The sequence below is a fragment of the Ostrinia furnacalis genome, unplaced genomic scaffold, assembly GCF_004193835.3.
Source record: "Ostrinia furnacalis isolate ACB-3 unplaced genomic scaffold, ASM419383v2 OfSCF2049, whole genome shotgun sequence".
Taxonomy (NCBI): Eukaryota; Metazoa; Arthropoda; class Insecta; order Lepidoptera; family Crambidae; genus Ostrinia; species Ostrinia furnacalis.
This window is the reverse complement of record NW_021132288.1, coordinates 60,498-204,676: the sequence shown is the minus strand read 5'-3', so window position 1 is coordinate 204,676 and position 144,179 is coordinate 60,498. Positions and strand designations below refer to the sequence as shown.

General features: G+C 35.3%; 1 protein-coding gene across 1 annotated transcript; it reads right to left on the bottom strand.

Annotated features, from left to right (window-relative positions):
- Positions 1 to 25,642: 25,642 nt before the first annotated feature.
- LOC114354455 (uncharacterized) lies at positions 25,643 to 129,424 on the bottom strand. Its single transcript, XM_028306845.1, has 7 exons — positions 129,364 to 129,424; positions 89,048 to 89,253; positions 71,093 to 71,231; positions 65,746 to 65,879; positions 31,274 to 31,393; positions 30,753 to 30,897; positions 25,643 to 26,220 (listed from the first exon to the last, which is right to left on the bottom strand). Exons 1-7 carry the CDS (start codon positions 129,416 to 129,418, stop codon positions 26,138 to 26,140), a joined length of 882 nt encoding a protein of 293 aa, XP_028162646.1. The 5' UTR covers positions 129,419 to 129,424; the 3' UTR covers positions 25,643 to 26,137.
- Positions 129,425 to 144,179: the final 14,755 nt, after the last annotated feature.

Here is a 144,179-nt window from a genome sequence, read left to right as displayed (position 1 = left end):
CATCATACCTCGTAGAATGGGATAAGCCTTTGTTCTTCGCGTTGTTGAGATAAATCCTCCATTAGATGTGTCAAGAAAGTCGTTACGCGAGTTTCATTACGCGTAATCACGGCCTCTGCGCACACAAGAATATGTTTATCTTACTTTGCAAGTGCCTTTTGTGCCCACAGATTAAATAATGAGCCGGTTTAAGGTTGGAGTTGCACTTCTCGCAGCGAGACGCTCCTAATATTTAAGGTTTTAAGCACATAATTATTTTTAAAATAATACTTATTTTATGTAAATAATACCTATTATAAAACAAAGGTACGAAAATAGAGGTACTCGCAGCGTAAATAAGTGTGTAATGTTTTGCTCATTTGAAGGCCACGTAATATACCTGTGCCTCGTAATATTTTATTATGTTAAGAAAGCTTGAGTACAAAATTACGTTGATTGCTATTACCTTTCTTTGACAGCAAGTGTGATAGATTTGAAGAAAAACAATTGCAAGTTGAAGGATATTTTTTCAGTTTTGAAAAATGTAGGTAATTTTGCAAATGTAATCTCACACTCGGTCACATAATGCTTGATTACTTTTTAAAAATAAAATTGCATTTCTGTCTTTCTCGATTGATCGATGCCGCGAACTGGCAGACTCACCGGCGTTACGGGCTGACGCATTTGTCACGGTGGCATGACGCAATGGCGCAGTCGCCACGACGTGCCAGTTGCATTTATTTTACTCCTACATCGTGTAGGATGTCTAGTGTCAGACTTTCTGGCGTTGTATATGGAAATTTGGGGCAACTCTGCAATGTTCCAACCAAACTATTCACACATTAAAACGATTTCTCAATTTAAGATGAAAAAGTCTGAGAATTCAACTCAGGACTTCTGGATCGAGGAGGTTAAATTCTCTAGATGCTTGATGCAAATATCATACAAAATACCGTTTTCAGTACGAAGTAGATAATATTCCACTCTTTTAATAATAACGAGCTTTCAAGTGGATGTATGTATTCTAAAGAACCAATAAAATATCGTTCAATAAGGGATAGCATTGTCATTGTAACATATCGGAATTCTTGCAACTCTCCGCGCTCGCGATTCACCCCTGTGTCTTACCCCACAAGTCACAACCTCGATGCATAGTTGGCAAGGATAAAAATAAACATTCTCCGTCCAGAATGTGATGAGCCAGGAGAGATGTCTTATCTGCTACATCGGGTATTGTCCCCGGGCGGTTGAACTATTAGTGGGGGTCCGGTTATTCTGGGCGGCCCGCCCCAGCCGCCCGCCTAGACGGCGCCGCGGCCGTAGCCGAATTTGTCTTTGGCATAACAGCTGCTTTAGTGCTGACTCATGCTCTGTATCATTGGCCTAATATTCAATAGCTCGGCTGTATAATGCAAGCTATTGTCAGATGAGTTTTAACAAAACACAAGTTAAAAATTACGTGTGAAAATATAGCTTGACTAGCTTGCCGCCCGCGGCTTTGCCCGCGTGGAATTTTGTCCGTCACAGAAAAACTTTATTGCGCGCGTCCCTGTTTCTAAAACCAGGATAAAACTATCCTATATCCTTTCCCGGGACTCAAACTATCTCTATGCCAAATTTCATTAAAATCGATTCAGTGGTTTAGGCGTGAAAGCAAGACAGACAGACAGAGTTACTCTCACATTTATAATATTAGCATAGAAACTGATTAGAACAGCTCAAATGAAAAATCGTGACAAGATGTCCAAGACGATGAATAAAGGTTGAAACTCCCCAAAGGCAGGGTGGAGCTTGCGGATATAAATTACCTACTGATAAAAATATTAATTTCGGTCAGTGTCCTAGTAAGGAACGCGGTGAACGCAATAATTAAGTTAACATCAACCTCATGAAATAAAATTTCCGTTACCGCCGGAAGTTATTTTTTGGAAATATAATTAATGCTTTCACCCCAAAAATTGGAAGTAGCTTGGTAGCTAGATCATTAAACTCGTACTTTTTGGAAGTATCATTAGCACGTGAGTTTAGTAAGTATCTAATTAAAGTCTCACTGTATAAAAATCAATGTCTAGTTTATAAATTCAATACGTACCTACTTTTTGTCCCCTTCCTGGATTCACATCCGCACCTACTGGCGTCATAACAAGAGTGTTTATTTATTACCTCGAGTCTAGACTGAATAATTTAGCCAAATGTGCCTATGATTCAGATCCACTCAGTTCAAGACTGATATCCCCAGTAATATAAAAGTTATTCGGTTATGGCGGCATTCACTTTATAGCCGCTCGTCATTCCACTTTTGACTTGCCCAATTTGAAAGGCAAATGCTTGTTTCAAAGTATTTATTATATTCCAACCGTCGAAATTTCGAAATTTCCAGGAATCACTGAGTGAGATGACTCATACTGAATTTCCTGATTCCAAACAACAAGAATGTAGGAATATGAGAAGCTTACCCTGCATGATGTGGCGAACTTTCCATCTACTCAAATATCGTTGGCACAAAATGAGGTGACGCCTACAGTTACTTTATTTCCTTGAATTCAAAGTATGGATATGTAAATATTGGTTTAGTAATTGGGGTTTATTTACCTCAACTTGAAAAGCCTTCTAAGAAAGACAGTGGAATCTATTCAAGCATTAATAAATAATGAAATTATAACTATCATACCGATACGAAAAACGGGTAGGTTGTTCGTTCGTTCGTTCGTTTCAGCCAATAGACGTCCACTGCTGGACAAAGGCCTCCCCCAAGGATTTCCACAAAGACCGGTCCTGCGCCGCTCGCATCCAGGCGCCTCCCAGGACCTTCACCAGATCGTCGGTCCACCTAGTGGCAGGCCTGCCTACGCTACGTCTTCCGGCTCGCTGTCGCCACTCAAGAACTTTCCTGCCCCAGCGGCCGTCAGCTCTACGAGCTATGTGCCCTATGGGTAGGTTGTATTGAAAAAATATAAACTAAATTACTAAAGATATTTATGAATTATTAATTAAGAATAGGGAAAACGTAATAAACGTTTATGTTTTTTTGCCGGTCGTTTAGCCAGGACCTTAAGCTAGCTTAACTTCAGGGAGGCGCTTTCATGAAGTTGACCGAAATCCGAAACAATACGCGTGTTTAGATATGGACTAAGTATAATATTTCAACATAATGCTAGGGTATGGCTCCATTTACAGCGATTTTATGTTAACTTACTTATTATTTTTTATAGTGACACTAGTGTCTTTTATTAGATAGTATTTAATTAGATAGTAGAGTCATTTGATGTGGAAACCAAGTCATTACACTTCGCTGAAGTTTTTTCAGTAATTTTAAATTACCTTCATAACTTATAAAACTTCATTTTATTCCTGGCATACAATGGAAACAACATTCAATAACAAATGGTAATGGCAACTCTACACATTGGACCAAATAATAAAATATGTTTATTTTGACGATTTCTTCGAAAATATATTTTTAATTTACAGTGCAAAATAAACAAGCAAAAACACCTCCTAATTTGTCGCGGACACTAAGGCCCCTCCTCGCTTGTAAATGGCGAATCCCTCTAGTCGCATTGCGGGCGAGTTTCCGAGGGTGCCGTAAGCCGACTTATAAATTGCTTTAATTTAATATATCGTAACTGCGGGCCCAGCATTGGAAACATTTTTCTCTTTGGGGGGAGTTTGGCACCCCACCATAAATAAGTTGCCGCCAAAGCTTACAATATACGGCGTGTAACGAGATTCGGTTTAAACATTCGCCATTTTTTCACCGACAAGACAAACGTCACAGATAACAGAGCAAATAAATAAATATCCTTGGACATTTTACACTGCGCCTAAACTAAGCTAGTCCCAAACTAAGCAAAGCTTGTAAGTACTATGGATACTAGACAACAGATATTTAAACATACTTAAATACTTTTTTTTTTAAGAAAACACCCAGTCCAATACAAACAAATATGTTCATGCACGCAAATGTTTGTACTGTGCGGGAATCGAACCCGCTACCTCCGGAAAAGTAGTCCGTTTCGAACCACTACACCAAACGGCCGATAGTACCACCAAACAGCAGTACCTATGTTTTATTTTAATTTTATCACACAATAATGGCACTTGGATTATTTAGGAACCTGGACTAGTTGTTGTCCTTCCTTTTATCCCCTACTCGGGCACTAGTTGGGGTATTAACGCTTCAGCGAGAGTGAGGTTTGGTGTTTTTGCGTTTCTAAGTTTGTTATATTCTGTTGTTAGTAGTCCATGTATTTCATCATGAATGTCAAGTGGGAGTGCTAGGCCAGTATCAAATATTATAGTAATAATTACATAAATATACATAAAATATAATCTGTTTAGGTCCAATGTNTCCAATGTCACCTACACACTGTATGTGTGCTAACCAATTAATATAACTAAGTTAAAGAATTACACCATATTGTTCTCACAAACAAGTTACAACTTGTGACTACAACATGAATTAAGTTATAAAGATAAATTTATTTTTTAAAGTGTTCAGTTAATAATTATTAGCTATATACACGGCAATTTTATTTAAAGCAATCAGTTGTTATTATTGCGGAAACTTTGTTTTAGGCAGATATAATTATTTTTGGCAAACGTGAAATTACAAATAACCAGGTTTCAATAATTATGGATTCCTTTGATTATAACGTTACTCGTAGCATATAATAATAATTGAATTTGGCGTTAAGTTAATAAAATATATTGAGCGTTATCCTTTACGAAATGTTAATAAAGACCACATTCAAGTACTCGAAGGGCTTTCGGATACCTATTATTAACTTTCATTAGACGCGTTCATTTGGTTTATTCATTAACGAGCGAGTAGGTAGAATGTTTCAAGTTAAAAGGTTTCAAGTAATTATTCAAGAAAATGGGACATATTTCTTTACGAAATACAAATAGGGTGAGCGCGGGTTTAATAGGGCGGTTTCGATCATGCATCCGAGCGAAAGTTTTGCTACCAAAGTGTGATAAATGCTCGCGGGGCCCAGAAACTACGTATTTGCGTAATCTACGACTTCGCCGAGTGAAAATAACTTCTTTTTTCTCGGCGGCCATGTTCCTAAGTGCAGGGAAGCTTGATATTTATGTAAATCTGGCTGTGCACGCAGCTTTGGCTTTACTGGCTTATGTTCAACCGTTTAAATATGACTCTGAAAACAATAAATGAAAATATACTTTTAATTTCGTCAAATAAGAATATATTTTAAATAATAGAAAGAAAAATAATACCTACTTATCCACTAGGTACGAGCTGGGCAAAGGCATCAAAGTAGCGACTCATCTTTTCTTAAAAAGAGGTAGGTATGTAGTAGATAGTTTGAATGAAGTTTCGTCAATATAATCCAAAGTTTTGCAGTTTTGAAATATGAGCTTAAAACTAAGCTACTTTTGATGGTAACGCTGCTAGAAGACGAGGACCAACGTTGTCAAAATTTCTTCTTCAAGAATTCTCTATCCAGCTTTGTTTGGACAACGCAAAAGATAAAAAAGTTATTGTATTAAAAATATTATGATCCCATGCTCCTGAAGTCACCATAGAGGAATAATAAGAATGCTGATATCACCAATGATCTAACTAACATTACGAACCAAAAAATATATAGGTTCTTCCTGTGGCTGTTACTAAAACAATTACAAAATTAATGCATAGTTACACTACAATTGCCTATATTTGAGTTTACGATTACTTTGATTTAATTTAATGTTGGTCTGCTTAACTTTATGTAGTTGTCACAGTTTTCAAAGTTCTTAGTTCTCTATTTTACTTATTTATTCACATAAAAATTAAAGTAAATAATGGTCACTATTTGCTTTTGCATTTCAACATCTCTCTGTATTCATACTTCAACTGTGAATCCGTTTCGTTGTAATGTAAATAAAGAAAAATTGCCTGCACAGGCCTTTAAAACAAAAACAGTAGGTTATTTTAAGGTAGGTACGCGATGGAATATTTTCAGCTGATGACGTCGATTTTATTTTACAGTGCACATAAAACGTATTCAAAAATATTAAATCTCTTTTTTGTAAGCCGGGAGTATTTTATAGCACCTGCATTTTCAATAACGAAACTGTAAAAACTCTCACTCTTTGATGGATATAATCATAGCCACAATGAAATTCATGGTAGTCCACAAGGTGACTCCTTTTTGGTTGGATTTCAGTTTTAATTACTTTGATTATTTAAAAATAGCAGTCCAGTAAAAGTAAAAGTAGCAACTTGGTGTTGTAAAAAGTTTTCTAGTTAGGCTAGTACTCGATGAGTCAACCAAGACCTTTTATTTATATGGGTCTGAGACGTGTACGGTCAGATGGTTCAAGTTACATCTCGAATTGAAATATAGCCCAAAAAAAATAAAACTATTTTGTTGGGCTTCTTTGTCTCAAATAAGATTCTGAACAAATTATAGCAGTAAGTAGGTATATGTATGTCTAATAATGAAGATTTTCTTTTTGAAGTCAAAGATTTTTCTCTTCCAGGTGGTTGCGATTGGACGATGCTGAATGTGTTAGCAGTTGCTTTTGAAGCTTCCATCTCCCGAGGGAAGCTCGCGTGGATTTCCGAATCTTGTAAATACATATAAAAAAATACTACGCAAAAATGTGTTTCATTGCCTGCGAAATTGTTTTTCGTGATAAATTTTCAGAATATTATTTTACTGAAAAGTGATGAATAGATAAAATGTATTTAGCATTTGACTATTCAAATGCTTTATGAGCATAGCCATTAGTCATTCAGCACAAAAAGTGAAACAATAAGCAGTTTGAAACTGTTTGTAAATAGGTTCACAAACTGTTAGTGTTGGGAAAGAGGCGTTTGAAGACTGAACTAATTCGGCAGAGTTCGCGAGACTCCAACTCTGAGTACAATCATTTAAGTAAGAGTTCTGAATTCTAATTTGGAACTTTAACGATCCTAATTAAACACTTGACTAGAACCGACATTTCGTCTAAGCAGCTGTGTTTTTAAAGATGTAAACAACCTCCCTACTCAAAGAAGAAGACAATAGATTTTGCACTGAATGTGTGTCATTTGTATTTTATTTAAAAATGAAATTTCAATTCAAAATAACTTGTTCTAAAGTACTATTATGTAAGTAGGTATTGAGTATTCGATAACCGTGCTTAGAGACATTTTGATTCCAATTGGGTCTTCAAAAAAAGGACTCCAAAGGACTTCGGTCCTTCCCATTCCCACCACTAAAAGCTATCGCGTAGGTCTGTACATTATACGGCCAGTTTATGAACCTATTTACATACATTGCGCCAAATTGCATTCGCAAACGCTTACGGGCGCAAGTAGCATTGAAAGCTAATTTAGTGCCGTAGCTTCTGCTGTTTTCTCAGAATACCCACCGATACTGGATGTTGTTCTATCGACAAATTAAAGTAAATATTTAATGTTATCTCTAGTTTCCTTGCCTAGTGCTGTGCAGTGGACTTTGTAGGCACTAGAGCTATGTAAATTCAATTATAATTGGATTAAGTTGTCCTCAGGTCGTTGTCTGTCTGCCTGTCTGGTAAAATCCTTCTTCTGAAGCAGGGATACAGGTAATAAGTCTATTTGGAGATGGAGTTGATGAAAACGTCTACTTGGACCTGTAAAAGACAATGAAGTTGTAATATAGATTTTGTGAAATATAATAGTACTGTATTACATATTAATGCCCATGTGAAGTTGGGTAATTTTAAATGTACTTTTTCTCAACTTTGCGGTAAACCTTCAATCGTTTTATTTTGAGGGTACCAAATACACACAGGGTGTTAGGTAAATGGGTTTATAAACATAATTATGCATATAAATGGTATGGTGAAGTCAGTTTGCGTTTGATATCATCATATGATTTTTTTAAATTTTCATACAAAATTAAATTTATAAAATCAGACATGTATGAATCAATTTTGTGACTTCACCATAGGTACCATTTCATGTCGGCTTATAACCAATTTACCTAACACCCTGTATATCGGGGTTTACGCGCTGTGGTTGTTCGAAATGCATTTGATAATAGATATTGCTTGCAGCTGACTAAAATTATTTAGCTGAATTGAACAATAACACGATAGTCACATTGAAATTAAACCTGGATTTTGATTGCCCTACATATTATAAATGTAATGCGAAAATACTATCCGTAGGTAAGTAGATACTTTTGCTTTTAAAACAGCATGAACAGGATTAAATATTAATAATGCCACTTCAAATATTTCAGTACCCTTTCATTTGGCTTCGCGGTGTAAATCCTACTAATCCTACTTCCTACTTATTAATTATTATAAATGCGAAAGTTTGGATGGCTAGATATCTGGATGTTTGTTAATCTTTCACGCAAAAACTACTGAACGGATTTTGTTGAAACTTTACAGTATTATTGTTTGTAACCCAGATTAACATATAGGCTATAATTTATGCCGATCTGTGACACTACTACACTACGCGGGTGAAGCCGCGGGCAAAAGCTAGTGTAAAATAAATTCAGTGTCAACACGAAAATAATCTCATATGTGGGTCGTAAATTTTGCCACTACACATCCATATAATGTTATGCTTGTAAGTGATTGTTCGCCCAGATTATAATAATAAGCCGTGATCACGCGAGCGTGGGCCTAAACCAACATCTCACTATCTGCCTCAATCTTGTTAGGATGCGTACACACGGGTTTTTACGACCGACCATAGACAGCAAACACGGGTGAATCAGGGCAAGTCCATTGACGTGAAGTTTTCAGAACATTGATCCGATATTTTATGGACAATGATAGTTTGGTTTACGAGCAGTTTAAAATTTTATTATTAGCATATTTATTTTAGTAAGTTAGCTTATGAACAGCAGCATGTATGGGGTGTATTTTATTGGCCCCATGGAGAGGCGGTTTTAATTGCCATCCAAAACAAACTGGTACTATACATAGTGCTGAGATAAGCAGTGACACGTAACTAAGTAAATTGACAGTTTCTCTTAATAATGACACCTCTGAATGACTGTTTGTTTATCTCCTTTTCAATAATTTTACGAGATTATGATGTGATAACTCACATTCCTAGCGGAAGTTTCTTACTCCTATTTTATCATCATTTATTTCGTTAAAACGGCTGTTTAATTGGCAATAACACCGGATTTAGTTGAAACTTTGTAAGAGTAAATCACAGATTTTTGAAATAATATTGAGTATGTATGTACTCTTATGTCCAATTCCTTTAAATAATTGTTTATTTGATGGTTACTGGCACGTGTTGAGTATTAAGGTTATTACCGATAATTATTAACGAAATTGCGGTGTATTTTCAGCGAGTTTTAAGTAATTATTTTATACCGGACCACCTGCTTGTGCCGAACTTTGCAGGTTTGGCGTGAAAGCAAAGCTTTTTATTAAAATTATATATTCTTTTTAATATGGCCTGTGCTGTGCAGGGCTAATCCCGGGGTATGAATTTATTTTGCTGGCCATCAGTAAAACCAATATGGATGAATATATTTTGACACATAAAAAATTAATTTCTATATTTTTCTCAGTAATAATAGAAATAATATCAGTAGGTTTAGCAAACAAGCGAGAATTTTACATGCATTTGTTTGCTTGCCTTTAAAAGTTAACATAACTAATGTAAATGAGGCCTTAGTTTAAACAGTAGGCAGCGGAGTTACGAGGACCCGGCATAGATTAAACAGTGATTACTGCTAGTACCCATTTTGGACAACAGGTGGCGGTTATAGGCAAAGTTTTCTGCCTGTATCGACGTTAGCAGTCGGCATCGCATGACTCTTGTTGTTACTAATGACGGGAAAATCGTAATCTTTAGTTAAAACTATGTACTTACCCATAGGTAAGTGGTAACACCATAGTGTTACTTGATTTGTTTATGTCAAGGCCTGGCGATATAACGTACGAGTACCTACCTCCGTTGCCTTTAAAATTGAAACAATATACTGTTTCTTTTTAGATCTACTTTTTAGATTTACCTTTAACATGTCCAAATCAATAAGAATACCACTAAAAGCATATAACTATAAAAGGTCACTGAATGCTTGACTGACTGACTCACTCACTCATCACGAAATTTCAGAAACTACAAGTGCTAGGAGGCTCAAATATTGCATGGGGGTTCCTTTTAGAACGTAAGTGCTCACTAAGAACGGATTTTACGAAACTCTACCCCTAAGGGGGTAAAACGGGATCCACGTGTATGAAGTCGCGGGCGGCCGCTAGTTAAAGAATAAAACTTGTATTGTGATTTAAATCGCAGAAATATTACGCATCTCTTGCGTTGAATGAAGTTAATTTAACACGAGTTTATGTAAGCGTGGAGTTAGCGCTAGCGTGAAGTAGAGCGTGATAGGGACTGGACTAAATAACATATCAGATGTATATGGGTACTTCTCATTTACACTCAAATTTGATGGTCACACAATAATAGTTCGTAAACGGTATAAGTTAGAACAATAACTTTGAAATCAGATGATAAAATATCTATTTAGCTACATACAAAATAAATTTTATCTTAATAGACGCAAAAATAATATGAAAAAATCACATGAAACGATAAAAAACGGGGTGATTTTTCGCGTTCTCATCGTGTCACACCTTCGGTTGCAATGAAACATTTGGTTACTGCATTCACAATTTTCATTCAATTTGTGTGTAGCATATACTAAAATCATCGTTATTAAATATACTTTCCACACAATAGTAAAAAAAATATCTTCTTATAATTATTTTGAATTGAGAAAGCGAAATACGTTGGTCACACGATTTTAGGTACCTAAAATTTTGAGTAATAATACAAGATTGCCGTTAAAATATACTTTCCACACAATAGTCAAAAAAATATCTTCTTATAATTATTTTGAATTGAGAAAGCGAAATACGTTGGTCACACGATTTTAGGTACCTAAAATTTTGAGTAATAATACAAGATTGCCGTTAAACTGAACACCAGCAACCAATCACAGCGTTCTATTCGGTTAACGTCAGTCGTGCTTCGACCATTGGGGAGGTGAGATAGGTCGATCGTCGCTCCGCGAAAAAAATACGTAACTTTTTGTGATTATCCATAGACATACCGTCGCTTGCTTGAACAATATTTTCTACCTCTAAAATTTAAACAATTTAATTGAAACTTTGCCATTGAAAACTTAACATGTTAGACTTATTTGTGTAGTATTCGACTTGAACCGTTAAATTCAAATTTAAGGATAATTCATAAAAAACTAAAATTTTCGTCACCTTCGTGGCATCACCTTCGTGGTGTTTTATACACGAAGGTGATTTTAGGCCACGAAAGTGATTTCTTGCTTTGGTTTATTTTAAAATATAGTGACTGGTGTTCATGTTTTTATAATATTTTAATAACTAATAAATTATACGTGGTGCCTAAGTAGAGTTCAGTACATCAATAAAAAATAAGGGCCTCGTATTTTTGTTGTCTGTCTGTATGACTGTATGTATGTCTGTATATGTGACTATGTATCTGTTTGTAAGATAAATTTAATCTGAAGTTTGAGTTAAAAGTTGTACAGCAAAAATACGAGGCCCTGTGGCCTAAATAAAAATATATTTTTGTTGAGGGACTGATAAATCAGTTAGAGTTCTTTTTTTATTGAGGTACTGATAATCCGTTTTTTGCTTCTTTAGCATTTCAGAATGCCACCAGTGTCACCCTTAAAACCAATTGCGTAGAATCTTGTAACTTAGTAGGTGACGTAATCGGTAAAATGTTATCTTGTATTTAAGTAGGTACCTGTTTATATTATGTTATTGCTATTTATCTATGAAAATAAGACAAAATATATGTTTTATAAACACTTAAGAGTCATTTACAGTAGTAAAGTTTGAAAAAATTATTGCTGTGAAGTACAGAATCACTTTCGTGGCATCAAAAAATTCAAAACTTTAAAGCTTCCAAACGAGACTCACTATTTGACTGATTTACTGAGAATACAATCTTCACATCAAGCGCTACAATTTTTGTTTACAAAAAGTTGAAATAAGTTAGAATTAAAATTCGCCACGAAGGTGACGATGAGAACCGTGGCGATGAGAAGTACCCATATGGATATGTTTTAGCAAGGACGTGAAGGATGATCATGGTACGCGTCAACATATTATTACATACATAGGTATTTGTATTTCAAAAATTGTACATTTGACAATACAATTCACTTTTTGTGGTCTTTTAGGCTGGATCCTCGTATCGTGTGTGTGATTGTCGCCTCGATAAATCCAGATTTTCATTCACAAATGTAAATATTGCCATTAAGTGGCTCTTACAACAATAAAAAAGTACAATAGCATTTTTTTCACATCGATTGTTAGCTTGTATCCGTGGCTTGCATACGCTCTACTTATATCTATGTCGCTCACGTACACTGTCTCGTTACTCTGTCTCTCTCAGAGATTCATCTCAAACCCGCTCTGTCTCTTTCCAACATCACTTAGTATCGTAAGAGTGAGCATAACGACACGTTTTCAGCTCAATCAAGGCTTAGAGCTCAATCTGACCGAATGCAATTACTATTCAAATAGCTGAAATACGAGTATCGGTGCATTTGGTAGTCGGATAAAGTGATTTAAAAAAATATTTGGATTTAATTTTGTTCAGTGTTTAGTATCGAATAACAGATTGATGTTAGTTTTTTGCGAATAAAATGCGTCCATTCCGGTTCGAGTGAAATTAAACCGTTTTTTACAAAATCTATTTGAATTCGATTCGTTCTGATTGTAGTGGTTGAATTGAAAACGCGGAAAATATTGGCACGAAAGTGGGAATATGTACTGGTTTTATTATTAGAATAGCCACGAAATAGTCTCACTTTTATGTAAATAAAAAAGGGACTGATTGTTCAGGCGTTGCCGCTTGAAAAATTACTGAGACGTTGCAAACGGCCGTCGGTGCTGTGATGGATGAAGTGAGGAATTGTTTTTCGGAAGCTTAATCCCGCCGTCCTTCATCTAGCCTAGATTAAACACTCAGTGCCTGCGTCTCAATTGAAATTGCGAACATAAAAAGTATTGGCATTTTTCAATATTCAAATATTTCATTTCAGATCAATTTACGAGTTGTTGTTTCAGCCAAATGACGTCCACTGCTGGACAATTTACGAGTATGATGTTGGGTTTCTTACTTCTGACAATAATGCATCATCATTGTGCCTATCTCTCGGTACTAATGCACAATACAAATCCGGTTACGAAATTTATATTCATGCATAAATAAAACATTTGAATATTACTCAAATCGGGAGCAATCAGACCTAGGTACTCCTTTTTACCACAGATATCTCCACCGACCTGACTCGTGAGTCTAGTTTCTTTTCAAAACTTACCTTTAAATCTTTCGCCTATTCACCGGGTAGCTTGTTAAACTAGATCCCCATCTGACTATTCACGACTGCAGCAGGTGATATTTACTTATTTACCAGTATTGAAACTGCAAGTCAGGAATTGAAATGTTCATTTCCATCACAATAATGAGCTAATGACCGCCGCGGGAGCCGCCATCTATCATCCCCCTCGACGTTCAGCTCACAAATTTACAAGCCACCGGAGTATTTCCACCAGATCTTTATGCCAAGTCATAACTTTGCTCAATTTGTACGATCTCACTGTTAATGGCACCATAGAAACCTACACACCACTCGCACCTTTACTGCTCACAGTATACGGTCCATAAAGCAATAATGCATTTAGGCTGCGGTGTACGATAACCAGTTGTAGTGCTTCGTATTATTGCAATTTAATCCTTAACATTGGTGGATAGGGTTTGCGCGTCCGGAACCGCCTCGGGAATAAAGAAACACATTTCAGCTTCATAAATACCAAGTCCTAGTTCTTATTCCGGTGAAGTCATCAAGATTTGCAGTTATTGCTTTTTATTCACCCCGGGATATTGCTATCCTTATACATAACTAAATTTTGTGACCGTGGGCGTAGTTTATGTAAGTATAGTGGGCAATAAAACATTTAGCTAAGGAGGGGACTAAACAATAAATAAATAATCAATTTTGTTTAAACTCACATCACTTTGAAACTCTTTATTATCGAGTTCTCTAAAGGACAATGTTCGTTCTCCATACATTGTTCGCCTAAAAACCAACAATTTTGACATATTACTACCCGAAAGCGAAATAATACGATTCTGTGTGTAAGAACAATGATTCCTGATGGACACTTGCCATAAAATTAATGATTAAGAATATTAAATCACAGCGATTTTATAATATGTCGTTTATGACAACATGGCGTCTAATGTATTGTGTGAATGTATGAACACCGATTCGCGAAAAATGTTTTGTATTGTCGTCACGCCGAGTCGCAGCCAAATAGTATAAAATAATAGAACAAGTTTTAGAAATACAACTCGGCATTCCACTTTTATTTTATTTTCAAAATCGATATTTTATTGTCTATGATGGCCGCAGGAACATCACTATACATGGACTCCCAGCAATAAAGTACGGTAATGCCTCGTACAGATTTTATCGGCTAAAATTATGGAACTTGATAGGTTTTAGACCATGCCACGCACCAAGACGTCCGGAAGTTGTAATAGTATTATAGAATAAACGTTAAAAGACTTATTTATTTAATTTTTCAATGCTTAAGTGTCCATTAGAATGAAAGGGTGCTTAATGTATTAAAAAAAATAGAAAATAATTATGATGGGTTAATGTTTTTGGGCGGTTTTTAGGCGGTTTCTGACAATGTCCTTTCTATACGCGTCAAGACTACTGAAATACTGAAATGTCTGTGCGGATGAGTATTATTACCAGACTAGTCTAAGAGACTTTATTGCATTTTTCAACCGAAGTGCCATACGCGTTCAAAATAATATTAATATTTTATGGATTACTAGCTTTTGCCCGCGGTTCGTCATAAATTATAGCCTATATGTTAATCTGGGTTATAAACAGTAATACTGTAAAGTTTCAAAAAAATCCGTTCAGTAGTTTTTGCGTGAAAGAGTAACAAACATCCAGACATCCAGACATCCAGACATCCAAACATCCAGACATCATGACATCCAAACTTTCGCATTTATAATATTAGTAGGATAGTAGGACTAGCGGAATAAAAAGGAAATATTTGCAGTATTGAAGTACCTCCACAAATATTTACAGATTGCAAAATAAACAATCTATATCTATATACATATATAAAAGAAAGTCGTGTTAGTTACACCACTTATAACTCAAGAACGGCTGAACAGATTTAGCTGAAAATTGTCAGGGAGGTAGTTTAGAGCCAGGAGAAGGACATAGGATACTTTTTTATCCCGTTCGAAATAAAAAAAAAGTCTGCTTATTTATTGCCATTGAGGCGGAACAAAGTTCGCCGGGTCAGCTAGTCTTTAATAACACTGAAACCCCGCTACATTTGTACAATTAATTAAAATAATTGTTCTTTTATTCCTGCCATAAAAGTTTCGTATTCCGGTTAAAGCTTTTGTCGTAATTCAAAAGAACAGATGAGGCTTCCTTGTGTGTTCCTTGGAGATTTCGTAAGTGTTTATATTTGTCAACGCACCAAGTATTTCTTCATTAACTTTGCTTTTGAGAGACACGCATTCTTAGAACGTTTTAAGACGCTCTCCCAGGCCATTTGTCAGTGTTTGGGTCTTTTGTAATGTGGGTATTTTGTTTTTGCAAGAAGTAATATGTAGAAAGTAAATGTGTGATGTGCTTACATTGTTTCACTTAAGTCTTTAAAGAATAATGCATAAATGCTATTTCAGTGTGATACAAATAAAAATTAATTTATTTTGCAAGTAGACTTATAGAAATAACACGTCCCAGTATAACCCTACCGATGCTTCGGATCTACATCGTCTAAGTAGGTAATATTTATGCCAATGTCATATAGAACTCCTAGAATTGCCACACTAATGTGATTTCAAAATAATGTTCTTAAAAAATATATTAGTTTATTATTTTCAGACATTCGTAAATAATTAAACTGAATTTAAACAATAAATGAGTTCAAGCCAACAAACCATAACGTACTAAGCTCACATTCTGAATAGCTTCTAAAATTACTTGAGAGCTACAAACATGGAATCAATAAGTAAATGCCGTACAATTAGCGAGGCACAAGTGCTTGCTATAATAAAAACAATTAACCGGAGTCCTTGTATACCCGATGGCAATTTAAAATAATAAGGGTATGGTGCCGGAATCTACCCACCTAAGAGCCGAGAGAATTCTTCAGAAGGGAATTTCATTAAATTCCTTCGCTCTCTTATTGATATGGGTGCCCCGGCCGGGTCGCACTTTATTAAGAAATCATATGAATGTCGGTGGGAATGGGTGTACGTGACGATACGCCTTATTGCTCGGCGTAAACGAGAGAGAATAATAAACAATTAGGCAGAGACTATATTGTCGCAAGCGGGAAATGGATCTCACACTCGTGCCTCTTTGAATCATAATACGCTGCCGTTTTGTCATCAACTTGATGGTTTTTCAGCTTATTTTAATTGAAATGTTGGATATTTTGGACAAAATTTTCGTATAATTGTATTATTAAGTGACTTATGAGTATAAGTAAATCGGACTTGTACCGTGAATTTCAGAGCCTGTCGTAACTTTTGTTTATCATGTAGTTTCTGTAAAAGCATTCAATGAGCTGTAACAACGAATCTGTCCTTTATCGTTTCTTTTTTTGTAATTACCTATTTTATCTCTTTTTCTGTAACTTAGATGAGACTCGTTTGGATTCATCAGTTCGTAACCATCAAATAGAAACTTCTAGCCCGACGACAGTAATTTGGTAACGTGATATTAACCGTAGACCAAGAATAATAAAACTAGTTTCTTTTGTTTACTTCGTGAAAACAATATTGTCTATAATCTTTCTTTATCCAGACCAGTAGGTAACAAGTTTAGAAATCTAATTAAGGATTTTTACGATCAGCATTTTTCGGTAAAAAATCCAACATTTTGAAATGAAGCGTCAATGTCAGAATTCAGAATTTGGCAATGTTGTAATTTCAACAGTTTTATGATTAATTAAATTATACATATGTTTACCATTCCAAAGGGGAAAATTATTAATGAGCTTACAAAGGATTTATCAGCCATTGTTGTTGCCAGAACATGCTCGCAAAGGTTTTTAGAGTTCGTAATCACTGAACGTTTGTTTTGCACTTTTTTGTTAATTACTTTATTAAAACAATACTAATCTGTATTATTATAACATTCTAGTTATTATATTTTTCTAGTAATCGTTTAGGCTTGATATTTTTACGTATTTTTCATTAATAATTATGCTAGTAATTAAAAATTTAATAAATATTAACGTTCTTTCCATGTCTTTCTGTCCATTCTAAATTACTTACATTATGCCAACCGATTCGAACCTGCAACCGCTTGCAGACCTCGAAGTGTGAGAAGACATGGCAGGTTCCGTACCTACAAGGAATTAGAATTCTGATTTCTAAGAGCAAACATCTGACTCCATAAAATATTAACGTGGCCAACAGCAATAACTTGCAAATTGCTAAGAGAGGAAAGACCAGCCGAAATGTAAAAAAATATATTAAATCGTATTTTCAGTTACTTTTATCTCAACCTCATGCATACTGTATAAGCACTTTGCATAAATCTATCCATTAAATAAAAACTGTGTGCTTGCACATTTATGAGAAAACAGGAAAATTACAAGACGTGTGACATCTTCATGTTGGTATACAGGGTGGAATTTTGTAATGTCACCTGGAGGGAAAGTGCTCTTAAATATTGTAGAGAAAACTTTACTCAAAGAAAACATTCCTTCATTTTTTAAAAGAAAGAAGTAAAAAGTATTCGAAGAAATCCAAAAAATTATCTTGCGACATACATCCGGGAATCGAACCGACTAAAATAGACTAAAATCTGTAAAAAATTACACCACGCAATTTTAATTATAAAGATGAAATCTCTCTAACAATTTTGATAAATCAAATTAAAGGAAACGGGACTATTCCCACCTCTCGTTCCCACCACTGCAACTCCTGTGTAGCCAGGATCTACAGCTTGACCGCCACAAAAACCCAACCAATGAAGGTCAAGTTTGTCCCGGGGGAAAGTTAAACTGTCATTGGACCCGCAACGAAATTAATCAGAAGAACATAGGAGGAGTTCGAAATTAAGGTTCGACTTCCCTCCATTGCAAAGCGGATGACAGGTGACAAACAAATTAACACGTTCACTGCGTTACGGGGCCCTTTCAGCCCCGTGCACGACTTTTCCCCAGTGCGGGACTAGAAATAGTGTTTGTTCACTCTGGTGCGGGAGTTGTATCTCTGGTGTTTACAGCAGTGTGAAAGAGATAACTATATTTTTGAGTTGTTTGTGAATTATGAAGCTTTTTGACATTATAAAAATATACGGGGTCTAATGACNTATTTTTGAGTTGTTTGTGAATTATGAAGCTTTTTGACATTATAAAAATATACGGGGTCTAATGAACCCCGTACCGACCAGACAGTAGAAATTACCTTTTAGTGCGATACGGGGCTGAAAACCCCCGTACGAATTTATCGTGCGCCCGTACGGGGTTGTAGGCTTATTTGCATTAGTGCAGTGACAGACGTGACGTCAAATATCGATAATGAAGCGCTCACGACGTATGTTAGAAAAGTCACGTATCAAAAACGATGACGAAACTCCCGTTCCACCAAGGTCATCCCACCGACAGTAAGCTTCTTCACCAATAAAATTATCACTTCACGGGATTTATTGCAACAATATCTATTTTAACGGTAAATAATATTTACCCTCCCGACGTTTCGGCTCGGTTGCACGAGTCATGGTCGCGGGCAGACCAATCTTCACCAATGTTGCGAAAAGTTTTCCAGCGGCATCCAACACCTGTTCAATATGATATTATCACGAGCCTTAGTACCGGAAAAAATTATCAAGAATTACGTAATGTGAATCATCAGAGTGAAGGACAAGGACCAGAAGTAAATTTTCCGAGAAATCCAAATAAAGAAAATTTTAAGCTCACAATTTTTAAGAATATTGTCATAAAACCAGCAGACTCGGCTATTCAACCGCTTTTGAACTTGAACCATGTTGGATACTGATTAAACTTTTTTTTAATAAGTTATCGTTTTTATTTACTCACATCACTACTATTTTAATATGAATAGTGCGATACGGGGTTCAATGTGTCCCGAATTTTCTTTGGTTTTTAATTTATTTATTATACTTCGTATCTACTAACGAAACGAGATTAGCATAGCCTATGTAATACGCACGTTGAAGTAGTACATTAAAGGGGTGCAATATTCCCCGTGACGCACCAGTTTAAAGACTTTAGTTTTAAGCTCCCGCAGTAAACGTGTTAAAGGAAAGAAAATTATGAAATCTTTTTTTTAATGTGCACAGAAATATACTAACTAAATATTTACCTACCACAAATTAATAATATTATTACAGCTATTTTTAATCTCAAATTTTTACTTTGTTCTTGAGATTTGTTAAAGATTTTCTCCATCAAGTGAATCATATTATCTACTGCTCGTACTCTTATTCAGGCGCACGCTAACTGGCACGATGTTAACTTTGTATTCTCATTTCTCGTTCCCACCGCTGAAACCTTTGTATACTTAGGCTGAGTTGTACCACCTAGCTTTGATCGGAACTATAACGATAACCAGCGTTTTTTGTATGGAATTTAACAGATTTTCGACGTTTGTCGTAGTTAAAGTAAGATGGAGCAACTCAGCTTTAGTCATTATCACTGTAAAGCCCGTCCGCCATTCATACAAAAAGCAATAGGTAGTGCATTAGTCCCAGACTTTGATATAAGTACTACAGATAGTGTGTGTGTGAGCACGAAACTAATTAATTTGAAGAATATAATATGTCGAAATATAATATCGATTTCCCCTAATTGCAAATACAGATCACTAACAATGGTATTAATCCTTAGGTAGTAGAACCAGATTAGCACCAAGATTAATACAATTAAAAGGGATCTATTACGTGAGTTCTTAACTATTTGACAGTAATGGCAAATGTTCTGTGTTTATCAAAGTTATTTATCGGTCTAACTGAGTTTCAAGGTTGCTTCGATTTATTGCTATACTCAGTATAATAATGTTAACTGTGACTGTTGATCGTGTTGGTGTTGTTTTAGTTTTAAGCATGTAATCTATCAGCCTTAAAACTTCTTTTAATCCAGCTTTACATAAAAACGTGGCTGAACTACTGCTGTAGATAGCGACTTTTATTAATTGTATGAATAACTATCGAATAATTGAGGAGTGAAAAACTTCAAACAAAACGTATGCTACCTAAATAGTACCTATTACAGTAAGCGCTTAGCAATTGTAAAATAAAACCTAGCTTGTTCATTCAACACTTAGAAATATTTTATGAGGCGAGAACGTTTTGTTACTCAGTTATTATTCCTGTAAATAATAAATCATTTCAGCGATAAATAAAGGTTTACAAAATCGTATAAATATAGCTTCGTATTAGTTTATTTTAAACTTGTAAGTTTTTATGGAACTTACTTGATTTTACTCTGTCATGGCTTCGGAAGTAATTGTTTACTAAACTCACAGAGATAATAATACACAAGCCATTTCTAAGTATCAATCTCCTTTAGTCATTAGGGAAAGCTACCAAAATGAGTGTCTTCTTAATAAAATTACATTAATAAAATAATAATAATTAATATGATAAAATATTACGGCGAAATGAAAAATCTTTTCGTAGAATAAGAGATACAGTTGTTTCACGGTTTTGGTTGAGTGTATTGATATAATAATATATATGTTGTTCTGTAAGGATATTATGTTGCAACTAGGTTGAACAAAGGTTTTCTTTATTATAAATCACACTAAGTGGACAGTCTCAAAACAGTAAATAAATGGAGCTTACCTATATTTTAAGCGGTTTATCGTTAAAGTAAATAAAATAGTGAAACAATTTTCATCCCGGCAATTTTCATTATTCACTGTTAATAAGCTGTAATCTGTTCGTGGCGCAGGTGCGTAACCGCAGCAGACAATAAATATCAACAAATGTAAGTATTTATGTAAAGTTTTGAAGTATTTGAATAATTTTGATTAATGTACTAAAGTTGAACATCAAAGTTAAACTTTATCTTCACAACAATTAAGGAAATATTATAACCACTTGTTTCAGATTTCCTCGGAATTTTCAATCTTTCATAAGGAACAATGAACTACAAATTAAAACGAACACATATTTCAGTAATTCATTTAATGAAATACATAAATTCGGGTTGGCACAACAATAAAGAATTAACAGTGAAAATACGTGAAGAATTCGTCAGTCGTAGAAATAGGGTCTCGGCTCTCGAAAGAAAAAATATTCCAACCGCTCTTGTGGGCACTTCGGAGTCACGAACAGACTGACCCTAACAGATATTAAATATCGACAAACATTTCACAACTTCGCCATTTTGTGGAAAACATCTAAGCATTAACAAGCTCTACGTTTTAGAAGACATAAAGCGCCTGTTACTACCGGTGGAACGTGCAGTGAACTTTTCACTTCGTTTTACTTTAAGACTTGGTATAAGTAATACAAATGTAACTATAGATAAATTTACATAAATGTATACGTGAGAATAAAGTAATTGATCATATTCTCAAATTTAACTAATTTCAGATTCGGTAATAATACTTAATAAACTGTCTACAGTAGTCTACACGTTATCCTAAGATGACTTATATGAAAAGCTGTATTTATGAAGGAAGAGGGTTGAGAATATAAGTAGTTAACTAGATTGATTTGTTAATATACTCGATTATCGCTAATGTCATCTTCTCTTCACCTTTGTTACGCCTGTGTCATCGTTAACCTCTCGTTATCTTATTACAAATCGGACCAACTTTGAATGATCGTCGTGTGCTCATTTGAGACTATCACTCCTCTGTCGAGAGTTGAGTCCTCCTATCCTACCCAATATAGCATTTTCATTCCGTTGTTATGTACAATAGCTCTGTACACAGAACACATAATGACACTAGCCTTTATTTCCCTCGAATTATGAGCGATTTTCGCGGTCTAACAGTTACATTCGATGTGCCGTCGGTTGTACAGATACCTTTTTGGATGGTAAATATCTTGAATAAACAGTATCCATATCTTATAACTTAGCGGTGGCAAGATACTAGTATAGAATATCGATCATAAGTCGTCTACTGGTATTTGCCAACTGAATGTCGTTGTACGAATAACTTTGAACAGTTTTCAAAGATGTTCTCATTCGTAAACGTAATTCTATATTATAAGTGTAGTTATACTGGATTATTGCATTAGCGTCTTTCTGCTAGTGTAATTTGCGATGTAACAGAAATTTACTTTAATCTACTTAAAACTTTTATTTTAGGTGCCTAAGTAGCTGGATAACTTCGAATACTTTAAATACTCAGCCTTAAAATAAATAGATACTTAAATTAGTTAGTAACTGAGATATAAAACTGGTAAATTAATATTATGACCATGCAGTTGAAAACGATTATTTGTTATACGTTATGAAAACGTATAGTAGGTACCTATTACTCTGAAATTATTTGCTTTGGCTGATTGCACTTGTATAATTTATGAATTTGCAAACACATACCTTTGTTTTGACTGATGGAAGTGGTTCTCTATTATGCACTACACGCCTGCGGCTCACATAGACTTCAGTTAGAATGTTACAGTAGTTTTTTTCGAGGTAGGCAATAAGATGCTTAGACCTTTTAAAAATCCTACCCTTCGCGAATAACATGTTTGTGTAGTTAATAATAATAAGCACACTGAGTGCAACCCACAGATAATAACTGTAATAATTTTCCGGAAACAAAGAAGATAATTGGCACCATGGCAAATATTTTAAAAATGGAATCAGCATTTTTGTTTTTCCCAAATATCTTATTTAAAATAATAAAAATTAGGTATTTTGTTATAAAATAAAAATTGACGCCATCTTCCTAAAAAGTTATTAAAAGTTAATTTATTCCTGGAGCATTCTCCATTACTGGTCGGTAAGTGGTCGTAACGCTGGAAAATTTCCGTAGTTGAAGTGAAAAGTAGCGAAAATGCAACTGTATGTTATATTTCACAAAATGGCAATGCGTTCATAAAAGTGTCCGCGTCGCTATTCCTGGAACGTGTATATCACACCTGTAATTTACGGCACTTTTACACTCTGTAATGTCGACGGAAATAATTTTAGATTACCCACTTAAATGGCTAGTGTTAACGTTAAAAATCTGAATATTCAAGTTTTTTTGTAATCTGTGGCCAATGGACTGCAACCTAGTGTTACCCAGTGTCAGGTCACTGATGACAGATGATATTTCAGGGACGTTTAAACGTCGGAGTAACGTCGCACACGCTATTTCATGCCCCTATTATGACATGTTAATTAAATTATTGTGACATACTTAGTTTAAAAATTACTAATGAAATAGACATGGAAGTTAAATTATCACCGCTGTTTTATTTATGAAATTAGATCACCACCTTTAATTTCATACTAGTGACTTTTGATGGTTGGATCCTGTAATTTCTCATTTCTTAAATGAAAACCAAGAAGAGCCCGCACAGAAACCTAACGCGGGGCTTTAGTGCTTTCCCGTTAATTCATCTCAGACATTCAGATAATATTTGAAAAGGGATAAGTGATAGTTGGGATACCTACAAAAGTAATTTCTTCCGACACTGAATTTGATACTTAAATAAATAGAGAAATAATTTGTATGGCAAAAATTGTTGTAATGTAATTAACTCATGCTCTCTCTTGTTTCTTAAGTTGATAACTGAGATGTGTGATCCTATTCTAATTTACATGACATGTACCACTTTTAAGCGAAATAAATCATTTGATTTGATTTGATGAGACCTGTTCTAAGGAGATACGGAGGTAGGGATGCAAAGCGCAGATATCTAATTAATCTAAAGATGATAAAAACAATAAAGAACATTTATTTTCCTTCACAATCCATCATTTATAAAGTTTGAGTAGAAAAAAAGACTTGAGATTTCGGTAAGTAGTATTAATAAATTAGTATAATAGCTTTTAACAAATACAGGAGAATATAACATTAAACACATAGATAATACGAAATGTACATTGCTGATACATTTTGTTTGTTATTATAATAATATACAAGGCAATATTCGCTTATGAATATGTACTTCGTTATATTCAATTTATAATCCATTACACCACTGAATTTCATAGCTAATATTATTATTATAATACCTATGTTGAGGAAGGAGGGGAAAGTTTGGGCATTGAACTACCTAGGTATTTGGGGTTGTGGGAGGCCTACACTGTGCAGTTGAAACTGGAGAGGTCCTAAAACAGTCAAAATGGAAAACGTTTTTGTTTATATATACCTATAAATATAATAAATACTTAGACTTAAAGGAAACAAACGAATAGTTTAAGAGAGTTCGAAATGGTAGTTCCTTTACAACTAAGTAATGGTTGGTTTAAAGTCTGTCTTGGATCTGGAAGTTTTACTACAGATCTAAACGTGGTTTTAAAATAGGTATTGTAAACTACTAATGGATCAGACGATTTATGTAGTCATAATACGAGTAAGTTTTGAAGAAGACCGTCAAAAATATTAGTGTCCATTCCATGAAATAATAACACATAATTCAAGAATTTTATGCTCGTGATCCATCTAACATTTGCCCTCGGCGGGTTTCGAACCCGCAACTACAACGTCGCGTGTCGGTGCACCACCAGAGGTGGTTTGCAATATCTTAAGCTTGTAACTTACAATTTTGGCTAATCATTTAAACTTGGTTCTTTTTAAGTGGAATATCTTTATCTAGGTACCACACATTTTGAAGACCTCTTAATATTATTACTCAAGAGATCAACGAAGGGTCAACATTATTTGGTCGAGCTACTTATAGTAAACAACTATTTAAAATTTAATGATTTTATTTACATAAACACTCTCAGATTCATCACTTATAAGATTTTTTTTTTTTATTTTAACGTCCAGTTACAAACTAGACAACTTAATCTACAACATGACAATAATATAAAATCGTTTTAGTATTCAGTGTTCAGAAAGAAGTGCCCACTTTGCGGGTTGATATATTTTTTTGATAAATAGATACACCGGGTGGAATCGAAATCACCGAAGTAGATAGTGTTCGTGAGATTAGAAATTGCAATTAAAAAGCACTTGGATTATCCCATCCCAACTAATATTATAAATGCGAAAGTAAGTCTGTCTGTCTGTCTGTCTGTCTGTCTGTCTGTCTGTCTGTTACGCTTTCCCGCTTAAACCTCGCAACCGATTTTGATGAAATTTGGCATAGAGATAGTTTGAGTCCCGGGAAAGAACATAGAATAGTTTTTATCCCGGTTTTTGAAACAGGGACGCGCGCGATAAAGTTTTTCTGTGACAGACAAAATTCCACGCGGGCGAAGCCGCGGGCGGAAAGCTAGTTATCAATAAAGTATCTGGGAGACAGCGGGCGTACCTACTCGTAGTAGAGTGCGTAGAGTGAGCGAAGCGTATCGTTTTTTTAAAACCACTATATCTTAGAAAAGCACTCAAATTTTACATCTGACACGATGAAATTGTACATTCAAACCGTAAAATAATTGAGAACCTACCTATATTAAACCTAATGTTATACATTTATATTTACCTTTCAATAGAAAGCAGGTTTTATCTTAAAACATTTATTTTTAAACTGTTTTACATTTAATGCAGAAAAAAAAAACAAATAACGGAACTCAATTACTCATAAATTGTGATCCATTACCGGTTTTTAATCAAAAGACTTCGTGGAACTCCGTTTATCAAAATGATAATAAAATCAATCCGTTCTTTTGATGTCGTTTCTCGATGGAGTTCCCGGAAGGAATTCATGGAAGGAAAAAAGTATTTTTTTAGGAATTTGTAGCTGACTCGTGCAACGCCGAATGTAATTTTGAGTTCAAATGTTTCAAAAATACATGTAATAATAAATACAATTCTGAACACACGATCGCCTCTGTTAAATATCTCCACTAACGTATCGCCCCGTGTTTGCCAGAGACTTAAGATGACCCGCATAAGGAATGTTCATTGCTAACATTAATCAGATGTTTTCGATTCCACTTCACCACGTAGAAAATGCTTTACATTAATTTATTGTAGCTACATAATTACATTAATGAGTTATCTAAACACAGTCGGAAGAAATGAAGTTACGATTAATAGCATCCTGAAGATTGTGGATGGAGATGAAACGGGCCCGGAATCTGAAAAAAAGAAACTGAGTTTTTATTTGTTACTTTAAACTGAAGAACATTTTAATTTAGTTTATTTTGGCATTACGGTTTTTATTGTTTTCTAAAATGTTTACACAAACAGTTGTTTGACGAAATTAAGCCTGCACGCCTCGCTCACCGGTGACAAATCGTACGAAAAATTAAGTTACGCTACATAACGCAAATTGAAATTTTCAGTACATATACACGCTGCCATTTATTTTAAAAACAATAAGGTCGAAATCACAACAACAATGACTGGCACGGTATTTGTTGTTGTGATCTCCAGGAATAGCGAATTATTTAAGACTAATAGAGCCGACACTGGCAATGAGGCGCGGAAGAAGAAGGAAAACAGGACATTTTGAGCTCAATTATTCTTTGCATTCTTTATAAATTTTGGCTATAAATTACACCATTTAGTATGCAAGTGTATATTTTCATTGGGACACAATTAAATGTATTATGTATTCTCATTTAGATGTACAGTAAACATAGTGTTACATTTATCCGGATACATTACACTAAATTCAATGCTATGCCAGGCTTTGTACATTTAGTGAATATTTCAATTTATTACGTGAGAATTACGAATTATTTAAATCCAAATATTCACTATTGAAGCACTCTCTCATTCAAATGAGATTTCGGTAGTACGAGTAAGTACTTGGATTTGGTTCCAACTTCCAAGCAATGTGTTTTATGTTTTTCTTGGTACCTACCTACTTACTCAAAACAAGACAATTAAAATTTATTTTATAAGACTTCTAAGGTCTCCAGAAATACCTAATAAACTTTTATCGTTACACAAGTAAAGGTGTTAGACATATAATTCTTGGCATGTGGCGAACTATTATCGATCACCCGACTAAATAACGCGCGCGATCAATCTCAGGTAGGTGACGGATTAGCTGCCTCACCCGGCTGGTCTAGGATATTATGCAATTTGGCCTTAGCAATATAACGCTATTGAACCCTCGGTAGAGCCTGTCAAACAGGACTATCGCATGATCGAAGGATATTAGTAGACTAAGGACGGTGATTATTGGACAATAACGAAGGCTATTTAGGTGTGTTTATACCCTCAATGGTAATTATTACCTCATAAGCAGTGGTAATTAATTTTGAATTTTCGTCGCCATATTATCAGTATTGCTTTAAGGTTTCAAATTGGTGGATGGCCACATCTTGTAACATTCATGGCTCTTTCTAAGTTTTACTCTTTAAAAGAGAGACAAGTAATTTTGTTTGTCAACAAAATTAACAGCAAAGTGTCATTATATCGACGTATTTTTTGCGTTTCCTCCTCAACGCAACCACGTAATGGTCCAGTGAAATTAGCGTGCCCCAAGTAAGGGTGCCTACCGCTCCCCGAGGAAATCAAACAACTCCCATTAAGGCTGAAACATTCGCTGCTAAGTCGTGGTTAGGATGCCTGAACTCGTTCGTTAATTCTGAAATATACGAAGAAGAACCTTGACACTCCATCCGAATGCTTATCTTGCACCCGTGGGACGTGAGTTTGAGTCCCAGAGGTTATCTCCAGGCCGCCGGTTGTGGCCTTGACCAATTAGGTATGTAACCTGGCTTTCATAGTTCGTTGAATAATGGTGTCTAAGTAGGTATTTTATGCAAAAATTTTCCAACATACTTATGTAAGTTTTATCTATAAAATAATATCATTTGAGTTTTAGTATAGAATATCTTAATTAACATTGGGTTATAATCATGCAAGGTTAAATGATCGTTAATCTTTCTTCTCTAATATTAATAGCACATCGAAATCAATCATACTATTTCGAAGTCATTAGCGGTTACATAATACACACGTAGGTAATACCTATCAGAAAGTGTGAGGGTAAAATCTATGAAACCACAAACTGCTTTAATGTTTATTTAGAGATATAGAGTTTTATAGAGCTTTCAGTTTTCGTTCCGGGACTGCTTTAAAAGTAAGTTAAAGCGGGGCGTTCTAAGGAGTAGTTTCAATCCAAAGTAAAGTGAGGTATTTCATAAATTAACGCGCTCTGTATCCAAGGTTTTCCTGTTTATAAGTACACACATAATATTTAAACTTGAACAGAAGTTTGTTAAGCTGCGCGATTAGATGTGACAAAGCTACGACTCTTGGCAACTTTCAAAGTCGCGTCACAGAGTGGAGGCATCGTGACACTAGCCTAGTTTTCATCGCGAGCTTAGGTACCCTAACACCTAAACAACGTATTAATCCAGCTCGAAAATTGAATTTTGAAGCGAGTGTAAAGTTACATTGAAGACTTGCGGACCCAGGCATGACTAGTTTTAAAACAAGGCGTAATTTACGGTCGACAGTCTAAGCGATGAAGTCTATTGTGAAATGTTAATGGTGTGTCGATGATTAATTAACGAAAATCCGCATTGTGGACGGATCTCAACCCAAGGATCGTCTTTTGTTTTGCTAATTGGCACTTAAAATATTGAATACCAACGTAAAGTAGCACTAGTTTAGGTAACTATGTCTATTTAATGAGATTAGATAAGGTTGACAAATTAGGTAACACTATTATGGGATTGGGCTAAAAGCAATGAAACCGAAATATATTTTTGAATCGAGAATCAAAAATATTCCTTTTGTGGAATTGATATTGGGGATAAATGGCCTGCTCTTTTCACAACATAAAATTCTTTTTTAGGTCAGTTGGCTTTCAAATAGTGTCAAATTTCATCTGCCTAACCAGTACATATGAGCTTTTGCTAAAAATAATATATCTACAAGCAACTATTATCATGTGGTCATGTGATTTAGGATTTAATACAATAGATTTAATTTAATACAATTAAAATTACAACTTGTGAAATATCATAAACAGGGATAAAGAAAAAAAAGGTCTGTCCATTTATAACAGTATGACATTTCCCGGATATTCATAAAGTTTAATATTCATAACAGGTGAAATTAATAAATATTATTACTTATAAAAATCTTGAGCATTGCTCGAAGCTCTTTTCAACTTGTAATCTTAACCGCAAAATGTAAATTATTATAGTAGGGGCTGAATACAAAAAGGCAACTGGGTACAATACAGTTCAGTTTTTGTTCCATCTCAAGACATAAAACACTTTTTATGTCAGTACTTTGAACGAAAAGAGTGAAAAATAATACGTACTGGATACAGAAGTTCCCAAGATAAGGTACTTAATTGTTTTTGACGAAATAAAATAAGCTTTGTTCCGCGGGAAAGTTTTTGGCAGTAAAAACAAGAAGCTCAATATTTCCTTTAACAAACAAGAGTATGTTGTTAAATTTTGACTTTATAGGACTTGTTTGGTTTTATATCAGAGCTGCTCACGCATAGAGCATCTTAAAGTGATGCTATTGTCATGTAATTCAAAGGTAAATTCAAAGGTTCTGTAACTTTATTTTGTGGTGCTTATATACCTACCTCAAAAGAGACACAAAGTCATACTAAAACCTCTTAGACCCGTACTATACCCAGGTTGTTAAATACAGGGAAATGACAAATAAGATGCCGTGAGGTGGGTAGATGAAATAATGCTTGTAAAAACGTCTAATTAGACTGTCAGTTTGTCGGAACAGACAGGTAAAAAGTCACTTTAATAGTACAAAAAATGTAAGCATTGTAACTTTAAAAGATCAAATCTCTTTATTATTCTCCAGTGACATCTTTGTGCTCGTTAGGGATTGTAGAGCGTAGTACCTAATACATATTTAACGATCTCGGAAAACTAATGAAAAGTTTCTGAGTTTCTTTTTTTTATTTCAGAGAGAATTGGTAATTTAATATGAGGTGGTCATCAATAAATCTGTTTAATCTGAACACTAACTTATTTTATTATTTCATTATTTAAATCTCGACATAGAGACTACTTTTCAGACACCTCCCCAAAGATTTTCATAACTCTCTCTCTTCATACTTTGCGACCTTCACCAGACCATAGTTTTTTTAATGCATAACAAGGCAGTTATTTGACCACAATCGCACCTGATGTTAAGTGGGATGCAGTCAGTTTCATCACCACGCCACTCTTGTAGCAGAGTTTTGGGCTGACTCTGTGTAGATTTGTTGTCGACACGACAAGAAGAAGATAGTTCCATCGAGTGGGATGTCTGCTGTCCGCTGCATTACCAAGTGTCTTTCGGTGCTTGGTCACCACGTGATAACCTTTCCGCTCTAAAAGCTATCAGAGAAGAGTCTGCGGCTTATAATAACAACTTGAGCGTGTTCATCTTCTAGGAAGACTGACTCACTCATCACGAAATCTCAGAAACTACAAGTGCCAGGAAATCTCAAATTTTGCATGGGGGTTCCTTTTAGAACGTATTCTCAACGGTGCTCACTAAGACGGGATTTTACGAAATTCAATTCCTAAGGAGGTGAAACGGGATCCACGCGCTCGAAGTCGCGGGCGGCCGCTAGTTGCATATAAAAAGTTCATACTTGATTAGAAGTTGAGCACGCTCAAACCAAAAATCTCAATTCAGAAACCGGGTATATATTATACACTAGTTCAAAAGTACTCACTGCTCTCGGGCAGGCGGTGTATGGAGTAGACGATGGCCTCGTGCACTTCGGGCGGGCTGGTGGGCGTGGTGGGCACCCTCTCTTCTTCCGCGCTCTTCTCGAGGCTCTGAAGGTATATGGTGTACATGTTCGCCGTGCACCGTATCTGTGTGAAAATAAATATTTATTAAAAGAAGAAAAAAAAAAAACAAATTGGCAGCCGCTTGGCCCAGACGTTTGTAAAAACTTTTTTCTTTAATGTGAGTAACTTTATTTGTTATCAATGCTATAGACAGACCATGCTGTAGGCGATCCCGTGTAGAAGTGCACTGAGTTACCACCAACAGCAAAAGGTCAATCGTAAGGCAAGCAACATCCACCCATAAAAAAATCAGTACCAATGATGACCACTCAGTCAAGAGTGTGAAGAAAAAAGATTCGATCAATCCTCACGTTAGGAATAGGTAACTAGTGGCGACTAGTGTGACAGTTCAACAATTTATGCATATTATTTTACTAATCTGTTCCTATAGATTCCTTACCTTAATTTTCCCCCGAATGAAGTGGTGTTTCTGGACTATGAACTGGATGGTGCTGTAGGCGGTCATGAGTCCGCCCGGCGTCTTGCCGTCCACTCTGTGCAGCACGTGTTGTGAGTGCGCCTGTGGACAAAAAAAACAATTATAGCATGTGCATACATACCCATAATTTGGCAATACTCGTAAAGTAGCTGTAACCAGTAACCAGGCCTAATTAAGCATCCAGAACCAGGTAAGACAGAAAAGTAACGCTAGACTACATTATAATTTAATAGGTACGAACGATACTTTAGCAACCATCTGCATCATGAGCTCTGCACAAAAATTAATTGTATATTGCTATTCAGGAAAAGGTAACCTGCGTATACAACATTTTATTTAAACTCTGGGAAGCGTCTAAAATTTTATGATACAGAAAGACACCGGGACATAAAGCTGAATAAAAGATTGTAAACAGAGTTCTAAGCTTGTTCTAGCTTAGACGGCGGTTCAACATATTTTATGAAAATGTAACAATGATGTATTTTTATTGTTTCATGCTGCAAGCAAAGACATCCTAAAACATCTTAATGTTACTTCTACACCACTTCTGGCAATGTTTGTATTTCCTTATCAATTTAAACGTAATTATTTTTGTATGAAAAAATGGAACTTAATCACAAGTAAATCATTTTTTCAATTTCATAACATTCTTACATTTTTTTTCAATTTTTACAGTCTTTATCGGTCGATTAGCTTTATAGCTATTTAAGACTAGCAGAAATACCTACTTCTGCTAAAGTAGGTATTTCGCGCTGTCAAAATCTGCGCGCGCATTACTTCGCCGAAGACAGCGCGCCAAAGAGCTCTCGCGGCTACACAGTATAAAAATACGCAGTTGGTTAGGTTAGGTTGACTTTCTTCCGTTCAAGCGTCACACTCACAGCACTTTCTAATACAAATCATATCCAAGTGATACAAATTAAAACAACTTTCAGAATTTTTGGGAATATATTTTAGAATCATATAAATATAAAATATAACTGCCAAAGTAAACACGGTTCAAAGAGGCGTGGCGTCACCCGACCATCCGGAAGTTCCGCGCCAGCCAAAATAATTTCAAGATTACGTCACCCGACCTATCGGTAGGTCCTCGGGAGCTTGAGCGATTGGAAAAACATTTTATGATCAGTTACTCGTAGTAGCGATTATTTAGAGCTTGGATAATAAATTATAGTTGTTGCAATTCACGAAACTTTGCACGTGGTTAATTAACTACATTAATCATTACACGCATCAATTTTGTTTAGTTTTTTTGTTTATTAACAAATAAAAATATCATACTAAAATTGCATACATATTTGTTTGTATTAGTCTGGGAGTTTTCTTTCCATAGTTTATGTATAACGTATGTACGGAGCTCTGTATCAAAAATCACTATGAGCATCACACGCGGTTACCTGCCGCAGGCAACCGCTCTGAGCACTCATGGGAGTTTATGCAGAGGTCGCTAGAGTTTGACTTTGATCTTTGTTTATAGTCATTACGAAGCAGATTTTGATGGGAAACTGCACTGTCTTGAATTCGAAAGGGTAATTTGACGGTGTTAGAATTCTAGGAATAAATGCAGAGCCTCCTCATTGAGATTGTGACATTTCATTTTGAGATTTCACTTGACATTGATTGTAATCTGACATGGAGTTTTCAAACACTTGTCAAATCAAAAGCAGTAAGTATCTAGTATTGATATCAACTTCGAAGCAAATGACTCCCAAAATAACTTTCTACCCTTTTTACACGTTTGTCATGAATTATAAAGTTAAGGAATTGTTAAGCAAAATTTCAAGTAGATTGAACCAAAGAATCACTTGGTCCCATACAAATTTTGCCCCCTTTTTTCACCCCCTTCATTTCATGACCCCATTTCGGAAAATTGGATGCCTACGTCATACAAAGAACATACCTTCCAACTTTCACGTCTATACGATATCCGTCAGTCATTTAGGATAAAGCATTTTTATTAGTTGTCCAATACTCTATCGTTCCAGGTATGTCATTGACAGGAGGGCGCTACTATCTTAATGGGTTATTTATTAGTCCCAACTTTATGCCACTTGACATTTCAGAATCCTTTGACTTTAGATACCTAAGCGATTTGATATTCGGAGTCTTTTAATGAAATCAAGTTCTAAAATAACTTGAGGTGTTGTATCCGATTAAAGCTTTTCATTGCAGGACAGTTAAATAGTTTTATTATTAGTTTCTTCTTTAAGTCTTGATTTGTCAAAGTAAAGGCTCCATGAGAGCAAAATTTAGCTTTATAATAGTTTTTAATTTTTTTCTTGAAATATTTGACGCCTTGTAATCTCTCGTTAATATAGGACCACACAAATAAAGAATGTTTGACTTCGGCTGTAATAATTATGCTCTTACATAATTATAAATAAACTAGCTTTCCGCCCGCCGCTTCGCCCGCGTTGAATTTTTCGGTTTTTATATAACCTATTACACTCAGATATAATGTGACTTTTTATTGGTGAAAGATTTTTTAAAATCGGTTCAGTAGATCCCGAGATTACTCCTTACAATAATTAACAGATANCTGTGGAGAGACTGGACATGCATCAACTGATTGCCCGCATAAAAGCAAAGGTATGAAGTGCTTTAAGTGCAACCAATTCGGCCATGTTGGATCGGCTTGCACTTCGACTGCGACGGCGAATCGGAAGACTTCGGAGGAGTTCGGTAAAACTCGGCAAGACGACCACAGACAAAAGAAGAGCGCTATGTTCGTGGCTGACATCACTCGAGACTGCGGCGCCTCCAGCGGTGAGCTATGGAACGAGCTACAAGACTACCAACATCATGACAAGAAGCGGACGATGTTCACTACGTCAAACTCCATAGAAGGCAGCGCCCCTAGCGGCTCCAGTACGAACGACGACGAACCAAAGATGGCGACATTTGTTTACGACGAGATGTCAACATTGTCAACCTCTCAGATCAACAAAACGGAGGAGAAAAAGCCGGTTATTGTGTTGACAATGAATGAAATACAGCAAAAAGCGTTAGTTGACTCCGGCAGCGACGTGAATATCATATCAGAGGACGTTTACATCGAGTTGGGAAAGCCCAAATGTGAGAAAGATGATTTGGTGCTATCTGGAATTGGACAAGGAACAGTGCGTTCGTTGGGAAAGTGTCTCCTAAACCTGTGCGTAGACGAACAATATTATTTAGACGTAATATTTCAATTTAAATTTCAATAGGTAGACAAAATTGATAATTCTTAATTATCAAAAATTTTAGCTTTCTCCAGTAACACTGATATTATTATACTGTGACTCATCAAAGTCATCATTGTCAAAAATATTGACAAATTGCGAACTGTCACGTGCATAAAACTGACACGCGTCCGACCTCCGTAAGCGCCACCGCGCGACTGATTGAGATTGTCCAAGCCGTCATGGGTGATTTTTTCCACATTTTTTAACATAGTAACTAAATAAGACGCAATATAAAAATTTCATCCGTTAAAAACCCTCAAGTTATTTCTGAACTTTAGTTTAGTAAAAGATTTAGAATCTCAAATCGCTTATTTTAAAAATAAAACCATAAATAGAAAACGAATAGAGGTAACTTTGGGAATTTATTCTATCGACCCAACTTCATCAAATCGTGTTTCCATCCGTTAATAGCCCTAGAAAATATCCTCAACTATGCCCAATAAAAATCTAAGCCTTTAAATTTTACTGTTTAGTACCTCAAAAATGAAAAATGAAAACCTCAGTTTCGCCATTTTCTCTGCTACCCGGCCTTAAGGCTGAGCTGCAATGCCAATAGTTTGATTTTGACCAAAGCGAATAGCATTACAAAGTCCGAATTACAATGGCTAAGAGCATAGTTTACCGATTCAAGTTGAGCTAACGTTATACTGAATTTCACCGCACCCGCTCGCATAACACGACCCCACACTGGCTTATTCATTGCATGCCGCTTGTGTTATGTTTCAGTAGAACTTGCTCTAACAGTAACTGCTGGTGTAATATGCCCATATTTTCACTCCACGTGGACCTTCAACTTGACGGGTTTAGAAGTTATAATTTGTTTCTAATTAGAATCTCGCCTAACAACCAAAGAAGACTGTAAAAGTCTCTCGAACAGTCAAGACATTGTATATAATATTGAATAATTAATTATGTAATATTGGAAATAATTATTTTCATGCGTATAGGTATTTATTTGTATTAAATTGTATATGTATCGTAGAAATAGAGCATAACTAATATTAATATACCGATGTAATATTTATTTGGAAACCTCAAATCCAATAATTTTTAACTTTTCCTAAGTAGGTATTTTATTTTTATTTCCAAAAAGAAAAAATTAATGGGTTTTGAGATAGATAATTCAATATTTCCTTAGAATAGGAGTATGATTTCTTAATACTGAAGATGTTAAGCGAATTAGGTTCACGATTGCGCCATTTCCAATTAAAATAAATTAGCCCATGAAGTCGATTTACAACAATCCTATTTAGCCTTAAATCCAACAGCTCAGTGAAAGGTCACGAACGAGCAAAAACAGTATTTAACTACAAAACTAGAAAACCATTATTCGTTATCTGAACCAGCAATTAAGCTTAGTCCAGAGTAACAGAGTTCGCTTGAGAAGCACTTCTTGTTCAGCCGACGAATTGTATTCTGTCGACTTCTCAAGAGTAATTATTGAAATTCTGATTAGTAAGTCGTGGATGGTGTAGTTGTTTCCGAAATATTTGTCTATTAATTATTTGCTTAGAATGTTTATTGGATTTCCAATAGTCTAGTGACTGGAACTTGTTTATTGAACTGTAAGTGATATTCTACGAGTATTCTTAGCAAGTTAGTCATATTGTTATAGACATAACTTAATTAAAATGTTACAGCTATAGTTATGTGATCATATAAAATTGAAAATATTCACATAAAAGGAAAAAGAAAGTGTGAATGGTTTCGTCGTTTGTAATAACGTTGGAGTGTGTGAAAACATTTCATAATAATCTGTCTAGTTCGAAAGCAGTAGAAAGAAATTTCTTTTCTTCTTTGTTGGCAATGTTGAAGTAATGTAATGTTAGTATTATCATAATGTTTGATATGTGTCAGTGGTACAAAATCAGACTAGCTTTGTAAAAACTGGTTTGATTAAATGGTTTAGTTATACATACATAATTATAATTATAATCTTTTATTTTTCTATACATTGATTATGAAAAAAAATGTGTAGTACCAAAGTCTATTTTTTCTGGCTCTTTCTAGGTAATAATTCTTTCTTGTGTAGGTATTAGAACATACACCAGTAGCATCGCAGTAGAGAAGTCACGATACTGGCCGACATCCGAGAAACGATGGGTCGAACCCGCTGCGCCGTTCAAGTTTGTGGTGGACGCACTCATAACACAAGTATTTTTAACTTAGAACGAGGGGTTAATGGGACCATACTAATAGTACGGGACGATTCAAATTACTAGTATCTTTTTAAAAAGAAAAGCAAAAAGATGAGGAACGATTTAAAGCTCCTCCACACAGCCGTTTTCGCACTACCCCCCAGTCCTCGCATGTTAGGAGTCGGCGATTCATGTTTGACAATCAACGATGAGGACTAGTATAATTTGTTCTTCAGCTTTCCGACGTTTCTGAGAAATAAGATTTCTTAGCAATGAACCGTTCTGGGAAACATACTGTAAGTCAGAAATAAGTAAGTATTGTCGGAAATTAGCTTTAAGAATACTACGATCACAGAACTTTATTGTTACTTGGAAGGGGTCAGGGAGAAACAGCTTTTGTGACCTAATGAACAAACTGAGACGTTTCTAAGTAAGGATAAGATCATAATGGAATAGCGTTATTTATGAAGAAATAAATAAAAAAGCTTATTTTATTGATGATTGATGTTTATTGTTGATGTAACTAGATTTTTTTAATGACTTCACATTTGAAAACAAAATATAAATATGTGACAAAAGTTGTTCTTCCCCCTTGTAGTAAACACCTAAGGCTGAGTTGCACCACTTAACTTTGACCGTAACTATAACGATAGCCGGTGTTTTTTGTATGGAGTTTGTCAGATTTTTGACGTTTGTCAAAGTTTAAAGTATGATTGGTGCAACCCAGCCTAAGCGTATCGTTTAACAAGTCCGTGGAGAATTTTTTAAATAAAAAAAATTGAACAAAACGAAGTAAAGATAGTTGATTAACTGATTCTGACGAGTCTCACCGTTATTTAATTTTGACTTTGCAATAGCAAAACCCGTAAATCTATATATATATAAAAGAAAGTCGTGTTAGTTACTTCGCTTATAACTCAAGAACGGCGGAACCGATTTAGCTGAAAATTGGCAGGGCATTGGTAGTTTAGAGCCAGGAGAAGGACATAGGATACTTTTTATCCCGTTCGAAATTAAAAAAAAGTCTGCTTATTTATTGCCATTAAGGCGAAACAAAGTTCGCCGGGTCAGCTAGTGTAAAATAAATCTATATCGTGTTAGATAAATGTAAAAGCTATGTAACTGTAAAGATTGATCAAACTTGTCTAGTAGTTAATGCGTGATAGAATTACAAACAGCTATTCATTTACAAACTTTCGCTTTTACTTATTTACTTACCTAACAATATTTTTAAGAAAACATGAATAGGGTAAACCGTATAGCTATTGCCCACTTAATGATTTCAAACACATTGAGATGAAAAATTAAAGAATGTATTATAATAATCGACCATTTATGACTTTTAAGTACTTAGGTAGCTTTCTTTGGATTGACATTTTCTAATACCTGTGGGATATTCTTGAGTGGATTTGAGAAGTACTTGTCTCTCAAACTGAAGTTGGACGTAGACACTGGACCGAGTTTAAAAATAGGACCAGCGACGACTATAACTTGTAAAAGTTTTCGGAAGGGTCTTGCTTTAGACTAGGATATTATGGCCTTATTAAAACTTACCTCGAGCAAAAATATCTAGTGCTAAGCGAATAGTACGAACTATCGTAATGACTTAGGCTGTGTTGCACCACCTAACTTTGACCGTAACTATAACGATAACCGGTGGTTTTTGTATAGAGTTTGACAGATATTTGATGTTTGCTAAAGCAAAGTACCATGGTGCAAGTGCTTGGACGAATAAACCACTGGACGCGTAACGAGTGACGTTTTCGTCTTTACCCCGCTAGCACTTACCATGGCTAAATTAGCCATGGTAAATGTTGTCAGGTTGTCACTTTGTCAGTATGACGCCAGCTCTCGAAGAGTAAAAATATCACGAAAAATGGGTAAATGCGCCGTACTTTATTGCAAAAATTATTCCTGTCACACAAGAAATGTTTCTTATCACGCGTAATAGGCCAGTAGAATTAAACACAAAAATTGATTAAATCGGAAATAATTCCTACAAAAGATCTTTTTGCTTTAATGGCTTCATTGGTTGCCCATTAAGACTCTCCTAAGTTTTCGACTTCGACGGAGTTGTGCTGAAGTGGTGGGGGCCCCCGAAAGGGGCGTTTTTTCGGCTTTCCGGTTACACCGCGTAAAGGACTTACCCTATCGAAAAGTGGTCTTCATGACGGTTAAAGAGCACTTAATCCTGCATTAAATAAGACCAAATTCATATGTTTTGGACAAACCGTTCTCGCGCTAAAGTTCGGCAAAGTAGAAAATATACGTATAATTAATGACCCTCTCCACGTCCAATGGCTTGTTACCCACATGCTTCCAAGCCTTGTAAAGGGTCGCCTTAACCAGTGTAACCCTAACAAGGCTCACGAGTTTGATTCGCTTATCCTTGTTCGTCCCAGCCGTTCCTTAACTGCGGTTGCTGCACCTCTTCCTGGCACTCTCCTGAACGACTCTGTGTTACCTAATGTGGCTGCCCCTCTTCCTTGTAATATACTAACTAAATATTACGTTTAGACTGAATATTCATAAACCTAACACAATTTTCAATAACTATGTAGGTATATGGAAGATGTCATGTTTAGCATATAATATTTATCTGCATTGAAGTGAAACTTGCTGGAGGATTTAAGAAATGAATATGCAAATTCACAAATATTTGTGATTTGGAGCAAAAATGCCTAGGCTTATCAGGCAAGACTGTCTCTCGGTTAAGGTTCGGCCAAACCAAGACGATCACACGCGATCAGCCGGCGTGCAGCGATGGCGATCAATGCATTTAAGTCTGGTCGCCATCGCTGCACGCCGGCTGATCGCGTATGATCGCATTGGTTTGGCCGAACCTTTAATAAGTTAAAGATTTTAGGAAAAAAACGGTACATAAGAGAAAGGGCTAAATTAACGTAGAGTCGACCATATTATACCAGCCTATATGTAATTTAGTAAATTTTTACTGCAGAATGGCATCTGTTTTAACTTCATAAGATGCTACAGTATTTATTTTTTATATTGTATGTTCAAAAGTTATTTTTATAATTTTAAATACGAGTAAGTAACTTTATTGTTAGCCTCTGGGTATTATTGTAAAATAATACAGTTAATTCTGGGTAACATCATACCTTTACCACAATTTAATCTAAAAAGGTTGAAATACAGTCGCACAGATCTTCATCTGGGAAATGTGGGTAACCAAAAGCCACCACGCTAACGTATATTATTTCGCCGTAACGACGTTTACTGTAATGTAATTTCACATTAAGTACAATAAAATGAAGATTCTATTTTACCCTTTAAAGCACATTTATCTAGATAAACATATTACAATTTAGAAAAACATAATAAACAGAAATCATTAGTCAGTGAAAGCACCTGTCAAGATAAAAGCTAACTTAATAAGTTAGTACATTAGACTGTGACTTAACCAATTAGATTTAAAAGCATTCACAAAGTTTAGAACCAAATTAACAAACAATCAGTTTATGAGTGACAATATTCGTATTAGACGCGTCTGTGTAATGCCCATAGCTTTGTATTACATACCTATCACAACAATCTACCCCGAATTTCAATTACAGTTATGGATTAACCTAATCTCCGTTGACTGGAGGCTTAATGCGGGTTTGTTGAAAGTGAGTACAAAGTGACTTTATGATAATGAACATAATTAAGTGTAAAATTAAATGTATCCTGGATAAACTTGTTTCACCCGCAGTCGCTCGGGTGGAATGCGGACGAACAGAAAGATTATGTTGCACATCATTTTAGGAGCTACATGCTTTGAATTTTAAGGCTTTATCAGAGACTCTAAATTTAAAATGTTTGAATAATATTGCATAGCTCCAACAATATTCAAAAGCTTGCAGAGCTAGTGCAACAGAACACATCTCTTCTACGCGGCTACGTGATCTCTCTATTTGCGCCATTCGATTTTCGCTACGGTCTTCATAGCTCGATAGCTCGTATAATCTCGCCAATCCATCCGTATCCGTGATGAGTGTGCCACGTCGGATCGTTTGTTCTCATTGGTAGGAGCTATCGAAGCAATAATGGAAATAAAGTAATACTGGGGCGCACGGCAAAAATTCGCTGACAGCTTACCGAAGGGTGTAGTTCTGTACTTATAATAAGCTTTTGCTTATTAGGTCTGACACGTATCATTTATCACTCTGAATACAATGTTGCTGTAGACGTGGTTTTTGGGGTTCCGCAAAATAGAAGTTTGACTTTCTGTCTCTTTTTCACATGAATATCATTTGATGTTTATCTTTAAAATTTCGCGCAAAATGTAGTTTATCTTATCTCTCCGGTTGTTTCCAAAAAAAACGTAGGGACAGACAATATAATAATATTTTCAGAATTTCAATAAAAAGTTATACAAATTAATATAATGTATTACTTACTAAGATTCTATAGAAACGGCTTTGCATTAACACGATTTTTAATTACTAACACGCTGTGTGAATCCATCAGACACTTTAATTAAAGAAGGTTAAGATTAGCATTTCAGTAAAAATTAATTCTCATTACTACATTCATTTAACAAGATTTGCATGAAAAAGTTATTCTCAGTTTATATTTCAAACTAGCTGACCCGGCGAACTTCGTACCGCCTTAGCGTAGAGATTTTCTTAATATTTTTTTCCGTAAGAACCATCCTTGGACTTCCACAAACATTTAAAAAAAAGAATTATCGAAATCGGTTCAGCCGTTCACACGTGATGCCGTGACAACGCGAAACGGGTTTCATTTTTATATATATAGATAAAAAGCTATCACAGAATAAAAGCTCTCCAAAAGCTTAAATTGTGACGGAAGAACAATTTAGCGGAACTACATATTAAAAACAATTTTCTCTATTAATGGTGGTTGTTGCGGTAGAAAGAAGTATGTAATAGCTTGTACCGTGTAATTTCTTTAATGAGCCATATCGTGAGCAAAAGGAGTTTCCTCATAATTGGCAACATATAAATTTCCCAGGAAAAAGGCAACTTCATGGTTTTGAAAGCATGTCACATGTTTTTTCCTACTCACATTGCTTCTAAGACGGAACAACAAGTTAAAAACAATGGCATTTTATGCCTTATTTCTTATATGATTTTTCAACCTACCTAAATTTAATGACATACGAGTATGTTCCACATCACATTAATAAGGTAACATGAAAACATAATGTACAATGATTATTACTTATTAACCCATCTCACACAAGTAACTAAATCTTCGCCGCTAATCTTCATTTAGGTTCTGAATTTCTCACAAAATTGCCCGTTCCCAGCTTTGATAAACACAATAAAAAATTACCATATCTCACTCAACTGGATTAACATCATTATTCACAAGGTAAGTCGAATTAATTGGCTCTAGAGGAAAACGTAATTTAATTTCATACAGTGGCGGGCTTAAAAAATTTTTCATTAGCATAACACTGTATGATAGGTAGTAGGTAGGTACTTACTGCTCTATTGTCTTATCTAAATCATTAATATGTACCGCAATAATGTAGGTATATGAAAAACTTTGCAGAACTGGAAAACCTTTTTGTTAGGAAAATTCTACCTACATGTTTTCAACTCAACGACATAGACTGAGTTCATTACTTAACTTTTGCCAACGAGCCTCTTTTTGTATAAAAAGCTTTTTATTTATAGTGTCAAGGACTTATCCGTTTGTTGATACACCTATCCACGTGTACCTACTTGTAAGATTGAGATCAATCTTACATAACAACTAGGGTACGACCTCTTTTTCAAACTCTCCTTGAATCGGTACGACATTATTTATTGGCACAATTTATTCTGTCTACTCTTGCTATTATAGACCGACGGATCGGTTATTACTTACACCTTTTAACGTACTCCTACACAAGTTATGTACCTAATGTAGCAATAAATGAAACTACTATTTTGATAACATTGATAAGACAATACATGAAACCATTATTTTCCAGTGTTATGTGATTTTATAGTGGATTCCTCTAAGCATGTGTTGGACTGCACAGTGAATAAATCCTTGAAGATATTCTCGAATCGACTCGAGGATTTTATTAGAGTAGTAAAGTTTGGGCCAACTTAATTAAACACAAAATCACGAACAGAGCAATAGTTTGCGCAGATTTAAAAATATTGTGTTTCATCATCATCATCATCATCATTTCAGCCACAGGACGTCCACTGCTGAACATAGGCCTCCCCCAATGTTTTCCATGTTGATCGATTGGTAGCGGCCTGCGTCCAGCGCTTCCCTGCTACCTTTACGATGTCGTCGGTCCACCTTGTAGGTGGACGTCCCACGCTGCGTTTTCCGGTACGCGGCCTCCATTCCAGAACCTTTCTGCCCCATCGGCCGTCAGTTCTGCGTACTATGTGCCCTGCCCATTGCCACTTCAGCTTGCTAATCCTTTGCTATTGCTAAAAATATTGTGTTTATTTACTTCAATTACGTTGATTGATATGAACCAATAAGTATCTCACAAATATTCGTATACCGCGAGATTTAACGACGTTATGGTTGCCCGGGTTTTGGGTGCTACAGTATTTTTGTTCATCTGTTCGGATAACGTCACGTTAGACTTGGTATTCCGCTATCATCGCCGCCCAAACAAACAGCATTTCCATATATCTGGTCGCGGGGAATTCCAATTGCACACGAACGGGGCCGGCAGATTATGCGCGCCAAACTGCTAATGGATTAAAACTGCGGGTAGTTCGAGCCAAGTGGAAGTCAGTGGCTTAGTAGATCCGATAATATACGTTCGCGATGCTGACACAGTTTTAATGCCGTTGTAAGTACTGAAGTTGGAAAACATTGACTCAAGTTTTGCACGACACGCTTTGTGATTGTTACAGACTTTTTAGACGCGCCTCCAGATTTCGGATCTTTTAGATCACAACTTCTGGCTTCTAGACATATGTAAGATCATGTTTCTAATTTATTAAAGAAGCTGAATCAGCCTAATTGGTAGTAGCTCGGTGTTTGTAGGAGGATTCTAGGAGTACACATTAAGCCGGTCGATTAGTTTAAGCGACGTCAGACGTCTACGGGGCTCAAAACGCCTGACGCCAGGCTTATGAACTCAGTGGTAACAGCCCACTTGAGAGATGAAACAAAAGTGTATTTTGATAATATCAGTCAACTCAGAAATTGATGATATGCAATATTGGCAGTGTAACATAAAATTATAAATATTAATTTTATATGATGACTGAAACGTACTGGTAGTATATTCTTCGTTTGTTTTAGATGCTTTTTAGCTTGCTTTTATTACTGAAATATATTTAAAGTTTCTGTAACAAAGCGGTTACACAAACCATCATATCCCCTTGTTCCCTTGTATGTCCCTTGTGATATTGTGCCCGCTCTATGTTTTGAGTCGAATTACATCCGACCAATCCGACCAAATTATCGAAGAATTTGACTTAGCTTCAACAAAATGTCAGATTAGTTTTTGTGAATGTAAACTGAATGTTATCGTAAATTATTAGAGAAAGATATTAGAATACCTACAAAGTAATCTTTAGACTTTGCATAATATTTCGCCGTCTTTGTGGCCCTTTTCAGATTTCAGGCCTATCTATTTTACATCATACGAGTATCATGGATTACGAGTAGGTAACATTGTAGTGGAAAATGTTAAAGCTTAATCTTAGGTTTATTATTCTCTTCGTGAATAATATACAACAACGTTGCTTATTTAAATTGATGTTCGCGGACTTTGTAAAACTCAGCACATGAAAATGAGTTACTCGAAGTAAAAAATGCCGTAGCTTTTTCCGGTGATTTCACAATGAATGAATTATAAGAAATTTCATCCACGTGAAAGTTATAAAGTTTGAGTTTAATATAAAAATTACGGTGGACGCATAATATATTCACGTTAAGAACATTTTTCATGAAGCCCCACGGGATCCACAAACCTGGATAATGCAAAGCAGGCAAAGTGGAGTCACGCGTTAGTTTTTAGGGGCCATATATCATTACGTAAACATAACATTTTCGAGGCTATATACATAATTACGATGTAAATACGCCTGGCCACATGGTATTAAGTTTCTGGCATGAATAGAAAAAGATGGCGGACAATGCCTGGGTTTAGACACAATGACAATACATTGTTATTGAGGCTTTTAATATTGCCTAAAGGTTCGGCGCTGCGTGTCGTTTTCATACAATAATTGTCACCATTAGTTAAACCACCTGTTTATAGTGATTTCTGCAAATCTCAAAAAAATATGATCACTGTTTTCAATGATTACAAAGCCAAGTGGATTTTCGTGACTAGCTTTGAATGTTCATAATAAATGTCAACTATCCAATTTGACACTGTGAATATAAGCGTAAGGTAACAGCGAGGGTTGTGAGACGACGTGCTACCAGATTGTAATTATTCTGTACAACACAGGCTAAAAGGCAGCCATGCGGTGCGAACGTGGTTATTCTGCTGAAGTAGGTTTACATGGGACCAACTGTGGAATGAACAATTTACTAACACTACAGTGACACAAATATGATTGAATTTCGTAGGCCTCAATATTATTTCCTGCTGTTTTGTTAGCTTTAGTGGTTATTGAGCTTTGTCCATATAGGAAAAATGATTATTTCGCTTTCAAATTAACATGTAGCTGGCTAATGGCTAAAACACTAATTTCCCTAGTTGTATATGTTTATTAATATTTTTTCGAGCCACGCGATAATAGACAAATATTTTCATTGCTGAAGTTGCTTTTCAGCAAATTCAAACTCACAGCTATTAAATTATGGTTCTGACAGGATATTAACCTCTATAAACCTATATCTATATATATACTATATATACCTTCCATCATCAGCTCATCAACATAAGATGATGATTTACAGACTCAAATACTTAAATAACTTAAGAAAAAGTACAAAAACAATATTTATAGTGCCTCGCGTTCGCACTTTCAGCCACCCTAAAAGCTGTCTGGCAAGGCGAAGGAACCATCAGAAGTGTCTGGCTGATGAGGAAACTTCATCAAATGATAGTTCAAATATTTTATGTAAATATCAGCTTTTATAGTATGACGTAAGTAGGACTACATTTTCATGAACTTTAAGGTGTCTGGCTAAGGGCTGCCACCATGGTAGGTGTCTGTCAATTAATGACGTCATTTCTAATAACATTTTGAAGGAAATATCAAAAAATCAGCCTTTATACTTTGACGTAATTAAGTTGGTATTTTACACACCTTTAGTACCGTCTGTCTGCCAAAGCCACCATGACCCAAACTTCATGTTTGGCCATGTTTCTTAGCTATGTTGGGAGCATGCGCTGACAAACTTTCAGCCTTTATAAAATAACGTAGGTCTGGCGTTCACTAGCTCTTAGTCTAGGCTTCTGAATCATCTTTACGAACTCCTACACAATCTTTGTGATACCACCTAAAGCAGTCCTTTATGGTCGCATATCTGCTACTTTGTCTTCGAGACAGGCATGATAATACCAACTTTTTTTCTCCTTTCCTTTGGATTTATACATACGGCTTTTTTTTCTTATTTTTTATTGGTTTTGTATTTTGTTTGTTTTTTTTACAGGTTTTGTTATGTTTTTTGACACTGTTTTCTTTTTATTTTCTGTGTTATTAGTAACATTCTTATTAAATAAATATTTTGTTACTCTTTGACTCATTTAGTTTAATGAATTTGTCCGTAATCAGGTGTTGACATAAGTATCTAATATGGCCTACCATGCTGAAATAAGGCCTAGGCCTTATTAGATATCTCGCTCTTGTTGTCTTTAAAAATTTACAAATAATGCATCTATAGCCAGTAGTACAAATTAAGGTAATTATTAGCTAGTAAGAAATATTTAGAAACGATTACTAAGAAAAGCTTAATCTAAAACAGCATCATTTTACCAAAAACTTAAGTTGAAATCGCCGGATTTTTATAAGGGAGCACGAAATCACCCACCACCTTAGAAGAACGCGTGCCAATTGGTGCTGGGATCGTGGATCGGGACGCTTTTGCTCTCTACTGGGTTATAGGGCATATGAGTACGTGTCCTTGAAGTATTATCCCAGTCAGATTTATTTATCTGTGTTTTCTGATGTATAGGCCTTATTAGAACGTAGGCCTTATTTGTATCAAGTACCTTATATGTTTATTAATATTTTTTCGAGGCACGTGATAATAGACAAATATTTTCATTGCTGAAGTCGCTTTTCAGCAAATTCAAACTCACAGATATTAAATTTCTTAACAGGTTCTGACAGGATATTAACCTCTATAAATCTTTGTGCTTAACGTTTTACCGTACAGTGAGTAAGCCTATCATATCAGTCTTTGTTTTAATATGTATGTACTTAGATTAATCTGATATCTAGTACTCAAAGTCCTAAGGGTATTTCATTACAGACTCTATGTTTGTTTATTACTACTTGATACATATTTAATATGAAACGTGCTTGTTTCCTGTAGTAGGCATATGTATCCCTATTTACTGTAATGTCTTAAACCTATTTGTATTGCCGTATGTTACGAGAAAACAATCATATGCCGATTGTCATTGAATATACACGTTGCCTCCGAAAGTATTAGGGAGACGACTATAATAGGTTTATCATGCGATTATTAGTTAGTTAAGTTTTTAAATTAACCATTTACCAACTTCTTGAATAAATAAGTGAGACAAATGACTGATATTAGAGTTTCTAATACTTACACTAAATGTATTTTAAAGCTATAATTAAAATACATTTAGTACTAGGTACTATGTAAAAATTACGTAACTTTTGGGGCTCAAGAACAAAATTTGAACTTTGGCATTTTTTTTCCATTTTTATTATTGTTTCGCCAGGATAATCTGTCTTCTGAGTGACAACAGATAAACAAATATGGTGGGTGTCCTAAGCCTATGTGGGCTGACGAATTTTTAAAACTGAAATACGTGTAAGTATCATAATTTATAATTTTCTAAATAAAACTCATTATATTATTTTATGATGTAAATTGAAATATAAGATTATCTTTTATTATAGAGCCCGACGCTACGACCATATTTTGAATTATTGAAGGAATTTTGATATGGTTTGTACTAATGAATAGAACACGTATGTATGGAAGTAATTANGTAGTCTTTTTGTTTTAGTCGATATTTTCAATCCCCTAGTTATCCACTTAGGTTTTGATGAATTTGTATTTATTTTTAATTTTATTTTTGGAAAACAGGACTTAAACAATAATCCAAAGGTTTGGTGAAAATTGTCAAAAGCTTTATTTATATCATTTTCCTCTAAAACCTCTGTGAATGATAAGGATTTAAGATAATCGCAAAACTTGTTAATATTTTCAGTACTGTATTCTCTCTTATAAACAAATTTGCAGTTTGCCTTTGGCTGTTTCTTTATTGGAAATGATAACATCTGAGCCGTGTTATGGTCAGATAAGTGCAATGGTAACAAAGTTCCTTTCGCCTTTTTTACAGAACTTATTACGTGATCTAGGCAGCTATTTCCCCGTGTCGGCTCGTCTATATGGGTGGTCAGGTTATAACTTGCAACTATGTCGTGGAGATATTGAGATGCTTTGGTCTTTTCTAAGGTATTGATGTTAAAATCCCCTGTAGTAATGATTTTGTGGTTTTCAAATTTATTTGTTAGTTCATGTATTACCATTTCCAGTTTTGTCAAAAAGAAGTTGGCATATTTTTTGTGTGACGTATATACGCAGACAATAATTATCCTATAAAAGGTCAAGTTAACCACACAAAACTCAAACATTGTAGGCACGGTGTTAACTTGACATGAGTGTACTTCTTTATGGTGTAGCCCCTTTTTGAGAAAAATACAGGAACCCCCGCGCTTAGAGTGTCTAGAGTAGTTTGCTGCTAATTTATGGTTTGAGAGTTTCAAAGATTTTTCTTCCCCCCTTTTAATAAAAGTTTCTGTTAGGCATAATACATCCGGGTCAATACCCTTTTCTATAAGTTCCCTCAATGTCAATTCTAATATATCTATTTTAGATGAAAACCCCTGGATATTTTGATGAATTAGAACGAAGAGGCCAGTCTTTGGTGAGGTGGGATTGGTGTTAGAACTGCCTATGTGATTGTCTCTGTTGGTCACGAAAAAACGGACCGTCATCTGGCATTTGGGTCTCTACAATATGTTTAGTAGGCCTGAAATAATCAAAGATAGATGATTGTTTATATTTAATTTTGGGCCAGATATGTTTTGTTGATGACAGTACTGTTGATTTGGTGTTTTGTTTATTATTTGTTTTGATGGTATTCCTTCTTGTCCTATTAGAATTGTGTATATGTCGCTTTATAAAATTTATGTCCAAAAACTTGCTTTCATAATCCAGAGAGTCAATTAGAATATTAATATTATTGCACAAATTATACGATGCCTTATGATAGTATACTACATTATTTTTTAAAAAATGACAATTATNGACCTTATTGTCAGTCCGCCCATGGCCGCGACACGCGCGTTCATTCTGTGTTGTTTTGGCTGGATATTGTTGTAATTACTGTAACCAAGTACTGTATGTGTTATGTTTCGACGTGTTTAAGACAATATACGTTGTTTTGTGATACGATTCGTGCCTTTGAACTCATTAACGACCCCGAGACCCAACTTAACAAGTTTACAAAAATAAATAAATATACAGTCTACCTGAAGAAAATACTAGTGTTTTGTTGTAGAAGTTGCTTCAAGATGTAAATAATAATCCATAGTGATCTATCAACGCACAGCCCAAACCACTGGACGGATCGCGCTGAAATTTGGCATGCAGGTAGATGTTATGAAAGGATTTTACGAAACTCCAGTACTAAGGGGGTAAAACGGGATCCAAGCGTACAAAGTCGCGGGCGGCCGCTAGTTTTATATAAAACTAATTAGCTACTTATCCATGTACCCACCATCAATATATTATTTTTAGTTAAGATTTGTTAGAAACCTTTCCTCTTAAACAAGTTACAAAATGTGACGTTTTTAATTCCAACAAAATGACTTCGCTTCGGCATTATTTTTATCTATCTAGTTATTTTGCTCCGTGAAGTGATTTCGAAGATAAACTTACGTTGGGTTTATTTTTATGTGACAGGAGGAAAACGAGCAGACGGATCACCTGATGGTAAGTGATTACCGTCGCCCATAGACACCGCAGACCCAGGGGCGTTGCACTGGGTTGCACCATCTTACTTTAACTTTAACAAACGTCAAAAATCTGTCAAACTATACGTCGGTGTTACCACCTAATGGTGCAACTCAGCCATACTTTCTGCAATAATTTGCTTTTGCCAAATAAATATTTTCCATCTTCTTTTCATAGAGGAACTGCGTCTTTTGTAGGTAATTCTCCTATCACCAAGGACTTCTTGACAATGTCATAGGTGACTTGCATTTTAATGGCCGCGAGTTTCGTGTCATGAAATTAAAATTATAACGGAAGCAGGAAAAGTAACTAAAGATCGTTAATGGCGTCGATTTTAATGATAATAGTAATAAAAATTATATTACTTGTTCATTATAATGTAATAATTTAACATCATGNTTCACCTACAAGTTTTGTCTCTTTCCATCGCGTGCCTCTGAACTCTTCTTACGCTGTTAGGGTTGCTGTCTAGTAGTGTCTAGTAAAAAAATAATTAATCTTCTTATTTGTAATGAGGTACGTATGTAGGTAAGTACGCATTGATTATGGAAAACCTTGGGAGAGGCCTTTGTCCAGCAGTGGACGTCATTTTTGGCTGAAACGAACGAACGCATTCTGAGCAGTAGTCATGGTAGGTTAGGTTCCTATACTATCCTAAGAATTATTGATTATCTACATGGCCAACATACCTTTCAGCATCTTTGGGAAGCGAAAAAAAAGGTTAAATCCGGTAGATTTCTTTTCGAATTTAAACACCCGAACGCCGCACAATAATATTTCTTTCATTTCTTTCATAAAGATGTCCATTTTTAAATAATACTTCGATCATAGAATTAGGTACTACAACGCACGCCAGCGTCCTGACGGGCGCGCGCGTGACACTCGACTGATATAATACCCGCCGGCGGGGCGCTTCGCTGTAGGTAATTATCGGATGTACCGCGCGGAGTGAGCCAGGCCTGGTGATATTTAGTTAGCAGACGCTTAAGGGACTGATGGTGAAAACGGGCATACGTCTATTAGTTTCGACGTAATTGTTGAACAAAGATACCCCTTCCCAGCGGTTTCCATAGTAATCGTAATAGGTAGTGTGCGCTAAGCATTGCAAGGGACAGCACGCGTCGCGGTGCTCCCAAAATTTCGAGTTCAACTGTGCGATATTCTCACCTTTGCTACCAGTTAAGTTAGACCGTTAATAGCGTGTACTCATAAAATAAACCACACGGCCAAATAAAAAGTGAAAGTTCGCCGTTCGCCGCTGGCCAGCCGCTGCGAGTGATGTGACGCCCCCCGCTTACTTCTTGTGCGAGTGAGACAAGCTCTGATTTTAAAATAATTCGTCGCTCTCTAACAACAGCGCAAGATTACAACTCGGACGAGGCAGCGCCAGGCCTGGCTCACTCCGCGCNTCAAGTCATTTTTAATGTTCACCACACGCTAACCAGTGTTTATAGCCCTTAAACAGCCGATCATTATAACCGAGGTCCAAAGCATCGTTTAACCGGCGTCGTTTAGTACCATTTGTTGGACACATGGCATTTTTCTATGAGTTTGGCTGCAACAGATGCATCATTGTTTCGAATTTCGCTGGTTTTGAGAATAGATAAACAAACATGCAGTAAATGTTCAATGCATTAATTGATAACTATAAAGATCACTACAAGCCTTCTTGAAAATCTTGAAATTCTTAAAGATATAAAAGTCCAGACCAAGGCGACCTAGAGGCTAGATGACAAAATTTCAATTATTTGTCCGCCAGACAGATAATTAGAAAATATTAAACTCAAAAATATTACCTTATCTCTTTTTTTTTCACAGTGCTACATCGAGTTGGGCGCGTTACGTCACGCCTATGTAGATTTTTTACTCAACAATGACATTTCATCTCAATATAATACTGTAATTATTCAATTATGAAAAAATACGCGTCCAATTTTTTTTTATTATCTGTCTGACGGACTAAATAGAATTTCGATTTCATTACCCAGTTATCATCCCAATTCACAGCAAACAAACATAACATCAACACCCTCTATGATCAACACGGAGAATAAAATTAGCACGAGTGACATTTGACTTGACAGTAACAGCGCCGCGTGACGTTATTACGCGTCCAAATTGAACACTACAGGCTAGCTTAATGATCCTAATGCTTTCTCGAACTTCTCAAGTTGAAAGTGTTTTATATTATGCTACTAAATGTAAATGTCACCAAAACTCGTGTTGACTAAATATAACGACGTGACTTCGCTATTGAGTAAACTTATAGCATTCATTCATTCACTCCTGAACGGATGGTGATTCCCCGATTTACTAATCACGGTTAAAATATTCGTGGTGAACAGCGAATAGTTAACCAGCTGCGTAACCGACGTTTAAAAATTAATCGGCCGATTATTCAAACATTGTTTAAATGACAGTTGGTGAACTCGGCCCTAAGTCTACGAACTACAATTTAACCGGGCGGGTAATATTGCAAACATGGCTATTTGTGCGGGCTGTACGAAGATAATAAGACCTAATCAACACAACATTAAATGCACAAAATGCTCGAGTACTTTCCACTCGCAATGTGTAAACCTACAAGACGCAAAAAAGCTCTCAGATGAGGCAAGAGCTAACTGGCTTTGCCCACTATGCCAATCGAAAGCGCCTAGATCTGATAATACAAACACACCGATTCGGGCGTCCGCTTCCTGCGGCGACGACTGCACCACTATTACACAGTGAGACGCTCCCGGTAGGACGGACAATGAGAGCTCCCCTTTAACCGCCAGCGACTCAAACTCACTGAGTACATTAGCATCGGAGATGAGACTCCTTCGGGAAGCCGTTTGCGATATAAAAGCTCAAATGACATCACTGGCTGAACACATCACCAAATGTAACACCCGGCTTGACGAGTATGAAAATAAACTGATTGCGACGGAAGAACGATTGCACGTCCTAGAGGAGCAATCAGTAACTANAGTAACAATCAATTCACTACAAAACACCATCACTATCCTGCGGGAACAGCAGCGCTCTCAAGCACAGGCATCGCTGAGGAATGAAGTCGAAATATTAGGAATTAACGAAATCACAAACGAAAACCCTGTACATATCGCACTAGTGATATATCTCAAAAAATCGGCTTTCCACTCAACGACGCGGACCTGGACTTCGCCAAGCGTGTAGGGCCCCTCCGTCGGAGTAAGGATGACCCCTCGACTGGCGACTCCACAGGGGATCAACCACGCCCACTGGTGGTTAGATTCCTGCGCCGACATCAACGCGATGAATTCCTGAAAGTGGCTAAAACCAAACGCAAACTCACCTGCTCAGACATCGAGATACCTGGCACCCCACGATTTCTTTACTTCAACGAACGTCTTACTCATGAAAACCGGCAGTTATTTCGCTCAGCCCGCCACCGTTGCAAGGGATCGGGCTTTAAATACTGCTGGACTAAGACCGGCACTGTCTACATCCGCAAACAAGATGGCAAACCAGCGATCGCAATCAAAACAATGGAGGACCTACTTCGCCATGTCAACCCCATCGACTAACCCCGCTAAGTACCACGGTCCTGCTGTAATTAACACAAATGCTCCCTGGCTCTGTAACGTATTGTATAATTTGCATAAATCGATTTTCTCACTTCTGTTATCCTTAGTGATAACGATAATAATGATAATGCTTAAACTTAGTCACTTACTTCATATGAAAAAAATACTTTTGTCTCACTCTGGTTCACTTAAACTACACACACTTCTCACCAACGTTCTCACAATTACATTCAACAGTATGTGCACACTAAACTCATGCTTTNATGACGAAGAATGACACGTTCGTTTTCATACTTTTCATTCTATTTAGGTATTTGACATGCGGTATCTATTATTTAAATCTATGCGCGGAAACGTCACGAAATCTGAATCTTCATTGACCGCCGAACCCCCTATAGTGAAAAATACAATTTGTGACCACATTGAAAAACCTTGCTATTGTGGAAATTGTTTTTTATTCTCTTAATTTTTCACAGATCATACATACCTACTGATAAACTCTATTTTTCTTTTTATGAATCTCTAATCAATTGTATCTTAAAAGTATTATATTATGACATATATACATACCTACTCTGGCTCTGTAACGTATTGTATAATTTGCATAAATCGATTTTCTCACTTCTATTATCCTTAGTGATAACTGTAATAGTGATAATGCTTAAACTTAGTCACTTTCCTCATATGAAAAAAATACTTCTGTTTCATTCTGGTTCACTTAAACAACACACACTTCTCACCAACGTTCTCACAAATACATTCAACAGTATGTGCATACTAAACTCATGCCATNCATGCTTTCGTACCTGCGAAATGACTAACAAATCTCTGAAATATAAACCATATCAATTTCTAGTCTATAAAGATGGTTTCAGTTAGTTTATCTAATGACATTGACGAGACCATAACAATAGATTGTCATTCGCATAGTACCATGGAATCCTGTAAAAACTTCTTCGACTCAGAGACATACAATTTTAAAATAATATCACTAAACATAAGAAGCTTACAGCATAATTTTGATGACTTTTCCGTTGCACTAAAACGTCTTGACTCAAGCATAGACGTCATTGTTCTGACGGAGTGCTGGTTGTCGGAGGCTTCAATTATAGACGTACTACCCGACTACAACTCCTACCGCTCAGTGAAACAACTAAATAAAAATGGCGGTATCGTAATCTATGTGAAAAACTCCCATGCTAACTGCACAGTTTCCAATGTAACTCTTGATGATGCCGACTGTCTACTAGTATCTATAAACAGTTTAATAACAGTTTTGGGAATATATCGCTCCCCTTCAATCTTATCGCTGGACGCCTTCTTAAGCTCTCTTGATGGGCTACTGCTTCACCTGCACAGCAGCTCCTGTCTGGTGGTTGCCGGAGATATGAATATTGATATTTGTAACTCCTTAAATAGTCAACTCCCGGAATACATGTGTCTAATGGCCTCCCACGGCCTCCTTCCAGCCATTTCAGTACCGACTAGAGGCCAGGCCTGTTTAGACCACATATTCATTAAATCCCGTACAAGGTCGGTTGGCATGGTCTGTGAGACTTCTGTCACTGATCACTATACTGTTCTAGCCGGTATAACGTTGTCGAATCATAGATACAAAAGCAAGCAGCGACGACGGCTAAAAACAGATATTGACGCTGCTGCCTCTGAACTGGGTAGCACGGACTGGTCTGTGGTCATCAACGACGCAAACATAGAAAGTTCTCTCTCTAGTTTTTACAAAATAATTAACAATAGTATAAACACACACACAAAGGAGGTTCGCTTAAGCCGGAAAACTATAAATCTAAAGCCGTGGATAACGCCAGGCCTCATCAGGTGCATGCGACACCGCGATAAACTTCACCAAGATCACAAATCTTCCCCTGATGATATATCACGTCGAATAGTTTACACTAGGTATAGGAACTTCTGCACCAATCTTTTACGTAAATTAAAAGCTGAATATAACGGTCGACTAATTGCTGAGAACAAAGATAACCCAAAGAAACTTTGGAAGTCTATTAAGAGCATTTGCCAACCATCTCCCCGAAATAATGATGCAGAAGAGTTGCTAGAATCACATGGTGATACAAACTCTTCATTAGACCACTGCAACCACTACTTCTCATAAGTTGTAAATAAATTAGCTAATCACATCTTATCTTAGACACGGGAAACTGAGGAATCCTTAATAAATTCTTATAGATCTCGCACCTCTATTGCTCACTCTCTGTATCTATCTCCGACTGATATGGACGAAATAATCAGAATTATACAAAAACTCAATCAGGATAGTTCACCGGGTCTGGACAATCTGACCGTTCCCTTTTTGAAAAAGTCCCTGCCTTCTATTATTATTCCCCTTACTCACATCTTTAATCTAAGTCTTGAGTCTGGTATATTTCCAAATAATTGGAAAAACGCCGCCATATCACCCATTTTTAAATGTGGTTCGAAAAAAGCACCAGATAATTATCGTCCAATAGCCCTCCTAAGCACTCTTTCTAAGGTTCTTGAAAAGATAGTTAGTAACCGCTTAGTACCATTCCTGGAAACAAACAACATCATTTCCGATGGTCAGTTCGGTTTCAGAAAGCACAAATCGACTGAGGACGCGGTGACACTTCTCACAAATTTAGTATCTGCCCACGTTGATGGTGGCAGGTGTTGCCTAGCGGTATTCATCGACCTTGCTAAGGCATTTGACACTGTGTCAGTAGGCCTGCTCTTAAAAAAGCTGAAATCTGTCGGGGTACGAGGAGTCTCGCACAACTGGTTGAAGAGTTACCTAACAAACCGTAGGCAACGTGTAAAAATTGGTGGTCAGTTAAGTCCGGAGCGTCCCATCGACTTTGGAGTTCCTCAGGGTAGCGTCCTTGGGCCTATTCTCTTCAATCTTTATCTGAACGACATACTTAAACTGCAATTGAAAAACGCTAACTTCATAGCCTATGCAGATGACACAGCTATCTTGTTTCACAGCGACGACTGGAAGAGCGTTTACGCTATTGCTGAGGAGGGTCTCTCCGAGGTAGCAAAGGCTTTCAATAATAACTTACTTACTATGAATGTCACAAAAACCAAATACTTGGCCTTCTCAAAAACCATTGTGGCTAGCCCACCTGCCTCTTTGACCCTCCGAGTGCATAGCTGTTCATTGGGACAAAACTCAAACTGTTCTTGTGGCAACATTGATCGCACCTCTACAATGAAGTACCTTGGAGTTACACTGGACGAAAACTTAACATACAAAACGCATATATCGATACTCTCGGGCCGGGTAAGGAAACTAATCTTTGTTATGAAAAGACTCAGAGACTGTTCCCCGCCAGACATTCTTAAAACAGTATATATCTCCCTGTGTCAATCAATCATACAATACTGTATTGCTGTGTGGGGCAGTGCTGGTAAAACCTTCTTCATCCAGCTGGAGCGAGCTCAACGTGCTCTCATCAAGGTCGCACTGAAGAAACCCTTCCGTTTTCCCACAGACGACCTTTACAGGGAATTTGGCGTACTACGGGTAAGACAATTATTTGTCTTATGTGCTATGATCACACACACACACACACACACACACACACACACACACACACACACCAGATATATAGTTAATAAGTTGAAATTAATTAAATTAAGCATAGTAATATGTTTTAAAATACTGCATGCAATCTGTAACTTGCTCAATTTCCAAGAACGCCCGTTTTGATAACTGCACTCTTTGAAACCCAAGATACAAGCTATACTGCTTAGTTTGGGTCTCACTGGCAAATTTTTAAAATAATAGGTTAATAACTAGTGCATAGTTTAAGTACATTGTTATTTTAGTCTAGAATATGTATATCTTTTGGAAATAAAATATTTATTATTATCTCCTTTATTAATCTTTCTTTCTTATTTTTAATTTTTTCTTTTTACAATGTAATTATCAAAAAATAAAAATACATTATAAAAACAAAAATCTTATTTCAAAATTTATTATTATTATTATTATTACTTATAAATAAGTAAAGTAGTTTTATTACTTACATACATAGTATTTATTAGTTATGCAAATATTTCAAAGAATGCGCCCAATTTACGTAAGACAATAGTAGTCAAAACTGTACAAAATTTTAGTTTTCTTACCACATTTACGGCTATTTCTCATCCTAAAGTGTAGGTAGGTATGCGTTATGAGCAAGATTTTTGAATCGGGGGACAAAACATCTATTAACTATAACTATATTCTGTCACCTATTATTGGTACTACATATTTGATAGAATTTACGAAGCACTTTCAGGATCAGTAACTAGTTTTTTGATATCTTGTAGTCTAGAAATAACCGAGTGAGATCACTTATCGTTTCCACCCTGTATACCACGAACTGCGCGATTTGGGACATCTTTTTTATTGCATTACTAGCTTTTGCACGTGGCTTCACATGCGTGAAATTCAGTTTCACAGATCGTCGTAAATTATAGCCTATAATACTTATAGCCTGACCAGGAACATAAAAACCCTGGCATAGAGGCGCGTCAATTGCATTTGATAGTGCAACACTGAGTACAGTCGTACCTGTGTTAAGTCAATAGGCTAAAACTTTATGTATCAGGATTTAGGATTACGGGCTAATTTGATATTTACATAAATTAACAAAAAAAAATTATTATAGGTAACCTGGTTTAAATAAATTAAATGAAACCATCAATCGAGCTAGTAGGATTTATTTTATTATTCATCAATAATCAAATTCAGTACTTGAATATTCAACTGCAATGTCTGCTCATGAACGCTTGAAACTCAGTACTTCTTTCCCAATTCCATAAAATTCAACACTTAGAAAGTGACAAAAAAAAATAAAATAGGTAGTTGAAACAAATCACAGTTAATTTTCATAGTGGACTGTACTATACGATAAACATGTCAGTCAATTTGACAACCTTTGTCGGAAACATTATTCAATGAAAATATTGTCCGAACTCTTAGTATTTCTCTTCGACAAATACTTTAACACATTGTGAACCACTTTTCTTTCACGACTATAAAAATATTTTTGCAATTTAATTCATAAAACCAATTGCGCACATTTAAAATAAAGTTTGTTTACACTTTGACAGCAATAGACTGACATGCAAGGTGACATGTCAATGAAGTTTTCAGTTACTGTTGCCATTAAAAAAAATTAGTACCATTCGTTTTCCGCAACATGGCGAGGGTTTTTATGTTCCTGGTCAGGCTATACATATATTATTCTGGGTTATAAACAATAATACTGTAAAGTTTCATCAAAACCCGTTCAGCAGTTTTTGCGTGAAAGAGTAACAAACATCCAGACATCCATACAAACTTTCACATCTATATATATAAAAGAAAGTCGTGCTAGTTACTCCACTTATAACTCAAGAACGGCTGAACCGATTTAGCTGAAAATTGTCAGGGAGGTAGTTCAGAGCCAGGAGAAGGACATAGGATACTTTTTATCCCGTTCGAAATTTAAAAAAAAGTCTGCTTATTTATTGCCAATATTGCCATTAAGGCGGAACAAAGTTCGCCGGGTCAGCTTCCCGTTCGAAATTTAAAAAAAAGTCTGCTTATTTATTGCCAATATTGCCATTAAGGCGGAACAAAGTTCGCCGGGTCAGCTAGTCTATATATATAAAAGTCCTTCTCCTGGCTCTGAACTACCTCCCTGACAATTTTCAGCTAAATCGGTTCAGCCGTTCTTGAGTTATAAGTGGAGTAACTAACACGATATATTAGTAGATAATATTAGTAGGACCAATAAAATTGTCCAATAATTATATTATTATGTCAACCATACCAACTATAGACTAAATTAAATTCTTTAAAAAAATGTCATACATTAATTACATTTTATTTTTTTACTGGTTATTTTCTACTTCAGTGTACTTCGGTACAACAAATTTCAACCGGTTCGTGTGTAAAGTTAAGAAGGTCGTCGATAAGTATGAATCCGTCGCTTTTTTGTATGCATTCGAATTTGGTCGGATAACCAGCCGGTATTTTTGTCATAAGTATTTCAAAATTATTCAAAAAGTGTAGTTTTTTAAATTATTTAAATCACTACAGTTAATTAATATTTCTAAATATTACGATTTTCCATTAAAGAAGAATAACAGTGCTGTTGGAACAATAAACCTTGATTTAAACGATGATCGACCGAGCGTGTATAGAAATACGCGTGTGCTCACAGGCGCGTCACGGCGCGTGGCGGTCCTGACTGATTTGCAACTTGAAGTTGTCGCGCGCTGTAGGTAATTATCTCGGCCGGCATAGGCGAGTGACGGAGGCCTGGTAAAACTACTAATGGCGGACTAAACTATAAATTGCAGACGAATTTTTTCATATAAGTTCCTATTTATCGACGTACCCAACGTTTGAGTAATCGCATCTGAGCCACAAGTATTTTCTTCTGCAATTTGAGGTTAATGTGCCGGTTTTTGTTTTAGATTAACTAAGTGCTCGTTAAAGTTTCACCAGCTTCAACCAGGTAGGGTAGTGACTGTTTGGTTCCAAACCCACTACACAGGTAGGAATACGTGAGCTTTTTTCGAAAACTCTTCCCTCCAGCGTTTCTTTGTGTGTAGTTAAGCGACCGTGAAGCGATTTCGATGTCATTTTTTGCCACGTCTAGGGAAGCAGGAGTTACAAGTCAGTAGCCATCGTGCCGGTTCATCGCATTTTGTCGTTTGCGATCGGGCCGCATTGGGTTCTAAAGACGACTTATGTATAAAGTAGTGAACCCATCTAGAGGTTAAGTACGCCACCGCGGTGGCAGACTATAGACTGCTGAGCAATTAGCCTACGGCGGGCTTCTCTGTGCAAGCTCAATCAGGGGAACATTTTGCGGGATCTATAAGGACGATTGTGCATTGTACCTATATTCGAGAATTTCGGTCTCATACCTATTGCACCCTATTGTTTGTTGGGATATCTATTGGAATTCTGATTTCGAAAGACATTCCCTTCGGGTCTGATGCAGTAGAGTAGAAGAAAGAAGATTACTATGATTGATTGCTCATACAACATTATGCTACTGTTACTTTGAAGAGGCATATTTTCTAAAATTCGTTTTCATGTACTACTGCGTAATCGTTTTAAGGTCCTTCGGCAGGCTCACACCCCGGTAATGAGACATTATTACGAACGTACCTATTGATTAATTATTATGAATGTTATTACGGCTTTTGGATCATACCCCAAAAGGTCATTGACCGCTATATTCATAAATCGTTAATTTGAAAAGCATCGCCTGAGTTAAACCTGTGGTATTTTGGATGGTAAACACATTTTTGAAATGTTTGATCGAATAAATTATATTTGACTTGTAAAAAATATAAATTGCTTGTCCGACCGAAGTTCGGCTTAGGATCTGAGCCCGGGATCAAAGGTTAACAGCCGAATCGTGTATAACTCCGTTTATTAATGAACAAACGGCCCGACTCGGCTTTGTGTGTGTGCTTAATTATATCACAAACCTTCGTCACAGATCAGTTTGAAAGTTGTATGAATACCCCTTTAGTAAATTTCAAGATAACGAGTATTACAGACAAAAGAAACAGAAAAATCTAACTGCATAAGACTTCAATTTATTGCAAGCATACGTGTACGAGTAAGTTTCATTATATAATTCAAAAAGTTTCCTACATCAGTATTCGCAGGCGCCACTCCTGTTATACCTATACATACTAGATATTGTTATAGCGCACTGTTCAACTTAACACGCCTGACTTCACTCCGCCTTATCCCTATAGGATAAACTATCACAAAGCAATAAATTTCGCGTGTCTGTGTAGTTCGAACTTTAGCTATACATAGATGTGCAGTGACGCAGGAGAAAAGATATCTTGCGAAAAATATTTTCCCCAGATTTTCGAGTACATTGACGTTTTATGGAGACTCCATTGGCTTTGAAGTAGCCCAATGAGTTCGTAAAATTTGATTATATTGATACTTTTACGCTCTTTATATTATTATCGCGATATTTATGATGTTCCTTGGATAATAAATGCGCCTGTTTTTAATCCAGTTGCATTCGTCTTGGCACCGAGCCCTGGCGCAGTAGAGACAATGCTTTGTTCTTTATGTGCCTTCACCACAAAAGGCATGAAAATATCATTCTAATACTTCTTCTTTAAATACGCCAAGATAACTCATTGTGGTCTTTTTGTATTGGACCATAAGAATGGACGTTATTCATTAGTATTAAATATACAACAAATAAATAAGACAAACTTTGCCCTGACCGTAACCTACTAACTAAGGCTGACAAGGCAACATACACAATCATGACAACTGTTATTTTTCATTGATGGTGTAATTAGTGGTTGGTTATTATTCACGTAATTTCATTTATACAATTTACTGTCAACAAACAATGCTAAAAAGGATGATTGATATAATTTAATCGTGTAAAAGCTTCTGAACGATCTTACGTGGTAAAGTACCAGGACAAACCTGGATGCGGACAGTGCAGGACCGGTCGTTCTGGAAAGACTTGGTCTCTGTCCACAAATGGACGTACTTTGGTTGAAACGGGTTGAAACGAACGGATACAGTTTATCCACTTAAGTCGGGTAAAGCACGAAGTTGAGGCAAATAACCGATTATCCGGCGAGCAGACACAATGGCGACACTTACCGACGACGTACATGTGTGTGTGCACTTGTGCCGTGAGGAAGGAGGGCGCGTCGGCCGACACCTCGCAAGTATACTGGCCCTCCGCCACTTGAGGAGACGCTGGGATGATCGTCAGGCGTTCTCCATCTGTTTCTGTTATCTGGAATAAAATAAATACATCTTACTAATATCATAAATGCGAAAGTTTGTATAATTGTATGGATGTTCGGATGTTTGTTACTCTTTCACGCAAAAACTACTTTTTTGGATTTTGATGAAACTTTACAGTAATAATGTTTATAACCGAGAATAACATATAGGCTAAAATTCATGACGATCTGTGGCCCATGGACCTATCCATGCTGTGGCCAAATAAATTTCACACGGATGAGCCGCGGGCAAAAGCTAGTAAGTAATATGTTTGCAATGTCGTGACGTGTTTTGTGATGCGTGGGAGAAAAGATGAAAATATCACAATAATTTATGATTTACCTTAGGAAAATGAACAGTTTGAACTGCTATGGCCAGACGTATTGAAAAGCTGAATGGGGGTTGGAAATTTTATTTAAAGGTTAGACCAGACCAACGCGTGCACGATGACGATGGCGATGGCGACCAGACTGCGTGTATGAATTTGTAGCGATGAGTTCACATCAACGCGTCTTGTCATTGGTCGCGGCGATCTATGCAGCGTCTGCACGCAGCGATCAGCGATCATCGCGACATTTGTCACTGTGACGTTTCTGTTTTTTAAAATCGATGTAATAAATAGTAAGTAGGATCTGTTAAAAAGTTTTTACACAATTAAAAATGAATTATTAATCATAACATACCACTAGTCTAACCTACTTGAATAATAAAAAAGGTTTTAGAATAAAGTATCAATATCAGAATTTATTTTTATATAATAAACAAATTATTCTAGTTTTTTCGAGAACCTGCTTCTTCAACTTCATAAATAAAAATGGGGATATTATCTGCAGAACAAAATAATTGAGAATGTACATGTCTGCAGCTTTCTCAAAGGCCCTAGAGCAATTCTAAGTATCTACCTATGCCATAAATAAAAACCTAATTAGAGTCATCAAACGTCTCAGTCATTAATTTAGTGCCACTAGAAATACCTAGTTGACCAAAACTGATGTCTTTTTGTATTTTTGAGTTATTATTAAAGACAAAAAAGATATTTGAACTATTATGTACTCTGTGGTTTGGGTGCTTAATGTAATTCCTTTGCCTTAAAAAAAGTAAATGTCAAGATGACTGTTGCACCAAAAATGAAAATGAAAATTGATTTTGATAGATGTTTTGTTGAGTTCTGTGTAGTTTTGTGCGATTTAACGATAAGATAAAACAACAATTTTAAAAGGTAATGGGGGCAAATTTTTTCCCTCAAGGAAAAAGATGAATTGGTTAAAATCTTACTTGCCCACAAGGATACTGTACGAGCACGTCAGCATCGACCGCGACTAGCCGACTGGCCCATGAACCCTGAACGAACGTGCACCGTCGGCACTCTACACCGACGGCACATTGGACTGGACACATTGAATTGTGTACATTATGTAAACCTTGTATATAGCAATAGCATAACAGTAATAAACCAGATATCAACCCTCCGCGTTGTGTTTCATTTCCCCCACTGAGGCCAAGAAAGCCTTAGTGCAGTCCTCCTTCCTATCAAACCTTTCTATAAATCTAATTAAAAGGTATTGTTAGGGCTCAAGGGACTACAAACGAAGCCAGAAATACAGGGTGTCCCAAAAACAATGGATAACCCTGTAACCATCTATANCACCCTAACATACATAGTCAAATGCCATAGAATATTGAATTGAATTGAATGCCAATAACCGTCAATATATACTCGTACCTCTAGCTATTTTACTAAAATTGGTTCTGTGTGGGATTCGAAAAGGTAACCGCAAACTTGACGATCTCGAGCGTGAATCACCCATATGACTAATGAAATATTTCAAATAAAACTTTTGTTTTTAAGGTTCCATACTAAAAATGGTATTATTATATGGCGGGTGTTAGCCGTAATCTAAGAACGGTTGTAACAACGCAGTCAAAACACAAAACAGATGGTGTTTTGTGGCCGAAACGTCAAGCTGTAAGTAGACTCATCATCATCATCATCAACAGCCCTTTACAGTCCACTGCTGGACTATGAGCCTCCTCCACTATAGTGGAGGGTTTTGCCATAATCTCCACGCTTGGCAGGCGGGTTGGAGATCGCAGTTTAAAAGATTGATGTTTTTCAGAGAGCGCTGCTGCCCATTCTCAATTAAAATCATTTCTCAAGTAGACTCATGAATTACATAATAAATGTCGCCTAGAGTAGAAACCTTAGAAACCAGTAAAACTTTTTATTTTAGTTTTTACAACAATCAAGATTTGGACTCATAAATCAGCAACGGGAAAACCCCGATACCATAGCCAAGAAACTTATTAAAATTCATCTAACAATATCAAAGGGCAAATGTCTCTTAACGCGTTAGATTATTGTAATTCAGAATGTAATGTAAATTATTAATTGCAAACGAGAGTTATTGGTAATTAATAATTCTCACTGGAAACTATGACGTAGAGACTAGTAACGTGCCAAGATATGTGATTTCAGATTAATTGTATGTATTGTAATATACACCTACAATGAGAGCGACCTGTTAATAACTCTAACCGAGATTCCAGCTCTGTCAGTATGTGGGAAGGAATTTAATTTAATTAAAGGAGCTTTACTATGCCACAGCGTGCTATGGAGAGGGCTATGCTTTGTGTTTCTTTGCGAGATCGAATCAGTAATGAGGAGATCCGTAAACGAACCAAAGTCGCTGACATAGCCCGACGTATTAGCAAGCTGAAGTGGCAATGGGCAGGGCACATAGTACGCAGAACTGACGGCCGATGGGGCAGAAAGGTTCTGGAATGGAGGCCGCGTACCGGAAAACGCAGCGTGGGACGTCCACCTACAAGGTGGACCGACGACATCGTAAAGGTAGCAGGGAAGCGCTGGACGCAGGCCGCTACCAATCGATCAACATGGAAAGCATTGGGGGAGGCCTATGTTCAGCAGTGGACGTCCTGTGGCTGAAATGATGATGATGATGATGATGAAAAGGAGCTTTGTGGTGTATAGATTATTAAGCTTCGTTTAATGATTGCATGTGGAGGTCAGCAGTGGATTGTTTTTTTTTCATAGCTTGTAAAATCATTGGCATTTTGTGGTTTGAGATTTATACGACTGCACTAATGCAATTATTAGACACGAATAATCGTTTTTTTACGATATGTATTTTTAGTAAATAGCAGCGTGTGGGTTTTTCACTTAAAATGATTTAGTGTAATCCTAGAACTATGTAGGAAAACCACATCGTGGTGTCAAAAGTAGGTAAGACAAAGATTTTCAGAGCTTTAAAACTATTTATAACTTTCAGGGATAGGGGTGGTCAATCTCTCTAGTTCAGCTTGTACAGTATTTTTAGGACAATCTAAATCTAGAAAGGTAGCTATCACCTAGTAAGTTGCTTTGTTTATGAATAATAAACTATTTTACCCACGCACGTGTAACTTTAGAAACCAAACAAACATAAAATAATGTTTGACGAATATGTTTTAGACAATATTACCTAACATTTGACCTATTTATATTTTATTGTATAAACTCAGTTCGTTCATATTACATAGAAAACTCCCAAACGGCAACTTACTAAAATACTTTACATGTTCACTCTTAAAACATTACGATCCTTTTTGCAGTCGGGTAAATACTTACCGGTTCACTGTTGATGAAGAAAGAGAGATTGGCGGCTGGCATGGAGTCCCTGCTGATACATTCCACCTTCAGCTTCATGCCTGGCTTGTACCGCCTCTTGAGCCCGTGCATCGATGGACCATTCTTTGGCAGATCTGGTGGAAAAGAAGAAAAATGAAATACTGTAAATGAAATTGCATTTTGCGTCAGTCCCTTTTATTTAAAAAAACGGTCCTTTTCTTGGATTGACTGAAAGAGATCGCTTCCCGACGGAAATACCGTCTAAATTATGCCGCTTTAAACTCAGTTTTGTATTGAGGATATTTTTGTTATCTTTATTTAATATGCAATAACATTTGGTTTTACTTTTGTGTAGGTATCTCATTTGTTTACTGAGGGAAAATACCACTAGTTTTCAACAAATGGTCGCATGTAAATTCACGGATTTAAGTTTATGTCAGACTGACCCTCACTCTAGTATCCCTGAGCTTAAGCTAGCTTTTTCGTGAGAGGGACGAAAGATGCTGATAGATCAAAAATATTTATTCGTAGAAGACGAGTTTTTTTATTAAAGTGCGTAGGCTCTTTCTGTTGCAAACCAAATTCCAATGATAGATTACTAATTTTAATATTCAATGAGTTTTACTGCTTAGACGATATTGGTAATGAAATATGTATGTTTTGGGTGAAACGACAAGTCATTGTATTAATAACGGCTGACTTGTAAGTGGGGCTTGTGGGTCATGAAGCAAAATAACCAAATGCTATTTACTAGTACAATATGTTGAACTACTGAACGTATCCAAAAATATTTTGAACGGTACTTAGTGTTTTTTTAAGGATTCATAGTAATAACCTAGTTAAGCTAGGCATATTTTACACATTAATTTATTTAACAATTAGGTGTTTTCATAAAAAGAAAATAAATTGACGTCCGCGTTATAACAATAAAAGCTTTTTTGTGAGCTTTTACCTACATTTGTAATTACCTCATACTTACACAAAAATTACACGCAAAATAGTGCTTTCTATTTTACTTATTCTTTGTGAAGCTAAGCAAATAAATACATAGAGCAACAAGAACTGTGAGCCTAGATCCCCAGAGAGCCATACACCACCAAGCGTCTCCAGACCGTTTGCGGTCCTCCGTCTAGAGGCGGAATGTTATCGCAGATATAAACTTGTTACTGCAGCGTACAATTCAAAATCGATTAAAACCGAATGCAGTGATAAAAACACTGCACTTTTTTATCTCAAGCTTACGCTCCGTTGACAACCACAGTAAAACGGTAAAACCACAGAATACATAATAGTAGCAACAGAAATTGCACTCCTTTGTGTAGGATCAGATGCCGACATTTTAACGGTAATAATAATAATGCAAAATATCCAACGCACATGGTGCATTCGAAATCGCACCTTACCACTACGCTCACAAGAGCGCTATTTTTTTGTGTTCAGAATTGATCTACCTCACAGCTCAAGCGTCAGGGTTGTATAAGCAAAGTAAAATAAATAAAAACTTAATTTTAAGAAGCATTTATTGTATTTACGATTGGTAAACTTTAATCTAGTGGTGTTTGTATAATCGTACCATCTCTAAAGTACCTATTAATAAACTTCAGTTTTACGATAATTCGAAATTGGACAAACAGTTTTAAAAGGTGTAGTGTCGGAAAATAGACACGGTAAAGTAAAAGTTAATGTTTTTATTAGGTAAAATATTTTTTTTGCTACAGTTTTTTGTCATAAGTATTTCAAAATTATTCAAAAAGTGTAGTTTTTTAAATTATTTAAATCACTACAGTTAATTAATATTTCTAAATATTACGATTTTCCATTAAAGAAGAATAACAGTGCTGTTGGAACAATAAACCTTGATTTAAACGATGATCGACCGAGCGTGTATAGAAATACGCGTGTGCTCACAGGCGCGTCACGGCGCGTGGCGGTCCTGACTGATTTGCAACTTGAAGTTGTCGCGCGCTGTAGGTAATTATCTCGGCCGGCATAGGCGAGTGACGGAGGCCTGGTAAAACTACTAATGGCGGACTAAACTATAAATTGCAGACGAATTTTTTCATATAAGTTCCTATTTATCGACGTACCCAACGTTTGAGTAATCGCATCTGAGCCACAAGTATTTTCTTCTGCAATTTGAGGTTAATGTGCCGGTTTTTGTTTTAGATTAACTAAGTGCTCGTTAAAGTTTCACCAGCTTCAACCAGGTAGGGTAGTGACTGTTTGGTTCCAAACCCACTACACAGGTAGGAATACGTGAGCNACGTGAACTTTTTTCGAAAACTCTTCCCTCCGCGTTTCTTTGTGTGTAGTTAAGCGACCGTGAAGCGATTTCGATGTCATTTTTTGCCACGTCTAGGGAATCAGGAGTTACAAGCCAGTAGCCATCGTGCCGGTTCATCGCATTTTCTCGTTTGCGATCGGGCCGCATTGGGTTCTAAAGACGACTTATGTATGTATAAAGTAGTGAACCCATCTAGAGGTTAACTACGCCACCGCGGTGGCCGACTATAGACTGCTGAGCAATTAGCCTACGGCGGGATTCTCTGTGCAAGCTCAATCAGGGGAAGATTTTGCGGGATCTATAAGGACGATTGTCCATTGTGCCTAAATTCGAGAATGTCGGTCCTATTGCACCCTATTGTTTGTTGGGATATCTATTGGAATTCTGATTTCGAAAGACATTCCCTCCAGGCCTCATGCAGTAGAGTATAAGAAAGAAGAGTACTATGATTGATTGCTCATACAACATTATACTACTCTTATTACTTTGAAGAGGCATTTGTAAAATTCGTTTTCATGTACTACTGCGTAATCGTTTTAAGGTCCTTCGGCAGGCTCACACCCCGGTAATGAGACATTATTACGAACGTACCTATTGATTAATTATTATGAATGTTATTACGGCTTTTGGATCATACCCCAAAAGGTCATTGACCGCTATATTCATAAATCGTTAATTTGAAAAGCATCGCCTGAGTTAAACCTGTGGTATTTTGGATGGTAAACACATTTTTGAAATGTTTGATCGAATAAATTATATTTGACTTGTAAAAAATATAAATTGCTTGTCCGACCGAAGTTCGGCTTAGGATCTGAGCCCGGGATCAAAGGTTAACAGCCGAATCGTGTATAACTCCGTTTATTAATGAACAAACGGCCCGACCCGGCTTTTGTGTGTGTGCTTAATTATATCACAAACCTTCGTCACAGATCAGTTTGAAAGTTGTATGAATACCCCTTTAGTAAATTTCAAGATAACGAGTATTACAGACAAAAGAAACAGAAAAATCTAACTGCCTAAGACTTCATTTATTGCAAGCAAGTGTAAGTATTATGCAGATTTGATCAAATCTAAAGTTTCATTATACAATTCTAAAAGTTTCCTACATCAGCATTCGCAGGCGCCACTCTTGTTATACAGGGTGGCCCAGAAAGAAATTCACTTTTGAAAATTAAAGGAAAAAAATGCTGTGTAATTTTGTAGAACTTTATTCATTACAATTCAAAGAAAATTAAATGAAATTTATTTTTAAATTTACCTATATTAAATAACATCATCCAGGAGATTTCCTTGACGCTTACAACATTCGATCAACATACATCAAAATCTTGAAATGCGTTCGTTAGAATTACCTCGAAACCTATTTTCCATTTTTTGCTGAATGTTCAGCTTCAGTTGCTGCATGGTTGTTGGATTATAAAAGTGTACTCTATTCTTAAGATAACACCACAAAAATAAGTTTTCTGGAGTGAGATCAGGGCTTCCTGGTGGCCAGGAGATGTCACCCCTGCCTAAAATTATTTTTTTGTGGGAACACGTCACTTACCATCTTAATGCTCTCATTTGAAGTGTGACACGTAGCCCAATCTTGATGAAACCAAGTGTTCCTGTCATAGCCTTGCGAATCTTGCCACTTTGAAATCAAAAAGCTTTTCAGCATGCCAGTATAGCGCTCTCAAAAATTAATCATCCTTTCGATGCAACAAACCAAATTAAGCAGGGGTGAAATCTCGTTGCCACTAAGAAGCCCTAATCTCATTCCAGCAGACTTCTTTTTGTGGGGTTACATTATGAGCAAATTATACTCTAAAAATCAAAAAACTATGCAGCATTCATCCATCCTGAATCCATTTCAAGGTAACTCTTACGAAAGTTTTCCACAATTTTTATGCATGTTGACTGAATGTTGTAAACGTCAAGGAAATCACATGTACGATGAAATTTAAAAAAGAAGGTGAATTTAAAAATAAATTGCATGAAATTTCCTTTAAATTACAATGGTTAAAGTTCTACAAAAATTTACAGTTTTCGTTTCCTTACATTTTCAAAAGTGAACTTTCTTCTGGGCCACCCTGTACCTATACCTACTAGATATTGTTATAGCGCACTGTTCAACTTAACACGCCTGACTTCACTCCGCCTTATCCCTATAGGATAAACTATAACAAAGCAATAAATTTCGCGTGTCTGTGTAGTTCGAACTTTAGCTATACATAGATGTGCAGTGACGCAGGAGAAAAGATGTCTTGTGAAAAATATTTTCTCCAGATTTTCGAGTACATTGACGTTTTATGGAGACTCCATTGGCTTTGAAGTAGCCCAATGAGTTCGTAAAATTTGATTATGTATTGATACTTTTACACTCTTTATATTATTATTGCGATATTTATGATGTTCCTTGGATAATAAATGCGCCTGTTTTTAATCCAGTTGCATTCGTCTTGGCAACGAGCCCTGGCGCAGTAGAGACAATGCTTTGTTCTTTATGTGCTTAATGCAGGCTTTATTTATGATGTCTTCACCATAAAAGGCATAAAATCATTCTAATACTTCTTCTTTAAATACGCCAAGAAAACTCATTCTATGTGGTCTTTTTGTATTGGACCATAAGAATGGACGTTATTCATTAGTATTAAATATACAACAAATAAATAAGACAAACTTTGCCCTGACCCTAACCTACTAAGGCTGACAAGGCAACATACACAATCATGACAACTGTTATTTTTCATTGATGGTGTAATTAGTGGTTGGTTATTATTCACGTAATTTCATTTATACAATTTACTGTCAACAAACAATGCTAAAAAGGATGATTGATATAATTTAATCGTGTAAAAGCTTCTGAACGATCTTACGTGGTAAAGTACCAGGACAAACCTGGATGCGGACAGTGCAGGACCGGTCGTTCTGGAAAGACTTGGTCTCTGTCCACAAATGGACGTACTTTGGTTGAAACGGGTTGAAACGAACGGATACAGTTTATCCACTTAAGTCGGGTAAAGCACGAAGTTGAGGCAAATAACCGATTATCCGGCGAGCAGACACAATGGCGACACTTACCGACGACGTACATGTGTGTGTGCACTTGTGCCGTGAGGAAGGAGGGCGCGTCGGCCGACACCTCGCAAGTATACTGGCCCTCCGCCACTTGAGGAGACGCTGGGATGATCGTCAGGCGTTCTCCATCTGTTTCTGTTATCTGGAATAAAATAAATACATCTTACTAATATCATAAATGCGAAAGTTTGTATAATTGTATGGATGTTCGGATGTTTGTTACTCTTTCACGCAAAAACTACTTTTTTGGATTTTGATGAAACTTTACAGTAATAATGTTTATAACCGAGAATAACATATAGGCTAAAATTCATGACGATCTGTGGCCCATGGACCTATCCATGCTGTGGCCAAATAAATTTCACACGGATGAGCCGCGGGCAAAAGCTAGTAAGTAATATGTTTGCAATGTCGTGACGTGTTTTGTGATGCGTGGGAGAAAAGATGAAAATATCACAATAATTTATGATTTACCTTAGGAAAATGAACAGTTTGAACTGCTATGGCCAGACGTATTGAAAAGCTGAATGGGGGTTGGAAATTTTATTTAAAGGTTAGACCAGACCAACGCGTGCACGATGACGATGGCGATGGCGACCAGACTGCGTGTATGAATTTGTAGCGATGAGTTCACATCAACGCGTCTTGTCATTGGTCGCGGCGATCTATGCAGCGTCTGCACGCAGCGATCAGCGATCATCGCGACATTTGTCACTGTGACGTTTCTGTTTTTTAAAATCGATGTAATAAATAGTAAGTAGGATCTGTTAAAAAGTTTTTACACAATTAAAAATGAATTATTAATCATAACATACCACTAGTCTAACCTACTTGAATAATNTGAGGAGATGCTGGGATGATCGTCAGGCGTTCTCCATCGGTTTCTGTTATCTGGAATAAAATAAATAAAACTGAATAATATTACAAATGCGAAACTTTGTATGGATGTTCGTATGTTTGTTACTCTTTCACGCAAAAACTACTGAACGGATTTTGATGAAACTCTACAGTATTATTGTTTATAACCCAGAATAACATATAGGCTAAAATTTATGACGATCTGTGACAAACTAAATTTCACGCGGGTGAAGCGGCGGCAAAAGCTAGTAAGTAATACTATGTCTGCAATGTCGTGACGTGTTTGTGATGCGTGGGAGAAAAAATGAATATGTCACTCCACTAGTAGTAGAGCAGAGCACAATAATTTATGATTTACCTAAGGAAAATGCACAGTTTGAGCTGCCATGGCCAGACGTATTGAGAAAGCTGAATAGGGGTTGGTTTTATTTAAGATCGTATTTAATGAATCATAGGTATTTTTACATAGCGCAATCAGACCCAATACAATGCAAAAATCTTGTATATGGGTGCTGATGTCGAATGAAAATACTTCAATATGTTTATTGTTTGAAAATAGACATATGTTAAACTCTACGTATTATTATTCAGTGCTTAAATAAACATACAAAATATTCAGATCATTAAAATCATTTATTCATTAAGAAATGTTTGTGTGGGTATCCATCCCGCTCTCAACTCTTCTGAGGTGTTAATCTGATACGCGAACCACCAAGTCATGTTTTAACCATTACAAAGTCTTTTCGTCCCGTATTCTCAAATAGAATTTTCCGAATCGCTATTATGTGGCAGTATTGTTGGGTATTTTAAGCTACGAGTAACTTCAATCGCCGTAAAAGGGTTTGTAACCTCTGCCTCCATCAAACGTCACCGTTTCAATGAAAATCACCTGACACAGAATTGAAAATGTGGGGGTAGATATTATATTATTATAGTCTATTGTTTTACTTTATCTTTGAACCAAAATAGCTTCAAATAGAAGAGGAAACATTTTATATTCGACCAAAAGTCTTCACGAACAATCGTTTAAAACGTCAGAAAAGGTTATGAAATCCAGATACTAACTTTTCCTTAACTACAAAAGTAGACACGTACACGAGTAGGTACTTATAAAGATTTTCTTTTTTCACACCACACACCACAAGAAATAAAGTGTTGGAAAAGCACAAATAACAAGAAAAATAATAATCTTAGGCTGGGTTGCACCATCTTACTTTAACTAAAAATCTGTCTCCATATAAAAAATACCAGTTATCGTTAAAGTTACGGTCAAAGTTAGGACCACCTACTGCACTTTGCACCAGCAACGAACCCTTAGAAATTCATGATACCAATTTAAAAAATATCAACAACCCGAAATCCCGACCCTGTTAATACAGTGTGAGTCACGTTAAAGTGTACATATGAAAATAGATGAAACTAGACCTATTTTTATCGACAAAAAAGAGGTCAAAAAATTTTTGAGATTTTTTTTAAATTTTTTATATATTTTTTTTTCTTCCAATTACTTATTGTAAAGAAAACGTAATAACTTTTAAACCAAGCGGTATATCCTGATAAAATAAAAACAGTAATAATTCTAAATAGCAGGCGATACTAAAAAAATACATAAAATACACAAAAAAGGCCAACAAATAATAAAAAATGGTACTTTTTNGAGAAAAAGTAATCGCAAGTGGCAATTTTCAAAAAAATAACAAAAACTTAAAAATCTTGAAAACGGTGAAATTTTTCTGGGGTCAAAATTGGACGTTAGGGAGACCATGGCGAGGCCTATCGATGGTTACAGGGTTATCCATTGTTTTTGGGACACCCTGTATAGCTTGGTTATGAGTAACCAATACCTACCTACTACCTCACCTACTACCTATACCGCATGTAATCATGTANGCCTCCATCAAACGTCACCGTTTCAATGAAAATCACCTGACACAGAATTGAAAATGTGGGGGTAGATATTATATTATAGTCTATTGTTTTACTTTATCTTTGAACCAAAATAGCTTCAAATAGAAGAGGAAACATTTTACATTCGACTAAAATTCTTTACGAACAATCGTTTAAAACGTCAGAAAAGGTTATGAAATCCAGATACTAACTTTTCCTTAACTACAAAAGTAGACACGTACATGAGTAGGTACTTATAAAGATTTTCTTTTTGGCACACCACACAACACAAGAAATAAAGTGTTGGAAAAGCACAAATAATAAGAAAAATATATATCTTAGGCTGGGTTGCACCATCTTACTTTAACTAAAAATCTGTCTCCATATAAAAAATACCAGTTATCGTTAAAGTTACGGTCAAAGTTAGGACCACCTACTGCACTTTGCACCAGCAACGAACCCTTAGAAATTCATGACACCAATTTAAAAAATATCAACACCCCGAAATCCCGACCCTGTTAATATACAGCATTAAGCTGTTCTTGATACAATACTCTAATACATATTTTTGAAAACAATATTCGGTACTCTAAAATGATATTGTTACGCGTATGCTGCCAAAAGCTACTAAATATATTGCATGCACAGTGCACACAATGTATCACGTTCCTATTACTGAAATGCTGAAAATGGTGTTGATACTTGCCGCCGAACAATTGATAGAGAGCGGATGAATTGCAAAGGTGCGTAAACTCGTTCCAAGTATGCAAATTGCATTTTGATTGATGATTGTGTGGGATTATCATATTCATTTGAAGCTGAGCCTGTAAAGTGTATGAGGTCGTACTGGGAATAAACCAATCAATAGTTAGTGCAGTCACTGATTCTGAAACAGTTTTAAAACTCGAAATAAAAATGGAGGCAAGTAGGACGCTTTCTAATGGTGTATTATTGCCTGTCTAACTAGTACCTCTTGCAACTGTTATGCAATATGGAAGTATGTTAAAAGGTTATCTATCACATAAAAAAATTATTTTATGTATTAAAATCAACTAACTGACTGAATTATAGTTGGTATCATAACTATTTATACCTATCTTGTTTTAATAGTTACATATTAATTTGTATTCACGTACGATGTACAATGTATTCTTACTTTGAAATTAATTTGCGAAGAGTGCTTCATGTTTATTAGCAAAATATTTTTTCAAGCAATAAACTTAATTGATGTGTACTGTAATGCAAAATAAAATCGAATCCATTCATGCACAAAGCAAAAGTTTTGCAAATATTAGCAATAACTTTAATTAATTAAATATGCCCACACCAAACTACAAACACGTTTAAATTAAAACGCTTTTATTTTATTAGCGTAAAAACGCATTCAAATAATATTTCCCCCAATCCATTAGTATCTGGGAAACAATTAAATTAGACTGCACGAATGTTCAAGTACCTCTTGTCTTCTAATAGAGTAGCTAGAAATACTTACCATAATTATGTTACCAGTATTAGGAATTGAATAATATTATAAAAATGATTTCCTTCTATACTATAAATACATCTTTTCAGCCAAATGACGTCTACTGCTGGACAAAGGCCTCCCCCAAGGTTTTCCACAATGAACGGTCCTGCGCTGCCCTACTATAAATACATAAAAATAAATAAATAAATAGGTACTATAAAATTCATAAATTGATCTTATACACTCCAGTTCATATTAAAACGATCCCTCAAAAACCTTTCATGGAATAACTGTATTAAACAGAATGAATGGGGTTTCACTCGTCACGCGCCGCTCCGTCGGCGTGTGAATAAATAACTGCCCGCGTCAGTACACGCTGCCTCAAGTTTATATGACAGATCTGCGTAAAGCCGCGGTCGGGCACACGCGGAGTTTGGCGGAGCTGAAATCATAGTTAGCTAACGATAAGCACTTTGGTGAAAAATCAGCACCAAAATAGCAAAACAATCGAGGGATTTTTACTGAGCTGAACACTTCGGCATCTGAAATAGATTGATATTATATGTGCTACAAAAATGTATCTAATGTGCTGGTAGCATCAACTTCTTCTCTTTCGCCCTTTACTATCAAAGATCGTGGCCTGTTGTCATGTGCGTCGAGGAGTACTCGGCTAGAGTCAACTCTGTTTACAACGTTAGACCGAGGGTTGGTCCCTATCCCTGGTATGTTTACTCTTGCGTTCCCCAATATAATCTGCCTCTCAAGCTATGTTTATATAATCTAATAGTGTGACCAAACAACCCCAGTGCTTTCTGCTGACGAAAGACGCTTCAAATTATCATTTCCGAATTTGAGTTAACCTACGCGCTGCACATCAAAAGGATTCACTTAACTCAAAATCACTCACCAAGAGAATCAAATTACGTAATGCGTTGACGCTTTCCCGGAGTCTATCACGATCCGCATTACGCTGCGGATCTACCACATTATTTTCTACTTAGGACCAATATTTATCTGAAGATAACTGAAAGACGTGAAAAACAACGTATTCATAAACGTTCTGCTGACACATCTCATAATTGATTTTGTCCGCACACCAAGCTCCGCGTGTAAACTAACGCGGACTAAATAAATAAAGTACACGCTGCGCCTCAAGTTTATGACAGCCCCCGTACTAGTCTTACAACTTCGGGATAAACATCACTCTCCTTACAGTTACATCTATTTCCAGCGATAACTTCTTAAAAGAACTACGCGAAGAGAACTTTTACAAATTTAAATGCAGTAATTTCTACTACGTTCTACAGATCTGAAGCTCTTTCAATTTATGTTACAATGCAACAAACCTTACGCTAAGATTTTGTAGTCAGTTACAAAAATAAATCAATTATAACTAATATTTGTTTTCATAGAAACATGTCAGGTTCCTACAGCTGAGGGGGTATACAATTCGATGCATTTTACCCCATAAAAAAGGTTTTTACCTGTGTTGTATTCACGGGAAAAACAAACGTTAAAACCTAACCCCTTATAATGTTGTTTGGTCACGTGTAGGGATAAACAACCGTTTAGACGACACGTAAACCAGGAAAAATGGTTCAATCAACAAACGATAAAATATTTATACAATTTTTATCGGCAACCATCTCAAAAAATAACAAATGAAAGTACCGACCCGCCTCCGTAAATTGTAACGCGTGTATCGGAAACGAAACCCCACAACATCGAAGTTTAAAAAGTTTTCAATGCAAATTCGTAGACACGTTTTAGCGGTGAGGTATTTTTAGATAATTTGTGCTGAAAAATCGTATCTGATCACAAAACAGAAATAGGTCTATGTTCTATGTATCTGATAGTATTTAATTACTTTGGGCCACTTTTTTTTATTACATCACAAAGCTATAACTAGGTACTAACAATAAAGCTAAAGAGTTTGTTTGGTTGAACGTATTTCACTGGTCCGATATGAAAAAACATTTTTGTATTGGTTAGCCTATTATAATTATCGAGGAAGGAGGAAGGCCATATTATGATATACTTATTATCATGCTATAGATAATAATAGGAGTAGTAGAACATTAATGAAAAATGATACGAAAACGAAGAAAAATATGCCGAAGTTTTGTACACAGCTATCTATTTATAAGAACTATGCTATTTATTAATAAAGTCTACCTCCTTGTTTTGGCCAAAATCCAACATGAATGTGTAGGCATGTTGACCTATTCAATCGGTGTTCATTTGCAAATGGGACGCACGAGCCGTGTGCATCGGCTGTAGGCACAAGCCAACTGTTAGGCGCTGCTATTTTCAAGCGCTGCGCTACTCAAAAGATTTTTTGGACGTGCCTTCTCTTGCGTAGATTTCGGTTGGTCACACAGAAATACTATTGCCCCGGGCAACGTGTCTATTTTCAGGTTAAAACAAGCCTTTTCTATTTAGCAACAGTGCAGCATTGTTTCAGCAGAATTATCACAATCTCTCACCCTCAAAGATTTAAAGATTACACTCAACTCTATCTTTTTGTTATCTAATTAATGGGTTTGTAATTGATTCCTTCAAAAACACGAATTAATTAACAACTCATAACAAAAGACTATTGAATATGAAAGCTTCTTAACAAGTTAATTTAACAACGAACCAAACGGGGATTCAAGGTTAAACCGTTAATTAATAGTAAATATTTGAAGATGATAATAAACAAAATTAAATTACGCCAAATATTCATAAACTATTTTTTATTACGGATTAGTCTAATACAGGCGTCTCCGGCGGACCATAAATAGTCTGACAGATTTTTTTTGTCATGCGTTTGTCCCTTTTCAGACTATCCTAAAGTTGAGTTGTTCCATTCCGTTCGGTTTCCGTTGTTATTGTAAGGTAACAGACAGATAGAGATACTTTCGCATTTATGAAATATTAGTATGGATTTGTAAATACGGTCAGGATTGCGGGTGAATAATTTGTCACCGCTTTGGTGGCGTGCGGTTTTGTGGGGCGACTAAATGACTCCGGACTTCAGTGATAGCGTCAATTTGTATGCTAAGTATTATGTTAGAGCCTATACAAATGCTTCTTAGTACGTAAAAAAACTTTAAAACTATTCATCATCATCATCTTCATTTCAGCTAGAGGACGTCCACTGCTGAATATTCATTAGTTACTTCTGTTAAAAATGCAAGCGAATGTTCAGCTTACCAAATTGTCACTTTGATTCGTATCGAATCGGCCGAATTGTGATTTCAGTGCTGTTGTTTGTTGTCCAAGTTTCGGACACTGAATTGATGGACCAAACTTAAAATTCAACTATAACTGTTGGTAGGCGATTGCTCTTCTCAGCGCTCTTTAATTTTGAGCCGCAAAGGATAATCTAGTGGAACACAAGCCGGCTTCCTGCCTGAGATAAATACTGTTTTCCCTATTCTTCCCTAATCCCTTACCCACCTAACTTTCTCCTGCTTGTTTTTATCTGTACGATATTCTTGTCGCGGCTTCGGCAAACAGGAAAATATTTGTTGTCGTGTGCGCTACGACTTTTGTCTATATTTATTTTCTATATAAGACATTGTCATATTAAGAATGAATAAAACATTAGAATTTAGTTTATCCCCGGGTCTACCAGATGGCGGTAATGGTGACTCAATTTATGAAGATTCCGGTTTGTAACGTTTTATTATTTTGAATAACGGGTGTTGCTCTGGGATGGGCTTATGTGGCGGTCGGCATAAGGCCCAATTTAATTTGGTTGATAAAAGGTATATGTATTGTGCCTGGAATACGGTTCCAATAGTAGAACATATTGTATCATATTCACAACTATACAAGTATGTAGTTATGTATAATGCTTCAGTTTGTAAAGAATGCCTTAATATCTCCAAAAGCATAAAATGGTCGTCTAACAATGTATTCCTGTAGCTATACCGGGAAAGGTAACCTTCCCTTCTATTTTGCCTCATTGCAGAAAACCCTGTTTAATAAGCAGAAGGTATAGATATCGCTCCAATTATTCAGCATTTATTTTGTCCTCGAGCCTTTCATTTCCATCGAATTATTACTGGGAGAGATAACGGATGTGTTGGGTCAGTTGGTTTTGCGGGTCACCGATTGTGCAAACATTTTAGAAACATAATAGCGTTCTCGGTTAAGACGATAACTTAATAACGTCAGGACTGCTCACTTGGGATGTTTTTGGTTTTATGCAGGGGGGACTCTCGGACAAATTAAAATGAGATTGGTGGATTTGCTACTAGACAGACAGTTGCTGTTTTATTACAATGACAAGAGGGTATTGTATATTACGTAATAAACAGAAGTGAACAAATATGGTTCAGTATCTTCTCGTACTTCTTCACGGCACCAGCCAATAAGTTGTTCCAAAGTGGTGTTAGGGTCAGATATTAACCTCTAGTTATAAAAGACGTTTGTATGTGCCTTTAAAAGACAATAAAGAAATTTAATTTATGATGTTATTCTACAGGCTATTCTGCGAACTATGTGAAACTAATAAAGATTGAAACATCCCTCGAGGAGAATTCTCGTAAATTTGTTTGTTGCGACGTCAGCGACGAGCCATTTACAGTGCGACCTATAAAATAAAAGGCAGCAGATACGCGTCGGTTCGCAACCAGTCATCCGTTTACACAAATAATGTCGGATACTTCGGTATTTCTCTGTACTCTACGTAAAAAATTAATCGGTCTCGCTGTTGATACTTATCATGAACATGAATTATGACCCATGAGCCACGCAATGGGATATTTTTATCCTGAAATAAAATCGCGGTCCCAAGAGCCTACTAATTTTCGAGATATGTTCGTAAAAATGGTGGATGCTTAACTACATTGTATTATAATCGAAAAACGTTTAGGCTATATTCTACTGAAATTAGGAGTTTAGAATAGTATTAGGTACATACATACGCTCAATTATTGTCACCTATAGTAATAATAATGATCGAGATAATCTAATCTCGTTATTAATTAGAATGTTACATTATTACTAAGGTACTTTTATTTTGAGTCAATGATATTATATAAAAACAAAAGCAGATATGTTATAAGCGCTCGCGCTGTGAATACTCAAATACGTCCCAATTGGGACGTCTTGTGTTTAGTCTTCGAGTGGCCTGCGCACAGTGTGTTATGGGACTGTTTAAACGGACATTCTCATTGATTTAATGAAACGTATAGAGCTCAGTTATACAAACATGATAGTAAAACTCCCGTTTGAAAATTCCAAGTAGTTTTCGCGGTATAAAAATTCAAAGTTACCTATATTTTTACTTCAAAATTATGCAAAAATATTCTCACTCGTTAACTAATAACATTTAATTCAGAATTGTTATAATACTTCATAGAGCTCTTAAAACTACACGTAATAAGCATATTAAGTGCTTCGTAAACGTATTTAGTTAATTAGGAAAAATGATTTTAATGATTTTTGTTTTTATTTTTTTTCTCAATTATACCTTAATATATGCAAACATTTTTAATTGCAAGACATAGTCTGATATTTAATCTAATTGTATAAAAAAAATCAGCCTTAAACTCCGTGATATATTTGAGGAAAATCAAATTGAAAATATGCGAAATATAGAATTGTAAATTTCCCATCACTTTTTAATAGCAATATTTCTTTTGGATGTTTAAATATCATCAGCTCGATTGTACCAAATTATTGTATTGACATTCGATTTACATAGGTTTCAAATCGATGAGATAATTATTAAAGGTAGGCTAAATTCGACTTCCTAGATTTGTTTACATACTTTTTTAGTTAGTTACTTACATACAACTTAAGTTAATATAAGAGTGTTAAAAAATAAAAAAGACTCGACTTGAGAACCTCCTCCTTTTTTTGAAGTAGGTTAAAAACAATGTGAATGTGACTTTTTAGAACCTTCAACACTATGCACATAACAGGCGGGATTTGAAACTTTTTAGACATGAATTATTCTTTCCAAAATTGTCGACCCTAGACGCGTAAAAATTTTATTAAGACGTTTTATGTTTTTTCTCAAATATATCACGGAGTTTAAAGCTGATTTTATTAATACAATTAGATTAAATATCAGACTATATCTTGCAATTAAAAATGTTTGCATATATTAAGGTATAATTGAGAAAAAAAATAAAAACAAAAATCATTAAAATCATTTTTCCTAATTAACTGAATACGTTTACGAAGCACTTAATACGCTTATTACGTGTAGTTTTAAGAGCTCTATGAAGTATTATAACAATTCTGAATTAAATGTTATTAGTTAACGAGTGAGAATATTTTTGCATAATTTTGAAGTAAAAAAATAGGTAACTTTGAATTTTTATACCACGAAAACTACGTGGAATTTTCAAACGAGAGTTTTACTATCATGTTTGTATAACTGAGCTCTATACGTTTCATCAAATCAATGAGAATGTCCGATTATACAGTCCCATAACACACTGTGCTGCGTCGTGCGCAATCGCGTGCGTACCACACCGTAAGTTCCTGTTCTTACCAAAATAAATAAAAAATGCCATCGTGTGTGTTTCGAAAGTGTACCAATTATGACTCTAAAGTAAACAAAATACAAGGGATCTCTTACCACATGTGATTATGCAAAATTATTTAGTATTTATGTTTTCAATTATTTATGCAAACAATCAAGACGCCATGCGCCATGTTCAAGTTAAGAAAGAGAAAGCGATCTTGTTTTGACGTTAGAGCGATAAGGATGCGTGCGCTACGGACATAGATTAGTTAGTGCAGAATCGTTAAAACTATAGCTATCTCTTTCATTTGCGTGCTATTTCGTATCTTTTGTTTCACTTATCAGTTACATTTTTGTCAATGTGTGCGATTTGGAATAGCTCGGCACGGATTCAAATCGTAATTTCTATGAACGTAACATATCTATAGTTCTTTAATATCATTGTATTGAGTTAAGAATTACCATTTTGTCTTTCAAAAGTATGCTGGATAGTGAAAGGTCGTGGGTAGAAGTCCTATCTGAGGTATTCGATATTTTTAGCGCAAAACTTGTTTATTGAAATGGAATCTAAGTGGGCGGAGCAGGTAGTAGAGGGTTAGTCACCTAAAACAATGAAACATCTGTAGGAAGAATAATTGACGTGGAAATCCTAGATTTCCATTGTTTTTTCAAAGTTTGCCTCAGCACCTAGTTGAGCTGCCGTTGCTGGAAAAAACTTTAGGTGAGACAAAGTTTATCTACAATTACTAAACTACTACTTGTGTTCTAAAAACTAAATCAAAACTTGTGTAGAGTAGAACACTTTTACGATTCCTATAACTCATTTCTTGCATTGGAAAACTTTCTCGTTATACGAATATTAAGTTTTAGTCACGGACAATAATTGATCAGTTTGTTGCAATAATTTGATGTTTTTGGTTAACTTAACAAACAATGAACCTTATTGCAATTTCTCTCTAATGAGGGTAATTGTAGCAATAACGATCTAATTAATAGACAAATTGTTGGATATTTTCCCCGCTTCATTAATAAGTAGAATTGTTTCATTGACAACATTATACTGTGTTAGCGATACACATACGGTATTAAATTTCATAATTGACACCGCTGGGCGGCTCTACGTAATTTTATGACACTGTCAGTGGCAGTTTTCCGAATTAAACCCGTAGCGGTGATAAAATTTAAGCGGCCTATCAAGGCATGAAATGTCGGTAGTAAAAAATAATTATCTCGTCGACACAAACCAGAGTGAGTTAATAATATGTGACAGTTATGTTTCTATTTGAGAGAATTTTTATATTATTTTTTTATTTTTCCCCCGTCATGAAAAGCTTTTATGGTTTTAATATAATCCAGCTACTGAAAAGTTTTCAATCTTATAAGGGGTGGGTCTTTCAGTTTATGATTGAACACGTCATGACTCAGTGAACATAAGTGCACTGAAAAAAATAATGAGCTAAGCTATATTTTGCTCTTTCTAATTTTACTCTACATAGGAAATAAATTTTGCATAAAATAGGAAACTATTTGCAGTAAGCTTTTACAGACTGTTGCTGTTTTAGTTAAGGGTAAGAGCCAGTTTGAAGTCATTAATATAACAAGTAAAAGTGTGTTTATAGAACTAACTTAGTATCTACTATGTATTATGGATAATAGATTCTCAATATTGAACAATTTCCAAAAAATGGTACTATTGTACCCGGTCTACCTATGTATTGAGAAACGACTACCTAATTCGACTCCATCTTTTATGGTTTCAAAATAGAGCAAAACTCACAAAAGCATGAACATTCGCAAATAGAGATTTGCGAATGTTCATGCTTTGATGCAGATGGCGCCACAAAGACCTGTCACGTCTCGTGACACATTTGCGGTGTCACTCGTGCGTTCGCCGTGTGTCATGTCGGAAACTTTAGCACTTATGCGGTCGATCTTTTCCAACTTATTTGCATTCCATCGCGACACAAGGGAGATACCATTTTTTTAGGTAAGCTTAAGTATTTTAATTTGCAGTAGAACTAGTTATACTGAGATGAGACTATAGTATACCAACATTAAAGAAGAACTTATTTATAACTAGCGGCCGCCCGCGACTTCGTACGCGTGGATCCCGTTTTACCCCCTTCATCTATCACGCGGTTTAGATTTTTTCATACAAATGTTTTTTCCCGCTAACTCCCGTTTCCGTGGGAATTTTGAAATATCCTGTTGTAACTAAGCTTTAAGTTTACTAAGATACCTGCATTCCAAATTTCAAGCGTCTAACTTAAGCGGTTTAGATTTTTTCATACAAATGTTTTTTCCCGGTAACTCCCGTTTCCGTGGGAATTTTGCAATATCCTGTTGTAACTAAGCTTTAAGTTTACTAAGATACCTGCATGCCAAATTTTAAGCATCTAACTTAAGCGGTTTAGATTTTTTCATACAAATGTTTTTTCCCGCTAACTCCCGTTCCCGTGGGAATTTTGCAATATCCTGTTGTAACTAAGCTTTAAGTTTACTAAGATACCTGCATGCCAAATTTCAAGCGTCTAACTGAAGCGGTTTAGATTTTTTTTACAAAAGGATTTTCCAGCTAATTACCGTTCCCGTGGGAATTCCTAAGTATCCTATAACCTGCCCAGGAGTACGAAGAATAATTGTACCAAATTTCGTTAAAATCCGTCGAGTAGTTTTTGTTTCCATAAGGAACATACAGACAGACAGACACAGACAGACAGACAAAAATTTTACTGATTGCATTTTTGGCATCAGTATCGATCACTAATCACCCCCTGATAGTTATTTTGAAAATATATTTAATGTACAGAATTGACCTCTCTACAGATTTATTGTATAGATTATGACCGTCGTTTTCTTTCAATAGGTCGTATAGGATTTTATGAGTCGTGGATCTAATTGTTTATTTAAGATAAGTAGCTACTTTGATTGCCATTATCTTATGATCAAATTCAGTAATTTTATAAGAACAGTTTTTATGGTAGCAGCATTGGAATTTAACGCTTCCACCTTGACGATAAAAGTTTTTATTAAAATAAATGATGTATATGTTCTAAGAACCACTCACGTGTTCTCCTTTAAAATTCATTTACGGCGGGGTCTAATTTGATAATTAAATCTCCTCAAAGTTCAACAGTCTATTTTTAAAACAAACACAAACTTTTATATTTATAATTTAAGTAATTACGATCATCTGTGTTGATTTAACTGTTAGACAAACACTCGAGTCAGAAAATGTTATAAAGCACTGTCATAATATAAACTGGCTGGCCGTCAAAGTTTCCAGCAACTTTGTACTGGAGCTTTCATGCTCAAACACAATTACGCAGTAGACGCATACTCGCAGCAGTCATGACATTGTATAATTAGTACCACAAATATTGTAAATTTGTAGTTTTAAGAGTTGTTATCACGTTGACGGACAAAAACGTGATTAAAGTGGGCATGTTTTACGGATTAAAATTCCAACAGTAGGTACCATAATAAATAAATAATTTATTAGCATTAGCCTTCAGAACTCAGTAATTACCACAGTTTTAAAATTGCAACTTATCTTTTTTGAAGCGTAAAGCGCGGAGTAGGTACGAGTAGTTTAAATACAGTTAAGTTGAGACCGGATTATATGTAACATAAAAAGCTATGCAAAATTAAATAATAAGTTTCAGGAACGAAAAAAAAGTAAGTTTTCATTTATATTTCAAAACCAGCATACAAGTATGTTTATTAGTTTGGGAACCACGTCCTTTTTATTCACATTTCGTTAGAGGAAAAGTTTGATTTGAAAAATATTATTACTTTTGTCACATTTCAGGACGCTCTGCACTCGGAAAAATATTGTAAATGTATCGTTAATATGCATCTTCACTAGATTTTAGGTAAAATATGCTATTGAAGAATGACTTTAATATGCAAATGCATCCGGTCCCTAGTTATGACTAAGTTTGATACAAATAAAGTCATAAAGTTCATAAATACTCTGTGATATTTTGCTCTGTTATTGGTTATAGCTCTGAAAGATTTGACTCAGTAATAGGTATTGCTTGCGGCTCACAATCTATATTTGTTTGTGTCATTTGTGTTTCCATTTATAACAATTAATACTGTGAGAACTCATGTTCGAACACTATTTGGGTTGGTTTACGGCAAACCCGTGTACTTCTAATCAAATTCACGCTAATTATTGGAAAATAACAGATTGATTCGGGGAACTAAAATGTATTCACCAATTGTTAGAATTTAGTCGTGAATATTATCGAAACGAAAGATGTGTTGTATGAAATCAAACTTTCAATTATTGAAATTATTAGTTTTAGTAGAATTATTATCATTTTGAGTTATTCTACAGTTTCATGTTTCGCAAAAATTATATTTCTGACTTTTGTATCATAATTTTACGCTATTTATTACAGAAAGAGGCTTATTGATGAATATCTTTTTTCAATATACAGTACCTACCTATTAGCCTTTTAATTCTCCAATACGGGAAAACAAATAGAATACTAAAAATTGTGCCATTTTGTGAAATTTGAAGCATAAAACGACCTTTGAATTCACATTTCGTTCGTGTATATCATAATAATATGGGATTTTCTCTGAAAACATGTTTGCATTAAGACGGGTATTAAAATATTTTACATATTTTTAATTATCCAGGGGATATAATATGTGTTGAAAATATGCGCCGCAATTGAAGTTCTTTACCACAGTTTTCAAATAACAAACGAGCTCATAAAGTGTTCCTCACAGTTTTCTCAGCAGAGTTTCATATCTTAATACCAGTTTCATAATTTAGACTTATCAAAGTTTGGTATTCACTAACCTTAATGGATCTTGTTGTTGTCCAATAAAATACTTTCGTATTATGTTTTCATTATCCATAAGTCCAGGTTGAAAAAGTTCCGAAGTTTCTTACACCGCGGGGAATGGTTACCAAATCACATCGTTCACAACAAATTGCTTCAAAGTGCCACTAACAAAAGTGTCTCTGGCTTAAGTTTCGGGCATCTGAAGCCCGACGAGTCTCGTGGGTGCAAATCAATTTATTCAGAAGCATAAATAACTTACCGCAAACCTTAAGCTCTCAAACTGGTGCTGAAGTGTGTTGGGAATTCAAAGCCGGACGACTAGTAACCTTAATGTCAGTGCTGGTTTAATGGGACGATGAACAGTTTAGAATGGAGATTTCTCGTTAATTATTTTAAAAGTAGTATCAGGTAACATGTAAAGCAAAAAACAACTTAATTTTGGTACTTTTATACCAACTTATCTGTCCTGGCGAACTTCGTACTATCTACGTTCATCAGAAATAATGTGGGATTGTAATGGTGAAAGTATTTTTGAAATTGGTCCAGTAGTTTCGGAGCTATGAGTTTGCTATGTGTTTTTTTTAGAATCTTTTGTAGCCCTATAAGTTGATTTGCATTTACTTGGAAAATATATTTTATTAATAAAACAATAAAGCAAGAAGTGATAAACTAATTTAGGAAATTAATCCCGTTACGAGGGCTTGGTTTCCTGTAAAATTCGATAAACTTAAGCTCTGAAAACTGAAAATTGGCAAGAAATTTATTTAGCGCTATACGCTGCAGTTGCCTGAATATTTAACGACACGTTCGTTTGTGCACACAGCAACAATTTCTATTAGTATTTTGTATACCAGAGCGCGTGCCGTTTTAAAGGTATCTGTGAAAACATCTGCCTTAAAAATTTCGAGCAGAATGCGGCTCCGCAGAAAGCATTTCAGCTCCCTGAGGAATGAGAAGGTATCCGCCACCGTTATTGGTGCTTATTTATGAAATCTACTGTAATAGACAGATAATTGAATTTTGGATTGTTAATAAGTTAAGGGTTTTTTAAAAGGTATTTTGTATTCATGAAGTCGGTTAAAAATTAAAGTTTGTTTGCCTTGTATTGCAGAATTATCAATCATCAAATTATAAATACTATGCAATAAAATCATACTTATTTGTGTCACAAAATAGCACTAATAACAATCATAAGGGTAAGTAGGTATGATGCTATGTGTATAATATTTTTTGCAAAACCTTTCATCCTGTAAAGTTATTACTGTTTTCAGAAACGTGTACTTTCAGATTGAATATTAAAGGTTGACTTAATTTCAGGCTTCAGGATAAGCATAATTAAATTAAAAAAGAATTATACAATTCTGCGAAAACAGCAAATATAATGTAGGTACCTATTTCATCGTTCTCTTTGATCATTGACCAAACATTAAATAATTAATGGTTATTTCCCTATAGGTATGTACGTAATGAAACTTATTATTTCATATGTTTACGTTTTGGTGTTTGTTTACTTAATACGTAAATAATAATTGTTAAACACCAACAACAATCAAATCGTAACGAATTTAATAGTTGTGTTAATAGTGGTTCAATCACGAATCGATTTGTCTAAATAACAAACTACCTACGAATCATTGTTCCATTACTTAGGCTCAGTTGCATTATCTTACTTTAACTTTGACAAACGTCAAAAATCTGTCAAACTCTATATAAAGCACCGGTTAATGTTATTGTTACGGTTAAAATCAGGTGGCACAACTCAGCCTTAGAATTAGAGCAATATTGGTCTTCCATGAGCTAAGTAGGGACTCGTATAAATACACAAACTAAATTCTACCCCATTAGAAGACTATTACTATTGCTAGACAGTAATTTTGCAAAACCGAGTAACATGGATATTCGATTGTCTATGTCCAGCGAGCTAATTCCACTAATTTAGACCGTTTCAGCGGCTTTGACCAGTCGTTTCAGTTCTATTAAAGTTTCAATGTTATCAAAAATTCCGTTAGTTGTTGCTGTCAAAGATCCATTTAGAAATAATTTACTATTTCATTGGACACATTTGCTAGATTGAAAATAAGTTCTATTATGTCGATAGACAATTTTAGAACACTTTATCATTGTGTCTGCAAAAAACTGTGATAAATTTTATTGTAAGTAATTTGTTTTATATTTTTTGCTAGTTTCACACATTTCGTTGACGCGGGATAAAGACCTAACATTTACTTGTAAAACTAGCTAAGTAAAGTAATTTTTATTTACAATTAACTAGGTAATAAATACTAGGTTGCAATTAACTAGCCACTTGCTAGTACAAAGTACAAGTGTCTGCAATGAATCGCAGATGACACTTCCATACATTTTGTATGGAATCGCTCATTGAGCGTTCGAGCGGACGTTCAAGTTACAAGAACATTTTCAACCACTGTACACGTAGCACTAAAGAAATAAACAAGTAAACAACTACTTACATCAACTTCAATGCCGGGGATGCCAAATATTCTGAGCGGCGGGACGTCCCGGGGCGAATATCTGTAGAACTCCCGGTCCCCCCGGTACCATTTCACGGAATACAGCTCCTCCTTCTCCAAGTCGTAGAGGCACCGCATCTCCACCTTGGAACCGCGTTCGACTGCCTCTGGGACCACTACGTGGACGTTACGAAGGCATAACAGCCCTGGAAAGAAAGAAATGGGTTATACTTTTGGAGGTCTCCACCCGGCCTAAAGGCGCGTCGTGATAAAAACTTATCGATCAATGTATGAGCTTATTGCGTAAATTAGATAAAATGCTTCGACAATAGTTTATCATGTTAGTTTTATTGATGAGAAGGAGTTAAGACTATATAAGGATTGATTTAGTTTTGCATTTCGATTTTGCCTGTTACTCTGATCTACTCCGTTCTAGTATTACATCACTAATTGACCGCAAACCGTACTGACGTTAAGCGTACCTAAATATAGCCTAAGATTGTTAGATACATACAATCTTACAACAAACGTACCTTATTGACTATTGGCTTGTCTTGAAGATCCAGAGATTATAATTAAGTAGCTATATTTCATGTCTAATTCTATCTATTTATTTACAATTAAATTGCTTCCTCGTAGTTTTATGGCCCTAGCTATGCCCTAACTTAATATTCAGGTATAGAAAATAATATACATAATTGAATTGAAAGCCTGTTATTACTACCTTAAAAGGCAGACCGGTCTTTATAAATAGTTATGTAACTGTATTAAATGTAGTCATAATAATATATTTATCTAGGATTTTAAGTTTGAGGTATCATTAGGTAACAGAATGAAATATGTCCGATATTTATGTCTATGTTACATGAGTTGGATGTCGAAACCGTACAATTTAGTTCAACGCATTCGGAATATTGTACTCACTGAGCCAACCACAAAGTTATTTCGCGCTATGACGATTGTGGCTTTTTGCGAATGTCAATTTTACGTTTGCATCGAGCATCGAATCGGCACGCGTTTTGTTTCTTTGCTCACAAAAACGATAGTCGCTAGAGCACACGGATTTAAACTGTAAAATCCTTTCCACTTCTTTTATGGGCTGTTATAATATGCTTGATTTTATAAACCACCAACGCAATCTAATTTTAGTTCTTTTGTTAACACTATTCAATACTTACTGTAATTATCAAAACATAATCCACGATAGATAATGTAAAAGTAAGTAAAAAATACACAAAAAATCAACTTACCTATTCCGCATTTTATCACTAGAAAGCCTTTATTTTATTCAATTTAAATAAAAGACCACAAAAACGAAGCAGAAAATAACAAAGGACAGTCGATGATGTTAAAAGAAAATAAGTTTTTTTTTCTATGTGGCCAGTATCTCATCTTTTGGGCAGCATTTTAAAAAAATAGAATCGTTTTAAAAACCAACCTCTTTAATATAAAAAAAATAATTCTTAAAGAAACAGAACTTAGGATGCAAGACTTTAATTTTAAAAGAATTTTTGGCACGAGTAGATTCACGAGCAAAGGCAGTTAAGTTTGATTATAATCCGTTGGATGGTTTGCTTTAGTGTACATTTTCCGGAATTCGTGAGTTCTAAACCCACCAAGCGGCAAATATTTAGACAGTGAACTTGTGATAGATAATATTCTGTCTAGATTGTAACAAGTATTTCTAACAAAATTTAAATAAATACCTAACCTAACCTAACCTAAAACATATTTTTTAATCATTTAAATTATGTGGTCTGAGTTATTAAATAAAACCAAAGTTTTAAATGGCATTTGTATTGTCTTAAAATAAATAATCACACTGAAATTATATAGAAATATGAACAGAATGGTGAAATTTGCAAAAAAATCTGTGGTAAATCATACTTCAGATAGTAAAAGCCTGTAGCCGTATTTTCATATTAAAGAGTGAGCCATTTTAAACATGAATAAATAAACACTGTTGGTAAATCCGCTTACATTTTAACGATAAACGCAAAATACTATCTAATTAAATTAATTAAGACGATAAAAGGTAGGGAAATGGCGTGAGTAGTTGCTAATGATGACAAGAAAGCGGATTCGGCTGTTGCTTTCAAAAGTTATGAACGTTTTTCTTTGTAAAGAATTCTCAGGAGAAATGTAGTATGCGAACTTTATACATTATAAGCTTTATGTACAGCTTTTATGATTTTAAAACCGTTCATCCGTACAATTTTTGCTATTGGATATAGTATTTTATTTGGCATTTATACCTATTGCTGAAGCCTGTGCGCAGCCGGTGTGAATGAGTATAATACGCTTCCACAGAATTTGATTTAATATTTTTCAATAAAATCTCGTTCCGATACTGATTCTTTCACGGTAAAACATCAAACATAGTAAACTTAAAACTATTACTAAAATCAGTAACTGTACTGACGTCAGACGACGTAGTTATTGCCAATAACGATGTGCGATTAATCATAACAACTTATGACGTAACATCGAGAAAGGTCGGTGGAGCTCCGAAACTATTAAGTTCTTGAAATAAAGCCACCATTATTGTTAGAAAAGCCACAAGAAATGATAAATTAAAATATAGTAATTTATTCTCGTATGCTATTTCACTGAAAAGTCGTTATTGTAAGATCTCTTTACTAATCATTACTTTGAAAGTTACTAATTTATTGAAAAGACGTTTATTAAGTCACTTAAATGTTAAAACCATCAAAAAGTTTCTTCACTAACCATTAACTGAGCAAGCACATCCAACCGATTAGCGTAGAATTCTGCCTAAGCTTTCACATGAAGTGGGGTAATTTTACCCTCATCCATATTCTTTTCCACGCCATTCGCTTTGTGAGCCGATACCGTGAAGTACGGTCAGATATTATGTTTAGTCGCTGAGATGTTTTACGTTAGAAATTGTAAATATAAACCTTTTTCTAGCGACCCAAACATGGGTCGGGTAAGTGTGCACACAACACCGTAGGTACACTTGAAATGTATCGTGGTGCGAAAGAAACTTAGAGGCAAAACTATATTTAAAATTGTACTTAAAATTACAGTGAATTATCTTTGCCAGCTATCGCATAGGCTTATGAAATTCTGCGAAAATGATGTGCCATATGCAAAACATTTTCATATTGTCTACAAATGGTCGAAAAGCTACATCAATGCGTTCTCAGAATTTTACGAGTTCTTGTAAACGTCCATACAGGGCTCCATATAAAAATGTTTATGTTGCCTTCCTTGTTTTTTCCTTCTGTATCTAGTCAAGTTCGTAGTAATCAAAGTCAATGAAGGGAAGAGAAAAACCCGAATAACTACGCAAAGTTTGCAAGCGACGCCGTAACTTTCCGACGAAACATATGCCTGCGAACGAAGTGGTCCCAAATTCTTCGTGGCTGTGTAATCGAAGTTTCGAAGAGCGTAATTATGTCATAAATATTTATCACAGTTCAGCCTGGAGTCACACAAACTTTGGAAATTGTTTGCGCTAAGATTTTTAAATTTTAAGGTTTGAATTTTCGACGACTTGTAATATCGCTCTATATTTGAGTCGGTTTCATCTGAATATTAAAGCTTTTTTTAAGCTTTTATTTAAATTGACTTTTGATTAAAGCCTAAATTGTTTATACAGGGTGACTTTGTAATCACTGTCCAAATTTTTAAGAGTGACTCACAATCATTAATCGATTTACATAAAGAAAACATTTTTTTCATATTTAATATGTTTTATCAGCTATGCGTTATGGTTAAAAAGTTGACACACGTGGATATTATTTACTTCGTTCACAGAAAAATACCTTCATACAGTTCATACAGCAAAGCTTAATAGACATAATGGTGGGCGAAAATAAGCCTTATCCTTTAAAACTTAAAATTTATGGGCAATTAGATTTTTTTTTGCGAAAGATACCTCGATTAAAAATAATAATGATAAAGTTGTATTGTTCAATTGTTTAAGAGCTTATTACGATACTGTTTGCAAAGTCACCTAGTATAAAAAGTCAATGACGCTTGAAATTTAACAAGTAAATTAAGACGCTTACTTTTACATGGCTTTAACGTCAATGGTGACCAAAGGATTTCATCGAAAGTCTTTATGTAAATACATTTTAAAAAAATTATCTGAAAAAGAGAGTATTTATTTAGTGATATAACAACTTTGAATAAAATAAGTCAAAGACAAGATCCACAAAATTCTATCTTTAAAGAACAATCAGTATATCCAGACGCCGTAGTATGAATAATAAAATACGAGAAAACATGTGAATGCCACAACCGCACAAGTGTCACTCCCACACATTTGGCAATCTAGATTATTTTTAGGGTTCGATACCATTACTAGCGAATGTATGTCTGTCAACACCTTGTTTATCTGGCACGCGTGACAAGCTGAAATTATTCACAAATACGTCTACAATCTGTTGGGATAGTAAAAAGGTAGTCAACGAAATGTAAAAATATAACATTTATGCTACACAATATTGAGATACTCGTAGGTTTAAGATATCAAAAAGTAGAATAGAAGTAGATGAATAGATCTTCACTTATTTCCCGAATCAAACTAACATTTGCTGTTAAATTCTGTGTTCACGTAGAATTAACTACTATTAACACAATAGATATATAACATCCTAGACTGTATAAAAAAGTTATTTGGTAGGGCAAGCTATATTTGGGACGTGTTAAGTGCCCTGGAAAGAGCCTATGTTCTGAATTTCGTTCGTTCGTTTCAGCCAAAAGACGTCCACTGCTGGACAATGATTTCCACAAAGACCGGTTCTGCGCCGCTCGCATTCAGCATGTACTGAATAAACTATTTCATTTCATTTCACAGTACAGTTACGTATCATAAAACTGACATATTATTATGACCAAATGCAAAATCCGAGTTTTTATATTCTGGAAAATAAATAATCACCATCTCATTATGAAGTAGGAACGAAAACCGGTCAAGTGCAAGTTACACTCGCGTGCAGCGGGTGCAGGGGTTACTTGCACTTCCACAGCTTCAATTTAGATGCAAATAATGCAGTTATCTTTTAAACAGAGATTGAGAGATACTAGTGTATTCAATTACATTAGTTTTATCTTATTATATTTTATTCGAAATCCACTTTACACTATAAAATTTAAAACTTTGTAAGTATTTTTAGCGTTGCTTTTCGCAGGAAAAATGAATTTTGAATACAGAAAGTGCGTCACAGAATAGTATTCAAATATGTAATACCGATTGAAAGAGCTCGTGGAGCACTTACAGGATCAGTAATCAGTTTTTCGATATCTTGTATAGTTTAGAAATAATCGAGTGAGATCACTTAACGTTTCCACCATGTATAAAGTTTTAAGTAAAAATGTACTACCGATAAGTACACCCCGGATAATTTGCATTAGGCCCCTTACGTATACCGAGCTGGTTTATTCGAATGAGCTATTGCGAAACTCTAAAATCCTTAATATCTTCAGTTTAATCCGGTAAAAGGTAAGGGTCATTCCGCACAAATTGCGCATAAGCCCTTAATTTGAAGTTAGTTGATGCTTTGATATGTTTGTGCCAGAAGTTTGGAACGGTTCTCTTGTTTTAATCACTGAAGCTTTTAATAATTTATATAATTCATTCCAGACCTCTAAAGCAGTTCAAAATTTACTCTACCTACTGGGTTGGAAATTATAGGATTTTGAGTACTAAAATATTCAATATCTATCAAATTTTAAGACAACCAAATTTAAATTAGCATCTATTAAAACAAAATTAGATGCCATAGCGCTAAGTGGCATGCTTTAAAACATTTAGGCTGAGTTGCACAACCTAACTATGACCGTAACTATAACGATAACCGGTGTTTTTTGTATGGAGTTTGACAGATTTTAGACGTTTTTTAAAGTTAATGTAAGTTGGTGCACCCCAGCCTTAGTATACTCGCGGCCTAAAGTTCCTCTTAAACGGCGTAAGTTTCGTTAGACCGCTATTAAGAGGGTGACAGAGGATCGTTTACTCTCCTCTCTGTCGCCCTGTGACCTGTATCCACTTATGTTCTGCCTACGTCACGCATCAAACAAAACATCGCCCACACTGAAACCTGAAATAACTGAACTTAGTTTAGCAGGAAACAAAAATTGAAAAAAATACGAGTAGAAGTAGAGAACAATAGTTCGAAAGTCTATCTTTGTGATAGCAGATCTTAAAAGTTGTCGTTTGAAGCATCAAACACTTTAAGTTGTGGTGCTATAAATACACTACCCACTAGCGGCGACAAGGTAATCTACTTTCCTGAAAAAAGTGCTTCCCGTGGGCTCTTATAGTGTAGGTTTGTCCTATCCATAAATCATCTGCGGAATGATTGATGAGATCGCCTATAAGTGTCGCCAAAAAGTCAAAGATTGTGAGTGGTAGTATTGAATCAATCCCAACTAATATTATAATTGCGAAAGTAACTCTGTCTGTCTGTCTGTCTGTCTGTCTGTCTGTTACGCTTTCCCGCTTAAACCTCGCAACCGATTTTGATGAAATTTGGCATAGAGATAGTTTGAGTCCCGGGAAAGAACATAGGATAGTTTTTATCCCGGTTTTTGAAACAGGGACGCGCGCGATAAAGTTTTTCTGTGACAGACAAAATTCCACGCGGGCGAAGCCGCGGGCGGAAAGCTAGTATTTTTATATTTTATTAGAAACGTTTGAAGACAATATGTTGACGAGCAGAGTCAATAAATAAATTTATTAGGTCGTAGAACATTGTCCTTTAATATCGTTCTGTAATTATTAATAATCACGAATGTTTTTGTTACTTTAAAGAGCAAAACACCGCACTGTTTTTATTACAAGTTATATGAATAAGGCTAAGATATACCCGAGGTTTTAAGCCTTGAAATGAGCGTATTAAAATTTATCAAAGACATTAGAGGGATCTTATTTAGTGTCATTAAATTTTTTGCCCTAGAATCACAAACCTTTACAAGATTCATACATCTTTGTCATAATATTTAAACGGTGTATTTTAATTTTGAGTCTAAAGAATTTCAATCTATACTTATAATAAATCTGTAGAGAGGTCAATTCTGTACATTAAATATATTTTCAAAATAACTATCAGGGGGTAATTAGTGATCGATACTGATGCCAAAAATGCAATCAGTAAAATTTTTGTCTGTCTGTCTGTCTGTCTGTCTGTCTGTCTGTCTGTCTGTCTGTATGTTCCTTATAGAAACAAAAACTACTCGACGGATTTTAACGAAACTTAGTACAATTATTCTTCATACTCCTGGGCAGGTTATAGTATACTTAGGAATTCCCACGGGAACGGGAATTAGCGGGAAAATCCTTTTGTGTGAAAAATCTAAACCGCTTAAGTTAGACGCTAGAAATTTGGCATGCAGGTATTTTAGTAAACTTAAAGCTTAGTTACAACAGGATATTGCAAAATTCCCACGGGAACGGGAGTTAGCGGGAAATAACTTTTGTATGAAAAAATCTTAACCGCTTAAGTTAGACGCTTAAAATTTAGTGTGCAGGTATCTTAGTCAACTTAAAGCTTAGTTACAACAGGATATTGCAAATTTCCCACGGGAACGGGAGTTAGCGGGAAATAACTTTTGTATGAAAAAATCTTAACCGCTTAAGTTAGACGCTTAAAATTTAGCGTGCAGGTATCTTAGTCAACTTAAAGCTTAGTTACAACAGGATATTGCAAAATTCCCACGGGAACGGGAGTTAGCGGGAAAAAACATTTGTATGAAAAAATCTAAACCGCGTAAGATAGAAGAAGGGGGTAAAACGGGATCCACGCGTACGAAGTCGCGGGCGGCCGCTAGTTATAACATAAAATATGAAATATCTCTATTTTGTTATTAAAGTACCTACTGAAAACTTTTTTGTCACACATTTATCTTTCAAAGTCTAGTGTTGTACCCAAGATCTTATTGTGTACCTAAATATTGACACTATTTTGTGAAAACATTACAAATATGGCACAAAATAAACAATCTAAGTATTTCGCTATATAGCAAAATACTTAATGTCACAGGGTCACGATAAGCAACAATATTTTTGAAATAGCATTTACGAGTAAAATAATATTGTTAACATAATAAATCTTTCTTTTGTAGAAAGAACTAGGTAATTGTATTTATATGAGCGAATAGTATCTAAATGTATTTTGTTACGCCAATTGATGTCAAAGCAGAAAAAGATGGCCCCGTTGATGCGTATATAACTAGTCTACGAATAGATATTCTTTCGAAAGTTTCTTAGAATTCTTATTGTTAGAAATAAGTACAAGGTTTTCTCACTCGTAAAAACGCCTTGAAGTCCAGATTTAGGTACGTCCTTTATAATTGTGCAAAGAAAATCCTAAGTCAAGGATGATTTGACAATAGTTTATGTACCTCCTTTAATTATAGTATATTTTTTGTTTAAAAAAAGGTTCGACTTAACCCTCGCTGTACGAGGTGGGGTGTGACACACCCCAGTCCTTTTAAAATAGCCACAATTTTAAAAATTTGCTAGTGCTGAATTTGAAATTCTCAGTAGCTGGAATTATGACACTGCTGCTTCGATCAGCGTTGAAAAATCAGTCCAGCGGTGACTACCAATTGAGTTACATACCTTTAAAGTGCGTGTGGGTGTCACACACCCCACCTGGTACGGGACGTTGTTAAAAAGTTTAAAAAATAATCTAACACTTTTGGTGTAATTTATATATTTTTAGCTTTGTCAATTGAATAAAATTTAATACAAATATTATTTTTCGTGATTTTTACGGTATCTGAAATTTTCAAGCACTTTTAGTCAAATGAGATGACTTTTAGTGCGAATCTGGAAGTTTAGTACTGAGATCCGAAGATGTATGTGAACATACACTTATGGGCTACAATTTATACTTGGTGATACAATTTATGGGCTACTGAAATGGAATAACATATTTTATAAATAAATAAAATTGTTAAGCTCCCATTTTATGCATTAAGCATACTCATTTTCTTTCATCAGAATTGTGGTAAATTGAAAACCGACGATCAAAACAAATTTATACCCTTCCAGTTTTTAATTTTCTTTTAAATTATAAGTAAGTACTTGTACTTTGTTAAATAAAAACGGTTGTCATAATTAAAGGCACTAATTAAAAATTATACACAGGAAACTGATTCCTAAATTACAAGAACAACGGAAATTGTGTCTTTTTGTTTTTTTATGATAAAAATGTTATAATCCATATTTTCAGCTCAGAGCATTTCTTAAACCTAATTAGCATACGTAAATAATATAATCAATGTTCTATATTAAATTCCACCTAAAAAAATGTTGAATGAAAATTTTATCACTTTGTATATTGGGGTGTGTCATACCCCACCTGGTACGGGACGTAACTTTTAGTCACCTCGTACACGGAGGGTTAAACCAACACAAAGGGAGTTATTTGCCAAAGAGTTATTTTTAGCATAAAACTAAACTAAAAAAAAGTTTCTAAATACTTATTTAAAAAAAAATCTACAAATACATTTTCTGTTATTAATAAAGTTCATAACAACATTATTTTTGCTTTAGTTAAATAACGTCCACTTCTGGACAAAGGCCTCTTCCAAGGATTTTCACAATGACCGGCCTTGGGCTGCTCGCATCGCATCCAGGTACTTCCCGGGACGTTCACACCATATCGTCCTAGCGGGAGTCCTGCCCACACTATGTTTTCCGACTCGTGCCCGCCAATCGAGAACTTCCGTGTCCCAATGGGCATCAGATCTAAGAGCTATGTGCCTTACGAGATATTTTTGGGTACTAGCATTATTAGAATATAAAATACGTCAGCTCCCCTACATTATTTTCATAAGTCCGTATTGAAGCTTGAGTGAACCGCGTTATTGGATCATTATTGAAGGTACAGTGCGCGCCCACAGTTCTATTACTTCGTACCATAGCTGCTATTCATACCTTCCAACTTATTTTAAGAATTCAATAACCTTTCACTCAAGACTTAGGCTGGGTTGCACCATCTTACTTTAACTTTGACAAATGTCAAAAACTGTCAAACTCCATACAAAAAACACCGGTTAATGTTATAGTTACGGTTAAAGTAGGTTGGTGCAACTCAACCTTACTGTCATACACGCGTCACTGTTGGAATTATTTACGTTTATACCTTAGCATTTGAGGTTACGAGACATTTACGAGAGCCTCCGCCTTTTTTTATAAAATTTAGCATTTCATAAACTTTTTATAAGGTGGTGAACACATTGGTGAACTCCGATCGACGCACACAAATTGATAAAATGTAAAAAGAGTGTTTTATGAACAACATATCGACAATGTTGTAGCAGTACTGGGTGTGAAACGTGGAAGGTCACCAAGGTTATCTCGCACCAGCTGCAGGTCTTCATCAACCGCTGCCTTCGCCGAATTCTCGGCATATACTGGCCCGAAAAAATCTCCAACGTCGAGCTATTGGAACGCTGCCACGAAATTCCGATCGACCAGCAGATCAAGCGCCGCAAGTGGAACTGGATTGGCCACACTCTCCGAAGGGACCCCGATCACATCCCTAAGCAGGCTCTGGATTGAAATCCCCAAGGAAAACGCAAACGTGGTCGACCCAGGCAAACTTGGCGGCGCACTGTAGCGGACGAGGCGAAGAAGATCGGCAAGACCTGGAGCGAGATCAAGCGAGAAGCTCAAGACCGAACGAGATGGAGGACTGTTGTGGACGCCCTCTGCCCCATCTAGGGGACATATGACCATAAGTCTTTCTTTCTTTCAGTACCTATTAAAAATGTTCGTGACCATTCTTGGCGCAACAAATGGCTTCAACGACAGAAATTCTAGTTTTACTGAAAATTGCCGCCATATTGACGAAATGTTGCTGCCTCAAGTATTGTCGCTGGGCAAACTTTGCCTACAAGGACGTTTGTTACGAATTACATATTCCCACACGTATTCGATTAGCGTTTCATGTTGTCTTGTTATACCTAGATTGACGGATCCGGTAGCCCACCCACATTGTAATCCACATCCTGCCAATTATTATCGTTATCAAAGCAGGTACTAGTTAGTTAGACAGCTCTCAAGGCTCATTGTAAAGAACCTCCCTTATCCATACATATACCTACCTCTATTTATAACTTTCTTATAAGTTTATGAGTATAAACATAATATTGGAACAGTATTATCCAAAATAAGTAATAGAGAAAATAATATTGTTCGAGTAATAATGACGACTAGTTGTATGAAATAGTATTTTTAGAATTATACTAGCTGACCCGGCGAACTTTGTTCCGCCTTAATGGAAATAAATAAGCAGACTTTTTTTTAATTTCGAACGGGATAAAAAGTATCCTATGTCCTTCTCCTGGCTCTAAACTACCTCCCTGACAATTTTCAGCTAAATCGGTTCAGCCGTTCTTGAGTTATAAGTGGAGTAACTAACACGACTTTCTTTTATATATATAGNAGAATTATATGTTGTGTTACATAAAACGAAAAAGAAATATTGCTTTTCTAAAATCTAAATATATGTCTACAAGGTGTTAGGTAAATGGGTATATGAGCCGACACTAGCCCATGTTAACAGGGGCATATAAATGGTATGGTGAAGTCAGACATTTGATATTCACTATTATGTTGCAACTGGAAATAGGACTAAGACGATGATTTGCCAATGTAGAACCACCTTTACATAACAAATTCTATCGGATGATTGAATAATAATAAAAGGGAAGCATACGAGGCTTATAAAATTCAGCCATGAAGTATGTTATTTTAACAACGTTTTATTAACTCGCCCGAAATAAGATCTTCGTCTCTCAAATAATATTCACATAAAGCGTTTTAGCTTTTGTACATGTTAGGTGTGTTTATTTTGTGAAACGGAATATTACTTGATCCCTTTTAGTAAATCTCATTTAATTTTAGTGAAACATTTTTAAAACCTTCTTTTCACCTAATAGTATACACGCGCACACAAATCGGCCACGGTGGTTTCAAAAGATTCTAATTCAAAATTATATTAGGACTACGAAAGAACTAGAAAGAAGACTTAATTGGTCTAGTTAGTTTAAATATCACTACTTATTATAAAACAAAGTCGCTTTCCTGTCTGTTCCTATGTATGCTTAGATCTTTAACAATAAGCAACGGATTTTGATGCGATTTTTTTGATAGGTAGAGTGATTCAAGAGGAAGGTGTATGTCCTATTTAGCATCCGCGTGAAGTCGGGGCGGGTTGCTAGTTCATACTAATGCGATTAACGGAGAACTAACTATAGTTCAGTTAAGTCCAGCAAATAGTGATTTATTATGTTCAACTTTCTCGTAATTCCGTAAAAGTTTAATGCTATTGTATAAAGGATAGCAGTGCACAGAGCTGGAACGAATCGGGCGACCGTGATCGCTCCCCAGGGTGCCATAACTAAAATTAAACAAAAAAACCGTTACAGTTCAAATATGAACTCTGATTTGCTAGGTTTACATGACTTTGTTGTTTTTTTTTATTCTTTACGAGATCAAATCAGAAATGAGGAGATCCGTAAACGATCTAAAGTCGCTGACATATCCCGACGGATTAATAAGCTGAAGGGGCAATGAGCAGGGCACATACTTAGTACGCAGAACTGACGGCCGATGGGGCAGCAAGGTTCTGGAGTGGAGGCCGCGTACCGGAAAACGCAACGTGGGACGTCCACCCACAAGGTGGGCCGACGACATTATAAAGGTAGCAGGAAGGCGCTGGACGCAGGCCGCTACCAACCGATCAACATGAAAGTAGAGATCGGTACTTGTAGAAACTATATTTGGTAGTTACCGCATTCATATGTTCAATTCAGCAATACTATAGATGGAATACCGAAATCCTGAAAAAAAAGTTTCTCTACACAAATCGTTACAATATATTTTTAATGTGCTTATCGCGGCGCGCATCTTAGGCCTACTGATCTGTATTTTGTTAGTGTTATTAATCAAAAAGGTGTAGCAAACATTAGTAAAATGTGTTCAAGAGAACCCTGTTCCCTTCGGAATTGAGACGATATTCGTGGAAGTGAACACCTACGCTACGACACCGAATACTTAATAGTACCCGCTAATTAGTTCTACCAAAGTAATTTATTACATTACAAAGGATAGTAGGTACCTACTTAATGAAACCTATTAAACTAAAAACTCGTTTCTGAGAACTATACTTTTAGTATGGGTATTTGGTAGCCTAGTAATTATGTGAGATTTGGTGAGTGACAAACATAAAAAATATGTACAATTGTACAAGTATTTTACGCTGAATGACGTATTTTCAACTTCAACTAATAGCATGGAAATCGTCCACTGCTGAACATAGGCTTCCCCCTATGGAAGCCTATGTTCAGCAGTGGACGTGCTGTGGCTGAAATGATGACGATGAAAATTATTTTGACTCGTGGCTTTTTTGCATTCAAGCATTCATGAGTCGCTATTGAGCTAAAAAACTCACTAAAAGAGGAACAAGAAAAGCAGTAAAATCTATACTTATAATAAATCTGTAGAGAGGTCAATTCTGTACATGAAATATATTTTCAAAATAACTATCAGGGGGTGATTAGTGATCGATACTGATGCCAAAAATGCAATCAGTAAAATTTTTGTCTGTCTGTCTGTCTGTCTGTCTGTCTGTCTGTCTGTCTGTCTGTCTGTCTGTCTGTCTGTATGTTCCTTATAGAAACAAAAACTACTTGACAAATTTTAACGAAACTTGGTACAATTATTCTTCATACTCCTGGGCAGGTTATAGGATACTTAGGAATTCCCACGGGAACGGGCATTAGCGGGAAAATCCTTTTGTATGAAAAATCTAAACCGCTTAAGTTAAACGCTTGAAATTTGGCATGTAGGTACCTTATTAAACTTAGAGCTTAGTTACAACAAGGAATTCCCGAAATTCTCACGGAAACGGGAACAAGAGGGAAAATCCTTTTGTATGAAAAATCTAAACCGCTTAAGTTAGACGCTTGAAATTTAGCAAGCAGGTACCTTAGTAAACTTAAAGCTTAGTTATAACAGGATATTGCAAAATTCCTACGGGAACGGGAGTTAGCGGGAAAAAACATTTGTATGAAAAAATCTAAACCGCGTAAGATAGATGAAGGGGGTAAAACGGGTTCCACGCGTACGAAGTCGCGGGCGGCCGCTAGTAGTATAATAAAAGATGAAAATGGCGTAGATGCAGAATTTACGTTAAAGAGTGTCATTATACTATTCTCAGAGAATGCTATTTCGGTTCATTTATATTAAGTCGTTATGTCTATAAAAGACTTACTGAAAACGGTTTCAGCTTCGCCCGTCTCTTTTTCTCCTTCAGTAAAAGTGGGAGAAGATTGCGTCAAATATATCGAAGTCATTTTGAAGAATATACTCGTAGTCTCGGAATAGGTAGTTACTAAGAATAGGAAGTTTGCGGTGACCATCAATTATATACTTAAGTTGTTCGCGAACCAACTTAGCAATCCCAAAGTAAGCTTTACTTTTCTTTATTACATTAATCTTCTTGGCAAAAGTTTGTGAATAAACTGATTGTTTTTGCGATTACCGGCCTGAATCCATACTTACTAAAGTATTTTTGGATTCGAGTTTTATGGCGTGACAGCACGCGGTTTGTATTTTATTGCCGCTTTCATAGGTTTAAAGTAGGATAATGCCCCTAATAAACATGTCAAAAATCATATTTAATGCGATCTCTTGGTAAGTGCCCGTTTATGTAAATACTTGCGGCTTAGTGTAAGCTCGCCGTGGCTATGGCATCGTTTTCTGCCTCACTTATCTTTTATTTTTAAAAGCGAAAAAGTCCTTACGTTTGTGATGGGAATTCGTTGAAAAAAAATAATACACCCCGCCTTATAAATGTATAAATATTAAATATAGCTTAATAAAGTACGCGTATTTTTAATAGTCTGTCGACGAGATCTCGACGAGATCAACAGAAGTTGGCTATTACTTAATGTCAAACACTAATAAAAATAGGTACCTACTCTAACTTCAGTTCTTATTATTAATAAAATTAAATATACCTAACCTAATATTGGCTTCTTTATTAAAATTTGGCAGTAGATAAGATTTTTGATAAAATTCGAAAATAGCTCAAGTTCGACGAAAACACTTAATTTGCGCGATAAAATAAGCGTTTTCTTCATAAGATCACAGTAACAGACTTGGCATTCAGAATTACTTAAGATTCTCGGAAACTCGGCCTAAATGAGTGCGGTACTTAACAGACGACTTTAAGGCCCGTACTATAAAACGGAGTTCAAAACTCGATTCAAACCAGTATAGATTCATGAAATGTAATATCAATGGCCTGTATTTATTTGAGTGTAGACTCATATCTGAGTCTCATTTTATTACACGCCCGTATAAAACTGGGTTAAGACTCAAGTCTTTCCCAACACTAGCATTGAATCTGCGTAGCCAGAGATAAGACGCATTTGGGTTGAAATGGTCTCGCAAAATGATATTCAATAACGAGTTGGAAAATACTTGGATTATTATAACCTCATGGGCAATAACTAACTTGGGCAACTAATTAATAGGTAACGAGTTTTTGTAATTAAGCCCATGGGAATGGGAAAGCCCAACAGACAAGTTGAAAATTTTGTTTAGAAAGCTTGAGCTTTAAGCTTTCATTAGATCGAAGCGTATTGAGTTATTACTCGTAGTACCGCTAAAACTCATTTTATATTATAGTAGTTTTTTTTATATTAACACATTCACGCTTGGTAACTTCACTACCAAGCGCGCGGAACTGCACATAATCCATGTACAAAACCATAGTGTCCAGTTTTACTCTGTTCAGCATGTTTAATTGATAGTATTCATACAATTTTAACTGGAATGCGCTACTGTCAAAACTTCGAGAGCCAACACATATTTTTATCTCAGATTGGAATTAATCCGGCCCTATAATGTTGCTCTCGAATATTGTGCACGCCATTTACCGTAGAGATATTTGGAGCGATTTAATGAACACTGAAATCACAGTGTGTCACATTTAATGAATCCAGTGTGCGTGAACGGGTTAATTAGAGAATACAGTTTAATGGTATGGTGTCACTATTGTCAGTGTATTTTAACACAACAGATACCATAATATGTATTAGGTATATAGATTCTTACAAAACTTTGACGTTCAGTGGATCATAACTTTTTTGCATCGTCATCATCAAAATCAGGGTATGTAGTCTCCACAGTAGGATGACAACCATGTCTAATTTACAAGAGTACAGAACATTTGGCCTTCACTTTGGTTTAGAAAACCATGAGCTTCCGTACTATCAAGACAGTTGTGCCGATCCCATTATATCATGTCCCATTCACCTGTGGATACGGCGGCTTTAATATCGGCGGTCGATAATGAGCCGGCTTATTCGGCGCTGGTTTCTAAAGATAAGTGAATTCGTTTTAACGAATAGCTACCCATTATTTCTTCCTATCTATATTATGTATAACTGTGTCAGTGTAAATTATGTAAAACTATTAAATCAGAATAGTGGAAGACTTAAGAAAAGACAAAATAACTACTAACTCTAGACCAATAAATATAGTAGTTTCGTTCGCGGAGATTAAATGAAAACTCTAAAGTAATATTTACGAGCTAGGTACTTGGTGTTTAGCTGAAACATTGTTCATTTTAATCCGTCTAGAAGTTTTGGCGTGGAAAAGTAACAAACATCCATCCATCAATCCATCCTGAGAAATTTTCGCGTTTGTAATAAAATTAGTGCCTAAGCTTAAAGAAGTTGCATAACCTTCGAGTGTTAAATTCTTAAAACCTATGAACATGGTGGGTATTATATGCTACATTATTTATAGTAGTTTATTATTTATTTATACGCATTTATCGTTTCTGAAAAAATGCAGAGTTTGGAGAGTATTCAACTGTACAGCAATCGTTTTCACAGAAAAATTCTAGGTACCTATTTGCATCAAAAGTTTTTGTAATAGGTAGCTCCATTTCAGCGAAAAGTCTTTTTTAGAATTTTTAGGATTCGATTAATCTAAACGCAGCTTTGTGTTAGGCCACTTTGAGATAATATCTTCCCTATATTTTTTACTTCGTGTTCAGTTTAGCTTTGTGTCTCAATAAACAGCTTTTTCTGCCTGAAATAATAATATCAATAACTTTATTGAATAATACTGGCCATCGATGTCTATACGAATGTTATGCCAATTCATATTCTCCGTTCGTGCATCCGTCAAAAAACGCGAACGTTTTCCTTAACCTCTTTTCGTGACCAAGAAATATAATCCTTAGTTCAACGCCACTCTTGAGAAAAGGGTCGCTTCCTGTAACATTGTCGGCATAGTTGGGAAACATTTAGTTCAACCGGGAAAGAACAATTTTGCTCCGATAAAAACATGTGACACTGGCAGTGAATAAGTGATAATCGCAAGCTATCTAGCGACGAAAGTGACAGCTACGTACAGCCCCCTTAGACAAAACGCACTTTTTGATCGAATCGAAAATCGAATCCGTCAAAACTCCATACAAAAAAGGGGCTTTACGACCACTTTTCGACTGGTTTGCGATTATAATTTGCACTTTGTCTAGACCCACAGCTGGCGACAATCAGACAATTTGTTGATGCTTTTCAGCTAGAGGTTTTATAAAACAACGGAATAACTTCCACTAAATTCACATTAAAAGATGAATATCCGTCAATTTACAGTGTGTTGCGAAATAAATAGTTTAATCAAAAACTAGCGGCTTTTAGTGGATGTCTACATCCTATAAGGAACCTACCTGTCAAATTTCAAGTTTGTAGGTGTTATAGTTTCTGAGATTTCATGGTGAGTGAGTCTGTCAGTGACCTTTCGCTTTTATAAATATAGATAGAAGATATTGTGACAACGTATCAACTTTATGGCCTTTTTGGTGTAATTGACTTAACACGTTTACTTGTTAAATAGGGCTCTACTGAATCAATTAACGAGCCCTTTGTAAGCTCCATTTTAAATATTCGTCACGTACCGGATCATTGAATCCGTTGCCGGGAAACAGGCGGGCGGAATGCCAGACGATCTGGCACAGGCTGGTTTGAGTGAGCAGTTCATTTGGTACAGTCCCATCAAGACGTCTAGATTTCTTTGGGGGTCGAGGCTGGAATTCGGTGAACCTCTCGTAAAGAGCTATGGTCAAATCGATTTCGGAACTTACGGAAGCGCTTCTCGAAAGACACGTCTCTATCATAAAATGAAAGGGCTTCTTCCTAACGGTGTTTTCGTATTTTCGTAATGCCTCTACAGCTCCATGTCAGTATTCTTCTACAAGATAGATCATTGATCCCAATGACGTCTATAAATATTTATAAACTCTTAATCCACATGAATGTACCTACCTGATGTTCTATTTTTGTCTTTGGCACTTTCACGAAAAAGTACATGATGTAAAGGATGATTCCATATAATTTTTGTATAGGTACGTAGAGTCACAAATTATCTTAAACTTGATGCAAAATACCAACTTAAATCGTAACTTTTAAACATATTCTGTGAACTGGCTGAGAAGTATGATCTATGCTTTTTGAAACGATTCCAGACGAAAAATAGCGCCAGTACGTCTGGCCTAGGTTAATGACACCAGCTTTATATCTGGAAGCTCTCACTGCAAGCGCAGCCTACGCTTATTTGAAGGCACTAAAACAACTATAAAGAAAAAATTGTAGTCACTAGTTTTTGTTCACGGTTTTGCCCGCGTGGATTATAAATAGGTATTTTAAAGTTTAAGCCTATAGGTATGTTATTCTGATACCTACTTAAAAACAATAATACTGTAAAGATTGAACAAAATCCGTTTAGTAGTTTTTGCGTGAATTACAGACAATTATGTTTTATTTGAAAGAAACCCATACGTACGCGATGAAACGAATTTATTTTACGGTTATGATTAATTATAATTAGTTACTAATTGATATTTTTGTAACCATAGCATACATTAACAAGCCTAAGTTTACGTAATAATTATGGAAAATGACTGTGATCGTTCAAACATCAAAGTTCAAAGTGCAATCGACGCTCCAGCTGTAAGTAGTAGAAAAAAAGAATCGAAAGAATAGTTATTTTAAAACTTGAGTTAATGGACTGCATTACCTCAGGTAAAAAATTGAATACACAAAATTTTTCAAGTATTAAAATTAGTTTGAAATAAGTTTTGCATTTTAGATGAAATTTTAAAATTATTGAGAGGCGTAAAGCTTATGAATGAAATATTGTTTTAACTTGAAATAATTTCTCGATTCAATAAAATTAAAAAAGACAGAATATTCAAGTGTTTCCAAACACACGCTGTATACAGGGTGAGTTTGCAACTAGTATCCAGATTTTTAGGAGCGATTCAGAATCAGTAACTGAATCGATTTATGTGAAGAAAACATTTTTTTTCCATATTTAATTATTTTTATCCGCTGCGCGCGGTTTCAAAATTGGCGCACGTGGATAATTTGCTTCGTTCATGGAAAAATACGTACACACAGTTAACTACAAAGCTTAATAGATATCGTACGCGAACATAAGTTTTAACCTTTGAAAAATAAGAGGCACCCGCGAATTCAATTTTCTATATTTTTTTCGCGAAACATACGACGATTAATAATAATTAAGATAACGTTGTATCGTAAAATTGTTATTATAGAGCTTATTAAAACAAATTGACACTGATTACAAAATCACTCTGTATGTATAAATGTGGGTAATCTTGAAAGCAAATAGGACGAGAAAACATTTTACGAAACCCGATAACAAATTTGTCTTTGGAAAGGCTGATGTTCTGACGTCAGTTCCTAATTTCATTATTTACTTCTAAAGGAAAGTACCTACTTAAGCTCCAATTCTGACTAGTATAGGAGTATGTCCAAACAAACCTAACTACTTCAGGAATAAGTAGCTAAACTTTTTCAGTCAAGTAAGTACTTAATTAGTCTCAAATTGGTTAAGTGCCTAACTTATACGAAGTGTCTGAAGTTTCATTGGATAAACAATTAAAAATTCTTAACGCTACGTAATTTAGTTTTAACGAAATCCTGAATTTCGGATAACAAATACCGCGAAACGTGAAATTTCTTGCATTCTAAAATTCACCTTATATTCACCTTAAACTTCCTTAAAAATTGATGTAATTGAATGTAATATTAATAAAGAGTGATCCTACTGACTTAATTACCACTTGACAAAATGTATTTGCACACCTGCATGCAGGTTGAATACTTGTACTCACATTTTTGTAAGAACTTTATAACCTGTATTCTGGCAAATAAACGCTTCTTATCTTCTTATCTCATCTTATGCCCTGAGATAGAGAATTGAGATTTTTAGGGCGTGCACTACGCAGTGCTTATTTATAGGTAAACTGGCAGTGCCTACTAAGAAAATGGCATTATTTTGATAAAATATTTTTGTTCTCTTGGCGTATCAAAAATGCATATTTTTTTCTAAAGAATCTGTTTCGCGTTGTTTGCGCTCACTTTTTCACAGTAACCATACTTTAACATTTTTTGAAACTAAAGGCTAATACATCTACAGGATGGAATTTTGTAATGCCACCTGGAGGGAAAGTACTCTTAATACTGCCGATAGAAAATTTTACTAAAAGAAAACATTCCTTTATTTTTGAAAAGAAAGAGAACTGCATTGAAAGATTTTCGAAATTTTTTCTAAAATTCACTATCATACCATACAATTTTCTGTAACGTAATTAAAATAATTTGAGATTTTATGGATTTCCTTTCATTTGATTTATCAAGTTTGTTAGAGAGATTTCATTCTTATACTTGACCCTAACGATTGATGCAATAAAAATACAGGGTGTAATTTTTAACAGGTTTTAGTTGGTTCGATTCCCGGGTGTGGCAAGCAAATTTTTGGAAATCTTTGAATGCAGTACTATTTCTTTTCAAAAATAAAGGAATGTTTTCTTTGAGATTTTTTTTCTATCTACAATATTAAGGGTACTTTCCCTCCAGGTGGCATTACAAAATTCCACCCTGTATATCTATCTATATAAATAAAAATGAATTGTTGTTCGTTAGTCTGATTAAAACTCGAGAACGGCTGGGCCGATTGAGCTGATTTTGGTTTTAAAATGTTTGTCGTAGTCCAGGGTAGGTCTAAACGGTGAGCAAATAAGGAAAAATTGCGATGGCTTATTTATTGCCTTCGGAACAGAGTTCGCCGGGTCAGCTAGTTAAATAATAAAACAGAATCAGCATGAATTGACGAGAGAAGTCTTGTATTCCTGTAGTTTACATTAGAGTTCTAAGTACACACATTTATCTAACAATTATTATGATAGATGTATCGCAAACCTTGTTTTGCACCTAGGGGTATAAAAAATAGTTTCTGTCCCATTCGTGAGAATATACACACTTTCTTATGAATCGGTCAAGCCGTTTTAGGAGGAGTTTTATTTCACGAGAATTAATAAGTAAAATAAATAAAACATAACATCAAATATTATTGTCATTGCAGATAATATTAATTTACATCGTTTTGAGTTTTTCCTTTAGCCAGCGGCGCCCACATAATCTTGGTCGAAAAAATACTATGGCACTTCCCTAAGATTTTGTTCCTGTTCTGGGTAACAAATAAGGTATTACTTTTTGAAACACGAGTGTCGGTTTATATTAAATGAACAATAAATAGCAAGGAAAAAATAATTTCCTAAAAACTATACTAATATTGTTTGTTTGGTTGAACGCGCCAATCTCAGGAACTACTGGTCCGATTTTTGTTGGATAGCCCATTTAACGAGGAAGGCTTAAGGCTATATAACATAACCCTACGGCCAATAGGGGCGAAGCAGTAAAGAAAAATGTTCCAAAAACGGGAAATATTATTCAAACTATAGTCCGATTTTTAATTCGACGGAATTCTGACAGCTGACATTTTTTGACAATTCAGATGTAATAAGCCTTTTTTGCTTTGAATTATTAATAAATAATATGAAATGAAATTTTATCAACTACAACTTACAAGAATGAACTATTGTTTGTTTCGTGAATTCAATGTACACTAATTATTATGTACATTTTAGAGATTAAATAGAAAAAAACGTGTTTTTAACATAGTAAAACAACATATAAACATATACGAAAATATGTATTGATCATCAATCATCATTATCGTCATCATAATCAACTTGGATTATAAAATTGGCATCTTGTTAAATTGATTATTTTATGAAGCTAAGATTTTATTAACTAAAGGATTTTCATAAAAAAGGTTTGTAACCCATGGATTATTGGCCAGGGAGTCCAGTAATAGAAAAATAATTTCCCAATTTTTTTTGTAACTTCTACAATATGATAATAAAAATTCAAATAACCATTTTGAAATGATCAGTACATTTTTAAGCCTTAGTTTTTTAAGTGAGACCTTAAATTCAAGAAAGGATTATTTTTTAATTTGTGAAAATGCTCTCCATCCTTAGTGGGAATGTTTCAATGTTGGCAACACTTCTGAAATGTCAAAATTCCGTCGAATTAAAAATCAGAGTTTAGGTACATATTTTCACGCGTACGAAGTCGCGGGAACAGCTAGTTTTTAATGTATGGCTACAGTTAAGACGATAATAATTAATGAAACAATAAAACACATGAAAGCTATCTAATTAAATTCGTTCATCACTAAATAATTTACCGTATATTTAGAACTACTTAATTGGAATTTATAACTTAAATATTAGAGCCAGTACCTAATTAGTATCATTACAATATTCTAAGGAAAAACTTCGATAATACAAACAAATATAGCTTTACTTTTCAACGCAAATATTTGTATAGTACCCAGTCCAAACTTTAGACCTTTTACATGGAAACCACGAGTACCAGCAAGTCGCAGAGCAAACAACGAAAGGCTTCGTAGGTCCACGTGCGTCGGATTAAAATTATCAAAGCTTCCAACCTTCAACAGCGATGTTATTTTTATTTAGCTTTACCTGTACGGAAGCTTATCTGCGCGTGGGCTACAAATCTTAAGTTGAGTATGACGCGAATTTAGATGATTGTTTTGATTGAAATTTGCGTATTTGAGTAGGTGACAGGTTTAGGTACGAGTCTATTTTAGTTGAGTAGGTAAGTTGAGCTATAATAATGTTGAATAGCTACCATAAGGTAGAAGATACGGAGATGTTCAAGTGAACAAGTTCTAATAATGTATTTGATCTGAACTTTTTTTTTTTACATTGTATGCCCGTGAGACAGAATATAGCTGACCTTACGTATAAATACAATTTGAATTTTATAAAGGTTCGAACTAAAACTCTAAAGTCGATTCAATTCAAGCATTTGAAGAGGGCGTCTATGTCTAAAATTTAATTTAGTTTTGCCCTTTGTTTTGAAATAGGTACGAACCTTATTTTTTACTAACGTAAGTTGTCTAGATGTCCAGATTGCGGCTTCGCCCTTTAGTCGCAGTACTAAACCTTGCCTGTCTAAAAGTTAGGTCACAGCGAACTTTTAGTTGTGTGAGTTTTTCAGCGAACGTTTTTGGTTGAAATTGACCCGTTGTAGTTGGAATTAAATTTGATATAAATTGCGTGATAGTGTAAATTAAGTGACTATGCAATATAATGGTGTCATAAAGTCTGATGTGTCCTTGAGACTTTGTAATTAATACTTAGCGGCTTTCATAATTATTGCAAATTAATGCTGTCCATTTATAAACGACCCATGTCATCCGGATTAAAAAACAAAAACTCTATCTTGGTAAATTATGAAAACAACCGTTAAATGCGACCACCGTATTTTGTAAGAAAGTTAGCAATTTCATGAATTTTAGAAACGTCTGCCGGCATCGCCTCGCCCACTTTGTGCAAAAAATTATGTCAAAACTTGCTCAAGCTAGGATAGTTAAGTTCGCGAAGTTTCCGCGTTTTAACCCACTACATATTTCCAACGGTAAATCTCACAGTTTCCCCAAAGAACAATAACAGTTACATAAAATAAATCGCAGTTAAAAGATAACAGATTATTTTAGCACGGCTGGCTTGCGCTTCACAAAACAGGAGAATGGGCGAAACTTGTATGCTGCAAATGTAGTAAAGACTAAGAAATAAGAAAAAAGCGTATATCTTAGTATAAAACTTAGGTCCACACAAAAGTTCTAATACTTTTAAAGACTTATCTATAAAAGTCTGTGGTCAATCTGCGGGATTATTACACATTTTCATTTCTTGATGCTACTTGTATTTTATTCGGTGTTTGAACATTACAAAATAAAACTAAAAGGTCCATTGTGTACGCTTTTGTCGTTATCATTATTATCATTATCATTACTCTAAAGATTTATTTATTTTATTTATTTATTTATTATGTACTAGCGGCCGCCCGCGACTTCGTACGCGTGGATCCCGTTTTACCCCCTTCATCTATCTTACGCGGTTTAGATTTTTTCATACAAATGTTTTTTCCCGCTAACTCCCGTTCCCGTGGGAATTTTGCAATATCCTGTTGTAACTAAGCTTTAAGTTTACTAAGGTACCTGCATACCAAATTTCAAGCGTCTAACTTAAGCGGTTTAGATTTTTCATACAAAAGGATTTTCACGCTAATTCCCGTTCCCGTGGGAATTCCTAAGTATACTATAACTTGCCCAGGAGTATGAAGAATAATTGTACCAAGTTTCGTTAAAATCCGTCGAGTAGTTTTTGTTTCTATAAGGAACATACAGACAGACAGACAGACAGACAGACAGACAAAAACTTTACTGATTGCATTTTTGGCATCAGTATCGATCACTAATCACCCCCTGATTTTTTATTTATTTGTTACTAGCTGACCCGGCGAACTTTGTTCCGCCTTTAATGGCAATAAATAAGCAGACTTTTTTTATTTCGAACGGTATAAAAAGTATCCTATGTCCTTCTCCTGGCTCTAAACTACCTCCCTGACAATTTTCAGCTAAAACGGTTCAGCCGTTATTGAGTTATAAGTGGTGTAACTAACACGACTTTCTTTTATATATATAGATTTTGAAAATATATGTCATGTACAGAATTGACCTCTCTACAGATTTATTATGAGTATAGATAAATCATGCATATTATAGAAGAGAAAAACCTGGGAAATTCCATTGCAACCGCGCAAAGCCGGGGCGGGCCGCTAGTAATGTTATAAAATCAAAGTGAATATTGAAACTAGGTACATAGTGATAATATGTATAAATCATGCATATTATAGAAGAGAAAAACCTGGGAAATTCCATTGCAACCGCGCAAAGCCGGGGCGGGCCGCTAGTACTAATGTTATAAAATCAAAGTGAATATTGAAACCAGGTACATAGTGATAATTTCAGTGGAACGCACATTGCTACAATAGAGCATGAATGTGTAAAATAATACGAAATTCCGAACTTCATTACCATATCATCGTACCTTTTACATCTACTTTCGCGGAAATGTGTGAAACCGAACTTTAATTTATTTAATACCAAGCCAATTAAGATCAATCGAGGAAAATTTTAATTATACACCGTATTGTGTATCTTTCTAAGTATTTATGGGTGCGTGACAGTTTATATAAGTTTATATGATATAAATTCATTTCAATAACGTTCATATCGTATAATAAACGTATGTTATAATAACACTTGATATAATTTTTTAACATATAATGTTTACTTCATATAATAAATCATTTCTAATAATATCATTTCAGATACCAATCACAACGCATAAAGACATTTGATATAAACCTTACTTAATCTAAGACTCATTTGATGTAATTTTGTTTAATATAAATATTATTTCACATAACCATTACTTGTAATAAATATTATTTGTTATACTCTTTAATTGATATAATTTCTGATAGATATAACTTTAAGTATGTTCTTCTTTAGCTTGACTTATAAATGACTTTAGTAGTGACAAAAACGAATCGCCGTAAAACCGACTCCACGTAGTCTTGTCTGCCCTACCCCTAGAGTGTAATTTAGAAGCGCGTAGGCACGGAGGGGCGAGGCGGCCCGCGGGCTGAGGAGCAGGTGGCTGGAAGCGAGGCGCCGCGGCTGAGGCTGGCCGGCGATTCGCCGGCCAGCAAGCCGAAGACGCGGTGTCGAGCGAAAGCCATCTGCGACGATTAGCACGCGAGGGACCGCCAGAGCCCCGCAGTGCCGGAGCCGTGACAGAAGTCTCAAGTTTTTAGTCAAATTTGCATGCTGCATGCCTGCATGCCTGCTTGCTTGCTTGCTTGCCTGCTTGCTTGCTTGCTTGCTTGCTTGCTTGCTTGCTTGCTTGCTTGCTTGCTTGCTTGCCTGCTTGCTTGCTTGCTGCTTGCCTGCTTGCTTGCTTGCTTGCCTGCTTGCTTGCCTGCATGCTAGCTTGCTTGCTTGCTTGCTTGCTTGCTTGCTTGCTTGCTTGCTTGCCTGCATGCTAGCTTGCTAGCTTGCTTGCTTGCTTGCTTGCTTGCTCGCTTGCTTGCTTGCTACATGCAATGCTTATTATAACAAATGAACTTTATATAAAATTATTATTGTTATATGATTTAAGTATTATAGGAAAAGAATTTTATCTCATTTGATTGTTCGACATTTTATTTTTATATGATTTGAATGTTATTTGTTTTAAATAGTATACATTGTAAGTTTTATAGAAAATATTCATTATATCAAACCATTTTATATCAGTTAATAGTTATTTGTCTTAAAATTATTCGTTTTAAAATTATATTATTCGTTTATTATAGTAAATAATTATTATATTAAACGATTTTATATAATTTGATGTTATATCCTCTAAGTATTATATGATATGTAGTTATATCATACATTACACACCCGTATTTTATCGTTTATAGCAAAGGCATTCTAGTGCTGTGCATACGAGTAAACCATCAGACCAGATTACGATATCGGTAAAGAGGGAACTTTTGTATAAAATAGGACTGGACTGTATTTTGATTTTTGATTTTGGAATCTCGATTTGGTCTGGTCAGCTTTAGAGTATTAGAATGCCTAGTTTGTTTTCGTTACTGCTCTTCATAAGAGAACCATCATAATAGTATAAAATGCCCAGTCCGAAAATTGAATTAATTAACACCAATTTTTTTATGTTATGATACAAAATGTTTGAAACGCGATCACAAAGAAGCAGCTTCTGCTAAGCGTGTAATATTATAAAACAAAAGCGATCTCACAAATAAGTATAATAGAAAACTTTCTTTATGCCTTGAGCGTATTTCTGAAAATCTCATTAAAGCTATGTGAAGGCAGCTGTTCCAGATAAATATACACCTGAGACTTTTATTATGGCTTCGACAATACCCCTTTATGATCACGGAGAACACGCAAGAAACTGTATAGATCTATACAGGGTGTAAAGGACAGGTTGGCATAAACTTAAAATAGAGAAGAGAATTCAGAGTGCTCTGAAAGAGATTTCGTCTTGTTTCTTGGAAATCGTAAGCAGACCGTTTTCTTGTGTTCAATTAGGTATTTCTCCTCCAAATGTACGGTGGACAACAAAATATACGCTTTATTTTGTTGCAAAATCTCACCAATTACAACTAAAATGGGGCTCGCAAGATGTCGCAGTGTTTACTTCGAGGTTATTCGGCCAGTAATGCCTGGCTTTTTATTACTAAACTTTTGTGTACATTTGTGTAATTTCTTTTCAAGCTATTTACTGGTTTTGAACGCACCTATATATTTTATTAATAGAGTCACTAATATTATTTAGACAGTTTCATAATATTTTCCTTTTATTTTATTTCTAAGCTTTTTAATGAAAAAGCATTAGTATTTCATTTACAAAATGTCAAGATCTATCAGATTATTGATAAATAACGTTCTTATAAATTAATGAGACATTCCGTGGGATTCGTCGTGATATTTAACTCTGCCCTCTCCGTTATTGCATTACCTACTTGTAGACAAAACTAAAGAAGGCCTTTGTTCAGCAGTGGACGTCATTTGGCTGAAAAGAAAGAAGAAAGAAAGACAAAACTAAAGAGTACACTGTAGTCTACGCCAATTGGATACTGGTAATCTTACAAAGAAATCCTATCCTATTGGTCGTAGCATAATGGTATACAAACGTCGATAAATTTATGGCCATCCAACACAAAAATATTTTTTCTATGTATGTTCACCGATTACTCCGTCAATTGTGGACCGATTTCCAAAAATTTTTTTTTCGATAGCGTTTGTAAATTTTGTACATTTGGCTTGAGCTTGGCACTGAGCAGGCTGGCACTGACTTGCAGGTTTTTTGGAATCGGTTTTAATATGTTTGTTAATTAATCGCAAAGTTAATTAACTAACGTTAAAAATTCAGTCTTTGCTTGTAATTACCCATACTTTATTTAATAATTTGCTGGATATAATTGGCATGAGCCATGAGACTTTAGAAAATTGATTTCAAAAGGAAATCGTATGTTATCAGTAGGTAGGTAGGTAACTAACATTTAGTTCGTATGAAGTGACATAAGGCATCTAGCAATGTTGAATCAGACTATCCTTTGAAAGTTCTAAAATCATCGTCTAGCCTTTAATATTTGTAAATCAAAATCGTATTCGTGTAATGCAGTAAATCCCTTCACTAAGTCACTAGACCCCGACTATCAAGATGCAGTTACCTAACCGAACTAGTAAACAAAGGAGGCTTTGTTTTAGTAATTAACTGTTAAATATTCTTAGATACATACTCGTAGCTATTATTTTGGTAACAAAAGCAACCCGTGGGTCCAATATTCTTCCTACCTTTATCGTGTAGGTTAACAACCGAGGTCAACCCTTCATGAGACTTTATGAACCACTAGCAGTGTGTTATCACAACGTATAAGTCTGCTATTTACCTTAAAAACTGAGAATAAGTTACACAAAACGAGTTTACTAATTTGTTTGTCCCACATAACAATTGTCAGCTGAAATTATTTTCAATAAATTAGTCGTAACTAGGTCGGCAACAAGTGAAATAACAAGAATTTATTACCTTGACATTTGATAATTAAGGTCTAATGATTAATCAACAATGTCTAGCCCACAGCTTTTTAAATGTCTTAATGAGGAATACTCGTGTTTAGAAAAACTCTACAAAACGTCCAGTCATCACTTCAATATCAGAGGAACAATGTAGGTACGTGTCTTGAAAGCCTGCTAAGCCTTAATTAACACACGCTTTTGCCTGTAATTAATACAATGAAATTTTTTGAAATTTAGTATTATACTGTTAAAATTGTTTTTGCTAAAGCTGTCAACATTAAAGTTTTTAATAAACGAGCTTTCTCCGTCTACCTGAGCCCTTTGTGGCAATGTTATTAATTAGTAGTGTAGTTTGTATGAAGAGGATTACATTAATGTGATAGCGATGAGATGTCCGTACCTCTAGTACGAAAAACTTTCGAGTTCGTTTCGTTGCGTATTCAAAGTGTCATCGAAAAATTTTGTATGAAAAATTAAACAGCGCCCCCTAGGGCGGCTATAATATAGGGGGCGCTGTTTAATTTTTCATACAAAATTTTTCGATGACACTTTGAATACGCAACGAAACGAACTCGAAAGTTTTTCGTACTAGAGGTACCGATCTATAGGATTCTAGGATAGCATGGCACAATATCTAATTAATTTGTGAATTGATCAGATATGCAGGTAAATGTATAATTTTAGTGCAAGATAATTTATTTGAATGGGTCCATATTCGGTTGCATAAAAAATATTGTCATAATTTAAGAGTGCATAAAATTTTTTGGCATACTCATCATTTCGCATAACGTTAATACAGAATAAATCATAAGGCATATTTTTTTTCCCATAACCACTTTTATTATAATAATATTTTAGTACATATTTTTTCTGTATTCTTGTTTTTTTTAAATAACGATTTCTAGGCATAACATTTATTGGCATCTAAACCAATGCCATAAATATTACCATTCATAATATACAAAATACCATAATTTGAACAAATATGAAACATAAAAATGTTATACATATAAAATATAAGTTAACAAATATAAATAGACAAGCAAGCATGCAAACAAGCATGCAAGCAAGCAGCAAGCATGCAAGCAAGCTGCAAGGAAGCATGTAAGCATGCATGCAAGCAAGGATGCAAACAAGCAAGCCTGCAAGCAAACAGCAAGCATGCAATCAAGCAGCAAGCATGCAAGCAAGCAGCAAGCAAGCATGCAAGCAAGCAGCAAGGAAGCATGCATGCAAGCAAGCAAGCATGCAAGCAAGCATTAGGATTGCCTTATCTCGCGAGCGAGGACCGCACTCCCTCCGCGCCTCCGGCTTTTAAATTACACTCTAGTATAGGGCAGACTAGTACCACGTGGAAGAGACCACGGCCAGTCGGGATCAACATAATTTCAGACCAGGCAAGCTTAATGTTGTAAAAGAAATGTAGACTGTATAATATATTGTGCGTTATAATAGATAAGAGGGATTCGAGATCAAACAGAATGTATTTTCACGAGCTTAAGTTTTCTAAGAGACAGGTCAAAAATTAAGAACAAAAATGACAATACGGACGGATACGACCTGCAAGCTTTCAAGAGGAGAGCGTATCTTTACCTTAAAGGCCGGCAACGCACCTGTAACGCCCCTGGGTCTGCGGGTGTCTATGGGCGACGGTAATCACTTACCATCAGGTGATCCGTCTGCTCGTTTGCCTCCTATCACATTAAAAAAAAAAAAAACAATGATACAGAGAATTTAGTTTTTGCAAATCTATAGGCCGAAAGAGTATAAAGGTGGAAGGAGGATCGTTCGCAACATCACAAATACATAATTATTTATTCTTCAATGTTGGTTGCTCTTATAGACAATATTTATGACATTTAAGTTATAAATAATTAAATTATGTTTATAGTATTTTATTAAAAACAAACTTTATGTATATAAAAATTATGTTCTTTAAATTTATGATTATTTAAATTATGGTATTGAAAATTAGAGAAAGTTATTATTATGCCTAAGAAACCATTATGCATTTAGAAAACTATGCATATCAAAGTTTATGCGAAAAAACTTTATGCAAATACTGTTATGCCGAACTAAATTATGATGAAAAATGTTATGCGTCTGAGAGGGCACCCTTATGAATTTTGTACTACGGCAAAATGCTATTACGTATTGATATTTGTTATTTTGATTTGAGCTTTATCAAGACTATAATAGTTTTGATAGAGATGAGGCCTATAGCGAGGTTCATAGAGTACCTACTCAAGTTACATAGATTAGAACCATCAAGTTTGTCCAATTTGGCCGACCAAATCGGATACTGTGACGGCTCATTTAGTTGCCACGCCCATGTCATCTTGGTTTCGTATGATCAACATAGACATGCATCAGACTATACAAAGTAACCACTATGCTGTGTCTTGTGTTAATGTGCTGAATCTGTTTTGGATTTATGACGTCTCAAAATCTAGGTTTGACATAGAATTTTGTTCTTTAAGTAGGTGTTTGTGTCATTAACACCACTCAAGCAGAATACCTACTTATTTACACTTGGAAAGTCGACAATCTTTTCCATTATACCCAATACCGAGTCAAATATTTTTTACATTTATTAAACCACAGATCAATCAACTTCTGGCCGATTCCAGCACATCACATAAAAGTCCTGGAATATGTCGTTCCACGAAAGATGTCGTAACCTGAGTTACGTATGTTTGAAGCATTCGAGTTAGGTTCCGCATATATTCCTAAAATCGCATGAGAATTCCTGAGATAGCTATTTTTGAAAAGCTTCCTTGAATTCTAGAACGAGTGGTCGAAACCCTATCATATTTGGAATTCTAATGGTGGAATAATAGACAAACCACCACATCTAAAAAGGCCCAATAGAACATTGTTGACACAGTAACATTAATTTATCAGCTTGAAACAAACTTTAATTTTATTAGTAACATTATTTTCGTGTAAGATTTCAAAAATACCTCAAATAAGAAACAGTAAAAATTGTAATCAAATAAAAATCCGCGTGCGCATGTTACTTTCGAACGTTTCAAAAATACGTCCCCTGGACCTATTTCATTTGTGACGTCCCGTTTTCGGGACAAGAGTATTAACGCAGCTTGTGTCGTAATTGGGGATGAGGAACTGGAAAATCTCGTTTCGTGTCCTCTTACGGAGTGACAGTCTTGGCCATTTTGGAACTACAGTGTGGATTCTTCGAAGGATATAATAGCACGGTCGATCTGTTTTAATGGAATTTGAAAAAAAAAAAATTGTCTACATGGAATTAAGTAGGTAGGTCCAGTAAGGTCCTATGATAACATTAAAAAACGTTGAACTCTAACGTGCATCGAGTTCTAACTTGTCAACAACATTTTAGAAATCAAAATATGGCGTCTTAAGACTTGTCAGCAGGTTATCTCCACGAAAAAGCTAAAATACCTAAAACACTAATATGTAAATAGGTAAGTACTGTAAATAAATACTGATATTATAATAACATGACTTTTAGAATTAAAAGTATTGCAAGATTATACNATTCCAAGATTAAATTTACCTTTTTTTTCCCGCTTTTCATACGAATAGATTCAAAATATCCAGTATAATATAATAACGTACTGAGAAACAGCTTCGTACAGCGTAACAGAGCGTAGGTATTAATACTCGTATAGTCAGTCAGCAACAATAATAAAATTATCAAAACTGTGGTGTTTTATTGAGATGAAAAGATGTCTTTCATCAACAGCTGTTTCTAAAGCTCTTGTCAAGTATTTTTTCATTTTACGCCAACTAATAACAAAATTGTTTTCCGTTTTGATAGCAAACAAAGTTTCGTTGTTGGCAACGGCTTTACAGTCCGTAAGATATTTAAAATCTACGTTATACTTCTATACTAATATTATAAATGCGAAAGTAACTCTGTCTGTATATCTTACTTTCACGCCGAAACCACTGAACCGATTTTGATGAAATTTGGCATAAAGATAGTTTGAGTCCCGGGAAAGGATATAGGATAGTTTTTATCCCGGTTTTTGAAACAGGGACGCGCGCGATATAGTTTTCCAGTGACAGAAAAAATTCCACGCGGGCGAAGCGGGCGGACCAAATAATTGGTGAAACTAGGTCTTAATCAACTTTTAAACCCTCTAAAGCATTCGGTACTGACTGTACGTAGGTAATATTAGTGCACGGGCAATGTTTGCGAGCTCGGGTTAAATGTGAGACCATAGTCAACTTTAATTACCTTCTGTTGCTGAGCTGGTTAAAAGAAATTAGTTCTGTCGTGATTTGTTAATGTAGCCTTATTAACTAATTAGGGCGTCCGTCTATTAGACGTAGTGGATTGCTAGTAATTGTCTAACCAATGTCCTTGAAGTAATGAACTGTTATGACTTTATAAGAGACTAGCTTTCCGCCCGCGGCTTCGCGCGACTAGATTACCTACATATTTTACGGAACCCTATTTTTTTCCAAAATAAAATTTAGCCTATGTTACTCGTAGATAATGTAGCTTTTGAATGGTGAAAGAATTTTAAAAACGGTGGGGTAGTTTTTGATCCTATTCATTACAACCAAACAAACAAAATTTTCCTCTTTATAATATTATATAATATTATAGGTAACTTTATATACCAAGGTTGTCCGCTAATCTGCACTTACTCTGAGTAAAGACTTTTCTTCTTGTCGTCTTTATGGTTAGATGAATAATAAGAATATTAGGTATCTAAATGTATGTATTATAAAGGCTATCTTAACTAATTGAAGCTCACCATAAAACAAATTATAAACTACACAAATAGTAAAATCTTAAATACCCACAATTTGAAGTAGAGCAACTTACCTATCTATGAAATAAGAAATTCTTATCAGAATAGGTGTAGCTTTTATGAGTGATAAACACAGACATTTTATTTTGAAACGCGTTGTTTTGGCCATTTGTATGGAGGCGTAATACTGCTTACTTAATTATTCTGTGACTGAACTGCAGGAAACGCACGGGAGCAGTACGGTCTAGTAGCGTCGAGCAAATAGCATTCAAAATGGCGTGTGCATAAGGTGCATAATTGATGGTCCGACGGTCCGACCCGGTCAAATTAATAGGCCACTTCTAATGTTACAACAGACCGAGCTGTTAATTTTAACACTAATAATAATAAAAGCATCTCTTTAATAGTGCTATTCAGGGGCAATTTTGTTAAATTTCTACGGACGCCTTTCCATCAAATTATTATGACGGTTTAAATGTCGTTGACCTCAATTTTAACATGTTCGGATATTATTTAACATTGTGATCCTTAAACCCTTGTTAACATTTTGAGGGACGTAGGTTGAACCATCGTTAACACCAGAACAAGCAGAAAGGAAATTATTATTACTTGTGGGTTCTATAAGACTCGTGGAACCTTGAATTTGTAGCAAACGAGCAAAGTAATCGTACCGTATCAAATAAGGGCTTATTTATTTTATAACATAAGTTAAAACATCAAAGCTCTCTCAATATGTAATCATCTCACACGTCTAAATATAGTTAACTAGGTTTGCCCGAGATTTCGCGAGCATGGATTTTATCAAAAAGACTTTATGTCACTCGGGTGTATTATGTAAAACTTTCTTCTACATAACAGTGTACCTACCATGAGTTTACGTTAGGTGTGCTCGCTAGCGAGTACGTCAAAATTCTCTATGAAGATTTTGTTTCTTGAAAGTAGCCGCTAGGGGCGCTGCACAATATGTCATACGATTAATGTCATCTTTTTTACGCAGTCGCTAGCGAGCACACCTAACGTAAACTCATGGTAAGCACACTGGTGTCAAAGTCGCTTCAGTAGGTACCTAGTTTCATGTAAAAGCTCCTTAGGAGCAAAACTTTAAAGTTTTTTTATTAGTCTTTTATTTTTTTTTTATTTTTTTTTTTGTGGGTTCTGGGGAAAATTCCCAGGGGCATGGCCCTATGCCACCCGCCGCGTCGCAGGTTGCGGATAGCGAATCGGTCTCCAGATATGGAGGCTAGCTGCTTTGGCAGTCGCGGACAATTGGGCGATCTATCTCGAGGGGTGCTGGGAAATACTCGTGGCGAGGATTTTTCTATAAAAAGGCACGAAACCCAATGACGGAGGATGACAGTGGCGAGCAGGAGCCGCCACTCAAATCAAAGCTCTGACCCGGGGAGACCTACCTCGTTAGCCCTGGAACGGCAATTGGTCTAGGAGATACATACTCCGAAATCAAAGTAACCGCTGCCTTGTGGAAAGATGTTGGTTCATCAAAGGCTAGGGCGTCACCCTNAAAAAAAATTAGTCTTTTATTTTTTAATTTTAATATTTGACGATATAAGCACTATATATTTTAATGTCCATGCAAATTTATTTACATGGACAATTGTTTTGTATACGTAATAAAATAAATAAATAAATAAAATAATTTTCAATTATAAGATTAGGGCCGGCCCTGTGCGCCACAAGTGGTCGACAAGACAGTTTTCATACATTTTTTGTGAACTCGGCTGAGACCACTCAAACACTCAGACCTGTACTTGAAACGGCACTCAAGTATGAGTCTACAGTCAAGAAATATTCTAACCGGTGATTGGTTCAATTCCAACACTCAGAATGATCACTGGCTGGAATTTTTGCAGGATTAAAATTTTGAGTTCAATGACATTTGAAAATACGAGTGAAGCTTCAACCACACCAACGCATGCAGATCGCCATCGCCAGCGCGATCACGGCGCGACCAAAGGCCAATGACAGGTCGCGTGAACTGTCATGGGTCGCGCGACCTGTCATTGGCTTTTGATCGTGCCGGCGGTGGCGATCTGAACGCGTCGGTGTGGTTGAAGCTTGACATGATCTATGCGATGCTAAAAAAAGTTAATAACCACGGCATCTTACATTATAAATAGTTACGTAGGTGTAGTACTTAGGTGTTAATTTGATATAAAGATAGTCTGACGTACCTACTATGATTGCTTTCTGTGACTTCAAATTAAATTCTATTCATATTCATCCACTACTCGTGGGCCGTCACCTATAATTTAAACTAGTCTAGTAGTCTGGCTAATATACGCCTGTACTAAATATTAAATATCTGTAAAGGCCATTGGTCATTTGACACGTTCCACCCAGACCACGCTCCCACGCTAGTACTCGTACCTATCTGTTTTACAAATCAATTTCAAATTCGGAAAATTCGCAATTTTAAACCAATTTAGGCTTCTGGTTTATGCGATACTATTAAATTATATTTAGGTAAATTTATATGTAGGACGTGGAATTGTATCCTGAATACCATTTTTATGGACTGTAGGTGTAATCTAAGTACAATTTGTGAAAGCAATTAGTGGTATGTGTTAGCTTTTTCCTGTGGTTTTGCAGGTTTCATTAGTTACTTACAAAATACTTTTTTTAATGCAGGACAAGGCAGGTATTTGATCGCAATCGTACCTGGTGTTATATGTACATAATAATAATATCTGCCCTGTAAGTGCCTATTCTCTCTCGCCTTAAAAAGGCCCGGATTATACGCAATATTGGGAAATTGTAAAACAAAAAGATTTCAAAGAACGAAGTAATATTGTGTCAGTGACAAAAATAGTGTCTTATTGAAATAATTACAAACATTAACTTTATATTTTTAACGTTCATACATTAATCATGACAAACTTTTTCCATTTAAATACTAGATTAACTATTCCAATGTGACATTTACTTGACCGATAAACTTTTTAAAACAAACACCTCTAAATGTATATCGACCGGTCGGTATACATTTCACCGGTCGATTAACAATTAAGTCGTACCTGATGTTTATTTTAGTTATTATACTTTAGTACCTGCGACACTGATTGAACAACGATTAACTATTAATTGTACTTTATAAAAAGTAGTTCAATGATAATTGTATATTAATTACAGACAAAAATTTTACTTATTTGACTTTTCTTGCTCGACATTACTTTGAAAAGTACATAATATTATTGTATTAAGTTGGTTTTTCTGTGTTTGGAAGGCTTAACATCTGTAAATCTTGTGTAACGGTATTTTATTAAAACGAATATTTAGGCGGTAACCTTTTCTTAGTTGGACATGTGTCTGACATAATTCTTTGTGTCCTATATGACACGGAAACCGGGACCACAAAAGATTACTATTAATGTAATATTATCTACTAGGCAAAAGCCGAAATAAGTAACTTGAGAGCTGTGTGCTTACCATGAGTTTACGATAGGTGTACTCGCTAGCAAGTACGTCAAAAAAATCTATGAAGATTTTATTTCTTGAAAGTAGCCGCTAGGGGCGCTGCACAATATGTCATACATTTAATGTCATTTTTTTACGCAGTCGGTTTTAGCGAGTACACCTAACGTAAACTCATGGTAAGCACACTGAGCATGAATATTGAGTCAATCTTGGCACTACTATTACTGTTGTAGTCTTCACTATCATTACATATTATAAAACAAAGTCGCTTTTTTCTGTCTGTCCCTATGTATGCTTAGAACTTTGAAACTACGCAACGGATTTTGATGCATTTTTTAAAAATAGATAGTGATTCAAGAGGAAGGTTTTTAAGTATAATACATTGTACCTGTGCGAGCAGGGGCGGGTCACTAGTTTAGGATAAAAAAGATAGGTATATCTAAAAAACTCTGTGGTCAGTGAAAACTTTTTTATTTATTCTGAATAGCAAGCTAGGATTCAGGGTCACCCTTAGTGGTGACGACTGTGCTCTTTAGACTATAATATTGCAGATACATGTGCAAAAAAGACCTTTTTTGGTAGAGTATGTGAATATATTTTACTATGTCTTAGCACTGTGTAGGAAACATTAAAAAAATTTAGTCCTATAAAATATCATGTGCGCGAGTTTTTCTTCTACTTACTCAAAAATCCGAATGAAATTAAATCAAATCAAAAATATCTTTATTTGTATAGTCTAACTAATTGAATTAGTTCATAAAAATCGTCAAATGATCAAGGTGCCTTATTCTTTCTTTGTGTCAGTCAAAAATTGATTGTTATTTACCAAAAACAACAAAGTTTTAATTTCAATCATTAATTTAGTTCTAGCTAACTATCGGAAGAATGTTGAACTATTCATATTATAATTTGTCAATATCGACTTCATAGTCGACAAGTTTCGTGATTTGATTGACCCCTCAAAACTATCCGGGATGGAGCACGTGTCACCCCAAGCAATACAATTTTGGGTAAACACTATTAATTTGAAAAGTAAATTGACAGAGGCAGATGTTGTTTATCAGTCAATCAATTCATCAAATGACTAAATAAATAATAGTGTTTTTCTTTGGTTAGTGTTTTATTATAAAGATGGTTTTGAAATAAAATTCATCCTGGTAAAGTCGTTATTTTATTTAATCATCAGATAAAAAGCACAACTTTAAATAAAGATCATTTGTCTCATTTATGCCAATGAATAAATGGTAATTTTTTGATCAATTATATGNCTCATATGGTAATCTTTTGGTAGCATTTACATAATCATAATGTAATGTGCGCGGGCCATACGAGGGGCGTCTGACCTTCGAATCAGACACGGGCCGGTGCATTCGTGGGTCTTTATATCAGACGCCTTGCCCACGCGAAGTGGTAATGTGAACCTTTAAGTGATTCATCTATAAAAGAACGAAGGTTGATTGATCTGAAACCGACCACCCTCAGTTCGAAGCTTTTTTATGCAGAATAAGGAAAGTATTTTGATCGCAATAACACTTGGCGTTAAGTGAGATGCAGTCTTGTTCATCTATAAAAGAACGAAGGTTGATTGATCTGAAACCGACCAACCCCAGTTCGAAGCTTTTTTTATGCAGAATAAGGCAAGTATTTTGACCGCAATAACACTTGGCGTTAAGTGAGATGCAGTCTTGTTCATCTATAAAAGAACGAAGGTTGATTGATCTGAAACCGACCACCCTCAGTCCGAAGCTTTTTTATGCAGAATAAGGCAAGTATTTTGACCGCAATAACACTTGGCGTTAAGTGAGATGCAGTCTTGTTCATCTATAAAAGAACGAAGGTTGATTGATCTGAAATCGACCAACCCCAGTCCGAAGTTTTTTTATGCAGAATAAGGCAAGTATTTTGACCGCAATAACATTTGGCGTTAAGTGAGATGCAGTCTTGGATGATACGTAGCTACTCAGTAAATGCCTATTCACTCCTTACCTTAAAAAGGCACGGATTATAGTGTTCGGCAAAGACAGCAACAAAGAAAGGGCAAAAAGTAGTATTATGTGAGATGCAGTAGCAGGCAGTCTTGGATGATGCATATCAACTGCCCAGTAATGCCTATTCGCTGTCGCGTTGAAGAGGACCCCTTCAGTGAGATTATAGTGTTCGGGAAAGATAGAAGATGTAGAATCAATTTTGTTTAATGTATCCGATTCATATCCTTGAAACAAGAAAGAAAGAAAATAATTTCATTTGGCAACAAAAGACATACACATAATTTAAAAAATTACTTACTGGAGTTGCAGTGGTCTCGTTCCCACCACTGCAACTCCTATAATTTTCTGTAAACTCCTGCACACTGCAAGTCCCGACACTGATTTTCTGTTTCTCCTTTTAATCAGTCCTTTTTATGCAGGGGTTTACAATAATTAAGTACCTACAGATATAACAAAAATAACAATGAAAACCATATTCAATAAATTAATCAAATTATACTTAAAAACATCTTCTAATTAAGACTGGATACAGTGCGTAACCGCTGTAAGAAGTTATGGATCGAATGACAATTATCTGGCCCAGAGGTCAAGGACTATAATAAAAACTGTCACTGATTAATTATTCTCGTGGTAATATTTATGCTAAGTTTGACTGTATTGATTAATCCATTTGTTTGTTTAGTTTATTAATTAATTGCTGGATGACTAGCGCATATTTTAATTAGCTGTCACTCAATGTGCCGTTTAATCTAAACCAGTAACTTATACTTAAAGATACCTACCACATTTAATGTTAATGTTTTTTTTTTCAAATTTAGATGATGTAAATTATTTTGTGGAATAACACTGCCTAATAAAATCAAATCGTTTGAAAAACTCAATTCTTCTAAGCTTACTTTAACTATAACTTAAATAATGACCATTTTAAAATAAGTAGTTTTAATATTGTGGTATTAAAAGACAATAATATTCTAACATGAGTAGGTACTTAATTAATCGGCAATGATCAAACTTTTGCTTGTTACAAAAATATTAATCTGTTTAAAAAAAGATGTTAATATTTGTTTTTCATTGTCAATTACTTACTTATAATTTATTTACAGTCACTCACAATGGCCAAATAATATGTATTGCTGCAGAGCGATAAAACCAGCTATAAATCAAGTAGCAAACACTAGTTTTTCAATTTTTAGTGCCATACACACATTTTTATTTATAAATATAACATAAACTTCTTACCCTTTGTGGTCAAAATAATCACGTAAATCCTAATAGAGATCTTGACTATATCCATAACTACTTTAACACCACTGAAACTCCGTACAACCACCCTCCGTACTACGCGCGGAGATGTTTCGTAGTTCGTAGCGCACGTGCGTGCGGCCCGCGTCTACGGCTCGACTGACTACCGACTACGCCGTAGCCGGGGCGGCTGAATACATAATTGCACTGATGTGTATGCCATCCGATGTTTACTGATTTTTAACGCTATCAAGGGGTTAATAGGATTTGGTCAGCGTTAAGTACGATTTGATTATTCTATTTTGTTTCCTTTGGAGTAGAATTTAAGGATATAAATTGAAGTTTTCTGAAGTTATTTAAATCAAATCAAAATAAAACATTTTGTTTGCTCAAAACATGGTAATACATAGATATTTTACAATGTGGTGTGCTCATGTTTTGTTTCATAGAAAAAACATGCAAATATTAAGTTACCAAGTTGAATTTAAATATCATACAAAATAAGTATACCTAGTACCTACAACATTCATTGACAAATTTTTTCCGTCAAAAACAATCTGTTAAAAAAATTAACAGATTTTGAAAGCGTCGCTATGAGTAAAGTCAAGAAGTTAGTGAGCCTTTTATTTATTTTCAAGGGCTAATACAAACAGCTGGTTGAGCTCACAATTTTCTTTGAAATAATAATTCGTATAAGACGCGTTTTAAAATTCATGTATCTGTTTTATTTGTGAACCTTTACAAACACAATCAAAGTAAACAATTTCGGTATAAATTGTTTACAGCTTTTGTGGAGATATTTTTTTACTCACCACATTTTTATTATTGCTAACGGAACCGTATTGCTAAGCACAATTACGGTAGCAGTAGTAGTTTTATTATTACTATTAAGGCAATAACACCAATAAAAAAATCAATTAACTGCACTTTAAAATGGAAAGGAGAAAAGCAAAATAAAAAGTTGTGTGTTCTTTTGCCATTTTTGACTAGATTTTATAATGAGAATAGGAGATACAATATGATAATTGTATGAATTTAATATAATCATAATCATTTATTGCTTCATAAGTGTATATAGGCTGATCTTAAACTTAAAGTCTCAACTTATGACCCTGTAAGGGTATTGCAAATCTTGTATCGTACATTACTAAATATTCTACAATAGTTAGTCATACCCACATAATAATTAATATTGATAAATTATAAAATTAATTATTTATATAATATTAAATTACAATTAAAATACAATAATGTTTCTCCATACCTATTCATACATAATTTTCATAATCGCATCCTACTCAAATTATAGAACTCCTGAATACTATAGAGACATTATGATATTATAAGGAACTCTTTTAGCTTGACCAAGAATAATGATCCTTTAAGTATGTGTAATTCTGACTGGCAATTGATCTGTTTTTTATGATATTCACCTACAGCCTTAGACAGACAAAAACACTTTAGGATATTTATCAGAATTTCATTTTCAGGGTATTTATTTGCAATATTAGCGTAGCAACCCATAGTTTACCTTCGGTTCGATTTTAAATTAACTCCTTGATGCTTTAACTGTTGTAGAGTTCTTAATTACTAGTCTTGGAATTAATTAATGAGTTTGTAGCTAATTTAAGTTACCCTCTTTATTAGCGTGCTCCAGACACCACACACCAGACAGAAAAATATGTGTTCGATTTTATTATTGAAGTACATGCTTACAACCCACATGGGTTGCAACAACTGAGGTTATAAACCTTATTGTCAAGATTTTTAGAGTCAGCTGGTGTCAGGTATCATTATGCCTCTAGCTTTTGCCCGCGGCTTCACCCGCGTGAAATTTAGTGTCACAGATTGGCATACATTTATAGCCTATATGTTAATCTGGGTTACAAACAATAACACAGTAAAGTTTCAACAAAATCCGTTCCGTGGTTTTTGCTTGAAAGAGTAACAAACATCCAAACTTTCGCATTTATAATATTAGTAGGATATCTGTACTACCTGGAACCTAATCCTGGGTCTGCTTAGAAAGAGTAAAAAACTGTAACCACTAGACCATCGTGCCCCTTATTATATTTTATAGAGCATAAGATGATAATTTTTGGACCATTAATTCCTGATTAAAAAGGGGACCGAAGAGTTTAACTTTCGGTTTTAAAGTTGTTGAGTTCTTTTGATAGACTTGCTATAATTAAATGGAAAAGGCATCAGTTAAATAATTGACTGAAAAATATCCTAACGGTACCTTTTACGGACGTTTTATTATGATATGATGACCAATCAATAAAATGTAACTATGAATCAATTCGAATATTGCATTATTCTATGTTTATTTTTCATTAATTAATTGACCTCATAGTTTTGTGGCAATGGAAATTAAAATTAAATAAACGCTATTAAAATGTTGAATATATTCTGTTTGACTTATTAACGACATCATATTTGTCACTAAAAGTTATAACTATGTTTTAATCACGTAGCTGGAAATTACACGTGCAAATAGCTTTCGTGTATCATAGTAATTTGTACGTTTCAGTATGCATAGAATTCGGCTTTTCCGATATTGGTACCATATACGTTTCAACGTTCGTGTACGGATTTGTATCGTTGCAATGCATTTAGTGCTTTACGAAGAGCTAAGCTGAGTCTGCATGTGGATAATTATTCCGTTGCTAATGATGTATCTCACATAATTCTACATCAATGACAAGATTTCATAATATCTGTGTACGTATTACATGAGACCATTTTTGGGCATAGCGATATTTAAGTGGGTATTTTCGTAGGTATTAAGAAATTTTGGCTATTTTCTTTTTACTTACCAGCTATTGATTGCGATTTTAGAGAATTTCAAATGAACAATATTGTTTCAGCATATTTAATATACCTACCATTTACATTACTTATAATAAAACTTTCCAATATTATGAAAAAGTACAGTTTTCGGTATTTGATCATTAGATAGCTACATACAATAATAATCAATTAAAACAGCACATCATACTGTAAGTACATAATTTAATGTGCAGTCGTCTTTTGACTGACAATAACTTAACATTTCATTTATATTAGTAAAAAATATATGTAATGATACATACTTCATTGCTTTCTATCTAAAGCAAATAATAAGCAAACATTCAATTCCCAAAGAGAAAAATCATGGCACATTTATTATTCTTTGTTTAAATAAAGACTCAAAATAAATATGGAGTGTATCATGCTTAATTACCTGTTTTAAATAAAATAAACATTGGATTTCCGACGGTATTGTTGCTAATCGGTTTCCACTCAAACAGGATGTTGTGCAAACTTCCCTTTATTGATTCTTTTGAGGTTCCAAGTTGATTTAGAAATTGGAAACTTCCAATTGCTTGCTTAAATTGTTGAACCGAGTATTTTTATTTACCACGAAACTGGTTAAGTGCTGGTTACACTTAACGCAGCGATTTTCCGATGTTTTCATTACAATAAAATCATGTTTTTATGAAAAAATTCTAGGAAATCAATTGATTAAGCATTGCTTCGTATTATTCAAGACTGGAAATGCGCCTATTGTAAATGTACGATTGATTTTATTCTGGTAAATCTGTATGCTAAAATAAAAATTGCTTAAAAATACGAGTATTACCACATTTATTCTTTTTCCTTCTACGTCTCAGATTTAAAACAATCGGGGTACAAAACAAACTGAGATAAAAGAAAGCACCAAATCGTAGACATGTTTAAAAGAACTTGTTATTTTTTGTGACTTTATCTGTTTTTATTTTCTACCCCGACGCAAACGGAACTTATAATACTACCCCTTTATAAGCTCAATGCTTGTGTGTTTGTGTAAGTAAAGGAAAACGTGAATTTTGCTTAAATTCTTTTCAATTGTAAGGAAAGTCCATGTAAATGAACAATCAGCGACAATCATGTTTTGCATTTACAATAATTAGTTAAGGTTCAAAATTTTAAGGTACAGACGATAGCACCCCAAGGTGAACACTATAGGATTTTATGTAATCGTAATAGGTTATGTTTTGCATAATAGGTTACATATACAGGGTGTCCCAGAATGGGTGAATCAAACTGATAGTAGCTCTACTAATGTACTATCCCAAAAAAAAAATGAAAAAAAAAATAAAGCGCATAAGGAAACAAAAAAAATTTTTTTTTGAAAAAGTGAAAATATATCAGCTTTGCCTAAGTATCTGGCTATAATTGCTGTGTTTGGAGTTTATTTGTACTTTTTTCTTACTAATATTAATTGTACATGATCGCTTCGTTTATCTGTAAACAAACTTTTGAAAATAATGACTAGATTTGGAGTTTAGAGCACTTTATTTAAAAAAAATCCGAACTCAAAAATGTTTTTTCATATTTTTTTGGGATAGAACATTTTAGTAGAGCTACCTCCCCTATCAGTTTGATTCACCCATTCTGAGATACCCTGTACATATATGCTATCGTCTATACTTTAAGCACTTTCATGTGGGGATGGAGAGACATCTCTCGGCATTAGATTTGCTAGCATTGCATTCTACCTCCAATATATCCCCTTAGAATGCAGAAATGTCAACCTTTAGACAGCACCATAGGGGGCTTCAAATTAGTCGGTCAGAGATGGTGTCCGGTCGTTCGACATCTCACATCTCATACAGTCGAAGGCAATATAATCTACCATCTTTCGAATGCATGAAAAAATCTATGATTAACAATCTTTGATATTTTTTATGTGAATTTCTTCACAAAAACACAAAGAAAGAATCTACGTTTTTTGTGGTTAAGTCGTTGCAACCGAGACATTAGAAATTACCGGTGAGCCATGTGGAGTCCAAGGTGATAACACTCTTGATAAATTAGATTCCCAAAATTCATAGTCTTTGGGTTCATTCAAAAACTTGCCATTCATTATGTGGTAATCTCAATTTACGCTTTAAAGATCTATTAAATAGACCGAAATATTCCAAGCGACGTACGAGTAGATCTCACTTATTAACCACAGTCAATGCCATTCAGTTATATTGTATGGCGTCGACTTTACTGCGTGCTCGTCTCGCATATAGTCGGTTATGGTTATTCATGCGAAATGACTCGACGTGAGAATAGGCTTTAGGTCTGGTAACATAAAGGGTCGACCGCATTTGGGCGACGGCAAATGCTGAATGCGAAATGACTCGATTATTTCTAAACTATACAATATATCAAAAAACTGATTACTGATCCTGCAAGTGCTTTAGGTACGAGCTCTATCAAACGGTACTAATGATAGGTTACAGAATCTAGGCAGTTCGATTTTTAAAGTTAAGTATTTATAATTTTCAAACGGGATCTATCCGATAATTTAATGATTCCAGCTTTATATAATGTATAAAATATATTAATATTTTGATGCTATATGCCGCGTAACGCAGTGTGCATAGCTTTCCTAACCATGTTTTTCTTTGCCACGTATTAGTATTATCTCTTGTATTCGAAATAAACTAATAGTTTTATTGACAATCATTGAAACAAGCTGTTGCAAAGGATCGCCCAAACTTTAGGGGATAAAATCTAAACGTTTCTATGTGCTTAGCTTATGTTATTGTAGTTTTAAATAGCTTTTTACTCGTATCTACAAATACAAAGAACTCAGTTCTTTTATTGTTAGTATTGAACAAAAGTCTTTTGTTCTTCGTTCTTGTTTTGCCTAGACGGTAAACTCTTTCTACATTTAATTCAGTCTAATATAATTCTAGGAATTGAAGAGTTTCCAGACCGAGGTAACCTTTACGAATTGAGTCATATGAAGAACAATCAATACAATATATTTAGCACGAAAAATAGAGAGTTTGGGGGAAAGAAATCGACCAAAATAAAATACAGTGAGTAAAAACCAATTGTCTAGCACGTAGAATATCATTATGAATTTTGATTTAAAATAAACGAATTTTTATGTAGATTAAGTAGGTACCTACTTTGGAATGCAAATAGTTCCAACACTACATGTATATCAACTAGATATACCTACTACAAGCAGTCAAATATTGGAAATATGAATATTAGCTTTATTCAATTTTCGCGCCAAAATTGATACGAATCATAATATAATTATTATTATTTAAATTGGTATCATGTTAGCGTTTCTCCGAAATCAGTTTTAATTGAAATAATTATACGTGCTTAATTATTTAACCGTAAGTACCTAATCTATGTCTACACACTGCGTATTTAAAATTATTCTTTATGATTTTTTTTCGATTCAATAGGTAAGGTAGTATGTTTTTTTTTAAATTTCATAACGATTACTTTAGGACTTAAATTACGTAAGCTCACAGTGATAAAATAAAATAACATAAAATTGAATAAAAACTTAGCCTAAATACAAGAAACTTATATGGGACTATGAAATTATTTGGTTAGTAACAATATGTTAATTATGGTAGTATACCTAAACTAAGCAAAAATGTTTGCCTGTGTTTTAGGTATCCATACTTATTATGTAAATTAGTGCTTATTAAACAGATATTATAAATAATTACCTACACTAAAACAATGTTGATAAAAGTAAAAGTTGACAATTTAGTAAAAGTGCTATTAGTAGAGCGCCTATTAACACGGCTATTATTATGGTTGGTATAGACTGGGCATGATACAAATGATACTTAATTATACCTTACAGTCTATCGAAAGCTATGAACGGCCTAGGCATCCATTTAGCGAGCTAATTTTACCAGACAGTTGTGACAGATATGTCTTAATAGAATTAAAACATTTTACTACATAAATTATAATATTTCTCTAACCACAAGGAGTTGACGTGACTATTAGTAATTTATTGTGCAATACTACAAAAATCCTTTAAATATCACATCTCAATACATATATTATATAACGAATAAATAAATTCTAATTATAATTCTATTTAATTTAGATTGTGCACGGTGTCCCAAAAGCCCCGGCGCGCTTCTTATTTCACTATGTAGGCTGTAGCAATAACTTTTACTGAGGTTCAATTAAGACAGACGGAGAAAGAATAGAATAACATTTCTTCTCGTACACAATCACGTCTGCAATGTCCTTGTAAAAATAGGAATAGACTGTTTCTAGTCGTCGGGTATCCCTATGAGTTATTATATTTTTATTTTATTTATTTTCAGGAGTAACAACGACATAAAACAATTTCATACATTTTTACAGACCTTACCATTGTTTTTTGACTTTATGGTCTGTAGATCTACTTTTATTCACAGACACATTCTACAACGCGATTCATATTTCAGTGGAAAAATTGTAGGAGACAGTGTTGCCAACGTTTAAAATGTATATTGTAACTAAATGAAAGTACCTAAATAAAACCTTGTAAAAGGTAATAATTCGTTTTGCTTGCAACATGGTCTCAAGTAGACATGGGGTCAGATCCGAAACCAATGAAATTAACGTTTTGCATCATAATAAGGTCAGATACTATAAACTAATTATATTATTACTTACAAAATGACTTTTCAAAGCGTTATAGCAGAGCTGTCTGTTTGTTCGTGCAGAAACTCGCTGAATTCAGCGGCTACATTATGAAATAAACGTAAGTCGGTTTGATGTTTACTGACTCCGTCATATTTAGGGTCAAAGCAAAACGTTTTCACAGGGTATCTACTACGTTCAACATTTGAAAAATAAAACTTAAAACAGCGGAGTTTTTATTTCGTTTGGAGCATTCTGTAAAAATATTTTGGTAGGTTTTTGAATGCAAATAAAAAATATATTGCCAGTTTTGTTTGAGCAGTATTTTGGATACAATACAGCTTTCAGGTGCGCTTTTGTCCTACGTCTTGAAATGTCATTGACTGGATTATCCGGTGATAATAATCTTGTCGTCAATTAAGGCTTGTACGAGCAGCTATCTAAAATTAAATTTAAATAATATATTTAAAGATGGCTTATGTCTGAAATGTGAATAAAATGTTATTATTATTAACACCCACTTGAAATTTAGCCCACATACTTATTAAGAAAACATGAAATTTATGAGGGCAATGACCATAAGCTTAAAAAGGTTCAAATTATTTAAGATTCTATTGAAAAACCCTTTTATAATCGAACTAATTCTGGCGCTTAAATATTTTTGAGGATTTAAAAACATGAACATAATTTAATTAACTTCTAACTTATTTAGGTAGTTAACTTTAGATACAAAAATATGACATATTTAGTTATTAAGCTATGTAGTTGGATAAAACTAACTTACCTTTTGTTTATTACCATAAAGGTTTGAACCACAAAAGCCAGTCAGCCGTTATTTAATTTGGGCAATTGAAGTAATAAATTGTGAAGTTTTGCTTGTGTATTTGGCTTACGGACTCAAATGACTTTACAATTTTCTCTGACAACTTATTGCATTATGATAAGTACGAAGGTTTTTTGCAGATAGAATGCACACATAGGTATGTAGGTAAATAATATTTATCTACCTAATACACTACTATACCTGTATAGTATATCCTTTATTCATACGTCCATAGGTATGACATAGAACTCGCGACCTCTGACATGGTAGTTCAGTACACGAACTACTAGGTAGGACGTAACATTTAAGTAAGACCAACGGTATTACTATGTATCGAAATAAATGTAACTCAAAGCTGACTGACTGACTAACTGACTGACTGACATAGTGATCTATCAACGCACAGCCCAAACCACTGGACGGATCGGGCTGAAAGGTATGCAGGTAGATGTTATCCGCTAAGAAAGGATTTACGAAACTCCACCCCTAAGGGGGTAAAACGGGATCCACGCGCACGAAGCTGCGGGCGGCGACGAGTTTAAATATAAGTACGATGAAGTCACTTGAGTATCCATATAACGAAGCCACTTATGATACGAACTAGTATGGTAAGGATTATTTTTCTCAAAGTTATTCAGATTTACAAAATTTCATTGTTATAAAGCGGAGACTGCAGAATATTATAATACGAGCATTATTCCGCATATTAAGAGCGCTTTCACATTTAGTCGATTTAGCAGCGCGACAAACGCGCGACAGTCGCGCTGCCGAAAATTTCATTCTATGTGACAGCGTATCATGTCTTCACATTATTATAAGGGTTCCTTGTCAGGTCAAATTTTGCTGATTGCATTTTTGGCATCAGTATCGATCACTTATCATCCCCTGATTGTTATTTTGAAAATATAATATTTCATGTACAGAATTGACCTCTCTACAGATTTATTATAAGTATAGATTATTTAAGACGTAATTTTAATATTGGGAATGTGGTCACGTGCGATCTTCATATCTTTGAATAAATTATGTATTTAAAAATTTCGCCGACATCGAAACGCTAAGTATTACAATTTATAGTTCGTGCGATCAAATTCTACGATAACCTTGAACTTGTTCGTTATTACAGGTTAAAGGTACATTCACACGTTGCGTGTGAGTTTCGTATTATTTTCAATTTGCTTGTGTGAAACCATTGATGGCTGATGGAACAGCAAGATTCTAGAAAGGAGGCCACATATTGGTAAGCTTGCGTGGAACGTCCACCCACAAGGTGAAGAGATATGCCTTAACATTTTCTTTTTTCCTTGCCAAAATGTCAGAATAATGTAACGTACAACAATCCAGTGTTCCGAATGTGTAGAGCTTACAATAAAATTAGCAAGGATCTAGATGTTTTCTCACTTTCTCGTGCATCTTTTCTTAAATTGTGTAGGTGCAAATTGTAAATTAACATGCATGTATTTATTAGAATTACTGTATCACTTAAATCAAAGCTAGACTAAAACAAATGTTGTGTTCAGCTACAATCGGAGTGCAAATTAATTGTTAATCTTTGTTCAATGTACTTTATTTGTAAGCCATGATTTGCAGTCTGTTGCTGTACCTTAATAAATAAATAAATAAATAAACTTTACTTAAGCCCGCCAATAAGTAATGTTAAGGCCATAAGTAGGCCTAGGATGCACGCCGCGATAAGCCTTTATCACGTAATTTCATCGAATTTACGTGATAAGCTCATACATTTAGCAGGTTGGCGCTGAATGCAGGTTGCTCTAACCGGCCATCCTGAAAATCATTGCCAGAGACCTATTGTTCGGTACTAGTCGTTCAGTGGCTGAAATTATGTCATCATTATCATTTCAGCCATATGAGACCACGGGCCTATCCTGGCCCAGTAGGCCTAAGATGCACGCCGTGATAGGCGGTTATCACGCCATTTTATCGATTTTGCCCATACAAATTGACGTCGATAAAAGTTATCACGGCGCACATCTTAGGCCTACAGGCCTGTCGATCCTACCGAACAGCTTGTATCATCGAGAGGTTTGCTGTTCTGTCAGTTATGCCAGTTGTTATAAGTTACTTGAGAGAAAGGCTAAATTAACATTTGGACTTCCACCAACTTTTGAAGCTCAGATGTTGCAGCGTCTATAAAGCCTGCAGTCTGGAATAGAGAACAGGAATAGAGCTGTCAGCTCTCCCAAGATTAACGTTCAAAATAAATCCTTCAAGTTTTCGAAGAACTAGTTTTTCTCGGTAGCAATGTACGTTATTCATGATTCACGGAAAAAGGAATGGTCAGTACTGCAGATTGCTAATACGATGGCTTGAAATGCAACCGCGTAAGTAAATGAAATGTTTACAAATCGAGTTTACTTCCTGGGGGGAGGGGAGACAAAACACTTATTGATGTTATCTTAGCTTTCAGTATCAGATTAGTATTTATAGAAATTTGCCAGAATTTGATCATAGAAAGGTTCTTATTTTTTCTGCCTTAAGGTACTGCCATGAGGATAATAAAAGCAAGTTCAAACATCTAGCATTGCAAAGATAAGTTAGTATATCATTAATCAAAATTATTATTAAAAATCTGTGTCTATTATAGTACAATACAAAGTATTATGTATAGTCTATTATAATGGTACAAAGTATTATGTATAGTCTATTATAGTACAATACAAAGTTAAAATAAGTTACAATACAAAGCAGATGGGTGGAAAATACAAGTCTTGTATTAGACGATTATAAAATTTAATTTTATTACTGGGTCAGTTTTAATTAATTAAAATAATAAATCAGTTCGCCAAGACGGACAAAGGACTGAAGAGTTGTTACGGTCTTTAAAATTGAAATAATAAAGCAATTATTTAATTTTATGGACACTTTAGGTTGTTATAATTTTTACACAAAAAATACTTTTAAATAAAATGCTTTCGTCATGATCCCTCCAAAGACTATCGTCTAAATGACGCTTCGGGATTAATTGTTTCTGTATCCAGATATTATCTCTTAAAATAGACCCCATTTGACGGTACATCAGTCAACAATTCGCGATTTCAAAATTTATGAGTTGATATCCTTGCTATTTCCGCTTGTGATCCCTCTGCATACAGCCCCTCGCGAACTTAGACAGGCAAGAGGGATCAAAATAAATATCCCTCCCCATCGAAACTTGACCCCTGATATCGCCTAGTTTGTATTGGTTGCAAGCACGATCTACTCATGCCACAGCTCTCTACATACTGGCGGCTAACAGGCTCGGAGTCTCGGGTGAACATTACACAAATAAAATTATATTGCAAGAAGTTTCGGTAATATTTTTGGAGGTCATTCCTCTCCTAAGCTAGGGCATTGACTCAATTGAACAGAGGGGGAATGAAGCATTACAACGCGAGGGCTGTAGAAACTGAGCCTCGAGGTATTTTATTATTACATTATATTAATAGACATTTTTGTATAAAATAAAAACGTTTTCATTTATTTTGGATCAGTTTCTATTATGGCAATTTTTATGCTCACTTATTTTTATTGATGTGAATATCATACTTATTTGTTAGGTACAACTCTACTAAATAATTAAGTAGTTAGTGTGCCGTGTATAATTTCAAATGATACTATTATTATTTTTATTTTTGGCCCAAATAATCTGATTTACACCCACACATAAAATATACAATAGATGACTTTCAAAATTGCACGTTGGATTTGACTATTCAAAACTAAATAGCATGAAAGAAGCTGTTCTACGATCCTGTCTGATCAAACAATTGTGAAATAGTCAAAATGTCTGCTTCAAGATATTTTACCCATTCATGTGAGAGCAACCAATTTCTATCCTATAATCCAAGAAATACTACGGAGAGCAAAGGTTTCTGCTCGGATGTATCCAGCAAAACGATTTCAATTCTATCGATCATAATCTATCTCTCTCAATCATATTAGAATCACAGCGTAACTGAAAGAGATAGAAACAGCTGAATGAACTAGAATTGCTTTGCGAGGTCGGACCTCGTCTTCTACAGCTTGCATCTGTAAGAATGACGTAATTCCGCTTTATTGCAGTAGCACCTGTTTGAAATGTAACGGAAAATTCTTTTGAAATAATACACTCGGAGTAGAAGGCTTAAGCACCTACTATGCACCCACTTTGTCTGGGGTTTCACGATTTAACGTGCTTTTACTTTAACAAGATCGCATTTAGACGGAGAGTACCTTTGTAAAAGTGTTGATTAGTTGCAATGTTTTGGTTTGTTTTATTCTTGCTAATTCTAAAGATGAGATTACGGAATTGAGTTGAATCAAACAAAGTATGTAATCTTAGGTATGGACAATAAAATATAATGTTTAATATGCAGTCGACTATACCTTCAGAAATAAAGCACGTTCACAATTTTGATATTGTGCCGATAGTGTGTTATGATGACTCATTTTTATCAGGAGTTTTACCACTGGTACAACATTAATAGTCTTTAGTCCCAAAAGAGCGCAACCTCGAACTATTCATAATAACTTAGAATCGATAGTAGGTGAATTATGTATATTACCACTTTGCCACCTATTCTAAGTAAGAGTCATAGCACACGATGAGTTGCGGCGCCGAACCGCGCAAAGATTTCGCCGTATCGCGTCATGCGGGGCTGCACCGCTTGTGTTCCTGCCACAGATTTATTTCTATGTAAGGCACGTTTTCCACCAAGGCGGAGCGGTGCGGAGAGGAGCAGAGAAGTTTTTGAATCACCAATCAGTGACCATGAGTCTACGTTAGGTGTGCTCGCTAGCGACTGCGTAAAAAAATTGCATTATACTTTCATACGTTAAAAGATTGTACAGCGCCCCTAGCGGCTATTCAAGAACTGAAATCTTCATAGATGTTTTTGACGTCCTCGCTAGTGAGCACACCTAACGTAAAGTCATGGTAAGCACACAGATTCCATTATTTGCACATCTCGCGGTGCGGAGAAGAGTGGAGAAGAGCGGAGCGATGCGGAGATGTGCGGAGCAGTGCCGTGTTTCATAGATAGCAATAAATAGACTGACAGCTGAAAGTTACGCACTGCTTACACATCTCCTCTCGTCTCCGCACCGCTCCGCTTTGGTGAAAACCGGGCCTATGACAACGCAGCGACAACGCAGCGACACCGCAGCGACACCGCAGCGACATCGCTCCGGCGTTGCATCGCCGCCGTAACGCACCGTGTGCTTTGGCTCTTAGTAATTTCAAGACGCAATTAATCGCGTGGATTCATTAACGAGCAGCGACACGCGGAGGGATTTATTCAAATGTTTGGAGTAGGTAGAGCTGTAATGTTAATTTAACCATTAATTCAGTTTGTATGTATTACTAAGTACCTACAGATGACTGCAAGTTAAACACTCGGGCACTTTATTTAGTTATGATAGCGTTGAATTTTCTACAAAAATATGTCTTGATGTGCTCTTAACTCTACCAACTCGTTTAATATTTAGTTTCTTATACTAATACTAAAAAAAATACTAGATTTACCATCTCATTTGAAGTAATTTTGACCCTAAGTGCAAATTGGATTTTCTATGAGACCATCGTCGAGATATTAAATTTAATATTCACTTCCTCATAAAAATGGCCATCACGACGGCTAATCGGGGCTTTTGTAAAAATGTAGCTATTGAGCTAACGGTCGGAAACTCGCTACGAATGTAAAGATAATAAGACTCGTAGTAATCCCAAGAATGTTGGCAAATAAAACAAGAGATTTCACCACAGCGGCACCGCAACGTTTAGCGTTCTTCCAACTCACGAAGGCGAGTGAGCTTTACTTGTGTGTGTACGTGTACATCCACATAAACTTTTAGAAAACGAACAGTAGCCAGCCACCACGCATGTAAAGATCATTCGCCTTCGTGAATTGCAACAACTATAATGAAGCTAAATTCTCTGTATTCGAAGATTTTAGGCTGAATAAAATTCTCAGGTATAATGACATTATTTATTTACTCGTAGATTACGATATTAAAAGCTTGATGAGGCCAGGTTGATTACCCTGATTGCGCGATAAGATTTCCGTGCTTTGGAGTATTGATTAACAAAGCTATGTCAGACGCCTATAGCAGTTCATAAAATCTTATACGATACGATTTTGTTGCTCAAGCACAAGACACAAAACAGTTTTTGAATTATGTAATATCACACTTTGTATGTATATAAATGTGCTGTTAGCGTAACACGTACATACAATATCACATCTTAAGCTTTAATGAAGTGACGCCGCTGTTGCCACACTTCGTAATAATTAATACCCTGTTCGTTAGATAATTTGAACTACCTTACATTGTGTAACAGGTGAGTCGTTCACCTGTGTGGGTGCTTTGATCTAAAAGTGTCTGTTACTAGTCATATTGCTCATGACAGTTAGTTTCTACCACCGTAAGTTATTTTACTAGTTTACAAGTTACGAAATTAATCAAAATCAAAATATTTTTCTTATTTTCATTTCTGAGAAAAAACACTAATGTCGGTCTGAGTTTGCTGCTCAAGCATTTGCCAATTTCTGTTTCTTACACCCTGTATTTTTACTCGTAATCATTAATAAAT

Coding starts and splice junctions, on each gene's coding strand:
- LOC114354455 (XM_028306845.1), bottom strand. CDS start 129,418: ATGGATATAGTCAAGATCTCTATTAGGATTTACGTGATTATTTTGACC. Junction 65,880..71,092: donor CACACACATGTACGTCGTCG/GTAAGTGTCGCC, acceptor CTTTTCCACCAG/ATCTGCCAAAGAATGGTCCA. Junction 26,221..30,752: donor ACACCGCCTGCCCGAGAGCA/GTGAGTACTTTT, acceptor TCTTTTTTTCAG/ATTCCGGGCCCGTTTCATCT.